The 142,950-nt window shown below is 55.0% G+C and overlaps 1 protein-coding gene across 18 annotated transcripts; it reads right to left on the bottom strand.

Annotated features, from left to right (window-relative positions):
• Positions 1 to 22,093: 22,093 nt before the first annotated feature.
• Positions 22,094 to 124,793, bottom strand: AFDN (afadin, adherens junction formation factor). Of its 18 annotated transcripts, none has more exons than XM_036223600.1 (34): positions 124,647 to 124,793; positions 96,661 to 96,856; positions 93,517 to 93,632; positions 91,813 to 91,976; positions 89,370 to 89,530; positions 87,275 to 87,432; positions 84,978 to 85,089; positions 83,819 to 83,980; positions 76,614 to 76,708; positions 75,592 to 75,854; positions 70,353 to 70,419; positions 66,671 to 66,789; positions 63,222 to 63,283; positions 62,888 to 63,093; positions 60,928 to 60,948; positions 60,044 to 60,189; positions 59,622 to 59,716; positions 58,921 to 59,186; positions 57,387 to 57,530; positions 55,825 to 56,023; positions 53,810 to 53,913; positions 51,523 to 51,609; positions 41,887 to 41,952; positions 41,651 to 41,724; positions 41,113 to 41,231; positions 39,586 to 39,780; positions 38,984 to 39,078; positions 38,499 to 38,684; positions 36,992 to 38,017; positions 34,903 to 34,938; positions 30,976 to 31,113; positions 27,714 to 27,981; positions 24,798 to 24,882; positions 22,094 to 24,007 (listed from the first exon to the last, which is right to left on the bottom strand). In XM_036223600.1, the coding sequence occupies exons 1-34, from the start codon at positions 124,749 to 124,751 to the stop codon at positions 23,854 to 23,856; spliced, it is 5,490 nt and encodes a 1,829-aa protein (XP_036079493.1). In that variant the 5' UTR covers positions 124,752 to 124,793; the 3' UTR covers positions 22,094 to 23,853. The 18 variants fall into 18 exon arrangements, with proteins under 18 accessions (XP_036079493.1, XP_036079500.1, XP_036079515.1 ...); XM_036223607.1 differs by having other exon boundaries at positions 38,984 to 39,075; XM_036223622.1 differs by having other exon boundaries at positions 66,683 to 66,789.
• Positions 124,794 to 142,950: the final 18,157 nt, after the last annotated feature.

The following is a 142,950-nucleotide window of genomic DNA, read 5'->3' as shown; positions in this document are numbered from 1 at the left end:
CCCCGCCAGGGTGGGCGGCGGGGGCCAGAGCCGGGCGGGCTGCGGCAGGAAACGCAGCACCGGGCGGCTCAGCGTCGTCGAGTGCGGGGAGATCCTGGAGCCGGGTCCCGTTCTAGGACAGAACGCAGACCCGTGGACAGACGGGCACGGGGAGAACAGAGAGGACGACCCGGCGGCCGCGGGAGGCCTCCCGCCCTCGCACGCGTGAGCACGCGTGAACACGCGTGTGCACGTGGACGCCAGGCCCAGGGAGCCGACGGCTTTTGTTCCGAGGCCGTTTATTTGCCGCTAAGAGCCAGGTCATGGCCGTGGGCGCGGCCGGAGGGCAGCCCTGCCCCCAGGGGACGCCCTCGGGCCTCCCTGGCGGTAACACCGAAGTCACCGGAGAGGCGAAGCTTTGCCGCCGTCACAGCTGAGGGGAGCTGCCGAGCACGTGTCTCAGGCTGTGCGCTCGGCGGCCGGCTCCGCGGGACTCCCCCCGCCGCCCACCGCCCAGGTGCGAGCGGCCCCCGACCCGCCCCCGGCTGGCCCCTGCCCTCCTAGTCTGCTCCAAAGAGTGTTCCCAAAATGCAAATCAGACGAGGGGGTAGCGAGCCGCAGACGCCACAGAGACGTTTACAGGGCCGTGAGCGGTGGCAGATGTCGCCGTGGCCGAGAGGTCACGTAGGGCCTCACTTCAGGCTACGGACGGGACTCGGTAGACTAAGAGGCCACTCGCCTCCACAGTGAGGTTTCGGTGGGACGGGCAGGGTGGACACCAGGCCACAGCGACTCTGGCAACCAGGGGGCGGGGCCTTCACACCTGCCCTCGGCTGGCCGTGGGGGGCAGTGCGCACCTCGGCCCGGCCCCGCTCGGCCCTCCAGGGAGGGCTCATCCTCGGGACGGCCAGGGAGAGCGTGTTCCTCCTCCAGGGCCCGAGCGCCCGTCGTGCTGGAGCCGCTGCGGGAGGCGCGGGTCCCGACGCCGCAGTGGCCTCGCCTCCCGCCCGCGCCGGGCCCCGGAGAAGATGCAGGAACGGGTCAGACGCCGGCCTCGCGGGACGGCCGCACCCGCCGCCCGCCCCGTGGCGTCTCCGTCCCTCCGCGGCCCAGCTTCGCTGGTTTTCCTCCGTGACGGTGCCAAAATGCAGCCGCAGCACCCCAGGATGAACCGCGCCGGAAGCCGCGCCCCCAAGTGCGCGCCTGCTGTCTGCGAACGCCCCCGTTTCAACCAGAAAGAAAAACAAAAGGGAAATGCCATGGTTTACTACGTCTCACCCAAAGCTCCAGAGACACCGTACAAGGAACGTGAAAAGCCACAGAAACCGGCCTGAACCCCAAAGACCCCTGTGGCCACTTGGAATGTCGCCCCACCTCTGAAGTGATTCCAAGAGCCAAGTTTACTTTTTCCAAACCCAGCCTGGCTGTTCTTCCCTGCCCGTCCACGCATGCGCGACCCCGCGCCTCGCGAGGCTCTCCCCTCCCCGTGGCTGGGGCAACGTCCCCTGGCCCACACCTTCCAGCCCGCAGCCTACGCTGCCCGTCCCCTCGGGATACAGCCAGCCAGGCCGGAGCCACGTGCACGGACGGGCACCGGGGTGCGGAGAGCCCACGGGCGTGGTGACGCCGGCCCCGTGGGACTGCAGGGACACCGAACGGGCCGGGGCAGGTGGCAGACGTGGCCCCGCGCCGAGCCGCCCCACCCTGCTTTGTCTGTCCAACGCCCTGGGGTCACGCTCCGCACACTCGGGGCATGAAATGCTTCGCCGCCAACGCAGTCATTGAATTTTGGGGCTGACAGTAAGTTTTAAGCCAAAGCCCACATTTCAGAGTGCGGCCCGAGGCTGGGGGCCTCCGTGCTCCTCAGGGCCCCGCCCCGTCCCCCGCCTGTCTGGACGCCTCTGAGCCTCGGGCCCCCACCCAAGATCCAGGCCCCCTCAGGCGCGTCCTAACTCACACGTGACGGGGGCGTTAGCTGCCGCTCTCTGGCGGGACAGTGGGAGCGGGAACTGGGGTGGGGCGCCCCGGCGTCAGAGCAGACGGCACCCCTTGCCCGCTGCACGCGGGAGGCAGCCACCGCTCTCGGCCTTATTGCGGGACGGGCCCGGGAGGGGCCTGGGGCTCTGGGCAGCGGTGGCTCAGGAGCTGAAGCTCTGCGGGTGACGTGGGAGGCTGGTGCCAGTGGCCGCCCCGCAGAGCTCCCTGCTCGGATACGGGCACATCGTAGCCGAGTCACGCCGAGTGTGAAACCTCGGTCCCTCGGATACCACGGAAACCAACCAGTGGCTTTTAGGAGCAAACGAGGGGAAAGGTGGATACGTACAATTTACACAGTGTCACTTATAAACCTAACTTACGGAAGTGCTTACGACTCATGAGTACTACGTCCTTATAAATGTTACGTAATTTACAAGTATCACTAACATCTGGCCGCGGCTACATTTAAGGGGCGACGTCGCCGGCACGCGCAGCGGTCACCTGAGACGGGGGGGGGGGGGGCAGGGTGACGTGAGGGGCCCGCGCAGGCCCCAGCTGCAGCCACGGGCCCAGCGTCCATTCCGGCGGCAAACACGTAGCCACGCGGGTGCTGGTCACAGACTCACAGGCCTGGATTCCGAACCTCGCACATCTCTGCAGACCCGTGTTCACCACGAGCTCGGGGACCCGTGTCCCTGTGGCCTGCCGAAGGCAAAGCACGGGGGACGCCCGGACTGGAGGCCGGGGGGACCCCGGTGCCCGCCGGAGCCTGAGTCGCGAGCTGAGATGGACAGAGGTGTGGCGAAGCCCCCCGGGGGAAGGCGGGCCAGTCGAGGCTCCACGAGGACACAGTGGCCTGGGCCAGGCCCCAGCCGGGCGCTGACGTGCGTGCGTTCCGAAGGACCACGGACAGGAGGCGTCGCAGGCCGCCCTGCGCGGAGCCGGGGAGCCGCCTCTGGCTCCGCGGCGTGAAGCATGCCGCGTGTGCGCCGCGTGCCCGTGGGCGGCGCCACGGGGTCACGACGAGCGGCCGGGGAAGGCGGCTCTTCAGAGGTTCGCAGGAATCGAGACGGACGGAGCTGGACTGTCACCGCTCCGGCCCCCCCGGCCCCGCGAAGGGGGCATGCACGCCCCTCACTGCGGACACGCACACCTGCGGCAGCCCCCGCCTCGCTGCCCCGGGGGCCCCGGGTCTGGCGTCCGGCACCTCCAAGGAAAGGGCAGACGCGATGAGGCCACCCCAGACGCCGGGGGCCCCAAGGCAGTGCCGTCCACGCCGAGCTCTGGGCACTGAGGAGGCCGCCGGGAGGCTGCGGGCAGCGCCTGGGCCGAGGGAGGGGCTCCGCTCAGTCCTGGGGGAGCGCGGGGCCTGTCGTGGCCGAGGCCACACGGCCAGGGACGACGTGGGCCGGGGCCAGCGGCCGTGAGCAGCAGACGGCAGGTGTGGGCTCCGCGTTGGGCCCTCGGCGCCTCTCGGAGCCAACGAAGAGTTTGGGGCTGGAAGGCGACCTGGCCACACCGCCCTCCAAGGCTCGTGGGCAGGACGCCCTGAGCGGGATGCTGTGGGCGGGCTGGGGGCGGGACGAGGCCGGCCAGCGAGGCCGCCGGCCTGCGGGGACGAGCGTGGCCTGGGCTGCGGCGGGTGGAAACGGAGTGAACCGCGCTGAAGATGGACGTGCAGAATGCACGGCTCTCCTCGCAGGGTCACTCGGGGACTCGCGAGCGGCCCCGGCCCCGCGGCAGGCTGGGCCCGGGAACCAGAGTGGCCGCTCCGGGGCTCGGGCACGCGGGCCGGGCGCGTGAGGCCTCAGCAGCCAGCCCCGGGCGCCCGGCGGCATAGTTAGTCACGTTATTTATCTCAAATTAGGGCCGACATTGTGAAGCAAGATGCCCTTCCAGCAATCTTAGGAAGTTATCGCAGTAAGAATGGGTTTCAATACAGCAATATGCTCCTTAAAGAAACAGACAATTAAGTATCACCTAATTATCTTCTCTATACCTTCTGAAAGGTTAACACTTCTGTATTCTAAAGTCTAAGTATTAAGAAAAAATACAGTGACTGAACATACTCTCTAACCTTTAGCAATTTCTGAGATTCTTTTAACAGTTCCCGCAGGGGCAGCCAGGCTCGCCGCGGACCCCGCAGTCCCGACCGAGCCGGCCCGGCAAACCCACGCCTGGGCACAGGTGAGTCGCCAGCACCCAGACGAGACTCCGGTCACTGCAGTTCATGTCGGGGGTCCCGGCCCGGCCGCCGGCCACCTTTGTCCAGCGCCTCCCCCCAAACAGTTCTGGCCTCGACAAATGCAAGTCGGTCACTGGCAAACTGAGCGGCTTCGTAAGAATGAACGACGACCGGACGCTCGGCACAGCCAGGGCCGGGCCGGGCCCGCGAGATGCCGGACCGCAGGGCACAGCGGGGCGGAACGCCGTGTTTCGCATCCAACGCAAACGCAAACTCTCTTTTTAGACTCTGGAAATGAAAAGTGAGTGCGCGGCCAAGAGTCACAATGTCACGACACTGATCACTTGCTGCTTCAGCAGATTTACCCACACGAAGGCCTGCAACAGATGGGTCCACTCAATGAAGAAACAACTTGGATTCTGCTGATTTTTTAAAACATACGCCAAAATACCCCAATCAGAAACACATGTATCTTATCATGACGAGGGAAATATTTTTAAAAACCTCAAACTTCTGAGTGTGAAGAGCCAGGGGGATTCTGAGGCTGAGGGAGCGGAAACGGGGCCGTGATGGGGACACGAGCCCTCGGCCGGCCCCGGCTCAGGCCGACTCCGCCTGGGCACCCCAGGGCCGGCCGGCGCAGCAAACGCCGCCGCCCAGCCAGAGACGCGATGCTGTCCGCTGGCAACGGCAGGGGTTGGCAGGGTGGTCGGCCCCGTCCCACCCCGTCCCTAACAACGGGTTTGACCAGCCTCCTCCTCCTGGGCTCAACAGCCCTGTGCGTCAAACGGCAGAAGAAAAAATATTCAACAACAAGGAGTTTTAAAGTGCTCATTTCCAGAGACTTTGTCCAAGGAATCTTTTAAATGCGCTACAACAATTTCCTTAGCTTCCTTGTACAAAGCAAAGCCATCACTCCGTTAGCTGAAACTACTCTGAAAAGAGTGACGTTTACGACGTGGAGCCACAACGAGGCTGACCCGGACGACAGGCCGCGGGAAGGAGGCGCACGCGGTCTGCACGGCGCGCAGCGTCTCCGGCCGACCTGGCCATCCGCGCCCCGGTCAGGACGACCGACAGCGGCCGCAGGACGGCCAGTCGCTGGCTTTCTAGCTCCACGCTGCGCGCACGCAGGCCGACACACGGGCCCCCCCGGGAAGGAAAGCCGCCCAGGCTGACGGGGCAGAGACTGGTGGGAGCGTTCACGGCAAACCTGCCCATGAGGCCGGCCCCGCAGAAGCAGGGGGGCTTCTGGGAGCACAGGACATGCCCGGGGTCCAGGTGGGGGCCCAGAGTTTGGGGCTGCCATGGCAGGCCATGGGGCAGAGACATCCCGGGGGGGGGTGCCATTGCAGAAAGAAGGAAAACTCATATTAAGTATGGTTTTCCAGTAAACACTCGAGTGAACTTCAGATAATGCTGCGTATTCACTAACATGGTCAGAACTTTCTTCTAAGTCAGAACCATGCACTGAGCCTCCCGAAGGGCCCGTGGGGTGAGGACGCGGCAGGCTCTCGGGGGGTGGGGGGCCCCGCCAGCGTGGCCTCGGCCGGCCCTGGGGCGCAGGGCCCACGACACTTGCTCAGGTATCGGGGCCACATTCTGGCCACGTCCGGTGGGCCTGCTGACCACTAGCCATCCACAAGGCCGTTCTGTCCAGAAATGACCTCCTGACCTGGACATGGGAATGCCCTGCGCCGAGGCCAGGGCCAGGGGAATCGGAGGCCGGGGGGTCCACTGCTCTCTCTACGTTTCCCCTTAGCATGCAGGTGCGCACATGCACGTGCACACACACGCACATGCATGCACACACGTGTGCGCACACAGTGCGGAAACACGTCACTGTCACGCGCAGAGCGGACGTGGCGCACATGGCCACGCATTTGAAGTATTTACGAAAGCCAAGCATTTCACCGATTCCCTAGGAGAGTCGCCGCATGGAGGGGCGCCGGCTCTCCCTCAGCCATCTGCTTCCTGCGATGTGGGCCGGGCGCCCCGCCCACCCGTGGGAACGGGAGCTAAGCTATTGTCCAGGCCACCCTCTGAGCTATTGTCCAGACCACCCCGCAGGAGCCATGGCTGGGAGCTCACGGAAAACAACGCAGGCCGGGGGATCTGCGCACCACGGGGACCTGCGCCGCCCAACCCGGCCCGCACTGAGGGCTCAGAGCCCCCGGGGAAGGTGCCGCTGACGCACCCGTCCTCCACCCCGCGCCCCCTCCCTGAAGACGGCCCGTCCCGGACGGGCACACGGACAGTCGCCCGGCACGTCCCTCCCTGTAAGGGGGCGGGAGGCTCCGCGGCTGTGGGGAGCACGTCGATTAAATGCCAGCACTGGGCCCAGCTCAAGTACTTCTGTTGCGTGGAGCGCAGAGTTACACATGCCAATCAAAGGTGGGGGGTGGGGCAGCTCCACTCCCGGGAAGGGAATAAAGAATTCCTTCTGCATAAACTCATCCTAAATACACTCCAGCCCCTTGCTCTTGGGGGAGAAACGCCCCAGGGGAGCTTGATCCCGTTGACAGATGCCGTGTTCATTGTTGTAATGACGACCTCTCTTCCCGTCTAATTATCACCCCATTGTTTACAACAAAAAGTGAACAATGCTCTTAATCAAAGTTCCAAAAACATCCCAGTCTGACCTTGGAGGGCAGCCAACTGTGCTGCGGGGACCCTTGCCCACCTCTCCCTGGGAGCTTGTTCCATGGGACTGGCGCACCCCGGGCTCTGCCGCGTGCCCCTTCGGCTGAGCTGAGGGTGAGAGTGACCGCAGGGTGGCAGGGGAGGTGCGGCCGCCACACCAGGCCCTCCCGAAGCCGGACGACAGCCTCTTCCTCAGGGTCCCCCGTGTGTGTCTCTGTGGCCTGCAGCCTTCTACCTGGTGGGCGCGGGCCGGAAAGCGAGCCCCCGGCCAGGCCCCAGCGCCGCGGTGATGGCGGCCGTGACAGCGCAGTGCGAGGGGGGCAGGCGAGCCCCCGACATACATGCACGCGAGCACTCGGCTCCCTAACTTGAGGCTTCTTTCCGTTCCCCAGATGCACCTGCTCTGGCAGGCTGTCGCATGACCGATGGGAGACTAACCCCCGAGTGACGACCGCTCGCTGTGTGAACCAAGTCCGGCGTCCGGCCGGCCCCTTGCCTGAGCCGCACCGCGGAGCCAGGGGAGGGGCGCGTGTGTCCCCTGCAGGGGCCCCTGCTCGCGGCTCCCTGTCCCCACCATCCTTAGGTACTGCACAGAGTCAAGGGGAGACGTCTCAGGGCCTTCAAACCCTGGGTCGGGGTAGGCGCACTGTGTCTGGGGCAGGGGCGCTCACTGGCTCTCCCTGGGCCCCAGCGTGTGGCAGGAACCAGCCACGAAGGTGACCTGCATGTGCGGGGACCACATGGGACGAGTGGGACTCTGGGGGTACGGTATCCTGAGGGGCGAGCCTGAAGGTGGGCCAGTGGGCCCCGGAGGTGAGGGGCAGGTTCCTGCAACAGAAAGAACGGCGGGAGGAAAAGGGGGTGCAGGGAGGGGCGCAGGGGCCCCCACAGGCCTGGCGGACGAGGGACAAACTGGGTGTTTGCTCGGGGCCAGCGCGGGGCTCCTGGCGGCAGGTCGCAGCCTGCAGGGGTCGCTCTGGGCGCCCCGGGCAGGGCGGAGGGCGGGCGGGCCAGTCAGAGGGCGGTGCAGGGCAGATGGGGGGCGGGGGGTGAGGCGCAGAGCGTGCTCGGGGCACGACCTCGCCAGAACTGGGGGCAGCCTGGGGACAATGTGGGGCGCTTCCAGGTCCCGGGGTTCGGGCTGGCGCAGCCGGCAGAGGTGCCGTGAACTCAGGCACTGGGGCGACGGACGACGAGCCTGGGTTTTGCCGCGTCTCCCACGGGCCTCGCTCGGGCGTCCAGACTCGCCCGCCGCGTTCCCAGAGGCCGGGGAGGCCCGGCGAGCCTCGGCGCTCACGCCGGGCAGCGACACGCGGCGAAACCAACGGTGGCGCCGGCGCCTTCGCGGCTCAAGCGGCCGGCGCGAGTCCGAGCGCCGGTGCCCGGCTCCGACGTGCGTGAGGCACAGCGCGCGCGTCGGCGGGGCGGGCGGGGCGGAGGGAGACAGCCCCGGGAGGCGTGGGGTCAGCGTGGCCAGGCCGGTCGCCGACGCGGCCCCTCCGGGGAGGACACTCGCCACTGGAGACCGCACGGCACACGGCTCCACGGCTGCCCGGCCCCGCCTGGCGGCAGAGTCTGGCAGGGAGGCCGGGAGGGCAGCGCGCGGACTCAGGACAAGCGCGGCAGGGAGGCCAGGCCAGAGTCCCGAGGCGCAGGCAGTGTGGGGGGTGGGGGGCATCGGCGAGACCCAGGGGCTGGCTGCCCGTCCGGGGCGGCTGTGGTGGGGGGACCCCGGGAGCCACCAGGGTGGCCGCTGGAGAGGATGGCCGGCGATCTGCCTGGGACGAGGGGCTGCGTGGAGACCCCAGGGGACGGATCCCCGGACTGCGTGCGGAGGGGACACGGAGCCAGCTGTGGGCAGGGCGGCAGGGCGGAGCCGAGCACCCTGCAGCGTGGCAGGGCCCTTGGGAACCCGTCCCCGCCCCACTGTGCGCCGTTTTCCAGACTCGGCGCCGGCCTGGGGAGGCCAGTGGCCCACGCGCAGGGCGGGTGTGGACATTGCGGGCGGCCGGCAGCCGAGCTCACGGACCGAGAACTCCGCGGGGCGAGCCACAGGTGGTCACGAGAGGCTGCGGAGGGAACGAAGTGACCAAGAGGCCAAAGGCCCGTGGGAACGGAGGATGAGTCTCAGGAGCGGGGGACGCGCTCTGCGAACCGCCACACCGGGCTCAGACAGACGCCTGTCTGTGTGGGCGGCTGGCGGGCCCCGGGGGGTGGGAGTGCCGCTCACCAGGGCTCACGGGAGGGCCTGGGAAGCCTCTGGACATTTTAGCGTAGTTGCGAGACCCCTTTTAAAAGAAAACACAAACCATCCAGAATCTGGACTTTTCTGGAAAGTGGTAACACGTCCAGAGCTCAAGGGTAAGACTCTCTGGCAGGAAACCAGACCCGTAAGTGCAGCGTGGAAACTGTTTCGCCACCGCAGCGGGCGACGCCTGGACACAGGGATGCGGACGGGGCTTCCGCGCCGGCCTCGGCGCCGTGACGCTGGCTCCCCTGCCGGGAGGGCACGTTGCAGGGCTGGTGACTCTGCGCCAGCGTCGGCTGTCAGGTGACGGAGACACGGCTTGTCTGTGTCCTTCGCCACCGCCAGACGCCCCACTTCCCCACGGTGCCTGCTAAACCTAGACGCCCCGGCTCTCTTAAGGGGGGTGCGGCCCCACGGCCCAGTGCTGGCCAGCGAGGCGCGGGCAGAAGTCACCGGGCGGGGCCTCTGAGCAAGTGACTTAGAGAGGCACAGAGCAGGCTCTCCGCCCCTCGCTCCACCCCCCAACCCGGTCCCGCCTGGCCCAGGGCCGCGCCGCCCGGAGCCTCGGCAGCCACGCTGCGCGCGCCAGGCGGGGCCTACGCCTGTGCCTGGGGAGCCGAGTGCTGACGCCCGGGCTGGCGGCTACGGTCACGCCGCGCAGCCGCCCGGAGCCCCGACTGCCCACGTCCAGGCCTCCGGCTGCGCGGGGAGCAGCCGCCTGGAGCCCGTCTGTTCCGCAGTGGCCTGGCCAGCGCCACCCGCACGCCCGCAGCCACCCCGGCCGCCCCTCCCGTCTCCCTGACCTGCTAAGAGCTTTGGCCACCTGAAGCTCTCCGAGGCTCCCCCGCCACCACGCCCGGGCATGCGGGCAGCTGGATGACCTTCGCCGGTGTTTCCTCCTCGGAGGGGTCAGGGTCAGGGACAGCAATGCAGCCGGCTGGCGGGGGAGGGCCCCCAGCCCAGCGGGGCGCCTGTGGTAAGCGGGCGATTGGGGCGTGGGGCCCTCGGCCCCTGCTCGGCGCGGGGTCGCGGGGTCCAGCTTCTCTCACGGGGTGTGCTCGGGGGAAACAGTGTCATGCTGTCACGTTGAGGTGACGGCCAGCGGCATGCAAGCAGGAATTCCCGTCCCAGGGACGGGAGGCGCCGTGGACCTGATGGCCACTTCACTGCAGGGGCCCCTGGCCGCGTGGTGCCGCGTGAGGCTGGGCTCCCCCCGCTCCGCACCCTAACGGGAGGAGGGTGACGGCCTTAAGGGCAGGGACTCTGTGACGTTTGGGGGGGACCTCTGACTTCCTGCTCTCACTGGTGCTGCCAAGTGGGGGGGGCCGAGCCCCGGGGCGCGGGCCCGGAGGGACGCTGTCCTCGCCGCTGTCCGCTGACTCTCCGGGCGGAAGCCATCCGTGCAGTCACGATGATGCCCACTGCCATCGGCCCTGACGGGAGGGCTCGCCCGGTGCCCACGCTGCTGACCCACGTCCTTGACCCGAGTGGGCAGCACGAGAGTCCGTAGACCGAAGCCGCTGACCCTGACTGCTGCCCATGCAACCGCTGAACAAACTCCGCCGCTGTGCCCACGGCAGGGCACGGGCGACCAGCAAGTCCTGGAACGTGGCCACGACACAGAGCCGGCCGCCAGGAAGGGCCGGGAACAGGCTGGAGGGTCCGATGGGAGACCCAGGGGTGCAGAGAGGAACAGTGAGGGCGGCGGGAGAGCCCAGCAGGGGCGTCGGCGGCGCCGGGCAGCACCCGCAGAGCCAGCGCCCCGGTGACCGCAGCGGGGCGGGCAGCACACGCTCAGGCCCGCCCACGAGCCAGAGATGAGGACGGCAGGCCGGCAGCCACCTCGGCCTCCCTCTGACTAGAGTCAACTCACGGGACACAGCTCAACTCCGTCTACAAGACGCGTAAAATTACCTCTGCCAGCCTCAGATGAAGAACAGCATTTTCGGTTTCCGGTTCAACCATCCTCTTCTTTGGCCTCCAACCGAGGATCCAAGAAAAACAACCGACTTCGGCGATACTCACCAGCTGTCACCTCCATCCCCAAAACAAAGACTCACGAGAGGAAGCCGCCCTGACAGGGCCCCTCTCCCTGGGTCCACGACCCGAGTCCACGTGTGGCCCCGACCGGCAGCATCTGGGGTCCCTTCTCCCCGCAAATCAGCCCGCCTGCAGGCGACTCGCGCCCCAGGTGGCCCAGGTGCTCGTTACAGTCGGAAGGCACTGCTCTGAGGACCGGCGCCTCAGAACCGCCGCCCCCTTTTTACTAACTCACTTATTCAGAAAACATGTGTGAGGCGCCTACTCCGTGCCGGGTGCTTGTCCAGGAGCTGCCGGCACAGCAGGGAGGACACCGGCCCGAGCTCCCGCCCGGCCGGGCGGCAGGGAAGCCGGAAGCCGGGCCCGGGTGAAAGCTGAACAGGGCGCCACCGACGGACAGACGGACAACGGGGACGCGGGACCGGGACACAGGCGGACGCTGCGGGAGGGTGGGCGGGGCCCGCGCCGAAGCCTCCAAGTGGGGGGGGGGGCACAGGCCCCGAGGCAGCACCGGGCCTGGCGGGCGGGGGAGCGGCTGCCCGCGCCCCGCACCCCGCACCCCGCAGCCAGGAAGGCACTGCGGGGTTCGGGCAAAGCAGCGGGTACCGGCTGTTCGCAGTCAACGCCGACGGCCAGCGACTGCGGCCTCCGCGGGGCGCAGAAAGCGCCGTCTCCGTCCCGGGAGGCCGGCCGCGGGGCGGTGCTCGAGGAGTGTTGTGCCGTTTTGGGGACAACGGCTTCGTGATGGGTTGTCCAGTGAGAAGCCCAGAATCTTCTAGACTATTAGCAAGTTCAGCTCGTTCTCCCTCTTAGAAGAAGCCCCGCCAACACGCGCCCCCGGCCCGCCGTGGGTTCCGGGAGCCCCGCGCCACGCCCGCCGCCCGCGTCCCCCGCAGACGCCCGTCAGCCGCCCGCAGGGCGCAGGGCAGCGGCTGTCGGCGCAGGGCCGGGCGAGCACCGCCGCGTTAACCGTGGGCCGTTTTCGTCACCCCTGAAGAAAGCCGCACCCCTCCGCCATCGCCCGACGCCCCCGGCCGTCCCAGGAAACCGCTCGTCCACTCTCCGTCCGCGCAGCCTCGCCGGTTCCAGACACTTCGCAGGATCCGGGTCCTCTGTGCCAGGCTCTGTCACTCAGCATCATGTTGCCAAGGCTCAGCCTGGTGGCACCTGTCAGGGCTTCGTCGCTTTGCACCGAAAACGGCCCCTCGCACAGATGCGCCACCCGCGTCCGCGGCGGGGCTGTCCCACTTCCTGCGCGCGCCCGCCCCCTCCTGCGCGCGCGGCCCGCCCCACCCTCCTGTGCGCGCGCCCGCCCCCTCCTGCGCGCGCGCCCGCCCTTCCTGCGAGAGCCAGCCCCCCTCCTGCGAGCACCCGCCCCCCCCATCTGCGCGCGCCCGCCCCCTCCGGCGCGCGCGCGCTCGCCCCCTCCTGCGCGCGCCCGCCCCCCTCCTGAGCGCGCGCCCGCCTCCTGCGCGAGCCCGCCCCCCCCCTGCGCGCGCCCGCCCCCCCCTGCGCGCGCCCGCCCCCCTCCTGCGCGAGCCCGCCCCCTCCTGCGCGCACCCGCCCCCTCCTGCGCGCGCCTGCCCCCTCCTGTGCGCGCTCGCCCCCATCCTGTGCGCGCGCCCGCCCCCCCTGCGCGCGCCCGCCCCCTCCTGTGCGCGCTCGCCCCCTCCTGCGCGCGCCCGCCCCCTCCTGCGCGCGCCCGCCCCCTCCTGCGCGCGCCCGCCCCCTCCTGCGCGCGCGCTCTCCCCCTCCTGCGCGCGCGCCCGCCCCGCTCCTGCCGGCGACGCCCAGGGGAGCGACTCCGCTCCGCTCGCACTCGGACGGGCTTCACAGCCCCACCAGCAGCGTGTGGCGTCCCCTTTCTCCACACCGGAGCCCGCGCCCGCCATCACGCGTCCTGCTGACCAGAGCCGCCGCGCGGGTGAGAGGAGGCGTCTCGCTGCGCTCTGATCCCATTTCCCGATGGCGAGGACGTGGCTAGTTTCAAGTCGAAGTCTCGCACTTCGTTGTTACATTTCTCCCAAAGCGTCGTTATCTTTGAAGGTGCCGGAAGGGGAATTGTGTTTCTAAATTTCATCTTCGGTTTGTTCCCTGCTACGGAGTAGACATGCAGGTGGCGTCTGCGCGTTGCCCTGGCGCCTGTGCACCCTGCCGCGCGCGCTCGGGGCTGACCGCGTGCGCGCACCGGGACTGCCGTGCAGGTCCCGACACCTGCGGAGGCCGCTCACTGCTGCCCGGTCGCGTCCTCTTCCCACGGCCGTGCCTCGCCTCCCGACTAGCGCTTCCGGGGCGATGCCCACCGAGGCGCCGAGGGCGGCCGAGTTTGGCGCGCTCCCTTCACCACCCTGACGCCAGCTGTGCGCGGGTCGCCGACGGCCTCTACCGGGCTGAGAAACGACGCTACATTCCTAGTGGGTTGAGAGTTTTCATCATGAAGGGGAGTTGAATTTTGTCAACTGCTTTTTCTGGTCTTTTGAAATGACCATGGGATGCTGTCCTTCGTTCTACGGGAATGATGTATTAACCGATTTTTAAACGCTAGACCGACTTTACGTTTCTGGGATAAATCCCACTTAGTCACGGTACATAATCCTTTTTATATGTTGCTGGATTGTCTGCCATTATTTTGTTGAATTTTTTTTTTTTTTTTTTTTGCATCTTTATCCCTGAGACATTGCTCTGTGGTTTTCTTTTCCTGTGATGCTTTGTGTGGTTTTGGTATCAGGGTAGTACCAGCCTCATGGAGTAGGAAGTGGTCCCTCCTCTTCTGTTTTATGAAGACTTTGTGGCGGGCCGCTGTTAATTCTTCTCTAAGTATTTGGTAGAATTCACCAGTGAAGCCACACTGTCTGAGGCCTTTGATAACTATTTAATCTCTTTACTCATTGTAGTTCTGTTCCAATTTTCTATGTGTTTTTGAATCAGTTTTGGTAGTTTGTACCTTTATAGGAATTTGCACATTTCATCTAGGTCATCTAATTTGTCAGCAATGCCATTCACAGTATTTTCTTATAACCCTTTTATTTCTGTAAGGTTGGTAGTAAGTAATATCCTATTTTATTCTTGATTTTAGTAATTTGAATCTTCTCTCTTTTTAGTCAGTTGAGCTAAAGATTTGTTGATTCTGTTGATGTTTTTAAAGAACCAACTTTTGGTTCTGTTGATTTTCTCTATTTTTCTATTCTATATTTCATTTATTCCTGCTCAAATCTCTGTTGTTTCCTTATACTAGTTTTGGGTTCCATTTTCTCTGCTTTATCCAGTGTTTTGAGGTAGAAAGTTAGATCGTTAAGAAGTACCTTATTTTTCAACATAGGTGTTTACCTGTATAAATTTCCCATTAAGCACTACTTTAGCTGCATCCCATAAATTTTGGTATGTGATATCTTCGTTTTCATTAATCTCAAAATATTCTGCATCTCCCCTGTGATTTCTTCTTAGATATAGTGATCATTTAGGTGTGCCTTATTTAATCTTTACATATTTGTGAATTTTGCACATTTTCTTACTAAGTTCTGAATTCCTTCTGTTTTGATGGGAACACACTTAGTACCCTTGTCAGTTAATCCAGGCTCGTTCCGTGGAGAGCGTTCGACGCGCGCTGGAGGAGCAGGTGTGCTCGCTGCTGGATGGGGCTCTGCCAGCGTCCGCTGGTTTAGAAAGGTTCGCCGCTTCCATTTCCCTGTCGGTCTCCTGTCTGGCTTACCCAGGCTGAAAGTGGGCGAAGCCTCCCGCCTTATTTCCGAATTGCCTTTTTCTCCCTCCAATTCCACCAGCTCTGCGTCGCCAATTTAAGGCCCTGTTACTGGGCACATACATACTTGTAATTTTGCATCTTCCTGACAACCTATTTTATCATTATAAAATGTTCCTGTTCCTCTCTAGCAACATTTTCTTCTGTCTTAGTCTATTTTGTCTGATACTAGTATAGTCACTCGATTTTCTTGTGGTTGATGGTGTTATACCTTTTTCTACTCTTTAACTTTCAACGTATTTGTATCTGTTAATCTAAAATGCGTCCTCTGTAGGCAGTCTACAGCTGGATCTCACTTTTCATCTGGTCTGACCATCTCTGCCGTTTGACGGTTATTTAATCTACGCACATTTAACATTACTGGCACACATTTGTGTCCAACACCTAACTTTTTATCTTCTATGTCTCAAGTCTTTTTTGTTCTTCTATTCTCTAGTCCTCTCTTTTGCACTAAGTGGATATTTCCTGGTGTACCATTTTCATTCCTTTGATGATCATTCCCCATTTTTTGAGGCATTTATGTGAGTAGCTGCTTAGAGGGCTGCCCCACACATCTGAACCTGAAGAGCTGACTCCACATTCGCAGTGACAGTCCCAATGAGGCGGAGAAATGCTGCCCGCACAGAGCCGCCTTCTCCCTTTCCGTCTTGGTGTTATTACTGTTACATGTTACAACATCTACATGTCACACAGACAGCAACACGTTGCTATGATCACTACTTCCAGTTCATTAAAGAAGAAAAGACAAGTATATATTTACAGGATTTGCCCTTTCTACCTTTCCCCATTTCTCGCTGTCTTCATCTGGTCCTGTGGCCACGGATTCAAGTCACCATCTGGTGTCATTCCATTAAAACTTTGCTCTCATCCAACGCCTTTGTACTATTTTTTTGTCGAACATAGCGCATTTCTATATGTTACGGGTCCAACCATATAATTATACACGTATCGTTACATACAACTGATTTTGAAATCAGTTTGGAGAAGAAGAAACATTTGTGTGGTCTTTTGTAACTGTGGAATCATCTTTATTGGTGTCCTTTGTAGATTTGCTTTTCCACGTGGGATCACTTGCTTTCAGCCTGAAGAACTTCATTTAGTGTCTCAAATTTCATCTGGGGCTCCTTTTATTTTGCTTCATTTTCAAAAGACAGTTTTTCTGGATTTAAGATTTTTGGTTAACAAGTTTTTTCCCTCAGCAGCTGACGATGTCATCCCATGGCCCACGGACCTTCACTGTTGCTGATGAGAAGTCAGCTGACAGCCCTTTTGGATTGATGTGACAGTCGTTTTTCTCTTCCTGCTTTTCCCTTTCAATATTTTTACTATCGTGTGTGGAGGTGTGGATCTCTTTGAATTTATCCTACTTGTAATTCATTAAGCTTCTCTGATGTGTGGGAAATTCCAGCAAATTTGGGGAGTTTAGATAAGCGATTATTTCCTTGAATACTCTTCTGCTCCCTTCCCCGTCTCCTGGTACTCCCATTATATACACATTGGTGCACTTAAAAGTTTGCTCACATTTTTCTGAAGTTCCACTCATTTTCTTCCTTCTACTTTTCTTTGTTCTTAAGATTGCATAATTATCTACCAATCTTTCTTAAAGTTTGTTGATTCTTTTTTTGTTGCACAAAACTAGTCTTGAGCTTCTCTAGAGAATGTTTCCATTTCAGTTATTTTCAACTCAAGGATTATCATGGTTTAAAAAAAATAACTCCTATCTGCTTATTGATATTTTATCTTTAATGAGACATCATTATTTCCTTTGCTGAGAGAGCCATAGACTGTCATGTCTTACAGAGTTTTAGTAGATTTTCCTTCCTTTGATGTACGCTTGGAGGACAATTTTAGGAAGCTTTAAATCTTTATTTGTAAGCGGTTTTTAGGAGATGTGCTGTTTTCGCTTGGCATGCTGCCATCCCAGAGCTCTGTCCTGCAACAGCCTTCTGACTGGGCCCTGCGTGGTCATTCTGGTCCCCCATACCCCGACTTGCTACAAAGTGACATTTTCAAAATATGGCTCTAACCATGTGTCCCCTCTCGTCTCAATATCTCGGCCTCAGTTTCTCCCCGCCCTAGACACGGAGAAAAACCCTCAGCGGACCCGTGGGCTGTGCACGGCCGGCCTCCTCCCTGCGGGCTGCCAGCCCCGGCCTCCCGAGCTCCGCGCCCCGCACCTCCTCTAGCTGACCACACGCGCACACGGCCACCGCTCAGAGGCGTCGCTCGCGCCCCGCGGACGCGGCGTCCCGCCCCGGCCCCGCTGCCCCCCCTCAATCAACCCTGCGGCCAAAGCGCTAGGGCCAGGAAGAGCGTGTCCGTGTCGCTGACCCCTTGTCCCGTTCAGCACATGCGAAGGTGAGGTGGTGGGAGAGCCCGGGCGACGGGTCGCAGCAGGACAGAGGTGGCTCGGCCGGGGGACGGGGGGAGGCGGTCCAGGTGCGGGTAGGGGGGCAGGGAGCCCCTAGGCGGGGGCAGAGACGCGCTGGGTGCCCTTTGCGCCTCAGAGACCCCAACCACCCCCCACCTCGCTCCCCCCCGGGGCGCTGTTCCTAAGGCGCCGAGGGGTGGGCGGAGCAGGGGGAGGGGGTCCAGGTACTCGGCGCGGGGCCGTTCCAGGTGCGGGGTAGGGGGGCAGGGAGCCCCTGGGCGGGGGCAGAGACGCGCCGGGCCTCTGCCCAGTGCGGGCACTGGGTGCCGTTTGCGCCGCAGAGACCCCATCCCCTCCAAGTCCCCCGCCGGGGCGCCGTTCCTAAGGCGCCGAGGGGTGGGCGGGGCAGGGGCCGGGGGGCGGGGGGCGGAGGGCGGGTCCCCACCCACCTGCACCTGACGCTGCAGCTGCCGCGCCTGTCGCTCCGGGAAGCTCGCCCAGTGCCCGCTGCGCGGGGTCGCGGGCTGGCGTGGGCGCTGCGCGGCTGTGCGTGGGATGAGCGTGTCTTACGGGGCTGTGCGTGCCTGTGCGTGGCTGTGCGTGTCTGTGCGTGGCTGTGCGTGGGATGAGCGTGTCCTACGTGGCTGTGCGTGTCCGTGCGTGGCTGTGCGTGGGATGAGCGTGTCCTGCGTGGCTGTGCGTGTCCGTGCGTGGCTCTGCGTGGGATGAGCGTGTCCTGCGTGGCTCTGCGTGGCTGTGCGTGGCTCTGCGTCGGCGCCGCCGGCGCCCCGCGGGCCGCGGGAGGAGCCCCCCGTGATTCCGGTCCCGAGGGAGTCGCAGGGCTCCCCGCGTGCCGAGCACCCTGTCCCCTTTTAATGTTCAACTGTGCCCGTGACTGCGCAGCCCTCCCTGCAGGACCCTCATCCGTAAATGGACAGTGTCTCTCCGTCCGGTCACCGAGAACACGAGGACCTGGGGTCGGAGGGGGAGGGGGAGGGGGAGGGGGAGGAGGGCCGCGACGGAGCGGGCAGCTGTCTGCACTGGGCAGAGGGGGCCGGGGACGTGCCGCCCGAGGCAGGGAGTGCTCTCCCCAACAGCACCCCCACCCACGGCGCCCTAAAAGGTGGAGCAGAATGGGTGGGCAGCTTCTCCCGAGCCGAGTGCAGTGACCAGTAAGCGCAGGGAAGGGCCCACGGCCCCTGCCAGGGCACGGTCCCCGAGGGCGCCCGTGGGGTGGGGGGCAGTGGTGGCCCGCTGCTACCCAGCGCTGCCCGTCCACTGCCCCTCCGTGCAGCACGGGCCTCCCACCCCTGCTCCCCCCCTAAATGCCGCCCCCCGCCTCGGCGAGGTGGCACGTCACAGCCACGGGGCCGAGTCCCTGGTCACTCGTGCGGCCGCCGTCCTGGCCTGTCCGCCTTGGCGCCGGCTTCCTCCCTGGTCCCCCACCCTGCTGGGGTTCCTTCTCCGGCTGTGCGTGGCGTCTGCGGCCGGCCACGTTTTGGTTTCAGAGTCCAGCTGCCCTCTCTGGAACCGCAGACCTGTGGGTCCAGCCGCCTGCGTAGCCCTCGCCGGGGACGGCCGCCCGGTGCTTGTCCCGCGAGGCCGGCTGCCCAGGCCCCTCCGCACACCTTCCTCCGCTCGCCCCAGCCTGCACCTTGGGCCCAGTGGCCTCGCCGTGCCCCGCGTCCCGGCTCTGGACAGAGCCTCCTGGACTCGCGCTGCGGAGGGCGCCAGAGCCTCGCACGTCCACACTGCGGCCGACAGCTCGGCCTCGCAGAGCGGTCTCAAGCACCCCCTCTGCGCCTGCCCGCGGCGTCCCGGTGCAGAGCCCTGTGACGTCGGGTCATTCATACACAACCGACGCCGGGTCGGCACTGAGGAACCGCGGTCCACGTTCTGGCACACGTCCAGCCGTGGCCTCGTCAGTGACTGCCCCCCACCCCCACCCCCCGCCCCCCCCCCGCCCCGCGCCGCCCTGTGCGCCTGCGCTCGCGCCCCGGGGCGCCCCGGGGGGGCCGGCGCTGGGGCTGGTGTGGAGTGGCGCGTGCCGAGCGCGACGCGCGCTCCGGGCTCTGAAAGCTCCGTGTGGAGCGCGCGGGCCGCCTCGCGAGTGCGTTTCCTGTCGGTGACGTGTCGACGTGACGCTGTTCGGATGCTAAACTTCATTTCACCTGCTTCCTTGTCTAGGGCGGCCCGGTTACCCTCCGAGGTGGCTGGCCTTGCGCGTGTCCTGGACGCCGCCGCGGAGACCACGGGCTGTGGGGTCAGGACGTGACGGGGTCAGAGGGCAGGGGCGCCCGGCTGTCTCCCCTTCCGGGGTGTTCCGTCGCGTGCCCTCGCCGCTTCCCTAGTGTGCAGACTTGCCTTTGATGCAGCACCTGTCGACTAGGCCGGCACTGGGCGCCAGGCACCGAGCTGGGAGCCAAGGGTCCGGTGCCGAGACCCCGTCTCTGTGGTCGCAGAACTCGGGGTTCAGGCGGGGCCGGGGAAGCAGTGGGGAGGCGTGAGGAGCGCCAGCCACGGCGCAGAGCGCAGGGTCCAGCAGGAGCGGCCGCGTCCGCGCGGGGGACGCCCTCGCGCGCTGACCGCCCCCCGGCCCGCCTGCTCTTGCCGCACCGGGAGCCGCACCTCTGCATCACTGCGGACCTCTGGCCTGCCGCAGCGGCTCCCGGGGGGCACGTCACGCCCGCTTTAACTGCTGTCCAGCTCTGGCCCCGTAACACCCGCCAGAGGGGGCCCCTCACACGGAGGACTGGCCGCCTCCCGCTGGCCGGTGTCGTGCTGCCCCAGGCCACCAGGGACGGGGTCCACCCGACAGCCTGAACGAAACGGGGGGAGCAGCCTGCAGAACCCCTTCTTCACGCCATCGCGTTCATTTTATCACATCAAAGATGAAACGAGAGGAAAGAATGGGCAGGAGACGCCGCCAGGTCCCAGCAGAGCCGTCGGGACAGGGCCGGCCATTTCCGCGGCTGCGTCCACCTTCGGGACGTCGGAGCTTTCGGTTTATGCTGCTCAGTAGAAACCGAGGCACCCGACAGAAGCCGCCTCCCAGCCGTGCTTCCCTTTTCCTGCTCGTTTTTTGGGTACCTTGTTCAAAGAGCTCAACGCAGAGCGGCCGCCCCTGTGTTACAGGCCTGCTCCCGTGGGGACACTGGAGAGGCAGGACTTTCTAAGGCCACAGGTAAGGTGCGTTCCAGGCCTTTTTTTTTTTTTTTTTTTTTAGGCGAGGCCCACCCCCTTCGTCGACCTCACAGATTGCAAGGACCTTGTCACCTTACAGTCCCTTATTTTATATTTTTTACGCCCACAGCACCTGGTCCTCTTATGCGGTCTCCCATCCAAGTACTAACCAGGCCTGATCCTGCTTAGCTTCAGACAGGATCGGGCATGTTCAGGGCGGTGTGGCCGGAGACGCAAGTCTCCTTTTTTGTTGTTAGATCACTTAATGTCTTATAGTCTTTTTAAAAATTCCAAGGTGAAACTACTGTCACCAATTGAGGCCGTCTGCACCCGTGGCCTCCATGCGATAAAACACAAGCTTCAGAACGGAAGTGAATTAGGCTTAAAGCGCGGAAGGTGGGGAACGGGGGTGCGGCCCCGCCGGCCCCGCCAGCACCTCCGCACTCATGGCTGCGCCTTGCCCGTGCCCGGCCCCGCCCCGCCCCCGTCCTCTCTCCCGAGCACCCCGCTACCTGTCATTCAGACTCGGTCACACCAACACCGGGCCCACCCAGCACACTGCCCCTGAGCCGCGGCACGAGCCCGGGGCCCCGTCCCTCCGCACGCCAGCAGAGGCCGCTGTGCCTCCCGCCCCAGGCGGACCCCGCAGGAAGCTGCACGAACGCTCCCTCCGCACCGTGGTGTAAGACCCCCCACCCCAACGCCCACCCCCGCGCGCCCGGGCCTCTGGGCTCGGACCCGTCCAGCGTGGCGGCCTCTGCCTCGGGGGCTCCTCCCACCCGTGGGACAGGCCGGAAGCTCCTCGGAGGGGGCATCAGCTGCTCCCCGTCTGCCATCTCCGTGACTGGAGTTGGGTCCCTCCACTAAACCCTGCAAGTGGCCTGTGCACCCTCACACGGACCGCGCGCCCGTCTCCCAGATCCGCGGTGGGATTCGCGGAACGGCTGTCACCAGCGGCTGCCCGCGTGGGACCTTGAGTCACAGCTGCTGACAGACTGCTCAGAAGTGCTTCTTCTGTACCAGCTGCAAGGTGGCCGCGTCCTTTGGGACTACATGACTTCTTCGACAACGCTGGACGAATGCTGGGACGCGAAACCCGCGTTCCCGTCAGCGAGTCCCACGAGCTCTCCACTGCGGCCCAGCAGTGCCCTGGGTGTGGCCGCGAGCCTGAGACCGGCCACCAGTGCGGGAAGCAGAAGGCGTGTCACCCACGGGCCCCTGCTGCGGGCCGCGTGGGCCGGGCGGCGCCCGCCATGACGGTTAGCAACTCCGTCAAGGGCGACAATGGGCCCGCGAGGAAGCCCCTCCATGCTGTCCTCCCACACCTCAGGCGCCTTTCTGGGCGTCCGGACACACGTGGAGTGGCGACTGCGGTCCCCGCCCGGGGACACCCGCTTCTCCCAGGACCTCCGAGTCCTGCCCAGCACTGCTGCCCGGAGGCCACGGTAAAGGGGACGGGAAGTGGACCCGGGGCCTGCGAGGGGGCAGGGCGCGCCCGGGGCCGGGTGGGCCGCCGGGTGCCACTCACGTCGGTGACCCCGGGCCCCCCGCACTGGAGACGTCTCACGGGGACGTCGTGTCACACACCGTGCTAATTACCGTGTGCCTGACTCGCAGGGGCGCCGCCCCGGGACGGCGTGGCTGAGGGGCACGGCCTGACACGGGCGGGCCCGGCGCGTGGGAGGGAGGCGCTGAGCGGCAGCGAGCAGGTACGCTTAAATACATATAAAGTTTATTAAAAATAGGTTGCAAGTGAAATACAGTAGAAATGGGAAACTACAGCAGTTGGGATGTTCTCTCCGCAGCACGCACAGCTGGGGAAGCGCGCACGCCGCTCGCATTGCACCTGCCGTCGAGGACGGCCACCCCCGCCTGTGGACGCGTCTGACCACCACACACGCACCTCCCTGTCCGTAGATGTTTACATGTCTTTGCGTGTACTTCATGTGTCTTTTTCTTTCTATATATTAACAGAATAGTAGTTCATCTGCCTCATTTTAGTCCCCAGGGGGCTGCCAGTGTTCTCCAGACCCCCGGAGGCGCCTGCTTCTCCCGGCTTTCCTGGGAGCACACAAAGCCTTCACCAGCACAGAGCCGTCTCGCTCTGTCACTCAGACAGGGGACGGCGGAAGCACACTTCCCAACAGGAGCTCTGACAGGCATAAAAAATATTTACACTTGCGTTTTAATGATTTATCATACAACTCTCGTTAAAGCGATTTCTAAGGCCAGGAAGCCCCTGCCTCTCCTCTTTGAAAGTGTGCTAACAGATGCGTCTGTAAGAGAATACGGTACAGGAAAATCATCTGGACCCGTCAGGGTTTGGTCAAATAGAAAAGTTGCTCATAATCACAAGGTAATTTACCGTTTTATCATCACACAATATAAAGCAAAGTGAGGTCCGTCTCCCCGACATCCGCCACATTCGTAGCTGAAGAAACGACAGTGGTAACTAACTGCAATGAAGGAAAATTAAATAATTCTACGAGAGTGCAAAAAATAGCTTGAACTGCCACGAGTTATTCTTGCAGATTTGAACTCCAGACGCCAGGTGACCGAAGGCCGTCCCTGACAGCACACAGGTGTCAGTCTCCTTGTCAGACTTAATTAAAATTCCTGAGCAACAGCGGTGCTGAGTGCCACCCACGAACGAGACGTGCCTTCCCGGCGTCCTCGGTCCCGTGCACAGCAAGGCCACCGGGCCAGACGCCTTTCCACAGGTCTCCACGGCTACCTGAAACATCTGGCCAGCTTTCCCACATTAACTGCCGTCTTCGAAATCACCAACAGTTCGCTACAACAACATCTGGAATTTACGAAAATAAACTTTCCTAAGCTCGAAGCCTCAAACTTTTTTGGCTGGAAGCAGCTTTCCGATCAGACATCGGGGACTGGAAGGGCGTGGGCCTGTCAGGGGAGGGGGCCACGTCTGGGAAGCGGCAGCGTGCGCTGTGTGCCTGAGGGAGGACGGGAAGGGCCGTGGCGCGTCCACCCGTGACCAGCCCAAAGCGGCCTGCCCTTGTGTGTCCTCTCTCCTGCGAGACAAAGCCCGACGCCTGCTTCGCTGCCTGTCACTGCTGTGAACGGTGCCAACAGTCGCTGGGGAGCTCAAGCTATTCTCTGCGAGCTGAAGTGTTTGGAAAAGAAAAGAAACGGGACTTCTCTGTGCTCCTTGCGTGAGGTGGGGGTGGAAGCCACTCATCGCTTACCGCCCGCCCTTCCGCCCCCTTTCCGACTCAGACTCTAAAAAGGAAACTAACAGAAAAGCTATCTCCACGTGAGTCAGACGATTAAGAAAATAAGACAGTGTTTAAATCATAAGTGACGGTCTCCTGGAAAACGAAGCGGACTTTCGTGGAGCCAGACCGTCTCCGCGTCCCCCCATCTCAGACACAGCCTGAGCGACTTGGAGGTGCGACGCCTTCTCCTTCGAGCCCGGAGGGCCGGCCCCACGCCGCTCGGCTCCTTCCTCATTTCGTGTTCAATTCGTTCTCCAGTTCCGTTAATTTGCGGGAGGCTTTCACTTTGTCAGACACATCCTGACCCTGGGAGAAGAGACGCTGGCGCTCTTTGAACGTCAAGTTCTCAGGGGCCCCGGAGCTCGGGGGGGAGTCCACGTCGTGGCTGCAGGAGAGGGGAGGGCAGAGCGGAAAGAGCGCGTCAACAAGGGGGTGACTTCACGCTACGTGGCAGTTACGTGACATCTTCAGTGACAGCCTTTGTTAAATCCTGCCATGACCTTCCTTAGAATAAAATCACAGGGGCTGTTTTTAAACCAATGTCGGGGAAAAAAGGGCAACACATTCTCCTTACTACGTTAATTTAAAATTTAATGCGAGTTTTCTCAGTCACATCCAACTGTCAAACTCCTCAGTAACTGCGGCTCCAGCAGGCAGGCAGGTCTTAACGGTCAAGTTTAAGTAACGGGGCACGGACCCCTACATGGACCTGGAGGCACCACTCAGCACCCCGACCGTGGACAGAGCTGCAGCGGGCGCCGGGGAGCTGCCCGCCCGCCTCGGCTTCCACGCTCGGGAGCTCGCCGGCCAGCAGCGTCCCGGGGAACCAAGGCGCAGCCCCCATCACGCCGGCCCGCCTGTGCGCCCTCGGGGCCGGCCTCCCACAGGCCCACGGGATGCTGGGACCCTGCCCGGGAACTTGCGCCCCTCCTTGTGGAAGCAAACAGCGGGGTGTCCCACTGATTCCGAGGTCCTGACTACTGAGCCTGCCTCGTCACCGTGTGAAGCGACTGCATGAGCATCATGGAAAAGCTCACATGCTGACGCGATTCTGCACGATGAGGAGAGCCCGAGCCGACGACGACGTCTCTCAAATGGGAACCCAGCTCGCCTAAAGCGGCCCGAGGAAGGACAGTCCCGCAGAGGGGCTGGCTGCCCGGCTTCGACGCGAATACCTTTTGGGCGGTCTCTCTCGCGGATCCCGATACGCGTCATGGGTGCCGAAAAGGGTCCCAGTAGATCCAGCATAAGAGTTCGGTCCTTTTCCATTAAAAAAAAAAGAAAAAAATCAGAGTTAAAGCACTCGCATGGTTTCCCACGCTTCACCCGTGGCAAAGGCGCAGTGCCCACGGGGCTCGGGGCCTCTCGTCACTGCGCAGGGGCCGCAGACGCCGCGCCACAGGGAGGGACTCCGGCAGCTGTAGACCCGAGCTGTCCCGTGGGTGCCCTGGCAGGGCGCTGTGTGACCTCCACGCCCTCGCGCCTGGGGGGGGGGGGGTGCCGGCACACGCCTCGGCAGGGGCGGCCAAATGCGGGGTCGTCGCAGAGTCAGAGGCGAAGCCCACAGAAGGCTGATGGCAAACTCTCACGACACTCCTGACACTGAGAATCTTTCTACGAAGTCAACGACAGCAGCTGTAGCCTGCAGACTGAGGAGTAACCACACGAAGCTCTTCTCAAAATAGCTGTAATTATTCAAATAAAACTTTTTGAACCTGGAGCTACCAGAAATCCCTGCCACTGACACCGGTGCCACAAACAGAATGTCCGACGCCGTCCCCGAAGGCCTCGCGGCGCGGCGCAAGGGGACAGGCGGCCCCGCCCGCGCCAGGCCCCGGCCCCGGCCCCGGCCGCTCCGGAGGGTGCGGAGCAGCAAAGAGACGATGCAGGCAGGAAGTTTTAAATGCATCCGAGCGAGCTCATGCTGCCACTGGTGGCGCGTGATTGAAACCACGACGCGTCGCAGCAGCAGTGACACACGCCTGGGAACTCACATCCGCAGGGTCAGGAGCGCGTCCCACTTAACAAGTCTCTGGCCTGTAATGACAACTTGAGCCGCAGCAACAAACACGCCGATCAGTCAGCGAACAGCGAGGGCAGCGCAGATCGGCCACAACAGGCCACAGATCGGCGCGGCGTCCGACACGATCACCTTTCCACACGAGCTGCAGAAACGTGAATGTCAGGCTTCTGCGTTAAAGGACCTACTGTGCAGAAGCGCGTCGGGGGCAGAGCTCGCCCACTCCCTGCACAAGGCCTCCAGGCGCTGCGCCCTCCCCTCCTGCTCGGCCAGCCCCATGGCCTCTGTGCGGGAACCGCCCTCAGCAAAGGTCGACAGATCCAAAGCATGCGCCTCTAAGGCAATCCGCACAGGCCTCTGGATAGACTCTGTGCGCAGTGAAATTCTTCCCATTTTAATTCTAAAATTTAATCTATTTTGTTTTTAAAATTGTCACGTTGTATCTTTTGAGCTCTGTTTTAAGAATGATACTTGTTTTTTCCACTGGGAAAAGTCAATTCAAAATTTTCAAAATTTTGAGAGTTAACCAGAATATCAAATACCTTCAGCTGACACTATATGAATCGATACTACACATTTCAAATAATTCTCAAAGAGCTTTAGTAAAGAATGATTCTACTACACTGCTGTGTTGAAGTAGGACGTCACTCATCCCAATGCAGAGCCTAAGGCTATCCCTTAGGCTCCCCCTGGAGAAGAGCGGGTCCTGCGGGCAGCACCGTGCTTTCCAGGGCTCGCGACAGGACCAGAGCGGTGACGGGTGAGGATGGAGAGCACCGTGACTCGGAACTGCAGCCCCGTCCGTCACGAAGGCGCCAACCAGGATGCAACCCGCTCCTCGCGGCCTTCATGTGCGAGGGGAGACGGGGTCAGCGGAGCGACCGAAAGCCGGCACGGCCACGGGGTCTCGGCCACAGCGGTCTGTCACCGAGCCTCACACGTTCACGTCACTACGTTTACAAAACATCCAAAGTTCAGCTTGGAATTTGATGCAAGGAGACCGAAGGCATCTTGCCTCAAAAATCACTGTTATTCCACAAGTCTTAAACCACTCAAGAGATTTATAACAGAAAGTTTGCAAAAGGATGGAATTTTGGCTTGAGTGATTCAATCTAAAATTTTACCCTGAACCCTCGAAGTGGATCAAATCTCTCACTTGGGTGGAAAGAAACTGGGAAAATCTACTTGCGACCAGGAAGCAAAGTCACACGGGTTCCTGATTATCCAATCCCCAGGACTGTGGCGTGCACCGTGCAGGATTCAGAGACAGCAAACGCCACCGCCCACCCCCCCACCCGGAGCCGCCCCACTAACTCCGAGAACGTCGCTACCAGCACCCCGAGTCTGCTGAAGGCCTAAAATCAGTCTGAAATCCAAGTCCTCATCATGACGGTTCTGTCCTAAACACAGCTCTGTGTCATCTCAGACCCGACTCCTGCCCGCCCGCCTGCAGCAGCCTCTGGGCACTGGCCCCGCGGGACCCCGCGGGCCCCAGGGGGCAGGGCAGGGGTGGTCTCCGGAGACCGGGGCCCCTGCCAGGAGGCAGCTGGCTCCAGACACCACCAGGACCCCTGGGGCACCAGCGCTGACAACCGCGAGAAGCAGAGTCTGACAATGCAGAATGGGCTGCTTGCGTGCCGTGACGGTCACCGGGCGTGCACCTGTGACACTGTAAACAAGAGAAGCTCGTCCCGAGAGGGCAGAGTGCGTGAGAGGGGCCCGTGCGGGAGCTGCGGGAGCACCGTGAGCACCGTGTGGAGCGCAGAGCACGAAGGCCAAGGCCCGGCAGGCGTGGAGGGCCCGCGCGATGTGGGGCCGGGGAGAGCAGCAGCGCTCGGAGCCCTGGAGGACAGCACGGGGGCACCCGCCGGCCCAGCAACCAAAGCCAGAGTTAGGTGCCAGCCGGCCCCGCGTGGCCGCGGCGGGCGGGCAGGCCGGAGCCCGGGCTGGGGGGCGGCTGGCAGGGCAGCTCCCGCTGCGCTGGGGGCGGGGCAGTACCATCGGCGGTGGCCGGGGGTGGCCAACGGGCTGGAGGGAAAGACGCCGTCGGGGGCGGAGCCTTCGTCCTGACCTGCAGGGCTGCAGTCCTCCTCTTCCTCTTCGTCCTCGTTGTACGCGACAAACGTGGCCGTGTAGAGGGAGTCGGGGGACAGCGCCTGCGTCTGGAGGGAGGAGGCGGTGCGCTGCGGCGGGGGCGGCGGCGCGGGCTCGTAGCCCCGCGGGAGCGGCGGCCGGCTCAGGCCCGGCTCCTCGGGCGCCAGCAGCCTGCGCTCGGCCTCGTCGTGCTGCCGGCGCCGCTCGGCCTCCAGGCGGCTGTAATACCCTTCCTCCTGTCGCCTCTGCGGGCGGAACAGACAAAAGCAAAGGTCAGGCAGAGGTCAGGGGGACCACCGCCCCCCGCCCGCCCGCGCGGGGCAGGGAGAGGGGCGCGCCCAGCCCCCGTCGCCGCACGGATGCCGCGCCCACGGGGCATGCCGGTGCGGACACGGCAGGCGGCGCGGCGAAGCGCGCCGACCGCCCTGCAGCGCGCGGGCACGCGGGCACGCAAGGCGCAGGCGCGGGAGGCCGGCCCCTCGGGCACCTCCCCCTCGCTTCCCGCGGCGGCACCGCCCACCCGGCCACCGCGCGGGCCGCCACTTCCCTGCCGCGCCCTCCGGGCGTCTCTGTCCTGTTTTTGGTGGGATATCCACTTACCTGGTACTGCTGCGTCTACAGACAAAGCTAAGCCCAACACAGGCTACGACTGGCTTTCTAGACTGGGCACTTTCAGGAGCGCACACCTGGGTGCCTCCCCACTGACCCCGCGCGGCCCGAAGAGCATGCTTCCTGGGCGAGAAGGACGGACTTAAGTCACGTGGTCCATCCCGTCATTCAGAGGAAAATTAGTAGAAACCACAAACTGTGAAAAACATTACTTGTTTTCCCAAAGCAGCAATCTAACACACACTCTGCACAGTTCATAGATCAGGCCTCAGACTCCCTCACAGAGAGTCAGAGCCAGAATCAAGAGCAAGAGCAACAGGATATGCAAATATATTTGACACGTACATTTTTTTCTGACATATATCTGCACAAACTACAGTTGACAGTGTTAAAATTATTTTAACATTAAAAAAGGTAACAGCACAGTTTTGTTAGAGTGACAGAAATTTTAGGACACAAGAAAAAAGTAAATAAGGGGTGAAAGGTCAAGCAGAATAGTCTGGCCTCAATGTGAATGACGTTCCGTGTTACACAATGGAAGACGATGAGTTTTACACTCATTCGACCAAAGACACCAATTTCAGGGGACTTGCTGGCGTCGGGACAGAAGGTTTTAGTCCCCATTTCGATTCGCATGCTTGTGCTTTCCCCCTACGGCCTCCACACGCGCGCGCACACACGTACACACATGCACACGCATATGCGCACACATGTACACATGCATGTGCACACGTGTATACACATGCATACATACACACCTGCATGCACCCACACGCGTGTGCACACGTGCACACCCACACGCATACATGCAGGGAATAAGTGCACCGTGGCCGGTGCCCCGCCTGCGGCGGGAGGACGTCTAGAGCGAAGGCCCTGATCATGCCCCGGGCTTGACTGCTCACTTCCTCTTCTTGGTCTATGCCAAGACATCCCGAGAGGACAAGCATGTCTCTCCTTTCCCACACAGGTGTGGCATCGAATCCGGAACAGCCCGGTGGCTTTGAGGCGGGGCTGCCAGGATGGGGGCCTAGGCAGAGCGGGGGCTCACTAGGGGCTCACTAACATTCCAGGGGAACCAGAACGTTCTCTTCAGTTGGATGAGAGGAGATATAATTACAGGACCCGGAAAACCTTTTTCTACCCAACGTTTTTCTATAACAAAGCAAACCCAGCAATTTTGGAATTTTGTATAAAAAATAGGTTTTTCAACTTCTTTTTACATTGACCACTCAATTACAGAAGAAGTTACCGAAAAAAAAGTGTGTCTGACATAATCATGAGTTGTGAGACCACAAACTGATCACAGGTCACAGCCACGACCCGCCCTCCCCGGGGGTATTCTGCTCCTGCGTGTGACCCCACGGGCCAGGGCCCGGTGGGGCCCGGGCGCCACACAGCACAGGCTCCCGGAGGGCAGCGGGTCTGCGTGCAGCCCGTCCTGGGGCCGTGCAGGCGACAGCTGGGGTGGCCGGGAGCAGAGACAACACAGGAAGAGAGCACATGACACCCGTACAGTGGAGAACTGCGGGGGCTCCCTTCGGGGAACCCGGTTTCCTCAGAAGACCCTCGATGCCGCCTGGGCCAGCCCGGTCCTGACCACGCCCACCAGAAGGGGCCTGGGAAGCTCCTGGCGCTGCAGGTAACGGGGGGCTGCAGGGGAGGCCGCGGTCTGCGGAACGCAGACACCCCTGGTTTCCATGCAGCTCCGCCACCTCGCATTACTCCCCCCACTTTCTTGTAAATGTATCACATTCCTGCCGACCGTACCCCTGGACTAGGTACCCTAATAGATCCTATCACTACAAAAAGCTTTCTAAAACTTCTTTTGTGGGGGTGGGAAGGGTACTCTATTAATATAGTTCATGGGACTATCAAAAAAGGAACTTTTAATAAAAACTAAATCTTCCCTATCAGAAGCTGAGGCACTCAAGCTCCCGCCTTCACAGGAGGGAGGTGACAGCGCAGAGTGGCCTCGGCGCCAGGCAGGCCCCTGGGGCTGGGCACGCACGTGGGGGTGGGGGCAGCATCGCACGGCTCCCGGTTCTCAGAACAGGTCACGTAGCTGCGATTTTAAAATTCGATTGCAAGGATTACGTGAATTTGAAAAACCTGCACGTGGAAACCAAGTATCAGCTCAGGCCACCTGCCACATTAACGCCGAGCACTTTCCCCCTGTGATTTTTAGGAGCCATCTGCTCTTTCCCATGGGCCAGAATGCAGTGACTGCGGTAAGTCAGCTGTCCGAAACGCTCGGCGGCAGCAGACGGTCTCCCTACGCTGCGGCGCGAACGCAAGCTGAACAGCGACTGCGCAAACGTCCCCGCCACGGAAACGGCTGGACCACGTCCAGCGACGCAAGGGCCAGGCCCGCAGGCCCGCGGCGCAGAGGCTGGGGCGCGGCCCGAGAGTTCAGAGTTGGAGAGAGACAAGCGCAGAGCAAGGGGAGCTGCAGGCGGGCGGAGGGCGGTGCGGGCCGGCCCCGGCCAAAGTCTTCGGTCGCAGAGCGAAAGCCGGGCCAGGCCCTTTGCCGTCTCGCGCAGCAGAAGCCCCGGACCAGCTCAGCCCGCTGCCCGCCGGCCGTCCGGCCGGGCCCCGTGGGGCGACCCTCGCTGCCCTCACAGGACCAGGACCTTTTCCTCGGCGTCGCGCTTCGCCCGCGCCTCCTCCTGCTGCTGGCCGCGCGCCGCGTCCTGCCGGGCTCGGTCCTCCGCCTCGCGCCGCTGCATGTCCTCCAGCTGCCGCTGGCGCTGCCGCTCCTCGTCCTGCAACTAACGGCAGAGTCAGCTCAGCCTCCGCCCGGCAGAGCCGGCGGCGCGGGGCGCGGGACAGGCACGGACAAGGGGACACACACACGGAGCGGGGAGACGGCACGACTCACACACCGACGGCGTTGCGATGTCACATGAGGCGCCTACGCTGTCCCCGGCTCCAGACCGACCCCTCCCCAGGACCATGTTCCCCCACGCTCAGGCGGGCACCGAGCGCAGCTCATCAGCAACCCGCGTAGACCCACAGACGCGCCCCAGACACCCCGACTTAGCGGATCTGCGGGACGCCCTCGACCGCCCTCTCCCCTCGTCCCCGCTGTGAACGCCAAGCAGCCGCCTGCGCGTGGGGCGCCGCCCTTCCCGGGGCACCCAGCGTCCCGCACTCTTCCGCCCCGGCCCTTGGCTGCCACTTCCCTCTGGATTGCGTCCTGGACCCCCGCTCAGCCCGGGACACTCCCGGACTCTGAGTCACGGGACCGGAACCGGAAGTTCGGCAGAATCTCATTCTAACTGTCCCGTCTCTCTGCCCTGTCTGAACGCTCGGCAGCGGGACAGACAGCGCAGTCTGTCCTAGCCGCGCACTCGTCACAGCGCCCTTGTCTGGTCTAAGACTCACCCCCGATCACTCTCTAGTTTTGGACATCTACGGTCTGCCCGTCTGAAACACCATAGAACAAAATTTAGTATCTTTCCTTCGCACCATTCAGATACGTCAGGCGAGCTTTAAAAATCTAGGATGTGTTTTCTGTTTGGGTTTCAGCTCCTTCATCCCCCTCGTCACCTTCCTCTACGCACTCTCTACAGGCGAAAACGCCTCTTCTAAAAAGAGGTTCTGAATGAAAAGCACACGCGGCCAGCCGAGAAAAGAGCCAGGCCCTCCTCCTCCATCTCGATCTGACACAGCCCCTTCTGCTGTGACTGCCTGAGATAGTGGCGACTTTGAGAACTGTGCCCTCACCATGCACCTCGTCCAGTTAGGGACCTGGGCTCCAGCAGCGCCCACAGCACTGTCCCGCCCCACACCGCAACGAGCTAGTTCAAACGTTTTTAAATTAAGACGTGACTCAAAGCCACCTTGGCTCAGCTTCTAGCCACTGCAAGGACCCCCTACATAAAGTCCCTCAGAATTACCAGTTACCCTATAAACTGTTCAGTGCAAAAACAGAAATGTTTGGGATTCGAATTGTGTGTGCATTTTGTTAAAAACAAACACCTAACAACTTTGCTCTTGCTGATTTCTAGAACACTGTATCCCAGTGGGGAAGTAACAAATTAATTTGTGCCACAAGGCTTTTTCATGGCCGCAAACAGTAAGACGTCTTAGAGGAAAATTAAAACTCCCTTCTCAAGAAGACAAATTAACTGAACTTCCTCTTCAGTGCCATCCAGGTTTGAGCCAGGGTGTCAGGTCAGGGGGCATGGCTCTGGCCAGCTGTGTGGCAGGAGCAGATGCTACTGATTAAGAACCAAGGGGCCACCAGGGGCGCGGGGCAGAGTGGACCCACACCTGTGTGAGGGGCCCGCTGCCAGCAATGGACGTGCTCACCCAGGACGTGCTCAGCACCATCAGCACCGATGGTGAGAAACAGCACCCAATGGAACCACACAGTAAACCACGACCGGCGACATGAAGATTTTGCATGAAGCTGACTAATGGAAGGACGTGAAACTGCATTAACGCAGCGAGAGGTTCTTCTGTGAACCAGTAACGCACAAACTAACTTCATTACATTACACTTCCTGGACTTAATTAAAATTAATTCTGAGCAAGAAAAACAGTATACATTGAAATATCCAATTAGTTCTTTTAAATTCGAGTATAATATTAAGAAATCAGGATAATCACAATTCTCATAACTGTAAGTAAAGAATACTATCTTATAAACCTATAAACAGCTATTTTTCTCTTGAAAAACTTAATTCTAAATCTGGATGGGTGTATGCAAGGGGCCTTCTTCTTGTGTTTAGCTCATTGGCAAATGCTTCAAAAATACAGCAAATGAACCAGCGCTGTCCACTGCTGGATAAGCTGTCTCGCACAGTATTTTCATTTTCAAAATAAACTGTTTTGTTCTTCAAAGATATGATGCTTTACTATAAACACACACACATACCCCAAACCCAAAAACGTATTAATGAGAGAAAAAAGAATTTAATCTCTTAATTAAAATAATAGCTCAAGAGTGAAAAGCTACATGTGCTCAAAACAGTTTGTGGGAAATTATGTTTGGGAGAACGGATCTGACAGATAAAATAACTAGCCCTGTGGAATGAACCGAGACAGCCAGACGCAAATCACTGCAGACTGAGCACCATGCTGGGGTCTCTGAAGCCAGCGTGAGCCTGACCCAAGGCTTCACGATACTGGCGGCCTGCACATCTCAAAAAAGATTATATTCAGGTTGAAAGAAAATTAAAAAAGCGTCCTGGTATCTGCGCCCCCACTCTCTCAGGAGAGGGTGACACCTGCCGGAGGGGTGCGGGTCTCGGGACGGCCCAGCTCTGACCCGGGAGGAATGCCAGGGACCAACACGGTCGGAAGCAGCGCTCACGGGGGCGCAGGCTGAGAGGCGCTCGGAGGGCGGGCAGCAGGGGTCAGCGCTGACGCTCGAGCTGATGGGCTTCACAAGGAAGAAAAACTGAACTATTTCTTTGAAACAAAAATGTCAGAGACCCCATCCTTAAATACCATTATCGGTCACAGAAGCTTCGCAGCGCAAAGGACCTCGCAGGCCTACAGGCCGCGCGTCTCTTACAGCCACTGCCCGGCTGCCACCGGGGCGGCGGCTCGTGACGCCTCCGAGGCGAGTGGGCGAGCGGCACTGTCCCCTCTGCTACGCTGACGCCTGACACTCAAGGAAGGCGGGACAGAGACACACGTGCTGAACCTCCGGCCCGTGAGAAAGACGTACAGCTCGGAACACGCGCCTTTCGGTCGCCAGGGCGGGAGAGGCCCTCGCGAGGGTTCTCGGGGGCGGCAGTGCTGCCGGGCTGCTTGCTCAAGGCCTGGAAGGGGAGGCTGAAACTTGCCGACAGGGCCACCGAGGTCAGACCGGAATTCAAGAGCCCTTCCCTCTGAAGTGCTGTCTGACACTGGCCTTCTGTCGTTAAAAGCCAACTGACAAATGTTGACTGAGGCAAAGTAAATGTATCGGGCAGGATGGCGCCGTCTGGCGGGTGACACAGACGTGGTACTACGGCATGATGGGCACTAAGAGACACTGAACACGGGGACTCATGCAGAACGTGAGCTCAGGGGTTACAGGGCAGACGACGGACTGGCACGGCTGACGGACTCCTCTAAGATCCACGTGACACTCAAGAAAACACAATAAAAATTCAGTGGAAATTTCTCTTACGCCACCAAAAAACAGGTACAGAGAGCTTAATTAACGAATGTCAGTAATAATTCGATTGCGTTTCTAACAGTTGAATATCTAAAATCTATTTCTAATGCAACAACAATGAAATGGATTTACTTACTCTATGTGACATTTCTCTCATTTGCTCATGTATTTATGACCAGTAAAAATACACAGAACCAATTTTGACTAAAACTGAGAAAAGTCAAAACCGTAAACAAATAGCAACACTTAAAGGAAAAAGGTAAAGAGTAACTAAATCTAAAAACATTCAAAGGCATGCGTCTAGAGGGTTGCGACACTACGTGTCCTGATCCGAGCCACCCCTAAGAACTGGTCTACCAAACACACAAAACCACCACCACTAAAAGAAAAAAGGAAATCGAGACAGGAAAAAAGGACCAAAGGGAAAGAAACAAGAACATACCAAATCTAGAACAGAGATTGCTGGCATAGCAGTCTGCTGCAGGTGGCAGAGAAGGAAAAAAAAGAAAGATGAAGTGTGAAAAAAAAAAGTTACGTTTACATCTGTATTCCGCCACCAGCACCTCTGTCGCCCTCATGCTTCGTCTGTTTCTGAGACACCCCAACAAGAAAAGCAAAGAGCTACTAGACGAATTTCTGGCATTCAGAAATAGCTGCCCACGTGGTATTAAACATTGAGTTTCATCCTTAAGATACATAGAAACTAAAAAGGTAATATTTCTCTTAGCTCTCTTAGAGACTAAAATATTCATCTTAATATGTAATTAATGGTAAATATAGATACTTTCAACTAAATTTTCATAAACTTTTTGAATATCATAATAAACACAAAGACTTTAAAACAGTGTTTTAACTATCTGGAAAAATTGACAGACCTTCAAAAAAAAATTCAGTCTTTCCAGAAAAGAAGAATTCCTGCAGTTTTATAAACGCAGCTGCTAACTCTGGGGTCGTTGGGACGCAGCTGCAACAACGAACATTCATGTCGGCTAATCTGTCACAGACAGCCGCGGTTCAGGGTCTGGGCAGCAGGGGTGAGAGGCGCGAGGCCATGAACACGGTCAGCTTCTCCATGACTCCGCCTGCAGTGCGGCCGCCAGTGACCCTGGCGGGGCAGGGGAGAGGCACACCGCAGTGGCCAGCGCATGGCTGACACTGGCCGAGGGGGGCCGGAGCTGCAACTGCCAAGCGAAAGCCGTTCAGAGTGCTTATGCTCGAAGTCATCCGCGTTTATCAAAAGCTGTTCTTTCAAGTAAAATAATACGGACAGCGAACATGGTCGCCCTGAAGGAGTTTTACTAGTGATGACTTGGAAAGTACTCATAAAACAATGTTAGTAGTTAACATTTAGGTCTTCGCTTTAGAAACGTCTGTGTCTTCAGCGGGATTCCAGCTGAATTCTGGGTAAAGATCTATATAGTTGGCTGAAAAAAGCGTGTGTGTGTGTGTGAGAGAGAGAGGGAGAGAGAGGGAGAGAGAGAAGGAGGGGGAATCTCGGGAGTGAACTGAGGAGCTGGCGCTGCTGGCCTAAGCACCCACTAATCATGACCCACGACTCAACGCGCCCGGCAGAACCACTGAAGGGTCTGACCAGCGGCTCCTGGTTCAGATCTCAAGTACAGACAGCATCAGACAAAGGCTGGAATTAGAAACAAAATCTAAAAGACAAAAAGGACACGCTCTTGGCTGTCTTCTCAGATATTGCATTGTATTTAAAAAAAAAAAATCACTAAAATTCATTAACATGAAGTGGTCAACAGCACCCTCTACAAATTAATACTGATAAATGCCTCTCTGTCAATTCTCTTGAGAGGCTAAGAAAAATCTCAAATTTGGCAATTTAACAATATATTGCATTAAACTAACATAAATCTTACTTTTCTTCTTTTATTTGTTACAGAAAAAGCAGGTTACTTGTATAATCTGGAGAAACAGGAATAAAGTCACAAGTTCTCAGCATCTTTACCCCCTCACAGACGGGTGGTGGTATAACAAACAGTGGCGTCCCCCGCTTGTCACCACCGTGGAGGGCCTGCCTTGCTCCTGTAAGGATACTGAGCCTCCCCCGCAGGCTGCCGACAGCGCCCCTGGGGCCCACTGTCAAGGGCTGACCATCGCGGGGCGGGCAGAGGGCTGCGGGCCAGAAGCAAAGGCTGGCGGGCACTCGCAGGCTGCGCCCCCACCAACAACCGGGCAGTGAACGGGAGCGTGTGGGTCCACAGCGCCCCAGACAGCGACTGCCTGGCAGTTTCGGAAACATCTGCGTCCCCTGGGCGAGACTATTACTGGTTATTTCCTATTTCCTCACCGAAGGGCTTGAGAAGGATAAATGTAAGTTTAAAATACTGTCGAAACTGTCCAGTTTTCTCACCCCAGGTGGTGCGCACAAGCGCCAGCCAACGTAAGTCCTGCCAAGCCGTCGTGCGCCCAAGGGCCCCTCCAACCCCACGTGCCCCACGCCCCGCGCAGCGGCCCACGCCCCAGCTGGACTGGCCGCACGGGAGACCCCGCCCGCAGCTCCTCCCTGTTACCCGGGCTCTGCGCTCCGCCTCCAGGCGCTGCATGATGAGCACGGTGTCCACGTCGTCGTCCTCCTCGTCCTCCTCGTCCTCGTCCTTCTGCTTGGACTCCTGCAGGCGCTTCTGGAACTGCCACTCCAGCATGAGCTTGCGCAGGCGGTCGCCCTCCTCCGCCGAGCGCTCGGCCTTGCCCTGCAGCTCCTGGATCTCCCGGCTCAGCATGTCCACGATGTGCATCTGCTGCTGCTTCTCCAGCTTCTCGCGCGCATCCCGCTTCCACGGGTCCGGCGACAGGCTGTCACCCGACGACAGCTCCTCCTTGCTCACCGTGATGTACTGCAGGTCCCTGCGCTCGATGGTGCGCGGCTGCTGCTGGGGCTGCAGCTCGCGGATGACCGTGTCCTGCGGCCGCGGCAGCGTGGCGGGCTTCTCGGGCTTGGCGGGCGGCGCGGGGTGCGGCGTGGCGTGCGGCGCGGCGTGCGGCGCGGCGAGCGGCGCGGGGAGCAGCGCGCGCGTGCGCAGCTGGCCCAGCTTGCGCTCCTGCTCGCGGCGCTTGCGCTCGCGCTCCTCCTCCAGCCGCGCCTTCTCCTTCTCGTACCAGCGCTGGTGCTCCTCCCGCTTCCTGCGCTCGGCCGCCGCCGCCTCGGCCGCCGGGGGCCCCCGCTGGCCGGCGGGCGGCCCCGGGAGGGCCAGCTCCAGCGGGACCCCGTCGAACTCGCCGGCGTAGTGCGCAGGCGGTGGTGGCGGCGGTGGCGGCAGGTCTGTCCGGAGGGGCTGGGAGACGCCCATGGGTGCGGGCGGCACGGCCGCCGGCGTCTTCCAGCGCCCGGGGCCGCTTCTGGTCAGCGTGGAGGCCGGCGTGCCCGACTTGGAGGCCGGGTCCAGGTGCTCCTGGCTGGACGCACTGGAGCCCAGGGAGGAGCCCTGGTTTAGCCACACGTCGCTGTCGGACTTGCGGTCCAGGGTGCCCTCCAGGCGACGCCGCTCGAGCTGATAAGCTGCATCTTCCCGAAGCTCCTCCTGGGAGCGGGCAACACGCTGGAAGAACAGAAAGGCAGGCTGTGGCGGTCCTGTCGCTCAGCGAGAGAAGTTCCGTGAAATTCACAAACGCTTCGTCTTCGGGGAGAAGCGTCAGGAGAAAGCTAGGAGGGAGGTGGGGAGGGGGAAGCGGGGAGGCTGCCCCGCGGCTCAGGGGCTCCCCAGCCTCAGAGCCTTGCCAGTCTGCCTTCTCTGCTGGAGGAGAAACTACTTTTTCTCTATCGCTAGCCAAAAAACGAAATGCACAAGAACTTGGGACTTTGCCCAGGGTCCCTGCCTAATACTCAGGCCCTGCCCGCACCTCTGCTGGGCACCTGCACACAGCTCTGCAAGGGTGGACATATGTGGTCTAACCGCGTGGACAGCACCGAAAGCCACTTCTCCGTGGAAACATTGTGACCACTAAGAACAATCACCAAATCCTAACCCTCCCGTCCACCCGCGACTCTGAGCCTGAAGAGTGCCGGGGAGCCCCCCTCACCTGGACCCCGATGCTAGAGTGACTGCCGTCCACGTGCACGCGCGGCTTCTCCTCGTAGTCCGCCCACTGGTGCTGCGAGGGCGCCACGCGGTCCTGGGACTTGGACGCAGGGAAGGTGAAGTACTCCCTGGCGTAGGTCTGGGTGGGGATGGGGTAGGCTTCCGGCCGGGGCGGAGGGCTCTGCTCCTGGAAGCGTGAGGAGGGAGAGAGTGAGACCCCCCTCATCTCCAGTGATCTGTTCAAAATACAGCACACAAATCTGAAAGCTGCGTTAAAAGCCAAAGTTTGGTCCCATCTGAGAATAACAAAGACCTTCTTTGGCCCAGACTTATGAATTTAAAGCTCATGCACCTGACTTTTACATTAAAAACTAAAACGTTAGACACTCGGGAACGGCGGACGACACTGACGCGTGGGGGGAGGGCAGCGTGGGTGGGGGCAGTGAGCATTGCAGGGGGAGGGCGGCCGAGCGGCCAGGCGCCCACCTCGGCGCACAGGTTCCCGGTGGAGACGGACGTCACCCTCGCGGCTGCCCCGGGCGCATGCGCAGTCTTGCCGCCGGGACCCGGAGGCTGATCTGCTGGAGAGAGTGGGGGGGAGACGTGATGTGACACGGGAAGCTGAGCCACGCCCAGAGCCCGAGCGCGGGCACCATGTGCCGCACGGCTGCATCCTGCCGCACGAGGCACTGAGGGCTGCAGGCTCGCCCTCCCGCCGGGGCCTGAGCGTCACGGCCAGAGCCCCAGGGGCGGCGGACGGTCTCGGCGCAGGGACACGGAGCACATCCTGTACGCTCTGCGGCCCTCGCCCCTGCTGCGCGTCCTCCCGCGTCCTCCACTCGTCAGCACTGCTTCGCGAGGTGGCCGCCACCCCGGCCGGAGCGCCAGTAGCCCGCCCGCCCAGAGCCCCCGCCTGGAGGCCGAATCGAAGCTTTTGCAAGTTCGTTTTTACTTCTTGTTAAAGGATCATTCGTTTGCATCTCCCTCGTGGAAAACGAGCCCTGTCAGCCACGTGTGGGGAGGGGCTCAGTGCAGCCAGTACCCCGCGCCCCGCGCCCTGGATGGAGCAGGAGCCCGGCAGTTCTTACTCGCTACATTGGGGCTGGAGCGGTGGTCGGCTCTGTTCTTCATCAGTCTGTCGTCGCCAGGCAGCTTCTTTGGCTCACTGTACTCTGCCCACGGCGGCTGAGGGCTCTCGGGTGACCCATTTTGAGCCGAGTTGTTATAGAGCTCGAAACCTTCACTCTTCGGTCGCGGTTTACCCGAGCCGCGACGATCTGAAACTGAAATCAATGCGCATTCAGGATGTTGCCACTTGTTCAAGGTTTAATTTAAACACCCCATTTACTTTGAAAGATGACTCTACAGATATTTAAAACTCCCTAATTAAAACGTCTTTAGCAGAAAAAATAAGATGATTTTTCTAAGAGGGTAAAATCTACGGAATCTTTAAAAGTTCTACAAATAAAGCAAAACTTAACTGACACTAATGGAAAAAAGTACTAACTACTCTTTCAAAGCTTATTTTCTCATAAACTTTCATTTTTTAAGTAACAAAGTAACAACCTGTTTTAATTTTTCAAAACTTAAAAATAAATGTTCCCTCATTTTTTAAAATACATTAATTCTTTCACTCAGGGATATCATTGTCGTGAGCAGACGTCATTCAATGTGACTGTTCAATCTTTATTTTTTAATTTTCTCAGCTTCTTGCTTGGCAGCCCTGATTTATTAGCTAAGTTTCCCTCTTTGATTTCTGACTCCTTCTAGTTCGCTTCTTTGAAATCAGATAAGCAACATGTTAAGTTTTATGTCATGAAAAAAGTAAAAAAATGCAGTCAAGCCATACAGTGCGAGACAGGGATTTTTAGGGGCCCCGTTCTGTTTGGTTGCAGGAGGCAACCGGTCCAGGTGCTCGGGGACCTTCTTCTCACTGTGCTGTTACTGCTACATCTAGACTGTGGGGTCCGGGCTCTGAAGCTCCTATGACGCAGACCTAGGGCGAAGGCTCGCTGGCCACGCAGCCAGTAGCAAGGCGGCTTCTGGGGACTGAGATGCACCGTCCCTAACAGTTTAAAAGACACTGTGAGTCGCAATCTTTTTTCCTGTGGTTTCTGAACTAATTTCTTTAAAAAGCCCTACATTTATATGGATTTTATTCTGAGATTTTTGATACAGCTACAAAACCATGGTTCCCACCAACATATTACTTTGCTCAAATAACTGGGCCTTTTATTTAAAGTGCGCTACACGTGACGTGACGATCACGTGCAGGGCTGGAAGGGCCCTTCACGGGCACGGGCGTTCCCTCGGCGGCGTCCACCTGCTGAGGACCGCGCTGCGCTCGCTCACCGCCTCCGAAGGGCCAGTCACGTGATGCGCTCGGCACCGAACACGTGACCGTGCCTCTCCGTGCCGGGCGTGCGGGGCGAGAGGGCTCTCGGGAGGGGCGGCCAGGCGCACTCCCTGCCTGAAGCCCGGGCCCCCCCTGCCCTCACGCCCGCTTGCTCGTCCTGGTGGCCGCACCCACGGGGCGCCCTTCGGCTCAAGGGAGGCCCTGGACGCTCCGCGCCGGCAGGGGGCGTGGTCGTGGAGGGGACGCGCGCCATCCTTACGTCTCTGCATCGTCGGGGACGGCTGGCTGAGCAGGGTGGCAAGGCCGTGATAGATGGCCCCTTGCTTCGCGACTTCCAGAGTCACCACGGACGTCGTTCTTGTCATGAGCTCTGCAGCCCTAGAAGAGAGCGTGACGCACGTGAGGAAACGCAGCGCCACGGGGCCGCGACCGGGCGGCCACAGCCCCGTCTGCGCCGGGGGCGGCGCGCTGCCCTCCGACAGCCCGCCCGCCGCCCGCCGCCCGCCGCCCGCCGCCCGCTCCTCCCCTCTGCGCGCGGCCCACGCACACTGCGCCCCGCAGCGCGCCACGGGAGAGACTCCGGGCAGCGCCAGGGAGACTTCAGACTTCGGAGAAGCTGCTCGGCGCTAACTGCCCGCTTCCATCTTGCCAGCGAGTGAAACGCCAGGGACACTGAGGTTTCGCCCTGAGAACAGGAGGCGGCGAGGGCGCGGCCGCCCAGCGCTCTTCCAGCGGTACAATTTAACGTGAGACATCCCCAAAATGTGAGTGTTAAGCTTAAAACAAACCAACGATACCTTTCTTGAGAAAGTCCTACCAGACTCCGTCCGTCCACACTGAGCAGCTGGTCGCCGGCGGCGAGGCGTCCATCCTGGGCACGCCCAAGGGCACACGCGCGAGAGGCAGGACAGCGAAGGGAGCGGGGAGGGAAAGGCCACGGTGAGCACACTGCCTGTCTGTGTTTGCAGCAAAGCAGCAGGGGCATGTCCCGTGTCGCTCGTTACATGTGTGATGGAACAAAAACCATACTGACCACGTCCGCAGCGCCTCCCTTCACGACAGACTTCACGTAGATCCCAAGCTTATCCTGGCCAGCGCCCTGAGCAAAAGCAAGGTGGAAACCATGATGAAAACACAAAACACACCAGAACTACACCACTCAGTGAACACGACGAGTTAAAAATGACACACGGACACGGATAACTAAAAAAGTCCTGGTTCTCGTTTTTACATGTAAATTAAAATACAACAGTATTTGATAAATATAAAGAAAGTTAACAGGAAATGCACCTATTTTGTTTCCAAATTACGAAAAATGATTACTGAAAAATGAGTCATTTGTCAGTAAATCTGCTGATAAGACTAAAACGGACCGAACCCTGACGGCGACTCGATTGGTTCTGAGCAGCCGCAGCGGCGAGCGCCAGAAACGACCAGGGCAGGTGCTGCGACGGCGCCACTTCGCCAGAGAAGCGCCTGGCGACAGGGCTTCTGCGTTCCCGGATCTGCCTGCACCCCCAAGTCCTCGCTGTTTTCATGCACACCATTTAACATTTAAAACAAGAAAACTTCCACGACAAACACTTAGTAAAACCTAATTAATGAGGGAAAATTACGCAGAAAACATCTACTGCTTCAGTCTAAGGTCCTGTCACTGGCGGTAACCACCGAGGCCGCGAGCCCAGCGGACGCGCCGCCGCAGGGAAGACGGCCCTTCCGTGACACAGCCTCACGCGCGCCTGCGACGGCACGGCTGACGTTCCGGGTACTGTCCTGGCGCCATCACAGGCGTGAACGCGCACGCCTACTGCCACCACTCCTGAGCGTGTGCTCTCGGCTCACGGCTACTTCCGGAGCTGTGAAATGCTGTCTCATACAGCAGAAGTATAAAAAGGACAGGGACGTCAACGACCTGACTGACACACATTTCCTACGACCGAACGATGTCGCTGCCACTCAGCGCCCTCTTCCCTCGAGCTGACAGAGCAGGTTTAGGAGGAGGCCCACCCAGCAGCACGGCCCACAGCAGGACACCACGGTCTGGGCCGGGAAACGCCCATTGCACGCCGCACTAGGCAGACAGTGTAAAATGGCTCAGTTTAACAAAACCATTCAATGCTGGGAAGCGGCGTGGCCCAGGTGTCCCGTGGGCACGTTGTCTGGAGGCTGAGTTTGCTGAAGTCCAGAGTGAGCTAAAGTCAAGAGCCCCCCCGGCCGCGGCCAACCCCGGCCCAGGCTGTGCGGCCCTTCCCCGCGTGTGTCTGTGTGGCGCTGCCCGCTGAGCCCGCCTGGCCCGGACACTCGACTGGCCACCAGAGGCCCCGGGGAATCACCCAGCACCACAAACACTATGCGACGGCTGGGGGCAACCTGTGGGTCTTGCCTGGGTCCTACTACCATAAAAATTTAAAAATAAAATCAACCATGACTGGGATACTTGACAAAGCTTGTACTTTCTTGTAAATCTGATATTTCACAATAAAAAACATACCGTAGGTACTTACTAAATGTCAGCTTCCGGATGCTGGCATGCCACTCAGCAGAAGAGCAAGTCACGCAGCTCCTGCCTGACTTTACTTACGTGTGGCCGGGGGGTCCTTGAACCTGGGGCCTAGGACACGCTAGGCACGTGACTTCCAGGACAACCCCAACTGCTTCCTGCATATCTAACCTAATTTATGATTAAGTGCTTCATTCAACAACTCAGCTGTTTAAACGACAATGTGATTCATTCCACAAATACTCGCTAAATGCCTCGGCCGTCTGAAGCTCTGCTACATCAGAGAAATGGACAGAAAGCCCTTGTTCTCATGGAACTCATGTTCTAGAGCTTTCTTCATAGCTGTCAAATAACGATTCCCATGGGGGGCCCTGAGAAACCCTCTTTTCCTGCAAATGCTACAGGATATTTATATGCAGCTAACGCCCCTAGGCCAGACTTCCTGCGAAGTTGCTAAAGCTACAGTAACTTTCCTTCTGTCCTCTACTGAACGGACATGCACGTAACGTCACAGAAGTTCAGGTACGGCAGCCCAGCCCCGCGCCCGCGGGCCGGCTCAACCAAGACGGGAAGACGTCAAGCAGAAAACTCCAGAAATAAACATGTGCAGGTTGTAAATCGTGTGCCATTCTGAACAGTGCGATGAAATCTCACGCAGCCCAGCTCCACCCCCCCGGGGCCCAGTCGCCCCTCTGTCCTGCGTCCCCACACGGTAGATGCTCCGCTCTGTCGGCCGGGCTGCGGAGACCACACTGACTGACCCTTGTGACAGGACATCGTTCTGTTCTGAGTTATTGCTGTTCATTGCTCACTGTGCCTCATTTACAAAGTGAACTCCGCCATAGGTGTGTAGATACAGAACACACAGCATGCACGGGCCTCGGGGTTGTCCGTGGTTTCGGACACCCACGGGGGTCTCGGAATGCCCCCCCCACCATGAATAAGGGGGGCAGCTGTACCAGTTTTTAGTGTGAATGGGCATTTTCACACAGCATTATTTTTTGGTAATGAAATACTGTCCTTTAAAATTAGAAATAAAAATCCTCCTTTTAATAAGATAATCAGCCGCTTCTGTATTTGACAAGAAAAATATCAGTAATCCCAGCAATACAGCATTTTTAGTAACACCGATACACACACTAGATCAGCAGATCTACACGTTAAAACTGCAGGTCATACAAGCCAACTAACTGAAAGTCCCTGACAAGGAACCATGGCATCCGACATTTAAAGAAAACGCCCTCGGGGGAGGTGGTGGCGGTGATGCACAGAACGTGGATCTGGAACGTTCTACCAGCACCCAGACTCTGGTCGGCGCCGAGTCTTCCAGACGTGCTCTCGACCCACACCGCTTCCCCGGTCGACATCCCCTGCTTCACGGACCGGGGGCTCCACTCACGACCGTGGACGACGTGCCAGGCCGCGCGCGGCCTCCGGGGACGCCTTTCCCGCCGCCACCCCGCTCCCCACCTCTGCTTACCCAGATCCTGGCCGCGCTGTGTGAGCGGCTGCTAAACCGGCCCTAAGACAACTGTAAATACCACTGTTGCTCAGAGAAATTGCAGCTCCACTAGCAGTCGTTTTAGAAAAACGAGATCACAGGTGGCTGCCGGGAGATGAGGGAACTCTACGGAGTTTCTGCCTGTGTGAGCGCGTGTCCCAGATTAACACGGTAGTTACTTCCAACCCCAAACACCAGAACCTCGGACCAACTCAAAGCCGAGCCAGCGTCTCCCCCTGGTCGCAGCAGCCCCAGCCAGGAACGCCTGCCCAGACTGGGCGGCCAGAGCAGTGAGCTCGGCCTGGCCCCAGCGAACCACCCCACGCCGGGGACAGGCCGGCGCTGGCACGGCACCAGGGCGGCCGCGGCCGCCGGGCCCCGGGGACGCCTCAGCACTGCGGCGCCTGCTAGCAACCCGCCCCACTCGGTCTGAATGAAATTAAGAACGTCGGACACTATGACCAAAAAATGACATAAAACAAAACATTAAGTTTAGAATCGTTAAACTGCGTATCTTATTTCTAAGCGATAATGAACAAACTAATCTAGACTGAACTTAGAGAAAATAATTCTACTAGTTCCTATTTTATTTAATGTGCACACACATGCGGACACACAGTTAAAATTCATTTTACAGTAATTCTATGCATTTTCTAATTAAGGAAAATGGGGTCCAGAAGTGATAACATTTTGCTACGTGTCACCTCTGTCATTGAAAGAATGTAAATGCATAAGCAGGGGCCAAAGCCAAGTATAAGAACACAGAAAAATAACTTCTCGGACATCGGTGAAGTGGCATCGGGTGCTCCAACACTGTGCTGCCCGACACCGCAGCCGCCAGGCCACTGAGCCCAGGAAATGGGCCAGGCCCAACAGAAGTGTGCGGTCAGTATAAAGCATACCCAGATGTCAGAGACGGCGTGCGGCAAAAAAATCTACAGTATCTCGCTAATGAACTGTATTGACTATATGCTGAAATTGTAACGTTTTAGATATGCGTAAAACATTATTAAAATTGATTTTAATGTTTCTTTTTATTTTTTTTAAGATAGCTAATAGGAAAATTAAAATTACGTATGAAGCCCACATTCCATTTCCACTGGACAGCACTGCTCTAAAACTACAGGCTTTTCGTAGTATACGTGACAGTAACCACGGGTACTGGTAATAAACTTAGAATTTCATGAACGACTGAGTGAAAACAAGATCTTACCATAATATAGTTGGGCCAACATTTTACCACCTGACTTCCAAACACAAGAAGAGTTAAGCACAGTCATTAAAACTGAGATCACAATATGATAAATAGCTATATGAAGGCTAGTTTTAAGAATTACTTGGCTAAAGACATCTAAGCTGGTATTTGAAAACCTTATTACTGTTATGTTTAGTGTGTGTACTTGTAAAATTAAACATGAACGCTTATACAAATAAGCATAACCACTTAGAACTACCCCCCCACACTTTATAAATCGAGTTCCTCTTTGAAAAGGATCTTCCGGAAAGCAGTTACATGTTCCAAAGGCAGCAGGAATTATGAATTTTACATACAGTCTTGAAATTTAATTGAGTGTGACTGTGGGAATAACACAGCCGTCGAGCGTCCGGACGGCTGCCTGGCCCGGTGTGCTGGAGGACCGCCAGCAAGCCCGCACCGGCCAGGAGCACAACGCCACGGTCCAGCTCCTCGGTCCCCAGAAGGGGACTGCGGTGGAGTGGCAGATGACGCTACAGGTGGTCTCAGCGTCAAGCACAGAACACATTTTCTTTACAAGTGAAGGAAGAGGAATTGACGGGGAGGAGGAAGAACGAGGAGGTGGGGTGAAGCACCCCCGGTTCCCGGCGTTTACCTGTAGGAAGAGAGCGCCACGAAGTTAGCAAACACGGGCTCCCTGGAGGGCGCTAAGCGGCAGAGCCAGCGGCCGGGGGCCGAGGCTCCGCTCTGCCTAGAGCCGAGGAGCCGGGCACCGCGGGCCGTCGCCGTGTCCGGGGGACAGCGCCGTGCTGTCCCCGGTGCTCGCCGCAGCCAGCGGCAGGCTGTGTGTGTGTGGGCGCCCGGGCGAGTCGCAGCACGAGCATCGTGAAGTGCTCCCGGGAGCGGCAGCAGGAAGGAGGCCCGGTGACCTCACCCCCATTGTTCTCGGGCCCGGACACGGCACGGCCCGGACAGGCAGAGGGCTGGGGTGACCTCACCCCTTCCTCGGTGCCTGGGGTGTGGGGGCTTGTGGGGGGTCAGCAGCCCCACGTCCCCACTGCTCCGTCTTGGGAGCAGCTGTAAAGCTTTCCTTGGGGCAGGGGTTTCCCTGACTCCGAGCAGAGTGCGGGTTCCCATGCGCGGGGTGTCCGTGTCCGGAGGTCTCTGCATCCGGGGGTGTCTGTGTTGGGGGTGTCAGTGCCTGGGGGGTCTCTGTGTCCGGGGGTGTCTGTGCCCAGGGGTGTCCGTGCCCGGGGGTGTCCGTGCCCGGGGGTCTCTGTGCCCAGGGGTGTCCGTGCCCGGGGGTGTCCGTGCCCGGGGGTCTCCGTGCCCGGGGGTGTCCGTGCCCGGGGGTGTCCGTGCCCGGGGGTCTCTGTGCCCGGGGGTGTCCGTGCCCGGGGGTGTCCGTGCCCGGGGGTCTCCGTGCCCGGGGGTCTCCGTGCCCGGGGGTGTCCGTGCCCGGGGGTGTCCGTGCCCGGGGGTCTCCGTGCCCTGGCCCCGGCGCCCCGCGCCCGCTCGGCTCCCCGCACGCACTGCGGGATGCAGCTGCCGCACACCGGCTGTCCCTTCTCCACAGCATCCCCGACGCCGGTGGCACAGGCGGCCTGGGCTGGGCGCAGGGCCGTGCTGGCCACCGGCCACCGGCCACGTGCCCCGCCCAGCTCCTCCCGCCTGGCAGCCCCGGCCCCCGCCAGACTGGGCTGCCCCACGGCGGCCCCTCCGCCCATGGCCCCTCCAGACCTCGCACTTCTACGAGAGCCACGTGCGGGTGGCAGTTCTGCTTCAGAGCAGTAAGTAGGTTCCTGTCACTTTAATATCACTGAGCATTTCAGACAACCCCAGAAATCAGCACTCAGGCCGCCGTTATGAAATGGGTTAAAAATCATACTTTTATCTAATTCACTACTTTGCTTTCAGAACTAAAATACGAAATGTTGTTTTCAAATTCATAAGCACCGTGGGCACCAGGGCACTTGGCAACCTGACAGAGGTCACTTCCGGTGCGTGTGCAGCAGCTGCTGGGCACGGGCCCCCGGCATCTCCGGGTCCCCACTGCTTCTCTGTCCAGGGCCTCCCCACGGGGCCGCGGCAGGGGCTGAAGGGCCCACGCCGGTAACTGACCCTCCTCTTTCAAGGCAGAGGAATGCGACTTTGGGTCTTAAGCTAGTCAACTTAAAATCACAGTCTGAAAGCACAAACAAAACTGTTTATTTTTAAATAAAAATAGTGGAGTCTAAATGCTTTTAAAATTATCATCTTATGTTCACTTTTAGAAAAAAACGAGTTAGAGAAAGCCTACGGTAAAAGGCACTTAATGAAACCTAAACAGAGTTAGACCACAGATACTCCTGTATACATCCTCAGTAAGTCACACAGCCGTAGTTACAATTATTTCAAGCAATTTTCCCCATTTGTGACCAGCAGGATTAAATTTGCTTTCTCTCTGCTTTACGTGAGACGCACGCAGAAGCCTATGTTTTCATGACCCTTAAGGAACCAGCAGCATTAGAACAAAAGCAGCGAGCATCTGGGCGCGTGATTACGGGCGACAGAGGGGCTGCTCTGCGAGCGAGCGTCCCCGGGGGAGGGGACTCCAGCAGCAGCGCCCGCAGCCCAGCGCCCCGGGGGACACTCACCGCGGGCTCCACGCGCCCCACGACTGAGAACCACATTCGGCCCCGAGGACCACGCGGCTGCCCGCACTGCCGGCACCGCTCCCCTGGCCTCGCTCCGGCCGCCACCAGCACGGCTGGTCTCGCAGCCCGGCTCGCCACGGCCCCGAGCTGGACGCAGGGACACAGTGTGGCACTCAGCAACGCGGACGCGCAGCGATGCAACACTCCGGCTCTTACGCAACTGGGCCGCTCTGATTTTTGTCCACTTTGTACTTTATTAAACTTTAAAAGAGCCAGAAAAAGAAAAAGGAGGGAACTGTTTGTATTTTAAAACTCCAAATTAAACAGGAAGCGCTGCGCTGTCCCACAGATGAGTAAGTGGGGCCCGCGAGCCTCCCAGGGCAGTGTTTTCTGCAGCGAGCCGCACGCCCGCACGGTTCCAAGTCATCTGGCTTTCATAAAACGGAACCGCAGCGTGCAGGCGGCGTCAGCGGACTCGACATCAAACGGCGTCCGGGCTCACAGCAGCGAAGCCACCAGCCGGGAAAAAATAAAGGCCTGGGCCGGACACCAGACCACCGCGGCTCACGAGAAGGGATGGAGCGCGCGGACGCTTGCGGCTGCCGGGGGCAGGGCTCAACGACGGAGGCCTGCGGCCCGCGGGCCTGCAGGACGGGGCACTCCGGCCGGGTGAGCCTGCCAGGAGCAAAAGCGACAGGCGACGCACGGCATGGTCGTGGACCGCGGCAGGCTCCGCTCGCCGGGTCCCTGAGGCCACCTCGCTACCACGGCCGCGCCGCCGGCCCGGGCAGGTGACGGCTCGCTCTGGGCTCCGGCACCAGGGGGCAGGCGCACGGGCACGTGACACCGCGGGGTCTGCGCTGGGCCGTGGGAGGAAGGCCGCCTCGCACCCCAGGCGACGGCTGGCGGCGAGCGCTCCGCGAGTCACGCGCTCCAGGGCACCCGTGTGGTGGGGCCCAGGCTCGTCTCCGGCTTGGCCTTCGGAGCTCCGCACACCCCCCCACCACGCCACCTCCCAGGCCGCACGTTCACGGACCCAGCTTCTCAGGCATCCGAGTCCCAAACGTAACACGCTCACCGCTGACCTCGCGACTCGGCCGCCCCCGGCAGCCGACACGTGGCGGACAACGCGGCCGCGTGCCCGGGGCGGAGCCAGCGTCGCGGGGCCTGCGACGCTGCCCTTCTGCTCACATACCAGTTCACCACCCGGCCCGAAGCGGCCACCCGACAGGCGAGCGTGGTGGGTCCGGGACCAGGACCTGCAGCGCCGTGATGAGGCCGCGTCCGCCTCGGCCGGGGCCGCGACGTCCCGCAAGGACTTCCGGCCACCGCCACCACCACGGCCCGGCTCAGCCGCCGCCGCCTCCGCCCGGGACGCTTGTGCTCGCTACCTACACACTGGCGCCGTGACCGCACAACCCCCGCTCCGCGACGTGGAAAAACGAACTTTCAAAACCGATCGCGGATGCCTTCGCCGGGCTCCCTCCCACAGCTGCCTCCTCCTGCCTGTCCCTCCTACTCCAGGATGCGGTGACCGAGGAAAAGGGCCAAAGACACCTAAATTGGACTTGAATCTGCAGAGTGCAGGTGATTTCGTACTGAGAGACATTATTTTTTAATCTGGAAAAGATGGAGATGCCACTGGATGGCAGCCCACGACACTGCAGACAAGCGTTTCAGACGGCAAGTCAGAGCAGCATTTGAGTAAAATCTCACAGGCGCGTGTATCAGGAAACACAGAGGTTAAATCTTCCCTGCACATCTGAGTGCGGTTCTGTAATTTTTATCCTGAAAAGGGGCACCTGATTCTGTCACTAAGCAAAAGGAATAGTCTACAGCTGATCCTGTTCACGTCCCCGAAGTTTTGGGCTCTGCGTCCCTTAAATCACAAGTCCGGAAACGTGTTCGCGCATGTGGCCCTCTGGGGAGGAAGCAGGAATCGGGGCTGCAAGCTGGGTGAGGCGGCGCCAGACCACCGCCAGCCGATCCTGGGGACTCCATGGACCCCCCGCTTCGGAACTGGATCGCTGTGCCCCAGATGACAGCTCTGCCCACACCCTCGAGGCTCTTCCCGCGGGGCCCTGACCCCCGTCTGGTCCCAGGCCCTCGAACCTGTCCCCCCCTCCCCGCCCCTCCCAGACACGGCCTCCCGCACGGTCAGCTCCCCACCCCCCTCCTCTGTTCCAGACCCTGCGCTTTCGGAGGAGCCTAGAAGAGGCAGTGAAACGCCCCCGCCTGCCCAGCAAGAGCTGCGGGTACAGGTCGCGCATCATCCCACCGGGCCCGCGGCACACGGGGGGCCGCCGCCTGGTCCCCCCACCCCCGACGTGACCTTACTCCTTGTGTCTCCAAATCCTCACGCTCGAGGAGCTGAAACTGCGCTTCCTTCACAATGCCCTGGGCCGTCGGCGCCACGCGGGGTCCGAGCGGTCTCCTGAGCCCCTACCACCCACCAGCAGTGAGACCAGGACCACAAGCCTGCTCGGGCGACGAGGTACTCCGACCGAGTCTTCTGTGTCTGACGCCCACGCCATGAGGTGACCAACACAGCATTAGACTACAGGACGCTGCTCTCTCCCCAGCCTGGTAGTCGGGATCCGCCCACAAGGTCACGGGCTCCGCCCCCCCTCTCAGGGGCTCCCACTCCACTCTCCACGGAGATGGCCCCGGCTCCCTGAGCCTGAGCACAGGGGTTCCATTCACACCCCACCCACCAAACAGACCCAAACACGCCCTGCGCCCGCAGGCAGAGACACCCTCCCACACAGCCGGCTCCAGACACTGATCCAAGGGCGCAGGAATGAGGCCCGGCCACCCCCGGTCCCGGGCTGGCCTACCTTTGCTGCCACGATGCTGAGGCCCATCCCATTTTGCTTTTTTAGGGTCACAGTGATTATTTCAGGTTCCTTCCTCAGAGGCTGGGCCTAAAGGATGAAAACAAAGGTTTGCTTTAAGGTTGAAATAGGAATGCCTCCACATGGCGAGGCAACTCATGATCTGTCTAGTCAACCACATTCGTGGTTGTGAATGGGGAGAGGAAATAGGGGAGTAGGAGAGGAAATAGCAAAAAAAATTTAAAAAGTCAGTGAGTACAGGCACTCTTCATGTGTCCACTTGGAAAGTAAACGTCTTGACTCGAGAGTATCAAAGATGAACCTAGTCACAGATGCTACTTAAATGTTATTTGAAGAATTTAATGTATAGATAAAACTAAACTTCTATCACTGCCAGGTTACAAAAACCCAATCATAAAGGCAAAATTAAAATTTTACTTTATAACCTTCCACAATACACTACTAGTGTTCTTTAAGAAAGGAACTTAAAACTCACTTTACACTAAGAGGACAGAGAAAAAGCTCTGACGCAGGTGACCTAGCGTCTGTGTCTCTGGGGACAACGCCACCAGCGTGTGCTTTATCGTCAACAGCAGCACGACGGCAGCCACCGGCCTGGGCTGCAGCGCGCACAAGGCCTTCAGGGTGGCGCCCGCTCGGCGGCACGACGCAGCCGAAGTGACGAAGCTACGTCCCCACAGGACAGGCCGGTTCTCGAACAGATCCATAAAGGAATGAGCGAGCGGAGTGAGTCACGGACGGGACATGCTGCACACGTCACACCTCACGCGAAAGGGTAAGCAACGCCAAGGACGCCGCCAGTGTCTGCACACTGGGGAGCATCCAGCTAACTAAACCCGCAGGTAAGAGGGCGCACTGCCAGGGAGCGATCGCGCCTGGCCTGTTCATTCAGAACCGTCTGTGAAAGAGAGAACGGCCTAAGGGAAATAAATAAGACCAGGTGACATTAGAATTTTTTTTTTTTTAACTCAAGACCTGAAATCTCCTGAGGGATCTGTAAATAAACTAGAAAGATAAAAAAATCAGCGATTCTATCCAAAAGGTACTTGTTTTTCTCTAAAACCTAGGATTTAGAACTTGTTCTCGTTTGGGATTTGGCCAATAACAGTCAGTAACTAGGCTGATCCCAGATATTGGAGGGATGTTCCCCGCACCCAAAGCCAAGATCACCTGTTTGGTCAAACAGAGAAGTCATCGACTACTTCCATTTTTGGAGATGAACACGATGTATCTATGATACTGAGCCAAAATAAATCCATACTCTTTGCACTCCACACACAAAGCACGCATTATGCTCTCCGTTCCACACTGGGCTCAGCCACCTGCCAGACAGGTCCCTCGGCGGGTGGTCGTGTCCTCAGACACTGTTCGCACTGACCACCACTCAGCAATTTGGAAGACTTATGTTTAGCTGTTGTATAGCCCAGAATCTCTAAACTTTGGCCCAGAGACACTGTCTACTTCTATGCCACCTGGGGTTATGTGGCCAGGTCACTAAACTGCCACCTCTAATCACACGTAACACACTGACTCCTCTGCAGTGACCCTGACAAATGTGGGGTCACATCTGCTTTCTCCTTGAACCCAAAGTGGCTTAGGAGACAAAAATGACAATTATAGAAAAATATTTAAAGTAAATAAAACTAAACAAAAATGTTCAAAGAGAAAACATTTCGTTTACATGTTTTCTGGACTGATACTTGAAAGACCCGCTGGTTCGTGTCATAGAGGACAACAGAGCCGGCACCTCCTCCTGAGGCGGCAGCCCTTCCTGTTAGAATTCACTGTGTGGAGTGAAGCAGACTTTTCCTTAACACTTACGAAGCTCGTAAATACCGGAACTGACCACTCTTCAAAAATTGTAAGGTGTTAGTAAACGACCCAAGAGAAATCCAAGATAAGGTAGAACTAAGAAAATGTTTTTAGCAAAGAAAGACATTTTCTAATAAAATCTGTTAAGGCTACCATATTAACATATTTTAAAAAAACACATGTTAACATTAAAGCTGGTATAAGCACAGAAAAAAATATTCTTTATTTTAAAAATCACTATTTGTTTATAGACAAAACTTGTAAAGACATGGCCTGGAAATAAAAACTTAATGTATAAGTCATGAGTTTAAGATTCTTTAATAAAATATTTCAAGGTGATTTTTAAATTTTCCTATCACAACACTGTTCACTGTAAGCAAGGAACGAATTTCCACCGAGTTTCAAACTGTAAGGAGTGTTTCTTTTCTAGCCCGCCTGCTGCCCTCAGGATACTTGCCAGCTCTGTGCTGTCGTGCATGAGGTGGCTTTCGTAATCCGCGCCTTCAAAGTACACTGTCCAAGTACCTGGCGAACGTGCGTGAGGAACCAACCTGCAAAATCCTGAGGAGAAAACAGGCCAGTAGTGAGACCGAAAAGCACACCGTGCCAGACACAATGGCAGCTGCGCGGAGCAGCGCACGGTGCCACCTGCTTCGTGCCCAGTGACGGCCTCGGCACGCTGCACCGCCAGACAGGCAAAGCCCTGCGCTTGCTCTGGTCCAGTGGAAGGTCGCCGCCCAGCAGGGAAGCGGCATTGGCCGCCGTCCTCTGTGCACGGGCTGTGCCCTCACAGCCAGGCGAAAGCTGAGCTGCAGGGTGCTCGCCTCCTTGCTGGTGCGGCCCCCCGCACCGGGCCAGGACGCCTCGGCGCTGCTCAGAGTCACGCTCCAACAAAGGGGGAGACGGGAGGGACCAGAGAGCTATGCGGACGTGGACAGCTGCCTGCACTCTTGGACAAAGGCCTCCGTGGCTCAGTCGAGATATTATTTGGCTCGTACAGCAAGTCCGGAGGACAACGGGCCCCTACTCGTTGCTCTTTGCCTCAGTTTCCTTGCAAATAATACTTAAATTTATTACAAGTAAATTTTAGAATTATTTTAAAACGTTTTAAAGAATATCTTTGATATTTTCATCAGGGATAAATGATACCTTTAAAGAAACTAATGCTTTCAATTCAAAATACCTCATTTTTCACTTAGTCAGATCTTATTTTGTTTCTCAGAAGCTGTGTGACAGTCATGTCACAGCTCCTGCTCCGCTTCTCCAAGTGGAGTTGTCACCATCAGCTGCCAGTGAGGACCGAGGGCTCGCTGTGCGGCAGACGCCACGCCGTGGCCTGTTGGGGCCTCTGGTCACCTGACCCCGACGACATGCTACCGCTCAGGGGCCCGAGCCACCATCGGCTGCTGCCCTTGTCCACCCTCGCGTCCACCGGCGAGGGCGACTCTGGCTCTTATGAGACACTTATGAGACTGTGGTGGAGGAGAACGAGAAGCCGCAAACGTCCTCGGTTCGAATAGGGATGCACACTAATTTTACTTAGCTCTAGGCCTTTAAAAAAAAAATCACCATTTCGATTGTTTCAAAAATCTATGTGGTGAGTAAAATATTCACTGAAGTTAAAAATCACACTCATTAAATTTACATTCTTACAGACATAACCTTAAGCTCCTATTACTTTCATGTGTTTAAACCCCTAAATTTGGGGTCTATTTTCTACTCATCTGAGTTTCGTGTTACAGAAGAGTAGCAGACTGAGACTGAAATCTGGTCTAACGTAAAAGCTCACGCTGCAGGTACAAGTGTGGTGCTCTCGTCAGCGATGTAAACAGCCGTCTGAGGCATCGGGACTCGGCCGCGCCTGTGTGAGACACGCCGGAGTCTGGGTCTCTCGGCGCTAACGCACGTGATCGCGGGCACTGGCGACCGTGGCCGCCGTCAGCACCCAGAGACCGGCTCTGGGCGGCCGTCCCCAGGGAGCCACAGGCCATGGCCACCCTCACAAGGGCCATGTCGCCACACGCATTTCACAGACAAAAACTGCAGGTGATGAAGCTGGGATCGGAACTCGGAACACCTGGTTCCAACGCTTGCGCTGCTCTCAGCGGCCCTGCCTGCTGGCACCGACGCAAAGTGACAGTTCGGTTCCAGGGGACCAGCCGAGGCCCCAGGCTCACCAACACCAGGAAGGGGAGAGCCATCCGAGGCTCAGGCCAAACGCGACTGTGTCGCCGGCTGAGCAGACCCGGTGCTCACAGGAGGGGCGCGCGGCACGGCCACAGGGACCTCGTGTCTGGGCCTTTGTGACCCCACATCGCCACAAAGGCCTCCTCCCAGTCCATGGACCCCCGATGTCTCCAGAAGCACATGGGGGACGCTCAATGCCAGCGGACGGCCACCTAGGGACACGTAACTAAGCAAAGTCCCACGCCAACCGGCCTTGGGTCAGGGGCAGCTCGGGGTTGCACCCACCTCTCTGGCACAAGGGGTCCAGGAACTCCTGCAGACCGCTGGGGATGTTCCTCACGACGTCACAGGAATAGCCATCTTCCGGCAGAAGGAACGGCAGCTGCAGGTCGGGGTCCTCCTGCAGCTGCACGTCCCGGCCGTCGCTGCGGGCCAGCTCGTCCGCCGTGTTCTCGGCCACGGCCACCACGTTCTCGATCAGGTCCTGGGTGGGAGAAATGCGCGAAGTTAAAGAGATGCTACGTGGTTGCTACAGGTGACCAGTAACTGCTCTCAGAAACGTCGCGCCGTTGGCAGCATAGCTGCCCCCACCCACGCGGCCGTCCGCGGGGCGAGACGCACGCCCCAGGCCGCGGGGCCGCACGGCGGCGGCAGGGTGCACACTCGTAACGCAGACCGACGCTGACGACTCGCTTCGAGTGACGTGCAGCTCTCCACGGAAACTGTCTGATCACAAGAAAACGGGTTTTCTTTCTGAAAGTAACCATCTTTCCTTGCATAATTCTTTAACAGCCAGCACTAATAATCCTATTTTTGTATTTTTAATTACGCAGGCAAAAGCTCACGTGACGTTAAAGAAGCCAAGATAAAATATGTCTCTAGCTTATACCGAGTTATTTCTGAGTCGGGGGTTTATAAGTGATTTCTGGTGAATGCTTCCTGCACACACGCATGTGGCAAAGTTCACAAACCCTCACTTCACAGGGCTGTGGAGGGAGCACCCGGCCGAGGGACGCACCCTGGCCGCTGAGGCGCGGCCCCCGCCTGTCGCCTTCCCAGTCACTGTCCCCCAGCGCCCCACGCTCCTGTCCGCCCTGGGGATCCGGGCACGGAAGCACTGTTCGCACCCGGCACCTGACTTCTGTGGGCACCTGACGACACTCGCCCACGGCGTCGCGCAGCGCTCAGTCGCTCTGCTTCACGCAGAGCAGCGTTCCCTCACGTGAGGACGACGCGCCCGGCGCGCCCTGCTCAGCTGGCGGACGCGGGGGCCTCCGGTCCCTGGTTATTTTCACAGCTCTTTTCGTGGATAAGCTCGGTGCCGGCGCCAACGGGTCGACCCGACCACCTAATGAGCTCACCTCTCCTCAGGCGCTCGGGACACCCGCACCCACGGTTTCATTCCACTGCGATGACAGGTGTTTGCAGCACTTCTCGCTTTGCAAACAGCCAGCAGGGGTGGGTGCTGCGCACTGGGTGTCCGCCCCTCACTCCGTCTGGGAAGAAGCTGAAACGCCGACTGCACCCGTCGGAGCCTCCACGGGGCCGAGAGGCCAACGCATGGTGTGACTCGGCACCGTGACGCGACAGGCGGTGGCCCCGGGGCCTCGAGCATGGCGGCACGCCCGTGAGGCCGAGGCTCCAGGCGACCTGCCGGCTCCACTCCCCGTCCCTCCCGTGACCTTCCACAACCCTAATCTCTGAGTTAAGTCCCTGGCTATTAAAATGCTGCGGAGTCTGCACGCCTCGCACTGAACCCGCGACACTCACTCATCGACGGCAAAGACGACCGTGCACGATGTGGGACTGAGGGACCGTGACGGGTGCAGGGAACCGCGAGCACCTACCGCCGGGATGAATGGCTCGTCGGGCGCGCAGTGGTAGCTCCGCAGCAGGGCCTGGAGCTGCAGCGAGTTCAGCTTGAAGCAGGTGCTGTTTATGTTCGGGATGTCTTCGGGCGCGTACTTATCCATGGTGAGCAAGGTGGTGGCCTAGTCAACACCAGAGGGTGGGAACTGACTGCAGGATCCCCTTCCCGAGACACCTGCACGACCGTGACAGCGTGCCGACGGCATTCGGACACGCGGGGGACTTCATGGAAGCACACGTCCACTAACGCGGCCGTGACGTTAAAGGGGACCCCACGCAGGCTTACGGAGGCCGCCTCTCAATTCTACTAAAAATATGTATTCGATAAAATTGGATCTATGGTCAGTGAATGTAATTATGTTGAATTCATGTTCAAGTGCTTTACGTTCCTAAAGCACTGAAAAATTCTCTTAGGAACCTAAAATACTTACCCACCCATTCAGATTACCATCCCCGGGGTCTGAATGAAGTATCATTGCAATGACCTCTTTCAAAATTAGCTGACTCAAAGAGGAGACTAATAGCCTTTTTCTATGGTAAATTTCCTTAAAAGATTAGGAAATAAAGAAAAAAAAGATACCAAACTCCACACTATAATAACAAACGAAACTTGCCCTGGGCTTGGCGGCTGCAGGTACGCACTTCCCCTACCTGTGAAACAGCAGACCAGTCTCTGGACAGCTAAGCAAGTCCCTGGGGACTGGTTAAGCCATCAGGACGTGGCCGTGTCATAGGCCTTTGTGAGTCTCCCGCTGTCTTCCCCTGTGAGGTGAGGATTTCCGGCGGGACACCTGGAGGCCTCTCTCTTCACCCCCTGCATCTACTCCTGTATGTGTTCTTGCTTTCTGGGCCCCTGGCTTTGTAGTCTTAATATTTAGTTGCTACTCATTTTTAAATAAAAATTTGTCTTCCAGAAGAAGTTTTATGAAATACACCTTACTAATCTCAATAAAAAGGACGCTTTAAGGGGATTTGATCTCCTAGTTACCGCCTGTGATGGGCAGAGCTGTGTCCCCCCAAATTCACGTACTGAGCCTTGACCCTGTCACCTCTGAAGGGGACCTCATTTGGAGACAGGATCGTCAGAACAGCTGCGTTTAAACGAGGTCAGCAGCTCTAACGCGACTGCTGTCCTTGTAAAAAGCGGACACTCGGACAGACGCGCACACGCGCCCAGGGAAGACGCCCTGTGAGGACGAGGGCGAGGTGGGGGCGGCCCCGCAACCAGCCCCGCAAGCCGACGACGGCCACGACGCCGCAGAGGCGCGGAGGGACACCGGGGGCGCACCCGCCCTCATGGCCCCGGAGGGTACCGGCTGCCACATCGCCCTGGTACTTCCGGGCCCTGGGCCTGAGGCCACAAACGCCCGTGGAGGCGAAGCCGCCCGGTTTGCTGCATGTCGTATGCCGTGGTCTCACTGCTTCCACAGGTGACAATCCCGGGGGAGGCGCCACGGCTCAGCCAGTCCTGACGGACACTCGTAGCGGGCGGCGAGGCTGCGGACTACCCACCTGCACGATCCTGCTGAGGTGACAGTCGGCGGCCAGCTCCAGCCCCTGCTTCTCCGCCCAGGCTTCCACGTGGCCCAGCTGCTGGCGGATGATGGCCCCCCAGTAGTGCGAGCAGAGGCCGGACTCGGGGCCGGTCACCAGCCTGTTGAACAGCCACATGTTGATGAAGTGGAAGAGCTGGGAGAACAGCTGGATGGTGAGCGCGGCGTTGACCCGGCAGCGCCGCAGCAGGCACATGGCGCCCGTGAGCGTGTGCAGGACGTCGTCTGCGGGAGGCGGGCAGGGCGGGCACAGCGTCAGCCTTCCCTCGGCCGTGCGCTCAGACCGCGGCGTGACGGCGACACCCGCGCACGCGCCGTCACGCCGCGGGCCCCACTCAGACAGGAGGCAGCGCGCGCTTTGAGCGGCACGCGGCTGTCGACCCACTAGCGCCGAGGGCCGCCCCGAGACACCTTTAGGAAAAGTGCGACCAGCGTGGCACTCCAAAAAGAAGCCTGGGGCCCCAAACAGGTGCAGCTCAAACGTGTCAGGTTAACGAGAGTGCCAACCCCGAGAGGATGTCTCGTTTACCTTTAACACATCTCCCTCCTACGTCTGTGCAACGTTAACATGAAGTTAACCGGGGGGGGCGGGTGAAGAGGAGGGAGAGACGGACGGAGGGGGAGGAAGGCGGGGAGGAAGGAGAAAAAGGGAATTCTGACCTATTTTTGGTCTTTGCAGACTGTTCTCTTCGGGGTCGTCCAGAAAGGCGGGCATGTAATTATTCAGCTCGGACTGCAGACAGTGGACCAGGTATCTGAAAGCAGGTGAACGACGCCAGAGGTGTCAGCGTGACGTGAGGCACTGCTGCTGGCAGCCACGCCACCCCACGCGGAACGATTCGTGCTGTTAGAACTATCTGATTTGAAACACAATAGTTTCCCTCTCAGGGTTTATGAAATGCAGCTCACTGAATTCAATTTATTAAGTCGGCATGTTCTGCATATAGTTATTTATGCTTCTTGATATTCATCTTCAATTAGGAGAAATAAAAACCTTGAAGATCAGTTTTGAAAATTTACCAAAGAAAAATACAATTTAAGTCTTTACAGAACAGCGCCACCTCCAAAACCGTGCTCCTTACTTGAACGCCATCTGAACTAAGTGCGCCAAAACGTCCTGGGCGTCCAGCGTGATCCGGCTCAGATCTCGGTCCTGCTTAATGAAGTTGAGAAGTTCGGACGCATTTGCCATCCAGAAGGCCAGCGCCCCGGCAATGTTCTTCTGTTTCTGCAGACAGAACACAGCTCCGTAAGCAACTGCAGGGCAAACACACATGACGACGACAGAAAGGGACGCTCCTGAAAAGCCGCCAATAGCCCAGAGCCTTCCCGTGTCCACCGAGGTAGTTGCCACAGATACCAGATACCGGCAAAGGAATTTGGGGGTATGCACGGCAATGGAAAGCGAGTGACCACTGCAAGTCCTTCTCAGGATTTGTGTACAGACATACGGGTCCAATTAGCCGCAGTTTACGGATTCTGTGGAGACGTGGGGATAGCGAATCGTACGCCGCCCAATTGGCGACTGCATTATCTGGTAATCTGTGACGCGCACGCACGTATCCGCGGCTACCCGCAGCCACCCTGATACTCGCAGCCGCCAGCACGGACGCCAGGCAACTCGGTATCACGTGCTGATCGGTCGCCTCCTCTCCCGACCACATGTGCAGGCCAGGCAACCTCAGAGGAGCTCCAGAGAAGAGGAACCCAGGATCAACGACCAAGAGAAGAAACAGGGCTTTTGTCATGTCATATCCACACTGAAGTGCGTTAAGCGGAAATCATGAAATGCCGGTACAGGCTGCGCAGTCGGAAAGGGGTTTTAGTGCTGCATGTTTCAGCTGCTGAATGAGTGTTATGAGCGGCTCAGTCCAGTTGCTGCAGTGTTGTGTTTGACATGGAAGCAGCATGAGAAACTCAGCTAAAGCCAACACAGCCAGGGTCAGCCCCCAGCAGCACAGCCTACCTGGTCAACCTGGTCTACTTCCTGGAGAAAAACAGACGAGGGGAATCGAGCAGAACGAGAGAAAGAAACTTGTAAACAATCGTGACAGTTCAAAAAAATCAAAACACTAACACGAGGCAAGACATGAAGGCACAACATCTATTTTCTTCTTCCCAAATTACACTTTGTTTGTGGATCTGAAGCAGCTCTCGGAGCACATGACATGAGGGACTAGTTTTACGTGAACACTGGGACAAGCACTGACTGAATCCTAGAGAGTTCACCTATGAAGATGTTACAATTAACACGTGAACATACTGATCTCTTTAAAACATGCACAAAGGAGGGACGTGGGGAAGCCTCAGCAACACTGTGAGTCTGACTGCTTAAGTCTGACAGGCGTGTCTCTTCTCTGATTAACTCCTGAGAATGAAAGAGACGGGGAAGACCGACAGAAATAAACGAACAAAAAAATGACAGTCGAGAGAACTTAAAAGCGTGTAAAAACTTATGCCTATACTAAAAAGGAGTAAATGGCTTTTTGAAAGGTTTTGTGAATTAAAGAATTTAAATTATTTACTGCCCTAGTTTTTTCCTAAAACGTTGAGATTCCTCCAATCATATACTAAACCTAAATGTGAAGTTTAAAAGACCTGTTTTGATAATGGTGACTTCAGTGATTAATTCAATTTTAACATGGAAAACTCTATCAAAAGTAGTTTGATGACAGGAATTTCATAAAATAATTTCATAATTTGAAATAAGCTTTAGAAATTCAAACATTGTGGAGGACAGATGATGGCTCTGAATGACAACTGAAAAGGAAATCATGTTTGTTTAGAGAGTGACAAATGGAACTCAGATGAGACGGCTTTCCTTCCCATCTCCATCCTCACTTGGGTAAAAGGATCTTAACCGTCAAATTTGTATGCTAACTGCTCAAGGCAAAGGAAACATTTCTTAAAAACTTTTGGCTTTTAAAAACAATTCTGAGGGAATTAAAAGATTAGTTTGCCTCACTATCCTGACAGGAGGAAAACAACCTAACCATCTAATCATGTCGCTTAACATTAATTCGTATTAGAGTTTTATAGCTGAGTAACAGCGTTGACACGTGATTTAGGAAAACTGAAAAATCTGCAATTTTACTTTAAGATTAAATTATCAAATTACCTGCAAGTTCAGAAAACTGCTATGCCAATTTTATCAACTAAAGAGAGTACTTAAAAGAAGCAAACCATTCTACCCAGAGAATACCATTACTTCCTGAAATCTTCTAAACAGATTTACGAAAGAATCTGACCCTCAGTTTCATCGTGAGAAATGTCATGTCATCATGCCCACAGGAGCCTGAGCAAGAAGCCAGCCAACCTCCAGAAGCTTGGGGCGCTCATCATAAAAGAGCAAGTGCCTTACGGCCCTTACAAGCTCTAAGACGGGCTGCAGGCCTGGGCGGGGGAAGAGGTGCGGTGTTGGGGGAAGGGTGTTGGGTGGGCACAGGGCTTTACTCTGGAGCGGTGGGAATGCTCTGGAACCTAACACACAACACTGTGGCTGTACAACACTCTGAAGGTACCAAATGCTACTGGATTACACACCTTAAAATGGTAAATGTTTATGTGAATTTCATTTCAATAAATTATTTTTTAAAAAATTCCAAGAAAACCCCCATCAAGTCACATACTTTCTCAAAACAACTGTTAGAATTTTAAGGGTCTTTTTCAAGATTATTATGCTACCACATACACAGTTTAACTTCCATTATCCTAAAGTTTGCAGAAAAGAAATAGGAAAAAGTTTACATTTCTTTCCAACTTTTAAAACTAGACCATTTTCAATATAATTTCCGTAACTTTTATTTTGGGAAGAAATCCTTAAGTCAAACATATAACCAAATGTGAAACATTAAAGAAACGGACTTAATTGAGGCAAGTTACAAGCACAGTCGCGGACGCGCACGGCTCTGCGGGCTGCAGCTTACCTGGATCACTGCTTCCATCATGCTCACCATCCTGTTGACTATTGCAATCACTTTGTGAGTACGCTCTGTAGGACTGACATCGGGTCTGTACTGGCTCGACAATACATACCGACATGCCATGTATAATACATATGTAGGTGACAACTTAAAATGGACTGTAGAGCTATTAGTATAATTTATAATGGCAGATAAAAATGAATCTTCAGCTGTGAAAAGATTTCAAAACAAGAAGAAAAAAGAAAAAAAAAGAACAGAAACAAAAAAACCATGAAAATCAGATGGAGAAAAATGAACAAGAAATAACTCGCTAACAATGGGGTCTGAGGCCACTCACAGCTCTCGCGGAACTCGATGCTCGCGGGCAGCATGGGCTCGAGGCCAGCAGCTTCCTGAGTCCTGAAACGAGAAAGTTGTTGTCTCTTAAAATCGGGTCACCTGGCTGACAACATCGCTGGCAACCTGTGCAGATTTCTGCAACTCATTTTCGAATCTGAAATCAGCGGTTCTGAAATAATCAACAGCCCAATGCTTCGTTTCATGCACCCGCCTGGGATGTGCAGAGGCGCGCGCAGGGGACACTGTGTCCCGACTGCTCGGAGGATGGTCTGACCGTGACGCTCCATTATTAACAAGACCTCGCGCGAGCAGAGACCAGGCCGCTGGGCACCTGCCACAGCAAAGGCTCGAGTGACAGTAGAGACACAGGAGACAAGGAGACCTACGCCACCGGGGGCTGGAACTGCGTTCTCATCCACGAGAGGGAGGCACTCCCCGCGCGCTGGCCCCGCTGCCCGTCCTCACAGTGGCTGCGCAGATGACCCCCGAGGAGCCCTTCGGCCACTTGCCTAGCACTTTCTAGTGATCACAGGGATCCACACCTTAAAAAAGAGATCCTACGTATGCTTTTCCTTAAAGGCAAATAAATACATTCCTGGCACGTTCATCACTCAGCCTGATACTATACAAACGAAAAACTGCCAAAAACAAAGAGAAACCATAATTTGGAACATTTCTAAGAAGTAGCACTGTATTAATGTTCATGTATTTCCAGGTGTTCAGGACCGAGTTAATTCAAAGGGTAAGAATTTCTACTAGAGAGTTCTTCAAACAGTGGGCCCGCCCACCCCGCGAGGCTATGAGGCAGGCCGTGCTATGTGAATCCTCTCAGCCACGACTGTGTGCACCACAGCGCGGTGCAGAGCACCATTCTGCGGCGTGTGCTGTGGTCAAAAAACCCCAAAAGCCACTGGTAAGAGGAGACTTTCTAAAGTGTGTGTGACTGACGTGTTTTGCCTTCTGCAAAGTTATCTGAAAATTAATGGTGGGGATGGGATTGCAATGAATTATCCCGGAATGAAAGTATCTGTTGAATTAAATGTCGGCTCAAACCAAATTGAGGTCAATATTGACTCAAATCCTTCTGCATGGTGGAACCGAAGAGTCAACACGGTATCAGGATATCTGCACTGGTGGTGACTTAAAATGAGTCATTTTCAGCGGCAACATTTAAGTCTATTAATCTCAGGCAAATAACAGTGAATCTGCCAGAATTAAGTATTTAGAATCACTGGTATGTCCACTCATTAAATAAATTTGTTCAAAAGAAAAAAAAAACCTTCAAAAATGAAAGAAAACCAGCAACGGCCTATGACGGGGACAGGTTCAGACAACCTAAATGGTGGGTCCTTTCCAGCAAGAAGGGCCTCCACCCCGTGCCCTCACCTTCCCACACACCAATCGGTGACTCAGGAGAAAACGCAACGTGCGCTAACTCAAGCTAGGATCATTGCTGCAAGTAAAAACAAAAATCTTTTCCTCCAGTTTATGCTCCAAAGTTCATGCAGTCTGTGATTTAATAATTTGGATTTAATTCTATAATTTAGATGTAAAAACGCTCTTACACACAGAATATAAATGCTCGATTATTTTAATGTGTCTCTTACGCTGCCATGTCTACAGACACCGAAAACTACAGGGAAGCAGTCATTCTCAACTTACTGTCCACGAACGATCCTGGGTAAATTTACCAAGTGTTCATGTCTCATCAATGTAACAAATCGAGTAAAAATAAGGGAATTTAAAATCTCATTGAAAAAATAAAGTGTCATTTCCATCATTCAAAAAGATGTTCACCTTGAATAAAATTTGTATTTTAAACATTTTTATTAAAGTGACTTAGATTTTTACAAATCTATCAATTATATTAAGTAGCTCTTAAACCAACACTGTATATATGATATACATATGCAGTGTATCCCAAAGGCCGAAATGACAAAGAACCATCTGTTTGCGTCACTGTCTTAACATCAACTACCACATATTTATACTTCACGTAAAACCGTTAAGTCTTTGTGGAGCAAAATAATCTGGCCTTGAAAGAAATTAATTAAAATAAATGCTCACGGGATAATTTCTGACATATAATCAATCGCCATACATAGCTATTACCTATTAACTATGTATACTTACAAATTTCATACATCCTAAAAGCATTATCACAATCCATCCTTACTCTCATGTCCTGATTCATTCACTCACTCACTTATAGACTCAGAACTATGATGCGTGCCTCTCTATCACTTATAAACAGATACTCCTTCCAATACTGACTTACAATTCCAAACATCTTACTCTAGAATACACCACCAAAAAACAAGTCCACACACAGAGAGTAGACTATTTACATATGTAACAAAAATTCTGAATAAGAACCAAAAAGCCCAAAACAAAAACAAGGTAAAAACCTGAGATTCCCATATCAGACTATAAATTTAATTACCGTGATGAATATTAAAATCTTATGATATACACTGCCCTCTGGTGGAAGTTGGAAAATTAAAAAACTGTATCAAAGGCCTGTCTCCAAAGTGACACTGACCCTGGGCCAGTCACTTGCATCGGCTAATGCCCCAGCTACTGGGGCTGTGAGGGGGCCTCATTAAAAATCTGAACAGCGCAGCATCAGCAGGCGAAGGTTCCCAGTCCCACCGCTGCTGAGAACGTGCTGAGACGCCCGTGCTGCTGCCCTGACTTCCGTCCCAACACTGGGGACCCCCCCACCCCCCGCAGCAGAGGTGCTCGGCACAGCGCACACTGCAGCGCCAGCTGACCGGTGACCAGAAGTCACCATCCGTGAGTCAGCTACCACGTTTCAGGCAGTGTTGAAAATTTTAAGTTTTCAACACTAAAATAAATTCAGGTCACAAGGAAGTAAAATTCTGATTTATTAAGGTGGCATATAATTTATAAATCATAAGATAAGGAAATAAAAAAGTTTCTGTTTAAAAAAACTAAGAAAGAATAATGCGAGAGAAAAAATAATTCATCCCCCAGTTATCTCAATGAGATGCATCAGAGCACAAGACAAAGCAGTGGGGCGCTGCATAACTTAAAACACTCGACCTCGAAATCAGTTTTGGCTTTGTGTATTTTTAAACATGTGAGGATTTCTTCCAAAAATGAGGAAAATGACTAGTTTTATCTAAGTATATAATTGAGTATTAAAATCCTACAAATACTCTCTCCATTATGTTTTTACAGAGTAGCACATTCAAAACAGAAATGCTTTAATTCAACACGCCTCCTGTTCCAACTGGGTAATGCAGTAGCATATAAGGAAGGGATGTAACTGCTGATGAAACATTTTTTTTTCAAGTCAATAACAACACGAAAAGGAGATACTCTTAAAAATGTTGCTAACATTCTCAAAATGCCAGCTAAACTCTATAGATTCAATCTTCTTTATCCCAACCCCTCTCTGGAAATACTTTCGCTTCTTCCCACCTGCTCTCTTGCCTGCGGTAATCCGGCTGCTGTCCGACCCGGCTCACTGGCTTCACCATCCCTCGCTCGGCTGTGCTGGAGGCAGACGAGACTCTGTCGCTGTCCAGTCTAGTGGTGCTCTAGGCCAAGGAGAAAACACGGGATGTTTACCACGTTGAGCAGACTAGCTGAGCGCTGCGCCCTGTGCTGCAGGTGAAGATGTGACATGAGGTTGCCACGCAGGAGGACGACAGAGGGACATGGAAGGAGCACAGACCAGGAAGGCAGCGCGTGCTGCGGACAGAAGGTCCACGCGGCACACTCAAGGACACACCGTCTATTGTAAAAGAACCATAGAACACACAGCCACTTTCCTCTTCAGGGCCAGATCGCTTGAAAGCAGACACGCAAAAGTGGTGCATACACACACAGGTTCTTCAAAACCACGGAACTTCCAAAAAGTTCTCTTCAATCAGGATAAGCTGAGAGAATGTGCACAATAGGGAGAGTTAGGGTCTTGTTTTATTTGTTAGTTTTAAGAAAGGATTTTAAAGTCTGGTCATCACAGCTCAATACCTAATGAAGAATTCAGTACAAAAAACTGGTTTATTTCTTGTACTTCCAAATAGTACACATCCCTAACTGACTTACAGCAGACAAAAAGATGAGTTACCTACATTAAGAAAACGATCAGAGCAGAATTGATACATTTATGTGAAGAAATCTACTGTGGCAAAAATTTATGTAGAATTTCTCATTACATCTGTTTGCTGCAGGAACTGAGCATAGATAAATAAATAAAAAATCACCTTTGTCTTACCAATGAGAGATTAATATTGTGCTATGTGCCTCTCTCCAATTTTTTACATTTCTATAAACGAGATTATATAACCTGCTTTATAAAAAAAAAAACACTTTTTCATATATTGTAAACCTTATACATGTTTGTTATAGAATTGTAATGGCTGCATTTTGTCGTCTAGTCAAAGCTCATTAAACCAATCCTTAATGTTTAAAATGTTCATCAGGTCTATGACCATGCTACTCCAAACACGCTCAATCCCATCTGTTCTCAGAAGCTAAGCAGGGTCGGCCTGGTTTGTACTTAGATGGGAGACCACCTAGGAAGACCAGGTGCTGTAGGCCTTAAAAAAAGGAAAAAATGTTCACCAGTATAGAGCCATGACAATTGTGCTTAAAGATGTATATGTGTTTACACACAATTACTTCCATAAAACATATTTATAAAAATAAAACTGCTTAGTCAGTGGATGGCAATACTTAAGACTTCAAACCACTGTTTTAAATGAATAATAAGGCAATAAATAAATCATGGCATGTTTATAAGCTAACGTATTATGAAACATTTTTAGGTTGTTTCAAGTGATTTCCAAAGGAAATTCTCATAAAATAAGTCATAGGAAGGACAGAAAGGGGTGTGTGTGTATATGCGCGCGCGTATGCAGAAATACGATTGCGTTACATGTATAAATGAACACACGTACATGCACAGAGTTCAGAAAAGGCTTCATCAAAATATTACCAATCGCCAATTTCAAATTATGGCTGGTTTTCACTTTTTTTCAATTTACCAAGTTTTCTTTACTGACTCTACGTTTTATAAAGTCGAATTTTTATAAAGACAGTCACATTTGGATCCGCGAGTGTTGATTCAGTCACTCGGCAGGCCGAGAGATTCACGCACCGGAAGCACCGGAAGTGAAGCACCGGAAGCACCGCAGGCACCGGAAACGGAAGCACCGCAGGCAGCAGAAGCGGAAGCACCGCCAGCGCGAGCTGCGCCTCAGAGCTCCCTGCCCGACGGCGGGCAAGCGGGAACAGCCAGACGAGAGGAGCGGCGCCCAAAGAACTTTAACTGCGCTGTGGAAACGGTGCCTGGACGCCTGGGCCGCCTCCTTCACGGAGGGGGCTGGAGCCAGGTCCGAGGCAAGAAGGGGGCGCGGGGCGCCGGGAGCAGGGGAGGGAGATGCGGCGGGCCTTCCGGTGGCGGAGTGGCGGGAGCTGAGGGGCCAAAGCCCAGTGGGCGCACCACACGCGGCTGACAGGGAAGGGGGTCAGGCCGTGAGGAGCCGCATGAGCCACAGAGAAGGCTGTGGCACTATAAGAAGTCACCGGGGGCTCTGAAAGCAGCCCAGGGACGGGGTCTCATTAGAGCCCTCGAACAGGCCCAGCTGCTGGGGGCCAGCGAGCTGGAGGCATGGAGGAGCAGTGGCTCCCCAGGGAGGCCCCGGGCACTCTGCCACGCAGCCTCTCAGTGACGACGTGGAGAGGAAGACGCGCAAGGACGGCAGCCCTCAGACGGAGCGAACAGCCCGCCCATACCCGGCGCAGAGGCTGAGAGAAGGCAAGGCGCCGAGGACACCTTGTGCCAGATCTGCGGATGGCGATGCCATGGCTGAGGTGGGGAAGGTCGCAGGGGAAGGACGTGGTAGAGAAAATGCAGTTCGCTTTCGCTCTGGTAAATCCAAAATCCCCATGGACGTGTCAAGCAGCGTCTGGAGTACGAAGAGGTCAAGGGCAAGGCAGGCGGGAGCCAACACAGACGCTACTCTATCTGGGGCAGCCGTGCGAGCCCACCCAGGGGACACGGCCAAACAGAAGGGAGGGCGCTGCGGCTAACGCCTCGCCCCAGACCCGTGGGGGAGGAAGGACTAACGAGTGGTGACATGGGAGACGCCTGGAAGCTGAAAGATGGATGTGCACCATGAAGTGGGGGTGACCCAGCTGAGACACACGGACAGAAAACAAGCGTTGGACTGGCTGGTCTGCAGGGCGTCAGAGCCCATGATGGACACAGGCCCTCAGAGGAGCAGGAGCCACATGGGGTCGGGAGAGAAAGGAGTTACAGGGCGTGAACCCGGTGACCGGGGATTATTTCTTCAAGCTCTCACGCTGTGAGCAGGAGCAGAAGGGGGTGCAGTAGCTGGGGGGCACAGCAGGGGATTATAAAATGGGGTTCCGCAGCGCATCCTGACCCCATCCCAGGAATGGAGTCTGCTGTGTCACCAGCGCCCCTGCCCTGGAGCCCAGGTGGAGCCTGGCAGTGCTCCAGCCGCTGTGAGGTGGCGAGCTGGTGCGAGACCAGCTGCGGCCCAGGCTGAAGGACAGCCATGAACCCCCGGTTCCTGTGAGGCCCCCGACAGCTGGTAGCCCCCGTGGAGAGACGACGGGGTGAGGAGTCCCACGGAGGGGACCTGAGAAGACAGAAACAGGCCCAGCGGTCCCTGTGCCCCAGCACGGCCTGGCCACCAGCCGACCCGCCAGTGGCGCAGCCTGGTGTATCCACACTGCACAGACTAAGTACAGGATAAGGCTGCCAATTTAGTCCCTGAGTTTGGGGTGTTTGTTTCTCAGAAACAGATCACCAAAATGAGGGCAGAAATAAACTGTGTGAGAGATAAGAGATAAGCGCGGAGGCAAAGTGCCTGAGGCAGGGGCTTAAGGAGAGCAGGGTTCCATCATGGTCGGGGCCACCTGACCAAGGGCTATTACACACAGGAGGGGCTCACGACACAGGCCCCCAAGAGAAGGCACACCTTCCCCACCCTTCGGGACGATCCCGCCTGTGGCGCGGCAGATCAGGGCCCCCACAGGTGGAGAGCACCTGAGGCCTGTTTGCATGTGTCCCATGAGTCACCACCACCAGCCCGCACAGCCCGCCAGGTGGCCCATAGGGACCTACCTTGCTGGTTGGTAATGCCATTCCACTGTGCACGTCTCCGAACTCAAAAGCTGTCTCCTGAACGACTCTGTCAGGATAAAAGAAACATACACAATTAGTAATTCTCGAAGGTAAGTCACAGTCGTAACTTCACGAACTTACCAATGCACGCACACTCAACATCTCAGGATCCCGTTTTTTGAAACTGTATTTGGAAACATTAAATTGAAAGAAACAATAAAGGAAAAGCTCCCTTCGTTCCCAGGAGGAAGGACACGGAGCTTCCCCATCCCCAACAGCCACGGGGTGGCAATGGCCATCCAGACACGGAGCCTAGGGGTAGAGCTACGGGAGCGGTCCAGAGCTATGCAGCCTCTCCGAAGCCAGCGGGGTCTTAGGGGACAGTGGGCACCTGCACTGTGTCTGCCCCAGGGACCTTGGTCAGCGTTGTGGTTCGGTGGCGTCCAGCGGGCTCTGGCTGGCCCCTGCTCCAGTATTCCTGGTGACTAAGCAGCTCTGGGGGGCCGCCTGACAGGGACACACACGCCGAGGCTCGCCTGCCGATGCATGCAGAGGGCTGGTTTTCCCAGACATTTGTTGAAAATTAACATGCAAAATCGCGTCTCCCAGGCCCACGAGCCCACAACAGCCTCCCATTAATACCAAGAGGGCCAGGAGGAGGATCCTTTAACGCCTCTGCAGGATCTCTGCTCGTACAATCAGAAAAAGCCAGCTACACAATCAGGCAGGATGAATGGAAAACGTATTTAATTGGTCTCTCAAAGCTTCAAAAAGAGGATTTAGACAAATAGGTCAACCTATGCTGTTGTTTACATGTCAACGCAATCCTTTGAGTATTAAAAATGGCTGTCCTTATTTTAAAATGGAGAATGACCTTTGAAGCTTGACTTGTCAAGGACAGATATAAATTGTAAATGTCTCCAGAGCAAAATTTAGATCCAACTGTGCACTGTGTGGCTGTATATCTATACATGTATGTTGTAAACGCAAGATAATTTTCCACCTCTGTATGGTATCGTTAAAATACCATCCAGAGGTAGAGCACTTAAGTACTGGGTATTCTAAATTCTCAGAAACACAGAACTTAACTGAAATGCTAAGTTTACGTGATCTAAGTAAAACCAACCTGTCGTTAAACTGCTTAGCTTTTACAAAAATAAGTGCATGTTAAATAACTTACATTGATGAAAAATGTTTCTAGATGCTATGAAACGTCCAAGCTAAAGAATGCTAATTGATTACTTCATAGTTTTCACAAGACAGTGAGGTTTTAAGGGTTAAAATCCCAGTATATGCAGGAATAACTTCGCGGTGTTTCTGAAGCGCCCCTTAAGAGATTAAACTGCCGAGTGAGTGAGGAAACCCTGAAGAGCAGACTGGGGGTGGGGGGGTGGAGAGTAGCTGCAGACAGCCACGTGGGCCGCCCTGCTCCCTGCCTCTCCACGGCCTGGACTTGGTCTCCTCCATGCATCATGGTACATTTAAGCTGGACTTACATTAGATGGAAGGACTTGTAAGCTGACATTACTGAAAAGGGACGCCTTACGCTACTGCCAAGATTGGATGCAGTCACTTCGAGACAAGGCTGCATTGGTGGCTGCGTCCTCTCACGGGAAACGAGGGGACAAAGACTTCAGCTACCGGTGTCTTAGGGAAGGATGTTAAATCTGTGACACTCTCCAGCCTCGCTGGACCCAACCTCATCAGGCACCTAACTGCAAATGGACATCTACCCCTGACTACGGACATCAGAGATGCCTCAAGGACCAGACGCCACTGCCGCCAGAGGTGGCTGGCTCCCCCGAGACAGCGACGAGGCCTGTGCACCTACAGACAGACACTGAGCTCCGAGGCCAGTGCTCGCTTTTACCTGCTGTTCATGGATTTTCCTATACGCCCCAGCTGCTGGTGATTACGGAACATGTATAACCGTTCATACTCTTTTCATAGCTTATGTTGATGTCACGCTAGATGCCAAGGACAGAAAAATGAGACAGGCGAAACCGGGGTCATGACAGCTCACAGACAGGAAATGGTCCAGATTGCTGTTTGTCTGTCTGTTCACTTGTTTTTACAGTGAAGGCCAGAAGCCCTGGCTGCCTTTTATTTACCCGCCCTTCCCATTTGGGGAAAATTCAGCCTCAGCTCAGATGCCATGGTTACAGCACTGCCCCACCCCCCATGGTCAGACACAAGATGATGTGGCTGCCTAGAAACGGGCCTCCCTGGTGCTGCTCAGGCCACACTATCTGACCAAAAGCTTGGTCCATCGGTGCGTCCTTCAGACTGATTTATGACCATAAGGGGGAACTGAGCACAAAAAATGGGGTTCTATGGAAAGTAAGCTCACAGGGTGATCTGATCATAAACTCCTCATAGGACGGGTCACGGTGGGCAGGCCCGCCCCAGGCCCATCACCTTTCATTAATGGGCTTCCCTCTGCCCTAGGCCAGCCTTGCCCCTTGTGACAGCCTTGGAAATAAGCCTAAAAGAACACAGAACCTTGTAAACTCTCTTCTAGAGAGCGAGTAACTTGTTTTCTCCCACCTTCATGTAACCTCACATTCCCTCCTTAATTTCAAATGCATAAGAGAAGCCGAAAGACTGTTATTCTCCAGAGCATGAGATCTTGCTCCATGGCGAAGATCGTCTGTTTGGCTCAAATAAACTCTTAGAAAAATTCTCAAAAAAGAAACAAACAAACCAAAGAACGCCTTAAAACTAGAACTACCATAGGATCCAGCAATTCCACTTCTGAGTGTTTATCTGAAGAAAGTGAAAACACTTACTCAAAAAGACATATGCACCCCATGGTCACTGCAGCATGATTTACAGCAGCCAAGACATAGAAACAAACTAAGTGTCCATAGGAGGATAAATGGATAAAGAAGATATAGTGTGTGCGCGTGTGTGTGCATGTATAAACAAAGTATTACTCAGCCATTAAAAAAAGAAGGAATCGTGGCATCTGTGACAACATGGGTGGACCCGGAGGGCACTATGCTAGATCAGACACAAATACCACATGCTCTCACTTACATGTGGAATCTAAAAACAAAACAAAACCCGAGCTTACAGATACAGAGAACAGCCTGACAGCCGCAGGAGGCAGGGGGTGAGGGGGGAGGTGTGGGCAAAATGGATCAAAAGGTACAAATGCTCCGTTATGAGCGTCGTGGGGATGTGAGGTACAGCACAGTGACCGTACTCGATGACACTGTGCTGCGTATCTGAAAGCTGCTGAGAGTAAACCTTAAAAGTTCTCATAAGAAACTAAAGAACCTGCAACTAGGTGTGGTGACAGCTGTTAGGCAGATTCACTGTGGTGACCGCCTCACAGTACACGCAAACGCGGAGTCAGCATGCTGCACACCTGAAACTCTCATAATGCCATGCGTCAATTTATATATATGAAAACTACGTAGGTTCCTCTACCAAAAATCTGTGTAATATTTTGTCATTAAAATAAAAGTAACGGTTACTTTTAGTTTGTGGATTAAATTAAGTACTGGTACATGCAACCACTAGCATTTTTCACTAGTTTTTCAGGGAAAAGACGTAATAGTAAAAATAAAATTTCAGAGCACATTTCCCCCACTGCAACCTAAGTCCCATTCTTCTGTGACCTCTGCCTTTGGCCAGAGATGTGACTGAAGCCTCCGAAGCAGAAACCACTGTGGCTAAACGGCAGGAGACCGACTTTCTCACGTTGCGGGAGAGCAAATGGGAAGGAGCGACCGGTGGCGGCAGGGTCCCTAATGCAGGGTCGGGCTCACACACAGGATGGACACGGCAGTGACATCCCGAACGCCATCGAGATCAACGTGATGTGAACGCCAATGTGGCATGATCGCAAACGAGGCAACAACGGCAGGTACCGCGGAAAGATAAAATGCAACACAGCAGAAGAAACTGCCCCACGTGATGACCTCGTCGGGGGACCACCCCTCCCCACCCCAGAGAGAGGCAGGAGGCAAGGCTACCGTGTCACACCGACAAGGCGTCTGGTGTCTGGTGCGGGAAGGAAGCCACAGCATGACTGTGTGCTGAAGAGAGAGCCCAGGGAACGGTTATGGCGAGGGACAGGAAAGGCGGAGGTAGGTGACAAGTCAGTAGAACCCTAAGAAAGGGCTATAAATACAGGGCCCCCAGACACAGAACGGAAGGGTGAGTTTAGATCACACTCAGTTCAAGCTGGACGCGGGCGTCCAGCAAGGCGCGCTCGTGGGAAGCAGATGGCAGAGGCACATGCTGGTTCTCTTCGGGAACAAGGACGTATCGTGGTCGTCTGCTGAGCCCTGGAAAGCAAGGTGAGAGGCTGGGAACAGACGACCGCCAGGGCCCCCACACGGTCCAGCGTCCAGACGGCCCGCAGGGGCTCACCTGGGGGGAAGACGTTTAAGGCTTAACGGTGCTCGCGGCCTGTCACCCTTTCCCTCTCTCGGATTCGAAGTGGAAACACAGTCGGTTCACAGACAACCTGCCAGGATCGAGGCAGGATTTCCAATGTCTACAAACTGTCAAAAGACCAACATGAACGCTGGCCCGAGGAGTAAGCTCCGGGTGGCTGAGGCGAGGTAGGTCTAGGACGAAACGGCAAGAGGGCAGCAAGGCCACCGACACGCTGCTCTGTCTGCGAGGAGGACTTTTTGGTCACGTCCAAAGCAAGGCAAAAGAGCTCCCGCGTTTCCGAAGACCCACACCCCGTCAGCCTGCGGCATGGAGGAGGGCCAAGCAGCTCAACAGGTGTTCTTTCTAAACGTCATCACCAAGACAAGTCTTCCTCCCTCCCCGGAAAGGTTTTGCTAACAGGCACACATTGCAAGCCCTCGGACAGGCGCTAGGGGGAGCCAGCACTCCTTAAAGAGACCCTGGTGTGTGCAGCGAGCCAGAAGAAACACCTCAGCGAAAACCTGTCACACAGGACCGTTACACAGACACAATTCATCACAAAAGAACAAATAAAGTACTGTCTTAAAGTGTCAAATACAAACAAAATTTAAAATCACTTGAAGACCAGCGACAACTTCCAGTGTTACAATAAAATCAAGACCTTTCTGTCTTTTTCCCCCTGAAAGCAACCAAATCAAGAACCAGAACCACAAACCTCACTTCGAATTTGTAAACATCAAAACAAAATTTAAAAAGAAAAACCATGCGATCTATGGCTAATCAGAAAACTTTGAGCATAATGAAAAATGCCGCGTGGTTTTCGGCACTGATGTGCCCGATGGATTACCCAGGTTTGTGCCGGGGACCCTTCGTGGTCAGGCCGCCATCCGCAGGTCTCTTAGCGAGGGCGTGGTCCACGCTCGGGTCCACGAACTTGAACACGTGCGACGCCCCGAACCGCACGTTCATCCCGCTCTGCAGCATGGTCGTCTCCGAGATGCGCTGCCCCTCCACGTACGTCTCGGCGTCCATGCTTCTCGGCGTGACCGTGACAACGCCGTCCATGTTCGTGAGATCACAGTGATGGGGCTGAATTCCTGAACCAAACAACTGCAAGTAAAGGAAGTCGAGGAAGCTGCCATCATCAAGTGCGGAGCACTTAAAAACGGGATCTTAACTCTGCTTTCCCGTTATGATAAGCTTGATCTAATAAACTGAAAATAACTGAACATTTTATTTTTAGTATCCAGCAACTTCATTTAAGGCATGTTGTAACTTTGCATTCAAAAGCAAATGATCACCACTTAAACACAGATAATTCAGTGGAGAGATGCACACAGACCACTGATGACCCACTGCCCCGGTCTGCTGTGCTGCTGTGCTCAGGAGGAAAGCGTGTCAGCCAGCACGACAGCAGCGGCCGGACCACCGTTTGATGGCCGGGCGACGAGGACAGACGAGGCAGGCCTGCAGGCTCAACGTCGATGGAGCGACGGGCCCAGCTCCGTGCTCACGAATGCGTAAGCCTGGTTCTATGTAAGGGCTTGAGCGTGTGCTCAGCTAACTGTCTAACTGCAGTTTACTGACTATCTCCTGCTGTGCCGGACCCAGTGACAGGTGTTTCCACAGAGGTCGTCTGTGGAGCACACCTGCAAAACTATCGCCCCCTTCCGGAGACGAGGGAACAGACTCAGGGCATGGGCAGAAAACTCGCTCGGTGGTCTCTCCTCGAAGCAGGGAAGAGTGACCGGCGTGAGCAGGCCATCCGCACTAACGCGTGAAGTCCTTGACCTTCCCCACCGCTCACTCGCTGCCGTGCGCTAGCGCCCACTGAGACGAGGGGTCACGAAGGACGCGTGGGGCGCGTACCTGGATGGAGCTGTCTTCGAGCTTCTCTGTCCCCACCTCGGTAACGCTCAACTGCAGGCGGTAGAGCTTCGGCTTGTCCCTGGAGTCAGAGCCGTCTGCGAGAAAGAGCAACAGAGCTTCGTTGGCCAAGTTCTACGTCCTTGTTACAGTGTTTGGAACAAACAAGCCAACAAAAGGTTCTGTCGGAAGTGATACCACAGTCCTCCCCGCATCCACATCACGCAGCTCAGCTAATTAGATACAGAACTTCCCATTAACGCAGGTAAGTGCAGCGACCCGTTTGATGTCCTTCAAGGTGCTTTTCCTGTCACTCGTGCTGACATTTCTCACCCCACGGGAAGACACTCTCTATGCCTCGCAGCCCTGGGTTTCTGTCACTGACTCCGAGGAGCAATTCTGTTAGCAAATGACGGTCGTCCAGGATATGGGGACCTTCCCTGAACACCAGGGCCTCCCTACGGACAGCCACCAGCTACGCAGCAACCACGGGCAGGGGTGCAGCTGACTCTCAGAGGGAGGCTTGCAGTGCACCCTCAGAGCCCACCTGGACCTCCTGGACCAAAAGCCCTGGGGCCGCGGCCCGGGCCCGCATGTCCTGAACGCCCTCCCTGAGTGACGCCAGTGCATACTGCCGATGCTAAGTCCAGAAAAATGGCTGAGAACCGCTCAGCTCATACGCTAGACCTGCGGCGAAGGACAGGGAGGGAGGCTGGACCTTCCATTTTTGTCATTTTACACCTGGAGGAATTTGAGAAACACTTAACTTCCCCGTGCACGGGTCTCTGTGAAGGAGATGGGACGGGGGCGGAGGGCAGCCCAGCCAGGCCGTCTGCCTCATGTGTTCCGGGACCTGCGGACGGGAGTCCCCCCTGCTCTACTCCGGCTGCTGCAGGGGACGGCAGCCCAAGGCCTACGCTGATTTCGGAGGTGCACGCACCTGAGGAGATGTGCCGCGGACGACCAGCACATCGTGACGCCTGCCCACCTGTACTGGTCGCCGACTTTGGTCTCTACTCTGCAAGGTCCCCTGGAAGGCCACGCAGTCCCCCTGAACCTCATGGATGCCTCAGCGCCTGCCAACCCACCTCCCGAGCTGCCGCTACGCTGCGGGTCGCGGGGGCCAGGAACGTAAGGCGCTGGGTGCTGTGGGGGCCTGACGCCTGGACGTGGCCCGGGGTTTACACTGCTCGTCTCCTGGCTGTCATGGTCCCCGCTCCCACAGACGAGACACGTGAACCTGCAAGCCCCGCCAGGACCGTTGCTGACTTTAGAGCTTACAAAATAATGCCGATAAAACTTTCTGCTTCTGAACCAGACCAGAAACCTGTGTGATCTGGGATGGTGCAGTGAGCAGACGCCGGCGAGACCCCGTGCCTGACACGTGCTCACGCTGTGGCACCCGTCGCACACGCTGGCGACGGGCTCCTCTGAAACAATTCACGTTCAACTCCGACTCCAGCCCCGATCCAGGAGGCGGGGGTCACCTGCGCTTTCCCCGGGCACGGGCCGCCCCCCGAGACCGGCTAAGGCTCCCGCCCTCGGCATGCTCACCACTCTGCGTGCGGGGCGCCAGGGCGGCCGCGATGGCCTGCTGGAGTTGTGCCGTGTCCCTCTCGGCCTGCCCAGCACAGGGACTGCTTTGCCTCAGGGCCACTGACCACCGCGCACATGCTTTCTGCACAGTCGCCTCCCCCAGCTCTGAGCAGCTTGGTGGCTGGCATTTTGAAAATCTCTCTATCCTGGCACTCAGCAGCGTCTGGTCCATGGTATGCATTCGATACAGATTTAATGCATGAACAGTGAATAATTATTCACCAAAAATGAAGAAAACAGAATAATGCAATGTGGTCGCACAGAATTACCCAAATGAGTTATAAAGAAATCAAAAGCAGCAAATAAGTGACCAAGAACAATTATTTCAGTACAAAATCAAAAACACAAGAACATGAAAAACGTATGTTAAGGGTGAGAGAAAAATTCACACTTTCTCCTGAATTCTGAATGCTTCTGAAAGGTATCCTCTGAGCTAAAGATAAATGATGTACTTTCCTGCACTGACGTTTACATCGGCAGGTCTAGGACGATAAAGGGAGGGACACACGCTCCCTCCGCGGACTCTCCACCCTCACCGCTCCACTAGCGACAGGTGGAACGGGAAATGGAACGCATCCCAGCACCTCTTCTCTACCGCTCCCCAGGAACGGCCGAGAACAGAGCTCAAAGTCTCTACACACGGAGTGGCGCAGCCGTGGCCCCAGGACTTAGCAGACAAACGGCGTCCGGTTTGAGTCTGGGGAAGGAGCAGAGGGAGCGGAGAGGGGGCGGGTCACATCGAGTGGCCGGCACATTTCCTCTGGTCACGGTCCGTCACCGTGTCCTTGTTAACAGTGCAGTGACCATCTCACAGGCGGTAACAAGCATGAGACTGTGGCCAAAAACTAAAACCCGCCACGTTCCCCCGCCTCAGCCACAGTCAGCTTCCCACGCGCCCGAGCCCCGCCCTCCCGTCACACAGCTGCGGCCCATCTGGGCGCCTCCACGCGACGCCACCGCACACGACAGGACCACTCCCGGGATGTTTTCGGTTTTTCTAATTTTATAATTCTGTCTTTAAAAATATGTAAAATATTTCAAAATTTAAAAGGCACAAAAAGTGTGCAGTGGAAAGCACCCTTCGCGTAGACTCCTGTCTAAGCCCCCACCAGAAGCAAAGCCTTCCAAACCGAGGTTATGCGTATGACACAAACATTCTTCTTTTTTGGGGGGAAGGGGCACAAATCTCAGAACACTATGTGGGGTCGTCAAATGAAATACATGACATCCGGTCACCTGTGTAATATCTGAAATGTGCTTATACTAAAAAATTGGTGCTTTACCTGAAATTCACGGTCACCTGGTGTCCTGAATTTCATTCGTAACCCTGGCATCCCTGAGTCACTGTGCACACTTCCTGCCTCTTGCTCGTCTGCTCTCGTTTAAGCTGGGCTGTAACGCAAGGCTTGCTTTGGTATTCCGAAGGCCAAGGGTCGACGGCACGTATGGCCACAGCTGAGGACACAGTCCCAACGGCGCCTGATTCGGTTCCACAGCGTCGAGCCCGCCTTTGCCCTCAGCTGCGCCCCGAGTGACTCTCTGGGGAGCTGGCCTGACTGCGCGCTCACGCGGCCTGACTGCGCGCTCACGCGTGCTTCCTGCAGATCCCTTCGGAGGGGAAGGCGGGAGGGACTCGACTCTCTTGGGGACGCTGACTGACGAGCGTCCCCCGTCCCAGGCGCTGGGCTGGGGGCTCGGGCGCACCGTGAGGAAGGGGCAGAGGCCGCGCCCCCCCGGGCTCACGTCTGCGTGTGTCACCGCAGCTAGGCGCCAGCGGGACACGCCTGCGGCTACCAAAACCACCTCGGGCTACTTTAACTCCTCGGGACTCACGCGGGGCTGGCAGAAAGCTGAGACCACGTCAGCGAACGCGCACGCCTTTGTGACCGTGTCCCGTGCGCACCCCGTGAGGGAGGGGAGGCGTCTGGCCCCCTGCTGTTCCACTATTTACAGCATAAAGTTAACGAGCACACGAAAGCATGAAAGCACTCTCTCCAGGAGCAAAACAACAACATGACTCTATATATACTAAAATAGGTTAATAAAAATCACTTATTTATGTTAAAGAAAAAAACTCCAAGGTTGATTAACATCCAATGAAAATCCCTTTGACCAGTTTGGAGAACATTCAACAAACTAATATAAGATGTTAGAAGATAAAGTTATATAGCATAAGAAAGTATTTGTTACATTCGACATGTAGAAAAATAACATTTAAAATATAAAAACGGACAAAAGAAAAGTCTTTCCATAAAACCAGCTATGCTAGTTAAGATGACGAAACCTGACCTGCACAAAATCTGAGAAACATATTCCAAGTACAAAAGCACCGCTTTGCTGGTAAGCATTAATTTCCGCCACGAGGACAAGGAGAACCCTAAAACCTGGTCACAGTGTAAGCCGGTCCCCGACAGGAAGGCCATGAACACCGAGTGCATGGCTGGTCCTTGTCCTGTTGAGCCTCCCGAGCAGTCTCGGGCACTCGGCCTCTGCGGTGGGACGTCTTCCCGGGACCCACCATCGCCACCAGACCGCTGACAGCGGCGATCAGAGCAGCTCCTCCTGCCCGCCCCCCATCTCGTCCCTCTCTCCCACCCCAACGCCCCCACTCTCCCCCGCCCCACCCTCCTTCCCCTTGTTCTCCTCTACCCTAGCTGTCGGGGCGGGGCGGGGGGCAGGAACACAGCTCTCTCCCTTCCTTAGCCCAAGTTCTCACTTAGGACTGCCTGAATGAAGGAACTGGACTTTTTTTTTTTTTTTTTTTTTTTTTACAAAATGAGCTTCTATTAAATTATATGAACCCTGGATATGGAACACTTTGTAAATACGACTAAAGGGACAGGACATTCATTTCTTAAAGTGTTACTTGTATCAATTCAAAAACTGAAACGTAAAATATCTGATCAGGTAACACTTTTTGCCCGTGGGTTGTACCGGTGCTCTCGCCAAGAAGTAGTATAAGTGCAGCATTACCTTCGTAAGTGTGACAGTTGTGGTAGGCAAAGTGATTCCTTCTCCCTGGGGTCAACAACACATGCACAGGACCCAGGTGAAGGCAGCGTCAGGACAGAGGCCATGCAGAGCGCGTGGAAGAGGGAAGGAGAGAGACAGGAGAGGGTGAGCGGCAGTGAGACAGGCAGCTCCCGCGGGAAGCGGGTTCCACCCCGGCTTGCAGAACGTGAGGCGAGACACCGTGCTCCAGGCGGCGTGCGCCGCAGAGGCCCCCGCAGGCCGTCGAGGAAAACACCAAGAGCACGGGCAAGTCGCCAAACGGCAGGAGGAGCGGACAAGGAGTCACACAGAGCCCCACCGCAGACCGCGTCCTGCTGTTGGGAGAACAGTCAAATCCAAAGCAAATGACTTTTCACCCCCCCCGTGTACAAAAGACAGTGCGAGCATACACCCCTCAGATCCCTCCACCCCACGCCTACAGGACCTCAGGCCCACCCTGAGGACACCGCCCAGCTGACAACCTGTCTAGAGGAAACAGTTCTTACCCGTTCGTAACAAGTCAACACTCACAAATATTATTCGCTCGTAATGGAAAATAAGTATATTTCCTCCGGCAGGCTGGCTGCGTCGGTTACTAGTGACGAAACGCAGCGAGGCCTGGACCAGAGGAGGACGTGGCTTTCGGGTAAGGCCGTAGCTCGGCGCCTGGGCCACCCACCCCTAGAGCAGCGGGAGCAGGCGGGCACCCTGGCGTCGTGGGGTGAGGAACACTACCCAGAGGGCAGCCCGAAGCACAGCAGGGAAGTCGGACACGGCCTCGGGGACTCATCACGCAGCACCGCAGGTGGGTCACCCGGAGGTGAGGGCAGTAACCTCAAACACCTGGCACCTGCCGCTCAGCCTAAAGGGCTGGCCCGCTGAACCCCGGCCACAGGCAGCAGAATGCCAGGGGGTAAGGGAGGCACTGCCCGGCCCGCGTAGGCTACCGCGCACCTAGTGAGGAGCAGCAGCAGAGAACCGTCGTCTGCCCAGGCCGTCAGCTCCCCGCACCTACGATAAGCTTCACATGTTTTATTACCTGGGAAACTAAGTATGAAGTAAGCAGTCAAAATAGCAACTCCCACTAGAATGTAAGCTCCCGCCAGCAAGGGTTCTGCCCATTCCCAGGCCCAGGACAGTGTCTGACACAGTCAATATTCAGTAACTAATAAATGAATGAACAAACTCTCATCCTATCCACCAAAATCAACTTTCCATTATTCGTTTAAGAATTATTCTGCATCAGCTATATTTATCAACTCTCTCTGAATAATAATCCTTAACCCTCAAGAATTTCTGTTTACAGAAAACGATCATTAGTTTCTAGCAGATGACACAAAACTTTAAAGAAAAGATCCAGTGCTCTAAGATTCTAAGAAATGTCAAGTTCAAAATGGCGCTCTCACGGCAGCTGTTCACTGGCTCGGCAGAGCAGGCAGCTCGGCGCTCACACTCTGAAGGCACGCGACACCGGGACACGTTTCCCAAGTACAGTGAGAAGCCAGAAGTTCAAATGAGCTTTTCAGCCAGAGGACCGAGGGACAAAGCAACACTAACACATTCCTCACAAACAGCTACTCAATTAAACAAAAAAGCCCTCAAACATAATCGGTATGGAAGCTGCTGCCTGCAGCATCCCACTGCTGAGAGGCGGCCAGAGCGCAGCACCTCCTGCACCCGCAACACCTGGACTGCTGGACCACATCTGGTCGTTAGTTACGGTCTTGCGAATAAAAACACTCACCAAAGATCTAAGGACAGAACAATCTAATTCCTGCCCAAGAAGCACACATCATCCACAGTCTGGTTTTCAGCTCACTTTTCTGTAACTACTGACAGAGCTAGGAGGGTGTGACAGCCTGCTTCGTAGCCTGTTATGATACAGGTCACACGCTACCACTTCGACCAAAAAGGAAATGATGCCGTTTAGCGGAATGGTACACAAGCATGGCGCACGCATCACACACGTGCAGATGTACACACTGCAGAGGGTGTGTGTGTGTGTGTGTGTGTGTGTGTGTGTGAGTGACAGGACACCAACACACCCTACACCTGGCGGAGACTCCGCTTCCGAGAGCTCTATAAACAAAACGGCTAATGTGAAAATAAACGGTCTATTATAATTTTAAAACCAAATACCCCTTCTCGTACGCGTGGATTTCTTAAAATGCCTGTTAAATTTAAGACAATCTTCCCAGAACTTGTCCAAGCATTAAACAATGGAATGGCACACACACACCTGCCTCCGTTAAATCTGTCCTAAGAGGAATATGTTTGTCATTTTTAGTAGATTGAGTATTTTACGAGATTTTTTTGTAAAAAAATTCTTTTAGGGAGTAGATCAACTAAAGCTTTCCTTCAACCTCTATATTCACTGTTTTAACTTGTGGTTTTCAACATTAGTTTCTGACTATACAAACTTTATTTTTACGCGTGAAGTACACATCCTCTGACCTACGCTTGTTTTTTTTTTTTTTTTTGATGTCGTCTTGTGATGATTACTTTTTAAAAAAAAACAAATGGTCTCTAGAAGGTTGTGGGCCAAGAGAAATACTTCAATAAAATGCACGGAAAAGTGCAGACAGTTAAAGCTGAGACTAAGCATCTTTGGTGTTTCTCACCGGGGCTTAACTCCACGAGGTAGGGCAGCTTTTCGGGCGGGAGCGTGGGGCCACCCCCGTCGGCCCGGTCCTTGCCCCTGGCCGGCTTCCCGTCCGCGTGCTTCTTGGCCTTCCTCGGGACGTAGTCTGGCGGCCTCCTCTTCAGCTGAAAGACTAAAATCCCTGCAACAGCAACATTGTAAGCTGTGAACCAGACTGAAGGCGATGGAGAATGGCCAGCTGACTTGGCAGCTACTCAGAGATGAATCAGGAAACAGTGACCCGGTAACTCTCCCGAGGTCCCTGCGTGAAAGCTCACCCAGTTTACGCTTTTGAAAAACGCCAGCAAGCAACTTGCAAAGATTATTTTACATTACGTGCCTGACGGACGACACAGCAGTTTAAGAATAAATGAGCGTTTGTATTGGTAAACAACTCTGCGATCAATAAATACATTCACACACACACACGTAACACACACACACACACACATAAATACAAATATATTTTAGTTGACCTGATTTTTATTTAATTCAACTGAATTATTTGGAATTCAAAGGAATTTGGTTTTAATAAAGTTTAACTTAATACTTTTTAGAAAGAGTGCTAAGCTAGTGTACTTTGAATCAGCAATAAACCTTTGCGTTTTTGTTAATGCAAAGGCTTCCTACTGAGCAACAGTCAGCTTATAACGTGAGTCTGAAATCAAGAAAACTACGCTTTCTCAAACCCATGACTGTAGACTCTCACTGCATTGTGACAGGAAATCGTCTGAATAGTGAAAAGTCTGGACTCATTTCTGAAAGACCAAAAGGACCACACGACCTTTAGGCTGGGCGGTTATCTCCCCCGTCTAACGACTGCGTGCAGACACCCCTGGTTCTCGCGGTCAGCACAGCGAGGCCCCGAGCGCAGCCTGGTGAGGACCTTCCACATACTGGCCAGTGCTAAACTCGCACTCCTTCGAGGCACGATGCTCCCACCTTAGAGTGACGGTTTGTCCCAGCTCCACACACGACATTCACAGGAACTGAGTGTGGTCCTTGGAGGCAGAAAACTGCATGGCCCACGGCCTCCGGGAAACAGCCGCGAGCCACGAGCACTCCGTGCAGCCTGACGAATTAGGCAACTGGTATACCAGGCAGAAATGTAATTCCTAACAAATAAAACTACTCTTTACCTTTGTCACTGGGCCATTCCCTGAAGATTTGTAAAGGACACTCGTCATCATCAAGGATAATTTCTTTAGCACCTTTTTCATCAGAATGCTGGGCCCCAGGAGGAAGCATAACCTAAAAAGAAAAAGATAATTAACTGTGACTATGCCTAAAAAGCAAATCAGCAGGTATTTCAAGAAAAGAATTTATTGTTTTGGGGTAAATAAAGAAGTCACTGTAAAATCAAACGGATCAAACACTATGAACAGTTCTTGCTAAACCAGCAATAAAAGAGGCAACACGTTTCCAGTAAAAAGCTTAGCCAGCTTGACTGGGTGGTCCTGGCCCCCAAAAGAACTAGTCTGAGGGCTTTTTTTGTTTTTAAACAAACTTTTATAAGGAAGGACAGTATGCAATGGTTAACTTGTGAGTAGTTTCTAAGGAAAGGTAGCTTCATTATTGCAAATCTTGATCTTTCTAGTGCCCAACCCACATTTCACAATCAAACAATTGTTTTTATAAGGAAGTTTCATCTAATGTAAGATCTCCTAGGATAAGCATCACCTAACAAAACAGCATAGCTTCCTTTTTCTTGTGCACAGTCTGTCTTTACAATTAAATTTATATTCAGACCGTTTAGATGTTATAGAGCTACTTAGCCAACAAATGTTTTTAAGCATGTTTTAAGACATTGCATTCACTATACTCTTAAATATTCACGACACTGCATTACTTTTTATTCTGCGTTTTTACAGTAGCCAAACGTTTGTCTTCATCATCTGAGAAACCCCCAGGAACGCAGAGCCAAGAGTGAGCTGGGTGAGCTGTGTGACGGTGCCCACTGGACTGCTGCTCCACCCTCACGCCAATCCAGCACGGACACAAGCCAAACGTGATCACACAAAGTCGCTGGCTCCTGAACAACAAACGCAACCTACGGCTCAGCGAATGATGTTATCTCAGCAGACCTTAGCACCCAGGTATGTCGCCATGCCCACACCCCAGACGGAGCAGACTCCTCTGCAGACCCTATCGCTTCTCTCTACACTGCTCCAAATCACCTTCAAAAGTGAAGTTTATTACAGGACACCGTTACAGTGATCGATCTTTCCTCCTAGCTTTTCATATTAAACATAACACCCTTGGCTTAGAGAACACAGAACCTCCACTCCTCTCGTGAGCCCCGGTCTTGGTCGCGTACCCTGTGGGTCCAGCCAGACGGGACTGCTCACGGTTCTCCGATCAGGCCATGAATTTCAGGTTCCCATGATCCTTTAGTGCTAAGAAGCCCTCCCCCAACTCCCAGGTCCCACTGACGCCCACTCATCTTTCGGCCCCAGCTCTGACCCTGACTGAGCGCCTCATCTGTATGTCGCTCTCAGCCTCTCTGCCTCCGTTTACCATAAGCCCTTCTGAAGGCGGCTCTTATCTTTCTGCACCAACACAGGTGTCTAACAAAGAGAAACTTAAATATTTATTGAATAATTAATTAAAATAGATAAAATCTGAAAGATGAATATGAATGAGCTACATATTACATAACTTATAAGACAGCAGGCCAAGGAAACAAAGAAGTTCTGATTCAGAGTTAACATAATCATCATCTCTCAGTCTGTGCTGCCGAAGCTTGCCAAGGAAAATGTGCAAGAACGGAACAGAAACCAGAACCGGGAGAGCATCAAGAGAAACCATCAAACCACCTCAACAGGGACTGGCAACGAAAGCCCGGAGCAGGCTTCCACGGCGCTGTGGCCCTGACTGAGCGGTCCTTTCGCGTTCTCATTTTCATCTATAAAAATCTGGCAGAAGTTACTGAAAGGGAAAAAAATGTTATCAAGTTCATTATCGCACATCCTCTCCACTGCAACCCTGTGGAGCTGATCATTATTTAAGACTTATACACACTAGGAAAGAGTCTCTACCGTCAAGAAATTACGAACGGCTGTGAACCAGGCAACCAAATGCCGGTTAATTATGAACAGCAGACTGAAATTTACTTAAGAGTTGAGTCTTCATGCTGTACCTTAGTAAAAGCCATCAAAAAACATCAGCATTAAGGCAGAATTTACTCCAACAGAGTGACCTGTATGTGCAGAGTAACAACTGGTTAGGATGTTTACCCTTCAGTATTAGAACCGCGGGTAATTTTTACTTTCAATTTGCCTTTTTATGCTTGTCTTACTTTATAAAAATGGAAACTACTTTTGTAATGGAAGGGAGAATGTTCTGTACGTTTATTTAACGCGTGGTTTCTTTAGGAGGTTCCAGACGGCACAGCGGGCAGAGAACACAGCTCCATGACCTGACTGGCGTCACCTACCCGGGCAATGCAGTAATCCTTCGGGTTTTCTTTCTCCAGACCGTACTTCTCTAGAGCTTCGGCCACCGCGAAGTCCACGGGGTCTGTAGTGGACAGCAGGATTGTCTTGTAGGGAATGTTTGGCCTTAAACTATCTGCATAAATTCTCAGTGTTCCACCTGAAAAACAACAGACAGCTTTGAGCACAACTGTATTTCGCCAATAAGAGACGGCTACCGTTTGCCATTACTTCAAAACGAGCAGCCAAATTCCGGCTGCGGGGAGCGCGAAGATGGGGTGCATGTGACCCCATCTCCACTTCCTGTCCGAGGCTGCACACCAGCAGCAGCCTGCTCATCCTGAGACGCTGCTAGAGAGCCATCCTGTGCGACAAAGACCACTCCTGTCCTCGCTCCAAGCCCAAGCAGCTTTCGTAATGATGAACCGACTTCCCCTCCGGGTACGGATGGGAAAGTACGATAGATACCCCGGCGCGGCGCTGTCGCTTTCTCCCGGTGCTTTCTCATTTCCTTACTTACACATCATTACACACCATTTTTTTACTTCCTGATCATCAATCTGAAACAAATTAAAAACCTAAAGGTAAACACCAACCCCACAGAATAGATCAATTTTAAAAAACTGCACTAGACCCCAGGAGACTGTGGGGACTGGAACCCTAAGATGTCCCACGGGGCGCTGACCCAGGAGCCTGGGGCTCGTCCACCGCCAGGCGGGCTCTCCAGCCGTGCGCGGCTGGGAGGGGAGACCCGCCAGAGCTCACGTCCGTTTATCCCAAGGTTCTCGTTTGTTTTCTATCGTAACTCTACATATACGCTGTTGTCACTTCCAGTGTCATGATCTGCTTTCTCCTTGCGATCTCAGATGTGCAAGCCCCAGCACCTTAAGAACACTAGGGGTGGGAGTTGAGCAAGGCCCCGCGCCCTCTCTGACATGTGACCCTGGGCCAGGCTTCCGCCTTTTCTCACCTGCAACTTAGAAGAGCCAGATGGACAGCACTGGGGCCGCCCAGAATGAGTGTTGTTTCCCCAGGACTCCCCGACTCTTAACTCGCACACACTCACTCTGGCTAACTGAATGCTTCTCACATTCTCTTTGCCAACAAGAATGGCGCAGATTGCATTTAACAACCCGACTCACAGTAAAATAATGTTGGTCTTTAAGAAACCAACTTGTCCATACTAACGTTATAACACAGACCCTCTGGCTCAGGCAAACTCAGGTGGACTGAAGGCCCCACTGTTCCATCGCTACGGGGACAGCAAGGAGCAGGTCAGTGACCCTGTCTTTCAACAGCTCACATGGTCGGTGTGGGGGAGAAGACTAACAATAAAATGAGTCGCTTCAAACACTGCTCCATGCCGTGAAAAGTACAAGCATCCTGACCGCAGGGGACTGGGAAAGGCCTCTCTGAAGAATCGACATGTCACAATCCCTGAGGGACAAGCAATAGGAGCTAAATGGCCACCTACAGAGCTGGCTGGGCAGAGGGACTAGCAAGTACAATGCCTAAGGCCGGGCTCAGTCCAGTGGGTGTCGTGGCCAGGGTGGACAGACCGAGGTGCAAAGAGGCAGGTGCGACCACACTTGGGCAAGGCCAATCATGCCTGACTTCACAGCCCACGATCCTGACTTTAAATTTTACTGTAGCTGAAGCAGGGGCCACTGGGAAGCTTTAACCTGTGTGCATGAGTGCGTGTATGCATGTGTGCGCAGTGTGTACGTACCTGTGCGTGTGCACACCTGTGTGCGCATGCATGTGAAGGACTGTATGTGTGCATGTGTGCACCTGTGTGTGTCAGGAGGTGGGCAAAATGCCACTCAGGCTCTACAAGGAGAACCCTGGCTTTGGGGTAGGAATGGCTGCTGAGAGAGACACCGGCACCAGCAGGGCCGCTGCACCAGAGGGCAGTCCATCCTTATTTAATTACACCCTATTTCCAAATACGGATCTGAAAAATTCATAATAAAAATGTATGGGCAAGAGGATGAGTAAAAACAATTGTGTCCCCAGAGCAGCATCCGTCCACTTTGCACACGGGACAGCCAGAGGGGAGCCGCGGCCGTCTGCTCTGAGAGCCCGAGGCAGCCGCACCTGAGTCCGGCCGGCCGTCTGAGCTGCGGAACTCCTGCATCCTCCTCTCCAGCTTCTGCTGCCGGCGCCGCTTCATCACCACCTCGGGGTTGGAGATGGTGCGCGTGAAGCTGGTCTCCGGCATGTCCTTGTAGAGCTCCGCGGCCAGGCGGCAGTTCTCTCTGGGAGGGAAGAAGCACCAACGAGGTCTGTAAGTGTCACATCAGAAGAACGTGCATCGCGATCACACACAACTCAAAACCCAGCCCACGGAGGCTGCATCTGCAGCCCACGGAGGCTGCCGTGTGCCGCTGACCGGGTGCTACTAATTACTGTGGATGGACAGCACTTGCTCTCAACACAAACCGACGCTGAACTAAGCAGAAATTCATAAATAAAATTCTACAGTGAGTTTATATAATTGAATTATTGTGCATTAATAAAGCCAAAAAAAGGTATGCATCACACATTTTACTAATTACCACCAGCATTATCCCAAAACAGACCAAATGAGGTGACACAACATTCCAACCATGAGAAATAAAAGACTGAATATACTTCAGTAAAAATCTGTCTTTTCCCGTTTAAAAACAAAACTGCAGCTCGCTGCCAGTGTTCATTTAGCATCGCACGCGTAGGAAGGCCATGTTTTCTAGGATTTGACATTTTCAGCTACTGAACTACTAAAAACAGAATGCTAAACAGAATGATGTCATTTATTTCCAAAGACTACCGACACGCTACAGCGATGTGAAAATAAGGATAAAAGCGAGCTATTTCGTGGGGGTGAGGTTAGGACTGGAACCCAGGAGTGACCTCGGGGTGGACACCGCAGCTGTGAGGGCCGCCGGTCAGCATTCTCAAGGCAAATGGGAAATGGGTTAAAACTACAGTGAAGCAGGAACTTTTAACAACTAAGAGATTTACCAGCGTTCACTTCCTTGAGGCTGAATTTGCAGAAGGGCCTGCTGCAGCCGCCCTCTGCCGAGTCATCTGTGCGGCAGGATGAGCTGGGACTACACGTTCAGACCGATGCGCCTGACTGCGGCTCTAACTATACATTAAAGATGGCATTCTCAATCATGAAAATGACTTAAAAGCCACACGAACTTTGGTTCAATCAAGTTGAATAACTTAACTCCTTTTAAGTCCCTAATTTTCTTAAAAGAAGTGACGCGACACCCTGCAAACTACACTGAGAAACAGAACAAACCGCAGCACGTTTTCTCTGCTATTGCTCACACGGGCCACGCTGACGCGAGCTCCTCCTCCTGCGTGACCGCTGCAGCGACAGCGCGCGGCCCTCGCACAGGCAGCGCCGCCGGGAACCGAGCATGCGCGACGAGCGGCCGCCGCCGCCGCCCACACAGACGGCCCGCTCGGAGCCAAGCGCGAGCAAGCCCCGAAGCGGCCGCCGCAGGGGAAGCGCGGGAACGGCTAACGGGCGTGCGAAGGCCGTCGGCCTTGCGGGCGACAGCGCGCCGTCCTGTGACGCGCCCCCGGGGTGCGAGGACGTGCGACGGCCCGGAAGCCTTTCGGAGCGTGGCCCCGCCGTCCTCCCACGGTGCGCCCGAGGGGGCGACGAGGTGAGTCCCCAGAGCTGGGGGACGGGGACGTTCGCTGGAGCGTTATCTCCGGCGCCCAAACGTCCGTGAAGTGGCCGCGGGCACACGGAGGGGGCCTCACAGACCATGGGAGCCCCGCGTGACGGAGCCCTGCAGCCATGGGCGTGACGTCACACGTGCGTGAACACGTAGCTATGGGAAGCGGAAATGACGAAAGCCGGCCACGCGGACAGTCCAGTTAACGCTGTGCGTAAGCCGGAAGTGCGTGTCGCCGGGCGGCGACGGGGACGCGCCCCCGCCCCCCCGTCCGGGCCACGCGCCCGCTTCCCCAGCGCACGGACTGCCGTGCGGTCCGCCCAGGGCGGCGAGGGCCCGAGCGTGACGCCCGGGGACCCCGCCGACCGCGCTCAAGCGCGGGCTCCCCCGTCGGCGGGGGGACGCGCCTCTCCGCCCGTCTCTTTTCTGTTCCGGCGAAACGCAGCGATGTCCCTCTCTCCCTCGGCTGAGGTCAGAAGCTCAAACACGCTCCCACGGTGAGCACCCCCAGGGCGGCCGGCCTGGCTGACGAAGGACCGGGAGGTGGCGGGGCTGGCGTGACCCCGACGCCGCACCTGGGCGCAGCTGCTCCTCCTGCCGGTCCCGACGCCGGCCCCCGTGCAGCCAGCAAGGCTCGTGAGGACCGGGGCGGAGGGGCAAAGGGGCAGCCCGCGGTCCGCTCCGGAAAACAGCCGTTAGTCCACGCGCGCACAGCGCGACAACACGCGGGGCCAGGCCACGCCCACAGCACCCCGCTGCCCCGGCCACCGGCGGGGGACCGCCCCGGCCACCGCGCCCGGCAGCTGGGCGAGGTCTGCCGTGTCAAGAAGCGTGGAGCAGAGCGCGGGGAACAAGCCACTTACATGTCGTCCCCCTGGAGAGCTCTGTCGTCCTTGTCGGAGGCCTGTCTCATTGCCTCTTTTTCTCTCTTCTTTTTCTCCTTCTTTTCTTTCTTGGAGAGAGTTCTCTTGAAGTTCTGGATAACGCCTTCTTTCTCCTGCTTTTCAGGTCCGTTACTCTGAGCCTTCTGGTGAAAGTCACATCATCACTACCTGGCTGCTACACAGACCCACACTGAGCTCCAGCCCGGCTTCGCCCCTTCCGCCCCACGGCACACCCAGAGGGGAAGCCGCACACAGATGCCCTTCACCTTGACTGACAGTTACGTGAGTGTTCTTGTCAAATCTTAATAAATTACACATTCCATATCGGTGCATTTCACTGTGTATAAACTTTACCACCATTCAAAACTAACAAGCAAGCAAACAAAAACCAAACCCAGTAAAAAAATGGGTAAGAATCATAAAATCTGATTTTCAATTAAAAAAATACAAATGAATTACATAAAGTAATTTAGACTAAAAGAAATCTAATGAAAATACAGAAGTAACCAAGCATTTAAATCATTATCTATTTATAGATATTTTAACTTTGAAAAAAATGTTAAGAGTAGCCATGGTTTTTAATAAAGCAAAGTTACAAGTATGGTTTGTGCAAAAACCTTCCCAAATTTTGTTTATCTGCTGCTTATTCTTAATTCACAGCACAACCTGCCAGCGCATGATGGAGACACACTGTGCTCTATGTAACTGAATGGGCGCCCAGGAGAGAACCGAGGAGATAAAAGACCGGCTGTGTGACTGTCACGGGAAAGGGCTGCATCTCTGTTCCCACGCCCACTGTGAGCCGCACCCCACCGTCCCGACCCCAGAGGGCTCGACCACACCCGAGGGTCTGTGCCCCACGAGGGCGCAGCGGCTGACGCTGTGCTGCGGACACAAGACAAAGGACATGCAGCAACAGAAAAGTTCTCATGGACACACACTTGCCACTTGTTTACACACATGCAACAAGTTGCTAGAGCGCAGTGCTTTGCACAGCCAGACTCACGAGGAGCACGGACGTCACACACACAAAATGAAAACTCTCCTGCCCAAAGTGAGTAATAGAAGTCTTTTCCCAGTCTGTTGGGGGAAAAATTAAATAGAAGATTTTTCTCAAAATATTCTTAACTGCCTTTGCTACCTACCATTTGTCTATACTGAATGCTGTGTACAATGCCACTTGACACAAAAATTGTTTTTCAAATTACATCAATATTTCACAGTTTTCCGCCTCAGAACAGTGGCGCGAGAATCCCAGGTGCCGCCGGGGAAAGGCTGAGACCTGCTCCACCTCGTCCTCTAACGGGACCCAGCAGTTCAGATTCCTGACCTTACACACGTAACGCGAAGGTTCTAAACATGCCTTAAAGTGCATCGGAAACATAAATACGCTATTAAAAGTTTCATGTTCCCTTCTGATTCTCATTAAAACATACTCTGACTTTGCAAGTTCGGGGGAAAATTGGAGCTATTACTTAATGATTAATCCTGGTCACTAAAGCTTCTGTGACTCTCGTTTGAAAAAGGGATTACTCAGCGACAGGGAGGAGAAGCAGGGGGGTGCTGGCTGCTCCCCAGTACTTTCTGGGGGAGGCGCGAGAGCAGCTCAGGGTGAGAAGCGAGAGAGGAAGACGTCCCGAGCCGCAGCAGAGTCGCTGGCGATGCATCGGCCCCGGCTCCTACCTTGGGGGCGACGGCGTCATTCTCGTTCTTGAGAACAAATCTGCCCTCGCGATCATCTTTATTCCAATTCAACTGCACGACTAGGGGCTTCTCATCTATATCCAATCTTCTTTCTTCTTCAAAACATGAAACAAACAAACAAAAAAAACGAAGCCATGGTTATTTAACGCTCTAATACGACTTTCTCATATGCACTTAATTCTACAGACATCAAATACCTCATTATCTCACGTTCTTGCCGATCAACTGAACTGTGCAACTCAGTTAAGCGAGCGTGTTAACAATCAGTTGGATATTTTGTTGCTACGCGAATACGACCTTGTGTAGCCACCTACCCAGTGCCAGACAGCACCCCGGGACAGTTTCCTCACAACATTTAGACTCTAACTGGGAAAATAAGAGACACACATGCCAACTGGGGAAAAAAGAGAGTGTACTGCACCTTGCTACAAGCCTGTTCCCGTAAACCAAACTGTCACAAGCAGCAGGAAAGTAAGGGCGTGAAGCTTCAATGGTGCAGAAGTTCCAACCGGTCACGTGGCTTTCTCTTCGCGCACACGCGATCGTGGCATGGCAGCGACTCGGCACCACCAGCCCCGGCGTGATGACCGCCCTTCTTCCTGTCGGACCCATGTCTCCGAACCTGCGTCCCTAACCCTCGCGTCCCCCGCCACCTTCTCTGCGACGATGAGGAGCTCGGCTCAGTGTCTCAGCTCTAGCGAGGCTGTGGCACACGGAGCAGACCGGCAGCCCACTGAGGGCCCGAGGGCCCCACGCAGCCTGGCCACGGGCTAGAAGCCCACATGTGGCAACGACCCAGGGAATGGTACACGGGACGTACTGAAGCGAGGGCAGTGGCCCGCGAGGCGGGGACAGCAGTGCAGCGTCCCCGCACCAGGGCGGCGAGGGCCAGCGGTGCGGGACTCGCGGGGGGCGGGGGGGCGGGGGTTCCGTGCGCACAACGCGTCAATGGTCCTGTTATCATCAGCGCACGAGAATAACACGCTCTAAACCATTTCAAGTGAAAACACTATGAGGGAAAAATCGGAGTCATGAGTCAGTGACTGAATCAAGAAGTTGGAAATTCCTGCTACGAACCGAAATTGTCAAGTTGTTCTTGCTGTGAAATGTGTACTAGATAAAATAAGTCCTTCACAGTGTGATTTTTTAGAGAATACTTAGAACAATTAAGTATAAATCACCAAACAAAAACAAGGGTGAGACCTTAAGCAACTGACGTGAGCCTGACTAGTCCACGTAGATGAGTCAGGGCCCCCGGCGACGTCACACTTTAAGGTCTTCTGCCTTGACGGTCCCCATGCTTTTTTAAAAATAGCAGAATCCTTTTTATTTTTCCACCTGATTTCACAGAGAATCCTCATGAACAAAGGAGAGCAGCAGGGTCCCCCTCTCTGGTGGCCGAGGCACGTGTTGTACCCCAGAACTTGGCCCACGAGGGCTCACTGTGGTGCGTTTCAGATTCTCAAGGAAAAGTTCCCCCGGCCAGACGCGGCAGGAACCGCGAGCTCTGGGACCCCCCGTGCCATGCGACATTCCTATGGCAGGCATCACGCTGCCATCCTGCGGGGTTTTCCACGGTGCTGTAAGAAGCGAGCCTGCCCAAACCGCACGGGGCGAGAGGTGAGGGCGCCCCTGCAGTCTGGGGCGGGTGGCCCCGAGGCGCAGTGCTGTGGGGGGGGGGGGCCTGAGACTGGGGGTGGAACGAGCACCCCAGTTTCCTTCTCCTTTTGTAAGAACCACCTCAAACAGCCACGAGCTGCTCACGTTTGGGCATAAACACGTAGAATTTGCCTGAATCTAGCTTCTCGATAAAAGCGAATGGCAGGTATGACCTCTGGCCTAGGGGCTGACTCACGGTTCCTTGCGCTGAGGACGGCCGGGAGCCCGCACGCTGGGCCCGCGCACCTGGGCACGGGCACCTGCGCTGGGGGCACGACAGGGCAGGGGGCTCAGCGGACAGTCCCAGCAGGTCAGCTCGGGGCTGGGGGCGCTGTTTCCTTGTTCTCCACACACCTCCGCCGTACAAGGAATGTGTTCTACTTTCTAATTAAAAATAAATCTAGCAAAGGAAGTCTCAAGGAAGCGGTTCTTTTGAAAAATCAAAATCATTTTGTTTTTAGGTCTCGACTTCCAATCTTGCACCATATGTTTGCGAAGACCCCACATGGTAGCATTCGAATAAGCCAGCAGTGCAGACAGGGGCGGGCTGGGGGTGCGGGCCCGGCTCCCTCCGCGGCCCACACCCGGGCTGGGGGGGTGGGGCAGGGGACAGGGGAAGCCAGCCTCAGGCAGCCACCCAAGGCACAGGCCGCCCTCCAGCACCGACTCTAGTCTGGGTGCCCTGCGATGACCAGCGTAGCCCACCTTGCGTGCTGCTGGGGGGAGCACTGGGTCGCCCCTGGTTTCCACACGTCACAGAAAATCAGCACAATTTCAAACGTGCAAAGCAAGCTGGATTTTTGAAGTAGAAAATAAATAATGTTCAACAAGGATTTGTGGGTGGAATCTAACCAGTGTTCAAATAGGGTTTGTGCTGTATGTAAGCCTTCACTTGATAGTTTTTTTTTAAAACAGGTGACTCAACACTTCTAAAGCACTCATAAAAATTTATAAATTTCTACATTTCTCTTCAGTCCAACTGAAACTTATTTGATATATATATTTTCAGAATAATAAAAATATGCTGTTTCACATTACAAATTATAATAAGACTGATGATTCATAGTGATATTTAACTGGGTTATAATTAACAGTAATATTATAATCTACACATAGAGGTAACATGAAATATTTCTCCAAAAGCCAACAGCACACCACTATATTATCGACGTGTGTGAAACTGAGGTCTGTTGGATAATTTTAATTATGAAACGCCATGCTACTTACATCAGGAGACACAAGCGTATAAAAAATTCGTATATTCTTTCCAAATGCCAACAAACACATGTGCTCGGAACTCACGAGAACATTTCCCAGACACGCGACAGCTTTGCTAACCCGTCCGCTGCTCCCTCAGCCTCTACAGAGAAAGGCGGAGGTGGCCAGCGGTGCGGCCGTGCGATCAGCCTGGACGAGGCTCCGGCCAGAGAGCCACCTGCTCACGAGAGTGGGACACGCACTGACCTCCGCTGACGTGCACCTCGTAGAGCGAGTACTTGGGAGACGACAGCATCCGCATGTCCGGCCGGAACTTCTCGGCCAGCGTTTCGATCACGTCCTGAGTAGTGGCAGTACTGGACACGCGGATGCACTTTGTCGCGAAATTTCCAGCAGCTTTATCTTGAAAATAAAACCTCATCACTCCATGGAACTCCAAATCCTAAAAGAAAACAGAACGATACACGTTTGGAAAAACAACATTCCAAAAGGATCCACTTTTTATAACAGTTATAAAAAGAAAAAGGCCATCCACCACTTTTAAAAAATGTTTCATTACCATAAATGTTTGAGGCAGAACTAAAAGACATGGGATTTTAGTCTTCAGATTTAATTATGTCACTTGGGCCAAGTTATGTACAATTTCTCTTCGCCTTACTTGTCTCGTGTGTAAGATGATGGCCGTAGAGTAACCGATATTAATAATAGCCAACGTTTACTGATTCTTGAGCAAGTGCTGGATACACCTGGACGTGCATTATTTTATGACATCTTTCCAACAACCCAGTTAAGTAGGTACTCTTATTAAACCTTCCAAGACGTGGTCATTGAACCTGCTGGAGCAGGTATGCAGCAAGTCCAGCACGAAAGCCCAGGCCTAGCGAACCCCATGGCCCACAGCCATCCGCCCGAAGTCCCGTCCAGCAAGATCATGAGACGGTTCTAACAGCGAGGGGGAAATGCCAGCCTCGACCCCGCCACGAACGTGAATGGAAACTCTCAGCTACTGCAGATGTAACTGCAACTAATTCTCAATACAAGCTACTTGCTCAAGATCAACCAATGCACTTTAGACCATTCTCAAACCTGACTTCTAGACAAGTACAAGGAATTCCAGTCAAAGGATGACTACTATCTGTAAGGCAGCTGGAGCCCACGCGACTATGAAATGCTCTTCCCGTCATTTCCTATTTTTCCTCTGAACCAGTTTTAAAAGACAGGCTGTCTGGGTGACACATGAGTCTCGGGCCCTTTGCTCTAGAAGCTAAGACTCGGTGGTGCGCACCCCAAGGATGAGAGCCTCTGCAGTGGAGGTCTGCTTCGTCTGCTGGGTGACATGTCACATGGGGACCTGGGGACATCAGAGTTCCTGTGACCATCACTTCCTCGAACACAGAAAAAAGCACAACTCCCAACGGAAGCGGCAGGAACACCTCTAACCCTGGGCCCCTGCCACTGCTGAAGATTCGGCTACGCCAGGGGACTCGTCCTCAAGCCCTCCCCTCTGTCGGCCTCCACGCCCCATACACCAAGTCGCTCCGTCTTCGAAACAGACCCAGAATCCACGCCAAGTCTCGTGAAAGCCGAGTCAGAGCACGTCATTCCTCAGCCTTCCCCCTTCCACGGCGACCTAGTCTCCCTGATGACAAGCCTTTCCCGCGTGCCCAAAGCCCGCCCAGCTAAGCCAGTCTCTGCCATCCCCCAAGCCACTGGCCTACTCCTCGCTGAAAATTACAACCTAACGTGTATTTGTTTGAAGAAAAGTCGGGGAAGTGAAATATGAGGACAGCTAACTGTGTAAGCCACATGAAAACTAAACTAGAACACGAGACCACAAAGCACACTTCTGGCCCCCAACCCGCACGGTGCCCGCCCAGCCTCTGTCTGACTACCAATCAGGATGGCCTCCGGTTCCCACGGCCCAGGGACAGTGAGCACGTGTGTCACCCCGACTCTGGGGGGAAGGAAGTAGGGTGCTGGTGACGGGGTGACAGCGGAGAAGGCCCTGAGCGGGCGGAACGGGAGCTGCGTGTGCGCGGTCCCGCGCTGGCCTCTCAGAGCCACAGAAACTGCCTCTTCGTCCCCCGCGGGTCAAGCAGCAAGGAAAGGCTGACAGCACTGTAAAGGTGCCACCTGTGTCCCCCGGCAACCCCCAAACCTGCACCAGTCCCAGTGAGTGTGGAAGACGCTCCCAAACTCGAGAACCACACGTCGCGGTGATCGGTGTCAATAACGGACAGTGTTCCCATGTCCACACTCATGCCGGACCCCGTGCTGGACACCCAGCATGCACTGTGCCCGGAGCCCCTTCCCCAGCCCCCTCCCCCAACCACTCGGGTCCCTCCGCTCTGGCTCTCCTCCCTCCCCACACCTCCCCGCAGCCTCCTGGGAGAGCACTTCAGAAAACAGGAATTACTCTATACGTGTAGTTACACGAATCTGCTCTCATCACGGGAGTGACGCTCTCATCCCTGACGTCAGCTGCGCGTGGCGCCTCCAAAGGCTCGTCCTCACGGCATGAGCTACATCGCTCGTTCATGGGTCCTCCCCGGCGCCAGCACGGGAGGACCACGCCGCAGCGCGACACTAGCACGTCCGGCTGCGGGTGTCCCGCCTGCCTGCTCGGAGCTCAGGACACGGCGCTTCGGACCTCTGAGGGACGGCCCAGCAGTCCCGGCAGCAGGGCCGACAGTCCGATGATGTCACAGCCAGCACGGTCAGCACTTCACAGACAGGTGTTTCCTTAAAGGAAAGGTGTCCTCTGCCCTCGTGCTGGCTACGCAGATCGCCCAAGAGAAAACGGCACGGAAAACAGACTCTGGCGAAGGCCCTGCAATGCCCGAATGAAGTGCCAGCCGCGGGCGGCCCACGTGTGGGCCGACGACCGCCTGGGGTCACACCCACCAGGGCCCTACATGCCACCCGCAGTGACGATTCAAAGGGGACGAAGAGGCCAAAGAATGGTCACCTGTCTCCTTTCCTTCATAAGAAAGCAAGTTTCTTTTTCTCCTAAAGGTTTATATTTACCTTTGCACAAATTTTTCCCTGAGAAACTATCACCAATGCTTGTTCCAATAGAGATGGAACACATCCCGGGTTGGTTAATGACATCTCTGAAACAAAGAAGATACGACAGACCGAAAAAAAACCCACCCATTTATGGACAGAAGGCTGTGTCATGAAATTGCAAGGAGCAAAGAATTAAAGATGGAGTTTTTCTTTGAATTATTTTATCTATATCCCGGTAAATGAAACTGATGATCGACTGGCCTCGTCCAACCAGCAGAAGCCCGGCGGGGCAAACCCAGTCTCCACGGGCTCGAGCTGATGAGAGCCGTGGTTCTGCAGTGAGGCAGGGCGGCCGTGCCAACTCGCTTCCCTTCTCGCCCCGTCCGGCAGTCACTGGAAATCCATGCCCAGCTGCAGCAGGACAAGGTGACTTCAGACAGGCAGGTGCGCGCCATCCCAGCCCCACGGGGCAAGCGGCAGACGCCAGCACAGACGCGGTCATCACACGCACACGCATGCACACAGACACACGTGCACACACATGCGCACGCACACACACACTTTAGTCTTGATGCTGGTGCCTCCAAGACACACACCAAATGTTAAGGGGAAATACAGCTGCACCTTCAAAATGTACACACATTACTAGCCTATAAATCAACCGGACAACAGCTTGTGACTCGCTTTGTCAGAAACAGTACTAGCAAATAGTTTAGGTAGAGAACAGAATGCAGAAACCTTGACTATGGGTTTTTGAAATCTTGTATAAACACTCTTTTTAAATGCTAGTACTTCAAGAACACTCTTCAAAATTACATGCAGCTCATTACCTAAGACTTCTATCAGACACATAGCACTGCTGAGAGCTTAAAAGCAGCGGCGTGAAACGTCTTCACCAGGCACTGGCTCCCACGGGCGGGTCTGCCCGCTCTCCCCGCTCCCTTCCCACGGAGTGAAGCCCAGTCACCCCTGTTTCCTTTCTCCCTTCTTTTTTAAGTTAGTATGCTTTTAATTACAGTTGCAGGTGTACAGCAGTAATCGACATTTATATACACCGTTTCCTAACAGCACTAATTACATTACCTCGTAAACATCTGATTTCCAAAACCACGAGAGTTTTCTATAAAAAATTAAACGCACTTGCTTTACATGGAGCCACCTTCTCAGACACCCGCAGGTCCCAGTTCCGCCTCGTTTAGCTGAACTTTCCTGAGTCTGCCGTGTCCCCGGGACATACAAGGGGGGCGTGGCGCTGGGGGCCGCCACAGGCGCTGTCCCGCAGCGCAGGACCGCAAGGCGGCAGACACCCCCGGGGCGCACGGGCGGTGGGAGCCGCGCCCCGCGCGCCGGCAGCAGGCGGCGCACCTGGGCCCGTGCGCCGGTCTAGAAGGTGGAACTGCTCCGCGACCCGTGCTGTCCCAAACGGAGGCCCGATCTCTACCCCGCGGCCACGGCCACGGCCACGGCCACGCACGCCTGCTGGGTGCGAGCCGCCCGCGGACGCCGAGCGCCGCGCCGCCGGTCCGCCAAGCCGGCGAAGCCGCGGTCCACCGAGGCGGAGAGCCCCAGGCTTCCGGGCTGAAAAACTGACGTAACGCACGCACACCCGCGCACACACACGCACGCACATACACACTCGCACGCACACGCGTGCGCACACGCGCGCACACGCACACGCAGACACGCACGCGCCCAGACACGCACAGACTTGCGCGCACGCGCACACATGGAACACAAGCAGCTCCCCCCTTGCATGAACTCTGACAAAAATCCACCCACTACCCCGACACCGAAACCTTAAAAGTGAGTCGCAGACCCCCGCGGGGCAGCGCCTCCGCGCACGCCCGCGCGCCCGCCCGGACGCCTGCGTTACCGCCGCCCGCATCGCCGCCCTGACCACCGTCTGCCGCGAGGCCGAGCACCTGCTACACCCTGGAGGGGTTAGGGACCCCCCCCCAGCCAGCAGCGCGGGGCACCGAGAAGCCAGGGTTTCCCCACTGGCCTCGAAGCTTTTCATCTTCCCACGTGAATAACTGGGGATTTGAAAGAGCAATGACCACGTTCACGACGCACGAGCAAGCTGCACTGCTAACGCAATCTTTCAATGCGACATCCGTACAGTCCGCGGCTGTACTGAAACAGCCCTAAAACGCCACCCCTCAGGTCCAGGGGTTACAACCAATTTTGCCAGAGGTCCCTTGGAAGTCTGGGGAAGCCTGTAACTGTTCTCAGAATAAAATTTTAAGTGCATAAAATAAAATACAAAGCATTACAAAGGGAACAGTACATTAAAGCACAATTAAAACGTTTAAAACTTGTGATCGGTAACATCAGTGTTTATCAGCATATTAGATAAGACCTATCGAAGTCTGTTCACAAACTCCAGTAGTGAATTAGATATGAGCATAAACTCGTAAGTGAGAACAATGTTAAATTTCAGCTAGAGGTTAATAAATTTTACTGAAAACAGGGATGTAATGATTTTTGCATCCAAGTTCAAAGCCCTCATGGAACCTCTTTGCAGGCCTCACAGTGGGAAGTCCCTGTGACCCCTCCAGTGATGGTGAACTCACTCTCTAGCCAAGCAACAGATCCCTTTTTCTTACATCCCAACAGCTAGAAACGCTGCCTCACACAAAAGCAAAACTTGCCTCAGATAGCTCTACCCGCTGGGCTTCATTTATCTGCTGGTATCATGCAGATCTGCAGTGAAACCCTAGTTTATGAATGGTCACTTCTTTCCTATTTGTTAATGAAATGAAGAGGAGAACAGATTTCTGCCAGGTACGACGCACCCTGGTAAGGGAGCAAGCACTGGCTCATGGAATTGTGATTCCAGGCATTTCTGTGCACACCCTGGGCGATGAGGCAAAAGGGATCTCTTCTTACTGTGGGGTCTCAGCAGAACCGGCTTGGGCTGAGAAAGTGTCTGTATCTCGGCCCCAGGACATTATGGCCGTGACGATTCTCCGTGGCAGGAGCCGTGCTGTGCACTGTGGGATGCCTACCACATCCCTGGCCTCTATGCACGCGAAGCCAGCAGCACCCACCCAGCTGTGACAACCAAAGTGTCTCCAGACATGTGTGTGTGCCCCCCAAGGGACAACAGTGTCCTGGTGGAGAGCGTGGGTTTGGAAGGCCAGGACTCTCGGGAACAGGTCTCAGTCTAGCTCCTGCAGCTGCGCTCCCCCTGCGACATGATTCCACGGCCGCCTGACGGTCTGCTCCCTTCCCTCTCAGCACACGCGTGCCGTCCTCCCAGCCCGAGACAGCGTGCAGAACGGATCACAGAAATCCAGACGTGCCTGGTCAGCTGTAAGCGTGCTGCTAATTCTGCTGCCATCCCTGTGATTAATGCGCCTGAAGATTACGTGAGATTTCTGGTGACCACCTAATATTGTTGATTCGACTCAGGTTCTGGTAAAATTAAAATTGCATGTTAGTCTACCAAACGTCATTTCTCCAGCTTGGCACTAATCTGCTAAACAACCACCTTTGAGGACAACTAGGCTACTGCTTCCTAATTCACCTAACTACTTAGACCCAACCCGGACACAGGAGCATGAGAACAGATACCTGAACCCGAGAAGTCCAGATACTGCGGCCGACCCGCTGCCTCCACCCACAAAGCTGGCCGCCCTGCCCCCTCACACCACAGAGCGACAGCGCCACAGCCTCCAGCCAGGCCGCCGCCTGTCAACAGGATCCCACGGCTGCCCAGCACAAGACGAGCTCTGCAGCGCAGTCCGGCCACGATCACAGAGGACACGTCCACGAGAGTCGTAAGGTCACCTTTTAACAGTGGTATAAATAGGTGATACACTGCTTTTTAAACTTTTATTGTGTAGTAAACATTTTTATGGAAATCCGCATTTTAAAGTTATATACTAAAATATACAAAAATCCATGTCAGCATAAAGCAATTAAACAAATGTTAACAAATTTGACTACATAAAAATAAACTTACTAGGCAAAAAAACACACACACACACAATAATCAAAGTCCAAAGACAATGACATATGGGGGCGGGGACATTTCTAATTTACACGACAGGAAAATATAATCTCTCTAAATTTAAGGAGAAAAAGACCAACTGACTTTGAAACAGCAGAAAACTCATGGATTTTTTTCTCCCCACCCTCCCCACACAAAAAAAACACACCACCTAGTGCTTTCCACTGAAAAGGCCTTGAAGCAAAAGACAAGCTGTGGAAGCACCCCGACACCCGGGCTGTGGCCTCTGAGCACTGCTCCCCAAGGAGTCGGGGCTCCGTGGATAATGGCTTAGTCCGGGCGCAGGTCGAAGTATGGACAAGATGAGTTTGGGACATCTCGTTACACCAGAAAACAAGAAAGTTCTCAAAAAATAACTGACTCATTCAAAAGATTCCTCTAGCCACAATCCTCTATAATTCTGTTTTTAAAATGCAACAAATGTCCCAAAGTTCAAAGCATTTCCAATAATCTAACTGTAACCAAATCAAGATATGAAAAGTACACCTGGCCAAACGTGGGACCATCGAACGCCAGCAACAATGACTGCAGCTGACAAACACAGACTACATAAAAACCCTCAAGTTCGTAATGACGGAAAAGAAAAACGAGAAAGCCAAAAACAAAAGCAAAATCACTGTCCCCACTGCAGGTAACCAGGGCACCACCTCCTCCGTCTGAAAACAAACAATTAAAGTAAAATTCAGAATTCATTCAGATTGGAAGAGGAGAATTTGTTTATTTTTAAAATAATTTCAGCCAATAAATGTGAAAGAAATGACAGAATTAGAAAATCACCATTTAGTAACCCCTGCTTGATTCAGGCAAAGACAGCAATGAAGAAGGCGGAGTGAGAGGCTGAGGGGACTTGGCCCTGAGGGCTGGCGGCCACCACGCCCCTCCGCTGCCGCCCTGCCCCCACCCCGTGGCCTCAGGACCAGGAGGCACACAGTCCGGCAGGAAGCCAGGAAGCCAACCGAGGCCTTCGCCACCACCCCGGGGCGAAAAGGGCCCAGAATAGGGACTCTGGCTGCACAGGAAAACGAAACCAGTGTTTTCCAGCCAGGCTGCGGCAGGACAGAAAAGGGGAGGGGGCTCAGAACGCGCCAGACTGGGAGACGCACGAGAACGAAATTTAACGCGTGGACCTTGTTTGGACCCCGCCTCTAATAACTTAACTGTAAAAACACATTTTTGAGGGACAGGGAAGTGTGAGGAAGGGCTGCATATTAGATAATAAGGATCATGATTGATTTGTTGATAGGATTACTGCATTACAGTGAGATTCTTCCAAGACACGCAAAGGTAAAAAAGAAATAACATGTTAGTTTTTGTGATTTGCTTTAATACTTAAGCTAAAAATGACAAAAATAAATTAAGAATGACAAAATTTTGAAAATTGTAATGTCTGGGAGATGAATATAAATGAGTTTCATCTACGTTTGAAAATTTTATTAAAATGTTTAAAATAATTCCATTGTAATTATAAACTAATTATTATTAAATACAAAATTAATGCATTTTCATAAAAAGCAGATGCTCTAGAAAAATTCAAGACAGTAACTAGATAATGAATCGGCGTCCGCTGCAAACATCGTTCGCTCACACTGGCGAGCAGCAGGTGCGTGGCGGAGAGAAAGGGGCGGGGCCTCGGCAACGCAGGAACCGGAACCTGTGACAATCCCAGGACTACCGCGGAACAGTCACGTGGTCGGGGCGACCAGTCACGTGGTCGGGCGACACAGCTGAGTTCCTCGACCCTGTGCATAAAAGGCGAGGCTGCTATTTACTTCACGGGGTCTTGTGGTACCACATTATTTATGGTATATCAAAGCACCTGCCACAAATAAGGCACTTGGTGATCAACGTCATTTCCTGTTTGCACAGTCTCAAGTGCCTACATAACACGAGAGCCAGTGGGAAAGGTGCACAGTCCTACCTCCAGCAAAACAAAATATGACGATAAAAAACAACAGCCACATAAGTTCATGTGTGTGAAAATGCAAAATATTAAGCTTTGTAGGAAAAAAACCCATAACATTTATAATTCTATTTTTAAAATATAACAAATGTCCCAAAGTTCAAAGCATTTTCAATGATCTGACTGTAACCAAGTTATATAAAATTGCAAAATGCCTTCTTGTTCGAATACCCATATTCCTGAACTCAGCCCCAGTATAATAACCAAAAGAAAGTCCAAGAAGATAAAATGAGAAAACTCGCTTATATAACCTTCTTAAATCTGCACTGAGATTCTTCAAGTGAGTGAAATATTAAACTTTCTATATTCGAACGAGGAAAACGCACCACACAAATGATACAAACTGGCAGACCACCATTTACATTACAGGAACTAACGCATCAGGTGCACACTCAAACCACAGCACCCGAGTCTAAGAAGCTGCTTCAATGACAACGCTCCCATTCACACTCAGAGGTACTAACAACTGCATTCACGCTAGTCAACCCTTTTCAATTAAAAAGTTCAAAGAATTTATCTACATTAAAAAAAATAAAAACCTTCAAATTTCAATTGTGCTGCATTAGCAAACAAATACACTTTAAAACAGGCAGTGTTGTGACTCCTTCCACACCTCAGGCAGGGCTGTTCATGCCTTACCCAGGACACCTGTGACAGAGGTCCAAGGAGCAAACCAGAAACTGAAGGGAAAATGAAAATGACTGCCTAACGGCTGAGATTTTACAAACTAAAACAAAACGCTCGGTTCTGGGGCAGGTGGCCGACATTCTCTCCACGGGCACCATGAGCCACCTCGAACTGCGCATTTGGTGCCACCCAGTACCTCCTGACCACACTTCCTGTTTCTCATTCTGTGTTATCAAATGACCACAGCCGACTGGAATGTCCCTCGCTACCAGGCAAGAGAAAAACAAAAGGTACACTGCCCGAATCAGCATGGGGACTTGGCACGAGTCACGTGGTCGAAGAGGACGCCAGCGGCACTAAGTTAGAAAAGGGACACAGGACATCTATGCGGGGGCAAAGCAACACTGAGGCTCACTGCTCAACTGAGCGGTTTTCTTAGTATAACTGCAAAAGAGAGTTATCACGAAAAGTGGCCGCTGAAGCAGACAGTCATCTAATGTTACTGAAATGCTCTGTTCACCAGAATAACACGCTCGACTCTCATTCAAGAATCTTCCACACTATTAAATATCCCAAGCTAACGCATACACATATAGACTTAAAAATACATTCTGGAGTAAGTTCTTTAGTTAATTACTGGAATACGTCATAGGCATGAACTCAACAACAAAGATACAGAAATATGACGGCAGGTATTAGGTCCCGTGAAATGAAAACCTCTAAGTCACTAACTCTATGTTTACATAAAGCTGTAATATTCATAAAATCTCACTTATGTATACTTTTGAAGATATTACCATCTCTAAATATAACTGCACACAAAATAAGAGACAGCAATAAATAAGATTTTTTTCCCATTTAAGGTATGGAATGCAGAGTCTACCTAAAACATACAATACCAAAGCTACACGTGGTGCTGCAAACTGCCCCTCCCCCCGGCTACGTGCACCGGGGAGGTCGAGCAGACGGTCTGAGCTTCCCCGTCTGCTCCAGAACAGAACAAAGGGAAAGGAAGGAAAACAAAGCACCGACAATGACGATGCCACGGAACCCGAACTGCGGGAGTCGCTAACATGCCCTGTGTCCACCCTTCAACTTCTCCAGGAGCACAGAGGCGAAGCCACCTCGGGTAAACGCCACACTGTCCACTCCGGCTCCTACCTGTGCGACGGGGACCACTATGTTCCTGCCCCACGGATGAGGAACAGGACCTGGAAAGGGCTCGTCACGCCGCTCACAGCAGTGGGCCGGCCGGAGTCCCTCCTCAGGCAGCTCCGAAACCAGGCTCCGCAAAGTGCCCCTTCCTCTGGTGTGTGAGGCTGCCCACCGCCACCCCCAGCAGCGTGGCAGACCAAACGATCAGCAACCACTCCACGACAGGTAACGTAAAATAAACATTCTCCTAAATACAGATAAAAGCAGCCTTGGAGGAAAGACCAGAAAAGCAAATGCACGGGACAGACCCCTGAGGGATGGGCAGAGCTACCCCACAGAGCAGCCCGCTGGACTAACCCTCTGAACGCAAACGGCCCACCTGCAAGACTTCAAACAAAACATGGAACGCAGTCATCGAACAAGAGAAAAAACACAAAACTTTAAGGAAAAGACTGATGAACCCAAATACATTTCAGAAGTTTTAAAATGTGTGACAAAACACTGTGAAAAAGTAGAAAACCATAAACAAAAGCACACTGCAAAATATGTAATGTACAAAAGATTAGTATTCAGAATTTATAAGTAGTTCCTACAAATAAACTAGAAATAGACAGTGCTTGTTTCTAAACAAATCATTGGAAAAAAAGATGGACAATATATATAAAGAGGCATTTCAAAGAGAAAAGAGAAATTACCATAAACATAAAACAAGTTCACCCACTGAAATCAGGGAAATAGAATTAATTCTTATTTCATATATTCCAGATTGTAAAAAAATCTGAATATACTGAAGATATGGGAGAGTCTCAAGTTTGGAACATGGTCTAACCACCTTAAAGATCAATTCGGCAGAATCTGGTAAATTAGAATCTGTGCATAGCTGATGACCAAGAAATTACAGTTCTAGGTATCCAGCCTGAAATATGTCGTTGGTACAGAAAGAAACATGGCCAGGCTGCTCATTAGAACCACATTTGTAACAACGAAAAAATACAAAAAAAAAAAAAAAAAAAGATAATTCCTAGATAGTAGGGAAAAATAAACTGGTTCACATGGATAACAGAATGCCACAGAAGAGTTGAAATAACCCAAATATTGTCTACCAACTTCTAGTCACTTCTGGCGAGGCAGAAAGGGGGAAGGGAGGGCGAAAAGCCTTCGAACTGTACTAAAAATTTAAACTTCCAGCGATATGGAAATAACGATCTATAAGAAATGTCTTAAAGACAGATGAAAACGGACCTAAGCAGCCAAAGAGGACTCGGGTAGATGTGAAGACATTTCTATTTCTGGTTAAGTCGCCACCACCATCGTCGCCATTCCCCGCCCCCCAACTCGAGGCCACGGGGAAAAGTAATGAACAAAATCGTCTGTTCTCGGGGAGCTCACAGTCCAGCAGGGGGACACCTGGCAATGCCGGGGGGGCGACACGCACAGAGAACTGAGCAGAGCAGAGGGACCGCGCCCCGGGGACGAGCGGGAGGGGCCCCTGAGCGAAGCCCGAACTCCAGGCAGAGAGCTCGCGGTGGGGGAGGGGGAGAGGGGGCTCGAGCGCCAAGACCCCGAGCGCCAAGACCCCGAGGCAGGGCCTGGCTGGCGTCGGATGGACGCAGGGCGAGGGCCCCGTGGCTCTCCAGGCCAAGGCGCGCTCTGAGCACACAAAAGCGTTCAGGCAGGAAACGTCATTGTTCAACGGAGGCCGAGGAGCGTATGTTAGTGTGGGAAACGAACCGACCGGGGAGCTCGTGCGGGCTCCCGGGCGCCCGGTGGGAGCGCCCAGCCCAGGGCAGGGTCAAGGAAGCGCCGTGCAGGCCGGTGGCCCGAGCGTGCGGCCCGATCGGAGGCGAGGCCTCAGAGGAAGACGGAACCAGGAACAGGGACGCGGCTGCAGGCACAAGCAACGGGCAGAACTGAGCTGCCAGCCGCTCGTTACGATGGGGAGGATGGCGGGAGAGCCGGTGTGGGCCGGCGGAGCCGAGAGGGCAGCTCCGGACCTGTCGCGTGCAGGTAACGGCTGAGCCACGGCATGAGCGTGGGCGCCCGAAGCCCTGACGCCCATGGAGAGGGAGATCTCGGCGAGGAGTCAGTGGGGCGAAGGAAGGGGCATGCAGACCCCGGAGTCCCCTGGGAGGCACGCAGCCCAGACCCCCGAGTCCCCTGGGAGGCACGCAGCCCAGACCCCCGAGTCCCCTGGGAGGCACGCAGCCCAGACCCCGGAGTAGGCACGCAGCCCAGACCCCCGAGTCCCCTGGGAGGCACGCAGCCCAGACCCCCGAGTCCCCTCCCGTGCATGCAGCCCAGACCCCGAGTCCCGCCGGCCCTGCGAAGGCCAGCAGGCCGGTCCCAGAGGCCGCGTGGAGAAAGAGGTCCCTGGGCGATGTGATCAACCGCTGCTGTGTCGATACAAGATGGTTAAGAAGGGACAGACGAGGGCCACTGGCGACCTGGACGAGGGGGCTTCGGTGACGCCAAGGGTGAGGCCCCGAAGGGCAAAGGCGGTGGAGACGTTCTAACGCTTAACGGTGTCTTCAGAGCAGGGCGCCACCGCACGCCACGGCCGCGCTCTCGTCGCATGGGGACAGGTCCACGGCGACCGAATGACCAAGCCGACAGAACGGCCCAGTTATGATCGTCTCAACAACGCAGATCATGGGGCGGAGCGTGGTCAATGGTCTGCGGTTCACACTACCTCAAGTTCTAATTATGGTATTCACAATGCGTCATTCCCCTGGAAACGCCGTCCCCCAATACACAGACGACTCCATGACACACACCGACAAACGAAACCCCTTGTTTTTTAATGCTAGGCATCCTTTTAAAACTTATTTTCTTTACTGTGATATTTGTAGAAATGACGTAAATTGAAGAAAACATATTATACCGTAACAAATATCAAAAGAGTTAGAAGGAAATTTTACGTAGCCATACAACCTTAGCTGCTTACAACCTCGACAGGCTAACTTCTACAAAGCTCACGGCTTATTTTTGAACCTTTAAAAGTTCGTGCTCTAGTTTTTTGGAAAAATTTTTGTTTCAATTCATTTATTGCAACATATACCTATATATGTATTTCATTCTGAGAACCTTCTCAATGAAGAATTGAAATTGTTAAAGTTGTTTTTATATTCATATTGAAAATTAGCTAAAGCAAACTGGTATAGCAACTATGGAAAACAGTATTGAGGTCTCTCCGCGCACACGTGCGCACGTCGGGGGGACCTCTCCATGCACGTGGGGGGACTTCTCGACTGAGACACGGTACAGAGTGTACATCCCATGATCTCATTTTTTGTAAGAGAAAATTCGATACAGAATAAAATTAGAAAAGATGTTTTCTACAACTTCTTTAACGGTGGCTCCCTTGGGAGAGCTGGAGCGGGGAGGGAGAGGAACCTGCAGACTCACTACGGGCTCCATGGGAAAAACGGGAATTAATTTCTAATGCACGGAAATCTTAGTAAAATACAGGTTTCTTCATTCGCCCGTTACAAAACTTATCCTTCACCTTCTGTAGAGTACAAACAGGTCAGTCACTGCCCATCTGAGAGTTGCCTCTGTCTTCAGCAGAGCACCCACCGTCCCAGGCCGGCTCTGCTCGGGCCGGACCCCGACGCCGGGACACAGAAAGGCCTAGGTGGACGGTCGGCTCCGGGGGAGAGGCAGTGGCCTGTGTCCAGACGAATCTACTTCTTACGACATGCTACCAGGTCGCTGACATCTGCACGAGCTCCACGCACTCGGTTCCTACAGACGTGCCCAGGACCCCGCGGGGAAGGGCGGGCTTCGGAACCAAAGCTCCAGATTCGCCCTGGGAGCTCGCGCGGCCGCCTCCAGGATCGACAGCCGTCAGTTCCTTAATAGACACGTCCACCAATCCCCCACCTGCGAGGACGCAAACAGCACTGGAACGGCGTGGCCGGCGGGCGCCCGCCGCGGGGCGAGCTCGGGAGGGTCAACGGGACGGCTGAGGGCGGCACGACGGGACGCGGGGGCAGCCGCGCCCATGACGGAGCGGCCCGCTGGTTCCGCACCGGCCGCTCTGAGACGGTGTTGGCCTTGGGGACAAGTCTCCACTCTGAGCCGGTGACCCACGTGCACCCACGTCCCACCGGGCCCCGAATTCTGTCTGCCTTTCTTCTCCCACACTCACTACCTCTTCCACTCCTGCGAGACTGGCCACCGAAGTCGGACCTAGTTTTTGCTGTTCTGGTTTTTTTTAGACCTTTCTTGATAGACCATGCAGATGACGAAACGCTCATACGTGTGCGAACGTGACTGGAGGAGGCTGGAGATGACCGAGGCAGAGGGCTGGACGCCGGCGGAGGCCAGCATTCCTGAGGCGTGTTCGTCGGCCGACCGCCGGCCTCGCCCCAAAGACAGCGGCAGGTCCGGTGTAGGCGCATCACCCGTCACCCACACACCTGGTCGAGGACGCACGCAGAGCGGCTGCGTGGTGACGGCACCCGCACAGCGGCACAGCAAGCCGCGACCGACGTCGGGCACCCCGGGAAGACGTCCCGGCAACGCGGAGACAGAAGAGTCGAAAGCTCCGGCCAGGAGGTCGGGCCCTCCACGGGCCCCCTCCCAGAGCGTCCCGCGCCCTGCGGACACCGGCGTTTTCAGTACCTCAATGAACACGCACAGTTTGAAGCCAATAAATGTTAAATGAGAATACTAAGTCAGCTCCGCTCAATATTAATTTGCTCCTTGATCTCAGGATAATGATCCCATACTTAATTGCAGGTCCCCTGTCATGAACAGCATCAGGAGAGGACACACACCACCATGAAAACGCTCACACTGCCGAGGAGCCGGGCGGAGGGGAGCGGAGCACGGGGACCGGGGAGGCGCAGGGCGGGCAGAGGGGCAGCGCCGGGCCGGGGGACGGGAAGGCCCGGGTCACCGGGCAGGAAGTCCCACGGGCGACACTCCCCCCGCTCCCCCAGACTCGGGCGGTGGCAGGCTTTGCTCCCGGTCTTCCACGGCCACTGTCCTTCCGTGGGCTGGCGCGTCCTCCTCCCCAGACCCCGGCCGCTGGCCGCTCTCCCGCCTCCTCTCCCCGTGCCCGTCCCTCCTCTCGCGACTCTCCCTGAGCAGGGTCGTCCACACTGAGGCCACCTGCCCGGCCCATGACAACCAGCCCTGCTCCAGCTCGTCCACCGCCGGTGCCGGAAACGTCTACCTGGAGATGGACAAGCACCTCCAATTCAAAGCGACCCAAAGACAGCTGCTTACTCCCCCAGATCTAACCTGCCATTTACGTTTTTTCCTTAAATTCTGGTCACGATGCCAGCCCCGACGCGCTGGACGAACCCCGCTCCCCACGTCCCGACTGCACCTCCGTGACCCCGTGCTCCGTCCCCTGCGCTGCGCCCCCACGCTCAGCCTGCCCCGTTCGGGCACAACTGCCACGTGACCCACAGCCTCCCGCCTCCGGCCCTGACCCCAACACCACGACACGCGGCCAGGGTGGGCCTGCCGGGCTGCACGGCACGGTGCGCTCTCATCTAGAATGGCCCTGCCCTGGCCGCCAACGCCCCAGGACACCGGGCAGCGCCTCCGGCCCAGCGGGCGAGCGGGGTCACCTGGGCGGACACACACACGCTCCAGGGATGCGCACGAGCCCGCGACCTCGGCGGCTTCCACCGAAGTGTCACCTCTGGCTGTGACGACACCTCCGTGGGTGGCCACAACTGTCCCCCGCACCCCGGTACCAGAGAGGGAACTGGCCCCGGCCTGGAACCAACGGAGGAGGGAAGAGCAGCGACAGAGCCACGACTCTGAGCTGCGCCTCGGGGTGGCACATGTCACCGGCCCAAGGAAGTCACGTGGTCAAGCCTGAGGCCCGCGCCCAGGGAGGAGCGACGCGGTGGGCCGCGCACGGACGCGGCCCCGTGTCCACGGCACGCACGGGCCGACCGGACCGAGCGGGTTAAACTGAGTTCCGCACCGGGTCCCCGGCTGCTTCCTACGCATCCTCCAGGGTTCGGAACAGACATTTCCTAGAACGAACGCAGGCAAAGGGGACGGGCCTGCGTGGGCGGGAGGCCCCCTGGCCACGCCGCCTGCGCCCGACGCGTGCTGTTCCCTTGCTCGCAGCGGCTCTGCCGGCAGGTGTCCCCTGCCCACCTCTACCCAACGGGCACCGGGCGACACCCGTCCGCGGAGCGAGCAACGCCCTCGGCCAGGCGCGGCTGCACCCACCCACACCGGACGCCTCCCGCCCGACGCGTCGCCTCGCGCCCACGGCCCTGCGCCCACGCCCTGCGCCCACGGCCCTGCGCCCACGGCCCTGCGCCCACCGTGCGAACGGGGCCCTCGGCACGTCGGCGTCCTTGTCTCGCACACGGAGCGGGGGCCACCGGAGGAAAGGACCACGCGTCCGCTGAGTTTTGCATGCTCAGCACTTACGCGGTGACCGGCACGTAGGAGGTGACCACTCAAGGAGTGACCTTGGAACTGGGGACGGAGGGGGACACACTTACGGAGTGGGGGGAGGGCCAGGATCCGACCTCGGGCCCGAAGGCAGTCCGGGCTGTCGGCTACCGTTCGGGCTCCCCTCCCGGGGCACGCTGGGCCCACCCCAGTGCGTTTCACCCCCTCCCCTGACCACGCCGATGGCGTCCTCGGCTCCTGTGGGGCTGGTCCCTCACAGCGCCCGAAACGCCCCGAGCCCTCAGTAAACGTTAGTCTGCGAGACAGACAGCTGCACTGGCCTCGGTTCATCCAAGAAAAGCGTTTCAATGTCAACAGTTTTAACAGGGCTAAGCCTCTGAAACACAAACAGACCAGCTACGCGGCAGAAGCCATTTCTCGGACGCTCGGCCCCCTCGCAGGCGCCCGCTTCCAGAGCCTCTGCTCACAGGCAGAAGCAAACGACGATTAGCGCTGAATCTTACGCAACACCTGCAACGTCGCCCAAGAATCGATCCCATGCATGTGTAATTACTGAAGATAAAACGTCTAAAAACGCCGTCACGCCAACGAAGAAGGGCAGACATTCCTGAAGCATCGGAAAGCTGTTCGGAAGCTGCGCAAACTACAAATGGGTAACATCTGGTAGTTTAGGTGCCAGTTGGTAAAAATAAATAAACTTTTTAAAGTCAAAATATATTTTATGTTAGAATATGAGCCACGGCACTGTACAGGCAAATGCCACCCCAGACGGGTACAATGAGGAAGGAGACGGGGGGGGGGGGGCCTGAAGTCACGCCCACCGGGCCACCCCGCCCCAGAGCCTGGCGAGCACACTCAGCTGCTGCCAGCCGCCCTTACAAGCAGAGTCAGAGTCCTGGGCCATAAAAGTGTCCCCACCCCCACCTAGAAGCTTCTCACAAGAGAAAACACAGACTCATGACCCAGGAAGTGCATCTGCGTGATCTGAGAGGTCAGGCAGGCTGTTCCCTGGACCTGCCATTTTGTCTTTCTAGTTCTGGGATGGCAAATATTTGCTCAAAGATGTCACGGGCGAGCTCACGGCCATCGAGGAGCCCTGTTTGGAAGAGCCGTGTCCGAGGGGTACTGCTCCCCCACGACACTGAAGCGCCGAGCCCGGCTGGCGAGCTGCTCCACACTGAGCAGGGCCGAGGCGGCACCCGGAGCAGTCGAGGAGGGGGCCCCGAAGGGGGCTGCGCCCCGGGGGACGGGGACGGGGACGGCACGCGACGGCCCTCGGCGCGGCGCGGCCGGCGGGGGCGGGTGCGAACACGGCAGCGTCAGGGCCTCGGGCAGGCGCTGCCGCCCCTGCTCCCCGGGCCCCCGGAGGCCGGCAGAGCCGCCGTCAGGCCGCGTCAGGCCCCAGACGTCGGGCCGCCGCGCACCGCGCTGACACCAAACTCAGGCGTCTGTCCCAGATGTGGAAGATAAAATTGCAACAGGGCTACAAGGCCACGATGAGAACCAATGCCTTCACGTACATGTGTCCATACGAAACGCACACGTCCAACAGCACGCAACGTGACGTGCACGTTTCACGAATCAGATCACGCTTGCGGTTCTTCCTGAAAGTTAAGCTCCGGATTACCCCCTAACTTATTTTCCTCTGAAACTCGCAAGCACTGCGTTCACTGCGGTGACGCTGCACTTCTGAATTCCACGAAGGGGCCTGAGAGCACGAAGCTGCAGAGTGAGACCCCCTGCGGCCCGGCCTCCAGCGAGCCACGGAATCCCGCCAGCCATGGATCCCTCATCCGAAAACGAGGCGAGCGAAAGCACCCCCGCCCCCCTAGAGGACCACTAAGGAGCACGGGAGGTCGCGCACACAGCGCGCCCACAGAATGTGAGACGCTACAGCGCTTGCCAGGAGAACCTCGGTAACTTTCGAAAGCTGAATTCCTGATGGACATGTGGCTGGTTAAGAAACATAACTCAGTACTGGATAAAGACACATGATTAATAACCAGATACGACTAAACATACCCACGTGCTTCAAGCATTTTCCAAATATCCTAACGAGCACATTTTTTTATAACAGAAAGAAAACATTTTAAATGTATAATCTCACTACAGTGAAGTAAACAGCATCGTAAATGGTTTTTAATGCTTTTCCAGATTTATTGGTCTTAACTTCACTATCCTTGATACTCCCAAAGTAACGACTTCACAAAGGCAATAAAAACATAATGTTCAAAAACTGATACCGGCACATGTGGCATAAAACACATGACGGGAACCATGACCTCCACAAGGTCACCCGCAAGGTCACCTCTGCCAAACCTGGAGTAAAACACATTTTAAGACATGCGAGGTCCCCAGTCTACACGGCGGAGAAACCCCTGTCCATGGTCCTCCTGCCGGCTCCCCGGTCCCCCCGCCGGCTCCCCGGTCCTCTCGCCGGCTCCCCCTCCAGGGCCCACAGCAGCTCGGCTGGCCCCAAAGGAGCCATTCCCGAGCTCACCTACTCAGCAGTCTCGGTTTCTTATCTGTTTTATCACCCCGGTAAATTAAAACATGTTTATTAATAAACACATTTCTCTAAGCGGTTAAAAAACAGTGTATCGCCAAAATAATTTAGCAATGCTATCTGTAAAAAGGAAACGGTCACCAAAAGCTCTCGTGGATCCCCCCCAGCCGCGCCGGCGACACGGGGCGCAGCCGCCCGCAAGGCGCCCCCAGCGCCGACGCACGCCCCGCACCCGACGCCTGGCTTCGCCACGCGAGCTCGAAATCGCCGCACGTTCGCGTGTTCTGGGGTGCTGACGGTCCCGCCGCAGGCTTCGGGACGTGCATACTGCCTGTCCGTGCTCGTGTGACTGTCTTTCTCCCAGGAAACGTCCTAAACCTAAGAGAAAACACCCGCGAACAGCAGAAAAACAGGCGTCCTCCATGGTCGGTGGCTGGCGGAACGCGGCTCGCACGCGGGGGCCGAGGCCGGAGGACACGAGCCCGCGCCCGCCCCCCGCCCCACCCCCCGGCACCGCGCGGACCCCCCGGCGGCGCCGTCCTCGGGCCCAGCACCGCGCCCGGGAGCGGGGTGGCCGGCGCCATCTCCCGGGTCAGCCACAGTCACAACCCGGTTGTGGCCGGCGTTCTTCAGGGACAGAAACGTCCGCGCCTGCACCTCACCACAGCTCAGTACGCCGCAATGGGCGTGTGGACGTGGACAGCGAGCAGAGCCGTGACCCGGTGAATGCGGACACCGGACACCGCCCTTCTCCTCACAGCGAGCCCCGCCTGCCCTCTTTAAACGCTCCCTGTCCCTTAACTTCGCAGCACCAGCTGGAAAACTCCACAAACACAGACTTCAGTGTCCACCTCAGAATAGATTTTTAAGATCAGCCCGAACCGAAGTTCTTGAACCCATCGCTAACTATTCCGGGCGGCAGCTCAGCAGAGTCCAGCTCGACCGCGGCCCACGCAGCCTCGGGGTTCCCTGCGACCCCCGCGGGCCCGCCGCGCGGTCGAAGCCTCTCCCGGTGCGCACGGGGGCCCCGGTGACAGCCGGACCCCGGGGCTCCGCGTCCGCGCTCTGAAACAGAGGCCGGCTCCACTCACGCCCTCGACGACGCGACGCGCGGCCGCACCGCGCTCGCTGCTGAGTGCGTGTGCCCCACGCGCCGCGTGCCGCCACGGGACGTGGACACGAGGCTGTCCCCGAGCTGCACGCCGGCGTCCCACGGCCTCGCGAGGGGACGCACTGCGCGGCCTGCGAGCCGGGAAGGGAACGTGCCGCCACGTTCGCCTGCGAGGACGGGCGAGCCACGGTCGCTCGGGCGTGGACGGCGGGCGGGCACGTCCTCCGCTGAGAAAGCCCGGCCCTTCGCGAGCTGCCGACAACGAAAGCCGAGCACCGACAAGAAAGCAAACGTTTGAAACCTGCGTCCACCACCGTGAGCCTGAGAACCTCCCAACACTCAGGACTCTTCAGATCCGTGGCCATGTGAACAAGTGTGACGTCTGATGTTGTTTAAATAAATTCATCAGCACGTGACAATCCGCGAAACTCAGGGAACCGACACTTCCCAAGGCCAGGGCCTGACGGCGCGGCGCCCGCGTGGGTGGAAGGTCCGTTCAGAGCACGAGACAGAGCGACGGGCTTTAGCGCGACGGCACATGAAAAGCCATTACGGGAACCTTCCGCAGGGGACAGCCCCAGAAATGAAAATAAAGCTCTTGGCCCCACGCTGGGAACGTCCACGTAACTGCTTCTTACTTTCATTATCAATGTCTTAAAAGCAATCACCCTAGATTTTTGCCAACACAAAAAAGTTCGTTCACGTGAAAACCGCGACGTGGCCGAAGCTCTCGTTCGGAGTCCGGGCGCAATCGTGCTGCACCTCACAGGCACCTTCCTCAGGCACGGGGCGCTCACGCCGATTCAGACGATCACGGCCACGTCCACCTAACGATGACGTATTTGAAAGTCGCGTCCCCGAGGCGCGGGGTGTACACCAGGCTGGCACACGGGCGGAGCGCGTTTTCGGGGCATGACGGTCCCCGAGGCGCGGGGTGTACACCAGGCTGGCACACGGGCGGAGCGCGTTTTCGGGGCATGACGGGCCGTACGTGGCCGACTGTGTCCGCGGGGACGCGTACTGTCGCTCCCGCGCGTCCTCTCGACGAGACACATGGAGCCGGACACGGAGCCGGAGGGGACGACTCGCCCGGCCCCGGCCCAGGCCCAGGCCCGGGGGCTGGTCGCAGGTGCCTGAAAAGGAGCCGGAGCACAGGAGGATTACCGGGCCTCCTCCGAAGTCAGGGAACAGAAGCAGGGGTCACCGTGGAAAGCGCCGCCATCGGCAGAGAAGAACAGAGGGGGCTGGGGGCGGCTGGCTTCGCCGTGCGAAGGGCGTGAGCCCGACCTCCCTCCGGCCGGAGCGCGGACGCAGCCAGGCGGCAGAGGCCACATGCGAAGGTGCCGACCAACGCGAGCCACGCGGCTGCGCTGGACCAAAAAACTTCTCAAATTGCGGTGACGGGTCCTAATGTTGTAGGTCAAACTGTCCTTTACTGCGAAAAACAACAGACTCGCCAGGTGGAGTTCCTGGGAGCATCAGGAGACCTCGCTGTCCGACGACGGCTCGTGGCAGAGCTCAGCGCGTCCTCGGCGCTTCCGCCGGGATGGGGGACGCTTTTAAAAGCAGGAGAGCAGGTGCCCTGCCCCACCGAGGGGCCCGCCCCGCCCGCCCCGCCACTGCGGCCCAGCAGCGCGAGGACGGGACTCCTGGGGACGCGCACGACCTCGGGCACCGAGACGCGGCAGGGGAAGCACGTTCGCCTCACGTGGACGGACGACCCCGTTCGCGCCCGCGGTCCCGGGTGGTCACTCCAAAAGGGCTCCTGGAGGTCGGCCAGGCCACAGCGGGGTGACGACCTTCAGCGAGCAGAGCGCGCCGTGCGTCCCACCCACGGGCAAGCGTGACCAAAGCGCCGTCCGACACTCTCCGAGCCGCACGGTTCACTTTGCTAACGTTAATGCGACCAACGTCTCCCGTGCGAAAGTGCGGAAACCTGGGCCACTTTCCAGGCACAGGAAACGACTCGCTCTCAGCGCGTCTCAACGGTTTCGTTCACGACACACGTTCGCAGCACAAAGCAGGAACCCTTGCCATCCTCATCCTCATCCATGAACTCGCACTGGGGAAAGACCTTCCCAGTGACACGTGACCTACTTCTGCATGCAGGTGCACCCTTTCACCTCGCAGGACACGCGCGCTCTCCAAACTGAATCGCAAAGGCTTTGGTCCATCACGGGCGCCCACGGGTGAGCGAAGGCTTAGGCCTTACTGCTGCGGGGACCAAAGCTCAGCCAGGCGACCAGAGACGCGCGGACCCCCTCGGCAGCCCTCTCGCCTGCGTCCTGAGCCCCAGGTAAGACGAGAAACGTCCAGAAGCAGCTTCTGCCGGTGCCCGGCTCGCGCGCCGAGGCAGTCCGGCCACACCTGCTGGCGCCCCGCCGCCGGGATCCTGGCCAGGGCCCGCCAGTGGGTTTTCACGCCCTGCCAGCCCGCCGCTCGTAGCCCGCGGACCGGGACACGCCCAGAACCGGGCAATGGGTCTGCCACCTGCTTCACACCTGGAAAGGCAGGCCGAGAGAAGGTCCGCCCCCGTGCCGGCACCTCCTACCTGCCATGGGGAAGCGACACTAATGGATAGCAAGCTGGGCACAAACGCCAACACTCCCTACCCCGAAGATAATTTCCAGGTCAGAGATCGGTTTAGTTTCATGTTCGATCACGTTGCTCGCATATGCATTTTAGTTATAATAAAGGTTCATATCAAAACAATTGCTATGTTATTTATAAGCGTCTTCTGACATTAGGCCGAAGTTCAAGACTGGTAACACTATAAACAAATTAACTGATAGAACCAGGAAAACTCCCAACACCTTTGCTTTACACGCTGCAACTGCTGAATTAAATGCTCAGTGAAGAAACCTTAAACCTTTCTTCTTAAGCCTCCCAACAATTTGGTACCATATCCCCAGTTCCTGTGACTCACGGTTTTTTCAAGAATATTAAAGAACCACTCTGCTGCCAGTCTCGCACTGACCACAACCGAGATCCGATAGTTCGAGAAGGCCTATTCCATTAAGGCTACAAGTCACATCAAGGAAAATTATTTTTCACTGGCAGGAAGATACCACACTGAAACTAGACTAGGTACAGTCCCAACCTAAGATAACTAGACAATGTCAGACTCACAAACACACCCAAACACACCCCCCAACCAGTCACCCCAGGAGCTAAAGGTTACAACCACCGCGGAGGTCCAGGTCATTAAAAAAAAAAAAGAGGACCTGATACGCCTATAAATACTACAAACACCATGGGCAACTATCTCATTACACATTAGTCACCGGAAAGAAACCTTCCAAAGTACCAATGTTTAATAACACAACTGTCATTAGTCTGGAATAGAGAGTTAGCTACAGGTTATGCAATTATTTCTACTTCACCTGAGACTTCCCACTCTGCCTCTGCTGACAAACCAGAAGGTATTTTTCACACACACGTCTGGGTGACAGGAATCACATTTCTTCTCAAGACCAACCAGAGTATTAAAATATAACATATTCACCTTAAATAAAGCATATGTGGGTGTCCACACAAATTCTAGGTTATTTTTTTCCAACAGTGCAAAAAGAAAGCAATGAACTCAAGAAATAATAAAAGAAATGACTTTATTATCTCATGAAACGAAGTGGTCAACTACCTACCATAGTGTCTGCGTTTAGTTGTAATTTTTACACCAAAAATTGAGACTGGAAAACATAAATCTTTAATACTCTAATAGACAATTCCATTGTTTTAAAAAAGCATACACCCCACTTTTTGTCAGGAATAAAAGTATACACAAAAAAGCCACATTCAATATTCTTCCCACAAAATATTTATTGAGCACCTACCACGCGACAAATATAAGAATAATGTTTAAAAAAATAAAACTCTAAGTGCTGGGCTTCACACGTCATCAGGGAGGCAGACAGACAAACCTGTGGCTGGAATGATGTGCTTGGGGTAACTTAAACAGTGGACAGCCACAGAGCGACCGTAGACCTCTGGGCGACCCCACAAACCCTCTGCTGAGGAGGCAATGAGAAGGAAAGATTGGCAAGAAGCACTCTGCCATGATAATTTCCCAAAAGAAATAAAGCCTTAACATTAAAAATCAAAAAAGGACAGAACTAAATAGCTTGAAGACACTTTTACTATGACTTACGGTTTCCCATAATCATTAAAATATTAATTCAGCTTAACATCGATCTCCTGGTGGTAAAATACCAATGTTAAGTTTAGATTGTCAACTCTCACTTGAAAACTCCAAAACAACCTGGGATCCAAGTGAGGAAGGGATTAAAAAATATGGATCGATAAAATCCTACCTGCTTTTTCTTTGGAAGCCCTCTTTTTGCACACAAATGTATATGAAAGAAAAAGCAAGCTTAACCACTTTGATTTGAAAACATATTCTGATTTTCTTAAAAAGAGAATGTAATCCAAAAAGCCAAGCTTATCATCTTCCTAAACAGAAACCACAGAATTATCAAGCGGGTTATCACGGGCTGCCTGAAACCACCAATCAAAGATGATTAATGGAGTTAAAAAATCTGATAGCAGATACCGATCATGATCATCGTACCCGCCCTCCAAAGCGAACAAAAGAAAAAACCACAACTTTACTCTCGTACACAAACTTAAAAAGACTGTCCAAATACATAAACATAAGGCTTAAATCTTATGCCCATAAACCAAATTCAACATTTCCGGAACATAATAAAGGCCATTGCTACAACACATTCTTGTAGAAAGCTAAGAAATAATCTGTGACAGCCAAATAGAGTAAAAATTCATCATTAGATGGTAAAATTTTCATACAAGTTTAGATAAAGTAAACTCGAACCACTGGCCTTGAAATACTACTATAGAGAATTAACACAAAGTAAGTTTACCTACGTCATAATGAAAAGTACCTTTAAATCTGAAGCGTGACTTCCAAAACCAGAACAAAACTTAAGAGTGTGCTAAAGTTCTCCAGAAACAAAAAGTGTGATGTAGACACTAGACAACAACAACAACAAAAACCTAAGAAAAATAACATATGGACATTTAAAAAACAACAATTTGTTTCATTATGAAAAGCTTTCTAATACATTCCTGGAGAATCATTTCTAAAAACAGAAATGTTCAGGTGTAAGTGGGGAGGAAAAATTACTAAATGAAATAATCATTTTCCAAAAAAAGCCCTTCACCTTTGCTTTGCATCAACATACAGACACGGCAACTTCCCGCCTGCAGAAGAACTATGAGCAAAGGCGGCTCTCAAATGACAGGCCAGTTTTACTTCACTAATTACCCGTATGTAAGAAAATAGAGAAAAAATTTCAATTGAGTGCTTAGAAACATAACTTAATGAAATCGATGAATTATAATGTTTCTGATTTAGGATTTTTAAAAATACCAAGTCAATTTAAAGTCCTAAAGAGTAAACTGAATTTTCTATTACTAAACTTAAAAAAAAAGTATTCCTTTTCTCAACTAGACTTGGAGAATTTCTCAAAAAACAATTATAAATAGATCTCTTCAAACAGAAAAAATTATGTACCAGGAAACTTTACAACCAAATTTTTTAAAATAGAGATAAGAAAAATCAATTTAATCTTAAAAGAAAATATAATCCTGAAAGCTAAATTATTGCATGTCGCCTTCCAAAAGACATGCTAATAAGCCCAGGAATGAATACTTCACTACATACCAGTTTGCTTACTAGCATCTAATTCATAAAATCATTAGAAACAATGAGTTGTGAACGAGGAGTAACTTAACCTATCAGTGTTCAAGCTGGCAACCGGAACCTGAATGCCTAAACGGGCACTCCCCCACCTGCAGTGGGGTCACAGCCTGACAAACCCCAGCTGAGCTGAAAACAATCGTAAGTGGACAACGCCTTTCACACACGCAACCCACCAAACACCACAGCCGGGCCTGGCCCACCCTCAACGTGCTCAGAACACGACATCCAAAACAAGAAAGCAAACAAGAAAGCACTGCGGGCCACAGCACAGTGCAGACCAGGGGCGTGACCCTTGACCCCTGCAGGGTGGTGACTGGGTGCCCAGCGCCAGCAGAGGGGATCACAGGGCACAGGCAGCCCTGCGAAGGCTCAAACTTCAGAATTCGCAGTACAGGTCTGGCGAATGCGGGCCGCCTCGGCACCACCACGGGGTGGGCCAAGGGGCCGAGGGCAGAACCTCCCCGAGCCGGGACAGGGGTCTTAGCACCCGCCCACAGACCAAGGCGACGGGCTCGACCCACGGAGACCGAAGAAATGGGACCCTCTGCCTCGGAAACACGAGATGTTTAAAAGGTGAACATCAACTTAACTCAAAAAAATGTCAACTGGGGGGTTAAGAAAAAGGAGTACATTCCAGGAGAATGTTTCAAACGTGCCTGGCGCCTGTGCACTGGTATTGTGACAAACAGTACTGGCTCCGAATTACCTATTAGAACAAATCAAAAGATGCTTTGAACACACTTCCTAGGCGGGCACAAGCCCTGTGGGCTGCACGCTGTGAGTCTGCGCGACACTGCGACCCGAGATCCAGCCAAGTACCCACGCTCAGGCTACGAACGGCTCGGGTCTTTGTCCCGCACAGCCCCGCACAGCGCCCCCACCCCACCGCCGGGGACGGGGCTCGCTCTGCCCCCCGTGCGGTCCGGGGCTCGCGGCGGCTTTGCTCCGGGCGACCGCCGCGGGCCAGGCCCGGGGCGAGCGCGGCTTCCCGCGGGTCCGCGGGGCCCGCGCGGCCGCTGCCCCGCCCCCGGCACCGCCAGTCCCCGGACCCCCGCCCCGGGGGAGGCGCGCTGTCCCGCACGCCCCGGCCGCGGCGGCGAAGCCGAGACCCTCGCTGCCCCCCGGAGTTCGCCTCCGGGCCGCGCTGCCGGCCACCCCGCGGGCACAGCGCCTGCCCTGCCACCTGCTTCGCGCCCGCCATGGCCACCCCGAGCCCCCAAACGCCCTGGGCACAACGGCGTCGGTCCCGTGCCCTCCGCGGTGACAAAGGTCCCGCGGCCCGCCGTGCGGGCGCCGCGGCCCCGGGGCTGCGGGCGCGGTAACGGGGGTGAATTCCGTGCGACCACGCCCGCCGGCCACCACGGGACCCCGCGCCCGGCGGGGGGCTCCTCCCGGTCCGCGACCCCCGGGACCCCCACCGGGCCCGCGACCCGCCCCCGCCCGCGAGCCCGCCCCCCGCCCGCGGCCCCCCCCCCCTCGTGTGACCACCTCGGCCTGCCCTGCCTGACCCCGCCCCCTGCGGCGTCCGCCCGCCCGCCCGCGCGACCCTGGCCCCGGGCACAGGTGACCGCGCTGCGCCCGCGCCGGCCCGCGCGGCCGCCGGGACCCGGGCGCGAGCGGGCGGCCGCCAGGGCGCGGCCACGGGGTCCGCGGCGCGGGCGGGGGTCCCGGGGTGGCGGGGCCGGGGGCCCCCGGGGGAGGCGGCCGGAGGGAGGCCGCCGGCGGCCCGCGCACCTCGGTGGGCTGGCTGATCTCGAACAGGTCCAGCCGGTTGGCGTTCCAGTGGCGGATGATGTCCGCCAGCTTCCGCCGCTCCTCGTCGCGGCCGCCCGCCGACATGCTCCCGGCGCCGCCGCTCCGCCCGGCCGCCGCGGGGGTCGGGGCCGGGGGCGCGGACGCGGGTGCGGCCGGGCCGGGCGGGACCGCGCGCCCAGGGTCCGCGGGCCCCGCTCCCCGCGCGCTCGGCCGCCTCGGCGCCGCCGCCGCGCTGCTCGCTCTCCGCAGGCCCCTCGGCCGCCCCGCCGCCCCGTGCTCCCGGCTCCGCGGGCGGCCTCCGCCGCCGCCGCCGCTGGCCCGCGTCAGCCCCGCCGGCCGGTGTGCGCCCTGAGCGCCCCGCGCGCGCGCGCCCGCCCCGCCCGCCGTGCGCGCCCCCGCGCCGCGTGCGCGCCCCCGTCGCGCGCCCGGCGCCCGCGCCCGGCGGCCTCCGCTAGGTGCTGCTGCGCGCGGCGCGGCGCGGCTCGGCGCGGCCGCCTCCCGCCCACCCGGCCCGCGCGGGCGGCGTGCGGTTCCCACGGGCGGGCCGCGCCGTCCCCGCCGCAGCCAGGCCGCGGCCCGCCCTCCCGCCGGTGCCCGCGCTGTCCCCGGCGTCCCCGGGGAGTTGATGTGTCCCTTCCAGGGGACTCGCTTTCATCTCTGCAAGCTGCTGTCTTGTGGGGCGGGCACGTTACCAAGCTGCGTGTGCGCGCGCGTGTGTGAGTGTGTATGTGTGTGTGTCAACGGTCACGTTTTGAAATCCAGGGCTCCCCGAGTCCCCCCCCCCCAACTCATTCAGAACAGGGCCTCTCAAACCGGATCTGCACGCTGCGCCCACACATAATGGACCACGAAGCCGGGGTAGTGAATAACAGCGGGGTGGGCCACGTGTGCTGCCCGGCAGCGTGCGCGCTGCCAGTGTCCCCGTGGGCGTGCAGACCCCACATCAATGTCAATAGCCAGTTTAGTAATTTTAGGGATGTTTGTTTCATTAAGTGTTTTTAATTCCGCCCCCCCAAAAAAAAAAAATTGTCGGCGTAGCGCGTTCCCACGCACTGACCCCCACAATGCTCATTCAGGTAAAGTTGGCTTCACACATGATCCCTGACGTGTGGCAGCAAAAAGCCTTCATCTCTGAAATACCAAAGCCAAATGATGAAATAGCCATATTTGACAAAGCCTTTTTATTTTTGTCATTACTTCGTCTTTTCCAACGTGGCGATGATTTTTCTCTCCACCAATTGGGATCCTGTCGTCCTGCTGGCTTTGTCTCCAGCCTTCTTTTCTACTGCCCTGGCACAGAGCGGCTGCGTAAGGAGGCTTTTCAGCAAAGAGGCCTGGGGCGTTGAACCAGTGCCATGGGGGACGAAGTCTTCAATAGACCTGCAGTCTTCCTTCTCAAAATTTAAAGTGCGGCGACTTGCGGGAACGCACACCTGTAGAAATGGCATCTTCCTGTTCTGCATTCTGCTCCTCTGTGCCTTTAAGTCCCCGGGCTTCCTCATAGACTCAAATTGCTTTTTTTGTAGATTTGTTTTTGTGTGAGCATCACGGTGTCAGAACAGCTCAGGACTGTCTAGGAGGTAGGTTCCACAAGTGTCATCAGGGTCATCAGCCACAGTGTCACGTGAATTGTAACAGTTAGAGCTTTATTCCTGATGATGCTATAACCAAAAACGACTTGGCTCTTAGCGTAAAGAATTGGTTTGCAAAGCCGGCAGTTAGATTGCAGGTGTCCAAAGTGCACGTATTATTGCTGAAGAAAATATCCCATTCGTGAGGAAACAAGTGTGGGCTCCCGCAGCGTTGTTTGTGTAATAAAAGATCTGTGGCACACATGAGGCATCCGCGGTACGATGCTCAACACGGGAGGGCTCTGAGTTCATGTTAATTATTATTGTTCTTCTGACTCATTAAAACCCCCTTTTGTATTACATGGGAATGGTATGTTAATACCCACGCTGCAATTCATAGTTCCAGTCCACTACAGTTTAGTGAAAAAGGTTTAAAAGCAACCTGAAATCCATAGACTACCTATGATTCCTAAGTCATGAAGACTTAGAACTGGCATATATCTAGGCCATGAAAATTTCAGGCTAACAAATTCTTCTACTAATTGTATTGTTTTTCAAGACCTTAAGATCCTATGCTGAGCCATATGTTAATTTTGATACCACATTATATAAGAATAATCAGTAGACAGAATATCCATCTTCTATCCTCAGTGTATTGCTAAGTTCTGATACGTTTAATAATCACACTTAAGTGTTCAAGAAATGCTATATAAAAATAAAACCATGGAGGATTTATTATCAACTCTACTTTACAGACAGAGAAACTGAGATATAAGAGGAAAGATTACAAAGCCGCATTGGGTGAGATTGAAAAAGATAAATTTTTTAAATTTATGAGTGCATTTTTAAAATTTTATTTTCTGTTTTATATTTAACTTTTAGCTTTATTTTTTTTAAGTATTTTAGTTACACTGTAAGAAAAAGAAATCCATGTTAATTGGCACTGATCTCAAATATTTCTAAATATCTCTAAAACAAATCTACATAAAACCTTAAAGTGTCATGTAATGGGAATAAACATATGAGAACAAACAATGGTATTTTTAAACTTTCGGTTAAGCTTTGAATGTTAAAACAGTTATCTTGAAATATTTTGAAAACCGGGTTGTTAAGATAGGCCAAATGTAATAAACCTGTTCCTGGCCCCATTGTCACAGGCATGGAGAACAGAAACCACCAGGGAAAAGATCAGGAGCCTAACTGATCTCGGAGGAAAAAACCATACAAATGTATCAACTGTATTAGTGGCCAATAGATTATTTAATTTTCTAACCACCAATAAATTACATATTTCATTAAATTAATCAAATTTTGAAACATTTTAGTCCTATAATTATACAAATCACCTTATAGGCCTATTTACTAGGCATGTAAATTCAATGGATGGTCTTTACATAAAAATTAAAGGGCTATAATAAAGACAAAAATAGCAGAATTTCTAGGGTAGACTACTTTCCAGAGTAGCCTATGCATGTGAAAGTTAACTAGTTAATCTAGAAAGTTAAATAAATGCTTCATTCGCCTAATCTATGGCTAGAAGTGTTTGTGTTGTTATTTATTTAGATTTTTAAAAAGAAGGACATTTCAGAGGATTAAGTCTCTAGGAATAATAAGTAGAATATGTGCTACTTTATTTGATAAGTGGAGAAATATACTTTTAAACTAGCCTTTCTTCATTATATTCCCATGTTTTCGATATTTACTTAAATTTTAGGTTACCTAATAGAATTTTCAGGAAACAAGTCTTCACAGAGAAAGTAGATATAAAAAGCCCTTAAAATAGGAATTTAATCTTACTTGTTTTTTAAAAATATAAGCTTACCAACTCAGAAAGACATCTGTGGTTAAGTGTGTTCTCTAGCATTTTATAAGCTAAGCTAATGGTACCCTAAAAAGCCAAGTCTTAAACAGATAACTATTTACACAGAACACAAAGAAAATAGACTGTGCGTATGTGTGTGTGCACACACACACAAGGTGTTAAAGGGAGAATTCTACCTCGTGAACATCGGTCACTTACCTTTTAACGGGCTGGAAAATCGCCTTCTATCACCTTATTTTTCTCTAAGGCCCCTGGGTGTCCAGGACCTATCTACCGATTTCCAACTCTACCTGCCACACCCAGCGCTGGGCACAACACAGTGCTTTGTGTGGTGGGTGGTTGACAAGTAATCTTAACTAGACAGAAGATGGTTGGGGGGACCGGCGCCCAGGTTCATGGCTACTAGCCCACCCCCAGTGGCCGTCACTCCAGTGGGGGTCCTTACGGGGTAGAGATGTCACAGCATGGAAGCCTTGGACGTTTTCCATCCAGCCTTTCTCCTCTCTCTCTCTCTCTCTCTGTCTCTCTGTCTCTCTCTGTCTCTCTCTCTCTGTCTCTGTCTCTCTGTCTCTCTGTCTCTCTGTCTCTGTCTCTCTCTCTCTCTCTCTTTTAGAAGTGTTTGCCTCACTCCAAATATAGAGGTCTTGATCTACCGAGCAGTTTGAAGGTGACTGTCAGCTGGCCGTCATCGATACAGCAAAAGCAAATAGGCTGTGGGAGACATTATGAAAACCAGATTCTGAGATGGGCTGAGTGCAATAAACCTGACTCCCGCCCCAAATTCCACAGGCCTTGGAAAACGGAAAGTATCGGGAAAAAGATTAGGAGCTTAACGGACCCGAGAAGCACAAATGATACAAGCGCCTCAACTCCTGTTCTCATGTCTTTGTCTACTAGGAAATGAGTATTATGTTTATGTATATAAATATGTATTTTATAATATTTGACGATAATATGTAAATATTCTATAACATATAATTATGTTATTTCTATAAATACGTATAAATTATGCACAGTTATATAATATGTACTATGTACTGATATATAGGATATATCTGTATAGCTTTGCCGGAAATTCAATGTTTCTTGATGCGAACTTCCACTTGATTTTATGTAAACAAATGGAAGCGCCGAACGAAGGGACCGTGCGCTGGTAAATGCCGTGTCAGCGGCGAAACGAAAGAAGCCAGGGAGGTGTGAGGCTGCGCCGCTCGTGGGGACCCCGGCGAAATGCCGGACTTCCCGCAGGCCCGATGGCGCCTCCGTCCGCCAACATCTCCACGAATGAGAAACGGCGAACTGCAGGTGTTTGCTCGAGGCGACGCAGCGCAGTTTAACCATCTGAGGGGCACTGCTGCCCAGGGCGATAATTCTGCGAGCCGTGGGAGACGCGGCCCGAGGCGTCTGTGAAGACGCTGTTATTAGTTTGTCCTCCGAAGGCCCCGTGCCACGCACACGTACGAGATCCACCAGTGACAGATGACAGACACACAGAGAAAGTGTAGGATGCGTGGGTACTTGAAACGACGTGAAGGTCGCTGAGAACCCTCATCTGCAGAGCGGACGGCGCTGCACAGGGGCTGAGGGGCTGTCCTGTCGGACTTGTGGGGCCGAAGCAGGTGGCTCCTGCAAGGGGTTGGCTCCTACTGGATGGTGGGGACCAAGGTGCTCCCCGGAGGGGAGAAAATGCTGATGCGGCTTCTGCCCAGGACCCAGCTGAGCCAGGGCGGCTGCCTCTGGGACAGGACCCCGCCTGGACCAGGTCAAGGCCTCGGGCCAGAGGGAGGAGCGAACAGACAGGCTCGGACAGAGAGAGAGAAAATCCCCACCTAGGATGAGCTGACGAACCAAAATTTTCAATTCACATGCAAAAACAAATGCTGAAGGCCATGACCTAAAGTGGATTCGCTCCAGACAAGATAAAAACAACAGAACATTCTAAAAAAGAGCTTTCAGGGAATGTTTAGGCAAGAAAGAAATATGGGAGGGACTAACATCCATAAAAAGGGGTAAGAAATGACAGAATAAAGAACTGGCAGGAATAAAACAAGAACATATTTAGAAACAATCGATTAAAAATCCTAGAAATGATCAATTTAATGACTGACATTAAAAAAATTTAAAAAAAAAAAAAAAAAAAAAACAAGAGAAACCGGTCTGGAAGGCAGAATGGGGAGAAAGAGATTTTTTAGATAAGATTCCTCACAGGAAAATGAACAATAGGTCAGAGAATTCAATCTACTCCGGTCAGAATTCCAGAGGAATATAGGGAATGGCAGAGAAGCATAATTAAAGCAGTAAAAGCTGGGACTTCTCCATGGTGTCAGAAACACGAGTCCTCAGACACCAGGCAGGAGGAATGAAAGGCAGTCCGCAGCCGAACGCGCAGCGGAGGGACTGAGGGGCGAGGGCGGGGAGGACGCCGGGCGGGGGACCTGGGAACGGGCCGCGCAGGAAGGACACAGACTCGAATCGAGGGCAGGCCCTGGTCCTGGGGGCCGACCACGGCCAAGAAGACGCAGCTCGGCCGGCCCGGCCCCAGCCCCTGCTCGTCACCGGACTCGGGATGCCCTCTCCTAAATGACCTTGTCCCGACTCGGGGCCCTGCGGAGGAGCGGGTAGGTGGGGACGCCCCGGCGAGGGCGCCCCGGCCGAGGTGTGGCCGCAGCAGGACCACAGTCACAGCCACGTGGCGGGCCGAGAGCCGCAGCTCATCGCAGGTTCCTGGGGAGCGTTTGTCCTGCAACCTTCTTATCACAGAACATTTTCAACGACGCACACGAACAAAATGACATAACAAGCCCCCCACACACCTAGTGCCGAGTCATCGCAGGCCTGCTTCGCGGGACCCACCCCCTCCCCTCATCCCTGGGGTACGTTAAAAGGAAAACCAGACGTCATATTATTTCATTCGTGTTTTAGATGCAGCTTCAGAAGATAAGGACTCTTTAAAAAATGTGTTTTCCTGGTATCATTATCACACCTCGAAAATGAACAGTCCTTCCTTAGAGTCACCAACTATGAAGTTGGGGTTCACATTCCAATGGAGTTGGAACCCCTTCTAGACGGTCATGTCCCCCCAACCCTTTCCCAGGCACAGGGTCAGAATCCAGGGCCAGTCTCCAGGTGACCGTGATGGGCGGTCCGGTAATCAATCCCCTAATCACCTGCAAGAGGACCTTTCGGAGTGTGAGACTCTGGCTTTCCCCGGGGGCCACACCTCTCCTTACTCCTGGGTGAAACCGGTTCCACTTCGTCCCTGAGCTGGCGTGGGGATCGGTGCCCCGGCGCGGGCGAGACCTGACCCGCCCACCTGGCAGGGCCGCCCCAAGGTGCAGCCTCGCGCGGGACACACCTGCGGGCACGCAGGTGCCTCCGCTCCGGCTCTGGGCCGTGGCCGTGCAGGCGTTAAAAACGCAGCTGAGACGAAGGGAAACCGAGACGAGTCGCTTTCAGGAGACTCGAGTGTAAGCGACACGACAGAGCGCTCTCGCTTGCGCATGCGGAAACAAAGAAAGTCATTAAATTTTAACTTCTTGTGCGTGTTTTTAATTATGAAAGGCCCTCCTTGGGACGCGGCAGCCCCGGGGGAGCGCGCCGGGCGGGACGCGGTGGCGTCCGCGGCCGAGGCCTCAAGTCACAGACGTCGTTTCCGCCGCAGTGCGGTGTCCACAGCGACCCCGGGGCGTGGGACGTGGTGCAGTTTTAACCTCTGTCGCTCCTCCATCCCCTCCCCCATTACCAAAGCCCCCTCCTCGTTGTTTGCCATCTCTGGGGCTCCTGAGTGTCCTGTCCCCCATCAGCTGATCGCCCCCTTCCCCTCTTCCTCCCGCAACCCCCCCCACCCCCACCCCTCCCGGGCCTCCTCTGAATGCCTGACTCGGGGCATTCTTCTTCCACGTGCTTTCGGCGGCGGAATCCTCGCTGTCCTTTCTGCCACAGGACCCCTTCGCTGTGCTCTGCGGCCTTCTGGCCCCAGTTCAAGCCACTCCAGTCTCCCCCGCACACTGCTGCGACCCCGCCACATCCGCGCTCACCTGTGTGAAGCCCGCATTCACCCCAGCTCCGCCCAGTCCACTTTTTCAGCTGAGCCCCGAGTCGGGATAGGAGCGGAGGGGCCATATGGTCACGTGGCCAGGTCGCAGCCACGGCCGACCATGCCGGGTTGCCGGGTCACCACATCCCGCAGCAGGGTTAAGCCCTGAAATGTGGGGTTGCTTATTCGCCCGCGACAGCTTGGCCTGTCTTCAACACCAGGGACCTCGAGCGCCAGGTTTCCTCCACTGCCCAATGCCCCCGCTGACCATGACTGGAGGACCCTTCTCCTGCTGTCCTTGTGGGACCTGTACCTCTGCGGTCCTGCCCCAGCACAGGGAACGACCACAGGCTCGGAGCCACACAGACCCGAGTCTGAATGCCAAACCGCCATGGGCCGCTAATGGCCAAGCACGTTTCTGAAACCCAGTTTTCTCGTCTAAGTGATCGACCGGATGCCTCAGAATCGTGTACTATAAATGAACCGCATCACCACCGTGATACATATGCGGCCTCCCTCAACGCTAAGCCTCCAATCTTGATACCTTTTGCTCTTCTTGATTTAGAAAATGCATGAAACTTAAAGTAATTCAGAGAATGAGATTTTATTTTTTTTATTTTTCTGTGATTGGTAGAACAATTATGACACAGATTTCTCTGCCCAAAATTTCTACCAAAGTTTCATCTCTTTTAAAGTAGGGCATAGACACACAGTTATTTTTAGAGTAGTTAACAGAGTAAAATATACCTATATAGGTAGTTGTTTAAATTAATACATAGCAATATTCTTGTCTTTAAAAAATAAATTTTAGATTGAATTTTCATAAGAAAAATCAATTTTAAAAAAACAATTTCAGAAAAATTGTAAATCATAAAATGAAACATTTTAGTTATTCAAATATGTCTGCAATTACCTTTGACCGAGTCTCTATTTTGAAATACATGACATTTATGATTTCCAGTCTTTTTTGTTTCTTAGTTTAATGCAGTTTTGCCTAAGTATCAAGGACAAAACAGACAAATTTACCTTCATTATAGAGTAAATCACATTTTAGACTAGATGAAAGCAATTTGTTGTTTAGACACCAAAGTTCTACAAATTATTCTTTATCAATATGTACTGAAACCATGACGTTTTCACTAGGCTAGCATAAAGCCACAGTGTGGTCAGAAATACAGTATCAAAACAGTATTAGGTACTACGAAGTTTCGGTAATTCGTGGCTATAATTCCCAAGAGAGATTTAAGACATCATTAGCATCTTTTAAAACATTAATCTCAGCCACTAGTTGTGAGAGAATTTTCTATGATTCTACCCTTCCATTTGATTAGGATTCCAGAAATTGACCCTTTCTGTTCTACGATAAAAATGATTTTTAACTATCAATTTCCTACACAGTAAAAATTTCAATTTATAAATATAGTAAACTGGCAATGGAGTAAAAAATAAAATTTTACAAGAGACTCGAGCCAAGAGTATATATAATGAAATGTCCAACAGCTACCTACCTGATTTGAGTAAGAGAATTATGTTCTAGCTAAGAACTATTTGTGTAAATATAGCAAATTCGTGAAGAAGTATCCGTTCAAAGAATAATGGCAGAATTTTATATTTTGGTTTAAAATCATTCAGTTTATTTGGTACAAGGCAATTATAAGGAGTGGCAAAGCAAGGTGAATTCCGTCTTTAAAGAGGTACACTCTAAATACTTTTAGTCTTGTCCAATTTCTACATCACAAATCTATTCTCACAAGCAGCCGCCATCTTGAGATCACTTAGTCTATGGATCGATGTAAACAAATGTTAACCTTTTATGCCGGGGTCAGTAAACTACAGACTGCGGGCCCCGTCCAGCCTGCCTTCTGGTGTGGTTCAGCCCGCGGAGTAAGAACGCTTTCTACATTTTTAAATGGTTGAAAAAATTTTAAATGAGAGGACAAAATACTCATCTGGAAGTTTTTCGTGGCACCCTGTCCAAGACATGCGGGCGTCAACAAGCAAACCCCAGGGCCTCCCACGACGCCGTTCCTTAAGTCCCCGGGTCGCTGCGGCAGGCTCTCTTCCGACTTCCTTCCTGTGCGTGGTGTGCTTCTTGGCCGTGTTACAGCCAAGGCTTTTAGCGTGAAGCGGGTAACCCAGGAGAAATGGGGGGACTCCATCTGAGCAGAATTGGAATCATCGGTATCAGCTAATAAACCAACAAGCACTAAGAGAAGGAAAAGACGAGAAAATGTCAAATGCTCATCAGTTAAGACTTGCTTTGACTGTTCTTTCTTTGTGGAAACCAAAAAGACGTCCCATCTCACAGCTTTTCTGGAAGGGCGATGAAAACCAGCCCAGAAGAGAGAGGGTTCTGGTCCAAAGTGAGAGGCTCGAGGCTTTCCACTGGCCAAGCACCACGGCACTATCTGGGACGTTTATAATTGTAATTCATTCTGAAGATGCAGCAGCCCTTCCCCGAAGTCATCTGGAGGTTTCCACATTTGGACCAAAGGATTAGCCCTCATTCTGTTGCCTAGGAAACGACTCTAGGAACAAAAGCTGAATTAGTACTTTTTATTTTACAACTGCATTTTCATAGATTGAAGTAGACCAGAATTATGGATTCGGTTCCGTGCCTTCGGGGAGAAGCACGATCGATGGCCGGGTCCCCTCCCCGGTGCGGGCAGAAGGGCGCGGGGTGCAGCAGGCATGGCGCGGCGGCGGCGGCCCGGCCCACGCTCACGGGGCGCTGCGCCCCCGGGGCGGGGCACCTCACGGCGTCGGGGCCCCGCTCTGCGACCTCTGCCTCGCCTCCCTCCGCGCCCGGGGAGCCAGGACAGCTCGCCGTCCTCTGAGCCGACGCGCCACGGGCCGCACCACGTGGTCGTCCCCTAATCACATGTGGCCGTACGGCTTTCAGCTTCGTGTGCAGCTCACGTAAGTGTGCGACTCCATCGACGCCACGCAAACGCGCCGCGAAGACGGCGGGCGGAGCGCCCCGGGGCCCCTCCCCGTGCCCGGCCCCCGCCTCGCCCGCCTCGGGCACCCTGGCGCGCTCCAGTGTCGCAGGTTACTCCATCTTGCTCTTGTGGTTTCGCAGTTTATAAACACGGAATCCCACAACACGCTCGTGTGTGCGTGTTCGGCTTCTACTGCTCAAAAGTGTCTGCACGTGGGTGCGTGCACGCCTCACCTGTCCGGTGGTTGCGAGTGGCGGCAGCTCTTCGGGTTGGTGGCTGTGCGCGCACGTAGTGTCGCAGCACGCAGTGTGGCTGCTGCAGGTCGCCCAGCACGCAGTGTGGCTGCTGCAGGTTGCCGTGAGCGGGCGTCGCACGGCGGCCTGGTTCCCACGGCGGAGGGCGGTGCTGCTCCCGGGTGTCCCTGGGCGTCCTGGGCGGCGGCGGTTGGCAGGTGCTCAGGAGCGGACTGAGGCTCGCCGGCTGCAGGCGCACGCGCATTATGGTGAGTGCTTTATTTATGTTTATTTGAGAAATTTTCTCTATCCCAAAATCTTGAAGGCTTTCTCTTGTACGATTTTCTCAAAGTCTTATTGTTTAACTCTCAACACTTTGATAAACAGTAGACTTGATATTAATTTTTGAGTATAGTTTTAGGGTAGGAGTTCAGTTTTATATTCTTCTCTGTTGCTATCTGATTTTTCTGAAACACCATTTACTGAAAAAAAAAACAACAAACCCTTCCATGACTCTTCCGTGCTGCCGTCTGTGCCATAAATCAAGCCTCGGAGTGTCTCCGAACCGATTATTCTGTTTCTTTGGTCGATGTGCCTATCCTTGTGCAAAAACACCTGCCTTAATTACTGAGACTTTAGAATAAATTTCGATGTCTGGTAAACTAAGTCCATGCACCGTGGTCTCTTTATAAATTTTTTTTTTTTTTTGGATTCTTCTTGAGCCTTCGTGTTTCTAAGTAAATTATAGAATCAGCATGTTAATTGCCACACATACAAAAAAAATCTGCCTGGGATTTTTACTGGAATGGCATTGAATTTATAGATCAAGGTGGAAGAATTGATATATTTCTAATGAAAACATTTCTAATCCATGTACGTGGTATAGCCCTCCCTCCATTTAATTAGATTTTTTATTTTTCTCAATCCTGTTCTGTAGTTTTCTCTGTGTACTCCTTGTGCATCTTTTATAGATTCGGCCCCTAAATATGCATTTTACGCTATCGTAAATATCTCTTTCAATATTTCATTTTCCAACTGTTTGTTGGTAGTGCACAGAAACACGATTGATTTTTAAAACAGTGACCTTGTGTTTACTAACTTCTCTAAACTCACTTATTCATTCTCTTAATTTTGTTTTCTCCCTACGCAGTCACCTCATCTGCAAATCATGGCCGCTTTGTCACCTTGTCTCTGACCTTCGAGTCTTTGCTGCACTGGCGAGGACCGGCAGCTTAACGGGGACAGAGGTGGTGACTCCAAGCGTCGTGGTGCCCTGTCCGATCGCAGGTGGAGAGGGGTCAACGTTTCGCTCTCATGTGCGTTTTTAGGTCCCCTTTACCACGACCACGGTGTTCCGCTCTGTCCCCACCTTTAAAGAAACCTTCTATCCTAGTAATCAAGGCCACTCTGTTCCTCGCTGTTAAGAGCTTTTCTTTTTTAAATCATAATTGGACTTAAATTCTTTCAAGTGTGTTTTCTTTATCAATTCTATGATCATATAATTTTCCTCTTTTCTTACATTAATATGCTACTCCCAGGAATGAGCCCCAAATTTGGTGATGTGTTCTCCATTTTACACATCGCTATATTCGATTTGCGAATATTTTATTTGTAACTTTTACATCCATATGCACAAGGAAGATTGGCCTATCATTTTTGTTTCTTACACTGTCCTCATTAGATCTGATGTAGAAGTTACGCTGGTCTCATAAAAATTATTGGGAACTATCCCTTTTTCCTTTTCTCTGACCTGCAACCCATTTAAACATTAGGTAGAATTACTTGGGCCTGGAGTTTTGTTTTTTAGGGGAAAGTGGAAATTGTACAGATACAATTCCTTTGATAGTTATAGAATTATTTGAATTTTCTATTTCTTTTTGTGTCATTATCGGTAAGTTTCACTTTTGGGCATCAGAATTTTCAAATTTATTCACCGAAAGCTATTTGTAATATCATCTTAAAATCATTGTGATGGTGTGCGGGACCTGTAAGTGAAATCTCTTTTTCTTCTTGATCTTGTTTGTGCCTTGAGATGTATCGGTTTCATTAATCTTTTCGAAGAGCCAAGTCTTGGTTTTATGTATTAGTATCGATCACCTATGGGGGCCACAAAATAATGGGGACCATGAGTGTCTGATTGAGAAGATGAAGAGGCTAAAATTATTAGAGCGGAAGATGGGCTGTCGGTATTTTTTTCAGGAAGCTCAACAAATTGTTTAACATTACAGCTTTATTGAGATGTAATTCACACACCACAAAATTCGCCTTTAAAGGTGTACGATTCAGTGGTTCCTAGTGTGATCACAGACTCTGCAGCTACCACCACTAATTCCAGAACGTCGTCCTGACCCCAAAGGAGACTGGCCACGGGGGCCGTCGCTCTCCGTCTGCCCCTCGTAACCAACCCTCCTCCCACTCTCCTGCCTGCTCTGGGCATTTCGCATGGAAGGAATCGCGACACACGGGCTTTGGCGACTGCTTCTTTCATTTCGTATCATGTTTTCAAGGTTTATCCACGTTATAAAACAACTTTTTTTTTTTTTTTCTTAATGAAAACCGTTACCATACTCACTCTATAAAGTCATCGAAAGAATATTTGGGAACCGCGGCGGGTCACGAGGCCGTGCCTTGATCACGGCGATGCTTTCATGGATGTGCACATACGGTAGAACCCAGCAGATTGTACGCTTTAAATTGTGGGTAGTTCACTGCATGTTGACTATGCCTCGATAAAGCTGGAGGAAAAAATCCCACCCTGTCTGCGGCCCAAACCGTGTTTCGTGCGTGGTAAACGTCATGCCTTGTGGTCAGGGCGGTTTCCTGTTGTGGCTTTCACTGCCTGAGGTGGTTAAGCTTAGGCAAAATTTGACTACTTTTTCTTTCTGATCCTTTTGTAGACATTTAATTGCTTCTTTTTTTAATGGGCACGTGTAGCACCGATGGTCTCCTCGCCCGCAAGACGTCTGCCGGCGTTGGTTATCCATCCCTCACCGTAGCAGTACGGCCCACGAGAGTGTACACTGCTTAAAAAGTCTTACCCAGAGCTTCCTGTAAGAATCTCACAGGGAAATCCTGAAATCGTAAGCCGCACGAAAGAGCACTTCTTCTTTGTCAAAGCATTTTACGGTAACGTCTGCTCGAGGAAGTCATCCGACTTCTCCTTGATGTTTAAGTTCCATTGAGAAAACGTCTTGATGAACTGTTTTGGAGATTTTCGCCGCCAGCACCACTCCCAGAAAGCGCGTCCTTGGATCCAGTCTGCAGTGTGTGCGCGACGACCTGAGTCTCCTTCTTGGTCTGTGACGGGCCCCCCACGCCTGTTGAGGTTGTGGTGGTCGTAGCTTACTGCTGGGAAGGAAACACCGGGAATGCAAAACGGGAAGGGCACTTTCTCTGTTAGCTGAGAACGTGGCTTAACGCGGCTGGGCCTTGGGCTGGGGGGGGGGGGGCTGGGTGGAGCCGAACGCCTCCCCGCCTCCCCGCGGGCCTGCACCTTGGCCCTTCGCCTTGGTTTTCCCGTGAGCAGGCTGTGCACACAGGCCGCTTTCTCCTGCCTTGACAGGGCCGGCACCCTGGCGCCTCTTCGCCCCTCCAACGGCTTCTTCACTTGCCACATGGCCAGGAGCGTGTTAGCGTCAGCCCCGCCCCCCCCCACCCCGGCTGGGCGGAGCTGAGTCCCGGCCTTGGCACCGTGAGGTCCTCGGACCTGGCGGATCAGGAAGAGCAGGTCCGGCGGCCTGGAGGCCCAGAGGCCACGCAGGGCTTGGCCGGGTCCCTTCAAAGCAGGTGGTTAATGTGGGAGGTGACAGCAGCTGGAACCAGGACGGTGACCGAGTTATAGCCGAGCTGGCCACTGCGCGCCCCGTGAGCCCAGACGCAGGACGGAGCCCGGGCAAAGGCCCCGCCCCTCCTGCTGCCCCGGCTCGCGGCTGCCCCTGTGCTGCACGGCGAGCTTTCCCGGTGCGGGTGGCCTGCCACGGGGTGCCAGCGCGGGGCTGTCCCCAGGGCTGTGGCCGGCGACGAGGCAGCTCAGCTGTCTGTCTCTCCGGCTGTCTGTTCACAGAGAAAGGCCTCCAAAGTGACAGTTCCCGAGGGCGTCTCGTGGACCTGGGGACACGGTCCTGGCGAACAGCCCTGTCCGTCCACCCATCGTCTGTCTGACTTGAGCTCTGGGAACCCTTGAACGCGTACCCGTAACGCACACGGGTCTCCGGCCTTCGCGTGTGGAAGGTCTGTGTCGGGGGAGCACAAGTACGGACACCTGCTGAGTGTGGAGGGAGGCCTCGGGGACCCCGAGCTGCAGGGCCTCGGCTGTGCGAAACCGTGGCGTCCCCGCCCGGACTCCGTCACAGGGCCGCCGCCCGCCCGGGCCGCCTCCCAGTGGGGGAACGAGGCCCGGCCCCACACACGCACGGCGACTTCTGGGCCACCGCGGGCGCCTCTGCACCTGCAGGACAGGTTGGTTGGGAAGCTGCGGGCGTGGACACCTGCACAGGTGTGGTGACAGAGTCTCGGCAGAACCGGTGTGCCCTGGACACGGGAAGGAATGTGCTGAGCTGCAGGGGCGGGCAGCGGGGTGCCACCTTCCCCGGGCCTGCGTGACCCACTCACCCGCCCACACGCGTGTGCCGAGCAGCGACCACGTGTCAGGCAGCGCCCGGGGCCCCCACGTGGATGAGGGGGACGGCGACCGAGCCACGGGTAGACGGAAGATGACGCGTCCTAACACGTGCCGCGGAGGCGGGGGCCGCGGGGACGAGCACTCGACAGCGTGCGGGGCTTGGGGACGAATGCCTCCCCCCGGCAGCCGACGGACGGAGACGGCGTCTGAGGTCCCGGAGTGACCCAGTGACTTCGGGGGCGGGGACGAGGCCAGGGGCCCCCACGCAGGCCCTGCCCCGTGCTGCAGGAGCCGCGAGTCGGGGCTCCAGACCGACCCTTGGGGTTTGAGCCGGCGCCGCACCCGCCGACGCGGAGAGTGAGAGGACTCCGGCTGGGCCCTCGTCACTGTCTCTCCCGTGTCATCATAGCCGGGGCGGGGGGGGGCATGGTTGAGGTGCGCCGTGGTGGAGCCCTAAATCACGACAGGTGCGGGTCACATGCGCCTGCTCGCACGAGCCCTGCTTCCCGGGCGGTCTGTGGGCTCTGTGGGGCCGAGCTCGCTGTCACTGCCCGGTGCATTCCTGGGGCTGATCAAGGACACCAGGCCCGGGGCCCTGACGACCTTGACAGAGGACGCTTGGGCAGAGTAACAAGTCGCACCCTGGCCCTGACGTATTCCGGGAAGCAGGGACAAAGGGAGCGCGTGGCCGGCCGGGCCAGCCCCAGACCACCGCGGAAGTGTAATTCGCAGACCACACTTACAGGAAGAGATCCTCAGAAATTGTGTTCGGCTTTAAATTCTTATTCGCCTTAATCACAGGCCTGCATTGGACGCGACGCTTTAAAATATTCCAGCCGATCAGAGACGCGCCGGCGGCCCCCTCACACGAGCCCGCCCGGGGCCCGCTCGGCGGCCCACGCCCAGCCCCCGTGCGACCCCGTGGTGACCTGTGGTGAGGGCGCCACGCTCCCCGACCGCCGGTCAGCCCCCACAGCGGGCCGCTGCCACCCCCGCCGGGCTGCTGGGACACCTCTCCGTTGGAAGCAGGGCTTGTGGTGTTCAAAGGGTTTACGGGATGACTCGCCGCTGGTTGGCAGCCTGTCCACCACCGTCCGCGCGGAGTGGCCACGCCTAGGGAGGGGCAGGCCGCAGCCACGGCTCTGCTGCTCCTGCTCCCGCGACCAAGTCTCGCTAGCCCTGCGGACCGTCGCCGAGCCAGGAACACGCGGGGGGACAGGAAGGACATGGGCTCCGTCCCCAGGAGCTGCGGGACGAGCCGTGACCTCCGCGCCGCGGCCTGACCCGTGTCAGGGGCCGATGTGGTTCCAGCGGCGGCCGGGGATGGTGGCTGTGCAAGTCCCTCCCGAGACGCCTGCTTTCAAAGGGTTCGAGGAAACCATGCCAGATGCACATGTTGGCTGGGCCGTCCCTGCCGGGAGGCGGAGGGCAGCCCTTCAGCCTAGTCACCGCCTCAGAGGCCCCGTCTCCAAGTCCAGTCGTGTGGGAACTCGGGGCTTCGATGCGGTGACCAGCAGGGGACAACTTCAAGCGCCTCTCACGGAGGCGCGCAGGGTCCCTGGCTTTGGGGCCCTAACACCTGGTCGGAGAGACGAGCCCACGACATCACAAATAAGTAGCGAACAGAGAGGCTTCACCGACAGCCCAGCGTCCTGGTTCGGACCCGTGGCTGGTTGTCAGCACGTTTAAGACTCGGGCCCATCGGCCGAGGACAGACGCACAGAGGACCTTCCATACGAGTCACCCCGCTTTTATTCACTGACATCCTCACACCATTTACAGAGTTTAAAAGCAACAAAATTACATTTCTCTTAACATTTTATAATTCAGATTTTGGTGACGTCGACGGGCCCTACTCTTATAATTCTAACTTCCTGAAGGTTGATTTCAGTTTGCTTCAATTGCATGAGGAAGTATATCATTGAGCTAAAAATAGGGATCTCCGAGTCGAGCCACTCCCACGACGGTGAAACTCCCTGGGTGGGTGACTGACTTGGCAGACACCGCGTGTTGGGCTCAGCCGCGGGCTTGAGACCCACTCATCCGTCTGTGTGCGGACGGCAGGGGACTCCGCCAGGCGTGGCACTGCTCACGGGGCCCGGCTCAGACTGCAGACGGGGGCTCGTTGTCCCGGTCCCCTGGGCTTCGTCACCTCCCTCCCGGTCGCCTCTCCGAGCTCCGGAAGAGGGTGGGGAGCGCTCTGGTCGGCCGGGCGCCCGCTGCCCCGAGGTGTCCCCACTGTTGTGCTTGGCCATCAGCAGGACCCCTGGGAAACGCCCAGGCAGATCAGCTCTGCACGGCCTGCCCGGCCCCGCGGCAGGAACAGCCCCAGCTGGTCCCCCCTGCAGGCCCTCTGCACCGCAGGGCGGCTCCGCGACTTGGTGTTCGAGTCCCCGCAGGACAGTGGCACCCTGGGCCACCCATGTCCCCAGCGCGGGCCTCCACACTTCTGTGTGTGCCCTCAGCACGGAACACCCCCACGCTCCACAGAGATGGTTTGTGGGAAATCAGAAAGGGTCGGATGAAAAAGCTCAACAGCGTGCTTTGAAGGGGCCGCACCTCTGACGCCCCACGGGACGGCAGTGAGGGCCTGGGTCCCGAGAGCTAGCTCCAGCCTCGCGGCGTGGCCGCCGGGTGACCTTGGCCTGGGACCTGCCCGGAGCCCGCGTCCCTAGCGGCGTGGCTGGAAGGTTCATTGACACGGCCCCTGCCAGAGTCCCAGCAGCGGTCCTCTTAGTTTATGCTGATTTTCTCCTCAAAAGCACATCATTTTAGAAGATTAAAAAGGAAACAATAAAATTCAATTTCTGCGTAAAGAGGAAAACATTACCAGTGGACGTGGCTGCGTGGCCCCTTCATGAATCGGCCGCAGCGCCCCAGCTCCTCTGGGGGGGTGAGTGTGGCACCCCGGAGACTGGCGCTGTGGACGAGCGGAGGCCACGGGCACAGTCCCCGTGACAGGTGTCTGCAGAGAAATGCGGGCGATGCTGACCGTCCACAGGCGAGGTCGTGAGGCTCCACCTTACAAATGCTCCATGTTTAGTTTCGTTTAGAAAAC

Source organism: Rousettus aegyptiacus, unplaced genomic scaffold, assembly GCF_014176215.1.
Source record: "Rousettus aegyptiacus isolate mRouAeg1 unplaced genomic scaffold, mRouAeg1.p scaffold_m13_p_1, whole genome shotgun sequence".
Classification (NCBI taxonomy): Eukaryota; Metazoa; Chordata; class Mammalia; order Chiroptera; family Pteropodidae; genus Rousettus; species Rousettus aegyptiacus.
This window is presented reverse-complemented; position numbering and strand designations above follow the sequence as displayed.

Coding starts and splice junctions, on each gene's coding strand:
- AFDN (XM_036223600.1), bottom strand. CDS start 124,751: ATGTCGGCGGGCGGCCGCGACGAGGAGCGGCGGAAGCTGGCGGACATC. Junction 93,633..96,660: donor CGAGGTGCACGTCAGCGGAG/GTCAGTGCGTGT, acceptor CATGTTTTGAAG/AAGAAAGAAGATTGGATATA. Junction 60,949..62,887: donor TGATGGAAGCAGTGATCCAG/GTAAGCTGCAGC, acceptor GTTTTTCTCCAG/GAAGTAGACCAGGTTGACCA.